The sequence below is a fragment of the Lissotriton helveticus genome, assembly GCF_964261635.1.
Source record: "Lissotriton helveticus chromosome 1_1 unlocalized genomic scaffold, aLisHel1.1 SUPER_1_unloc_24, whole genome shotgun sequence".
NCBI lineage: Eukaryota > Metazoa > Chordata > Amphibia > Caudata > Salamandridae > Lissotriton > Lissotriton helveticus.
The window spans coordinates 748723-892901 of NW_027611664.1; the positions used below are offsets into that span (position 1 = coordinate 748723).

The window sequence follows — 144179 nt, forward strand, 5'->3', positions numbered from 1 at the left end:
TAAACTTTGGAAAAAGGTTCTTAAAGGGGCTTCTGCAAAGCCGCTGAATTGCAAACGTACTAACCTACAGCCCCTTTCTAAGATGAATGTTACTGGAAGGGGGCCTGCTAGCAAAAGGCTTGTGTTTTAAAACTTCATGGGATATAAATTGCACACAGATGATCAATCATGGTAATGAAGAAATCATTTTTAGAAGCATTAAATGTGAACTGTAACTCGTCCAAGCATGTTTTTTTTTAAGGGACCACTTCTCCCTTTTCCGTCTTCATACTGCTTTTCAAAAAAGGTTTTTGTTTGGCGTTTATAAAAACAGAAGAGTTCAGGTCTTACAAGCAATACTCTGCTTCGGCCGCATGTGGAGTGCAGGGCACGTGCACACTCCAGTACGGATGACAGCACTAGGTCAGGTGTAACATGAAAACGAAGTACAGAACTCCCATGATCGCTTTTAGGTGACCTCGAGATGCCACAATGTACTAAAGAAACAGCCCATGGAAAATAAAATGCAATAGTTTCGACAAAAACGCAGTCATGTAGCTAAGAACCGGAGTATGTGCAAAACAAGAGAGGTTCGGTATTAAATACACTCGTATCACTGCTAAACAATTCCCAAGCAGGCCTCTGCAACAGGTTATGAAATAATTGCATAACATTATGATGTGAATGCAGAGCCCGCACACTGCCCAGGTGAACAGAAGGTACCTGCACACATTTGTTTTCAGAAGTTGCTGTCACGGAGAGCTACAACATAGATACTGAGCACGTGAGCTGTGCTGAATTAAGTTCGCTAGAAGAAACCAAGAGAAACCCATTTACTAAATAGATTAATTTTGTTCTAAAAACAAAGCTAGATTGACACAATTTAGCTGAATAGCTTTGACAATTGTGACAAATGAGGCCTCTCTCTTTACAACAATGGAATAAGACACCTACAATGAATTCTCATGTCTTGTAAAAAAAAAACACCTGCCACACACACTAGTTACATGATGACAGAGAGCGCACAACGGGAACGTCGTACCACACATAAACCAAGGACAATTTGCAATTAAAGAAAGTTTTACTTCTTAAGGAATGCTACAAATTGAAGATATTTTCCATTCTTATTGAACGATGCCACTCCAGTAAGCAAAAATAAAGCCGGGACTGCATAGAAGAGAATTTCGCTGTGAATAAGCATCACAACCTTTTACTATTTAATACAAACAACTCAGGTCACAAACTGGCACTGAAAGTATTAGGAACGGCAGCACTGGCAGCGCGCTAGCGCTATTAATAAAATGTAAAGTACACTTCGAAGAAAACTGATACCTCTCAAGGAGCAGCAATTGTACGGGCCGGACCTCGCCGCAATGACTACCTCCGACAATCAACTCTCTCTCGCTGCTTTGCACCACATCAGGGTTTGCATTTCTCTGCTGCTTTCTCGTCCACCTCCCCCTTCAGGGGATCACTCATAAAACAAGGAAAGAAGCAGGTTGTAGTCACAATAAAGTCATGAGACAGAACCATCAGGTGTGACCCACACAGGGGTCTCTCACTCAGTGGATGGGGTCTGAGGACAGAGGGGGTATTTCACCTACACAGGGGTCTCTCACTCAGTAGATGGGGTCTGAGGACAAAGGGGTATTTCACCCACACATGGGTCTCTCACTCAGTGGATGGGGTCTGAAGGAGGGGGCATTTCACCAACACAGGGGTCTCTCACTCAGTGGATGGGGTCTGTTTTTTTTCTTATGGACTTAATCTGGGGAGCGGGCCACAAGAGAGTCGTGCTTCGCAAACTTGACTCTACCTTGGAACGGGATGGGGGATGTACATTTAAAAAACTAACAAAGAACTACAAACTACTGTGTGACTTGGAAGACGATTATTTCTCAGTGCAGCCCTTGAGGGGGTGACAGCCTGTTCATGAAGCACAACCCAACTTATTTTTGTAAACGTTTGTACATTATACAGGGAGTGTGATTCAGGTAACAGTGTGAGTGTTGTATGACAGGAGCGGGCAGTCTTAGTTGTTGAGACATGAATCTCTGACGGGTGCATCTTTAGCTCTTTCAACTGTTTGAGAGAGGGTGGCAGTCTCAAATTCTGGGGGCACAGATACCAACAGCTTCCCTCGTAATCTTTGCTGTTTGCATCTCCAGTTGGTGCAAATGCCACCTAAGAGAGTAACCTTAGTTTGCTTTCTGGAGTCAGCCTGCTTTGCTTTTCCCAAACTTTGGTCAGCAAAGCTAAATGTGTCTTCTACTCAAGTGTTCTTAGCTCGCCTTTGGTAACGTGGCTTGAGCAGTATGGCCTAAGACATGCTCGAAGGAAAAGCAAAACAGTGGAAGTCACAAATTTCAATCAAAGGCTACTAGATGACCTTAGTTTTAGCTGAATCTTTTTAATATTCACAAAGCTGCTAATGTTTAATATGCCTTTTAAATTATTTATTGTAATACAAATGGTTTTATTGTAACCTACTTTTCAAAATGTAATGTCTATGAAATGTGGTTTTCATATTTTGTATGTGCTTTTATGATATCTTGCATATCGAAATAAAGCTTTGATGATGATGAAATTTCAATGCAGTTTATTAAAAATAGACAAGGAACTTTAAGATTCAAACCAAGTTTAGATCAAAAACAATATTTAATAATTATTCAGAAGCAAACTCTAAAGGAGGGCTGTGATTTAAGGATTATTAATTAGCAAAAAACAAAAAGGTAAATGAATAAAAAAAAAGCAGAACCACTGAATCAATCAGAAAGTCACCTACAAAATTGTAGCTGACTTCGGTAGCTATGCTCGAGGGGACAAAGGTAAGTTTAGTCTCTGGGGATGATCAACACTTGAATTTGATGTGAGGTTTTTGGCTGAATCAGTCTCAGAGGTGACGAGCTGCACAGAAGTGGCTTGAAGTGCCAAAATTCCCACAGAGTAGAGTTGGGTCATCACATTGAACCTGAATCCACAGCCTTCAAAATCTATGAAACTTCAGGCAGTTACAACAGCTGCGAAGTCTTCGGAGCTTCCAAGTTGTGGAGATGGTTCAAGGTTGATCATATGAGCCAAAGCATGGAACATGGTGTGAGGCAAGCAGCGTACTGGAGCTCACGCCGGAGGTTCAAACATGAAACTTGTAACCGTCAAGGTGTATCACAGCAGGTTCAAAGGTTGTTCAGCGTTTCAAACCCATATCTCACTTATCTAAGTGGAAAGGGAGAATACCAATAAAGGCAGATCAAGGTGCAAGAATCTCAGGGTTAGGGCTCTCGGTGCTTACACTGTAGTCGTACAGCGAGGAGCGGGGTGGACACCCGCGTTGCTATTAGCCAATGCATCAATGGGGGCCAATAAAGAGCAGGAGCGCTTCCCTCCGAGGGAAAACAACAGCGCTCTGCCCAGAGAGGACAAGTAAAGCTCCCTTCAAGGCGCTGGGGGGCACAGGCAGCACCAGGGCCCTACGGAATGACCTCTTTCAGCAACCAGGGCCCCAGCAGCAAGGTCCTCCTAGGGGCAGAGGGCAGGAGGGTACAAAAGAAGCCCTCAGCACACAGGCCAGGCAGAGGGGTCCCCATTGCTCCTCCAGTAATCCAGGGCATCAGCAGTCCATGGGCTGGGCATGGCCCAGGGAGGCAAGCCTTCCCCTGGGCCCCAGCAGCAGCACGCCACTGGCAGATTCAAGTAGGCACACAAGAACATTTTGTAAGGGGACACAGCCCCTTTTTATACAGAGTAAACCTTTGTCTTGGGTGCAGGGTGGGGGGAGAAACCAGTCGCAGCTGGTTTTGGAGTACTTTGTTTTCCCCAGCCACCCTTTCCATTCACCAGGCAGGCTAGGGTTATCAGTCGCACCTCAGGGGGTGGAGCCAGCATTGTGTGGGGAAAGCCCAGCCCTATTCAGGACCCAGGTGCACCACTCCCTCACATCACACATGCTAATCTCAACACTCACCACAGGGCAGACCCATCATGACTCATGGAGCCTGGCACCCCAGCCAGCTCCAGCCAATCACAAGCCAGCACATTCACTGCACAGACAGGTACACTTCTAGAAGTGGCACTTCCATATTAGACACAAACACACAGAATATACCAATGCGCAGCATTCAATCACACGAGTCCGCACATACCAGACTCGAGCCTGCACACCCCACGCATCAGGAACTACCAGGGACATATACATTCCCCATGCATTCCTATGGGAGGGCAGGCCAATCTCACACTCATACTCAGGGAGCGCACGCACTTTACACTGCGCCACAGTGTCAAAGTGCGCAAAGACCAGCAATCACTATAATTATTTAACAATACCAGGCAAAAAAATTAGGGGTGAACCTGCCAGAAGGGCCAAGTACAACAGTTCCTTTGCGGACCTACAGACCCGGTATTCCCTGCACCAGTTCCAATCCTACAAATATTTGCAGCTGCGTCTCGCCCTCCATGTACACCTCTCTGAGGGCACACGCATCCCTGAGCACAACCCGCCTGAGGCACAGATCATGCTTGGGGACCTGGGGAAGGTGGGAGTCTCCCGCATCTACCGCACACTAATTAATAATACCCCAACCACGCTCGACCGACTCCGACATCAATGGGTGGGAACTCTGGATGAGGTGGATTGGCGTGATGCCCTGATGGCCCCCAGGACTATCACTCCTTCTGCCAGGCTTCGCATGGTCCAGCTATACTACTTGCACGCTGCCTACCTGACCCCAGCCCGCCTTCCTCTGCCCCTCCCCTGCATGCACCAGGTGCGCACATGATCCCGCTGACTTCTTCCACATGGTGTGGGCTTGTCCCAAATTGTCACGGTTCTGGGGTGACATTGAAGAAGAGCTTACGGAGGTGCTGGGTTGGGTGGTCCCCCATGATCCTCGACATGAACTTGTGGGGATTACGGATGGGCCGGACGGGTCCAGGAATGAAAAACTGTTTCTCACAACTGCACTGGATGTGGCTAAAAGGGACATAGCTGCCTCTTGGATATGTTCGGAATCTCTGAGTGTTGGACGATGGCGGAGCGGGTTGACTGGTGAGCCGCGCAGGAGAAAACATTGTATAAAACACGTGGTTGTCCTAGGAAATATCGCAGGGTGTGGGGGAAGTGGCTGGGGGGACGGATTTAGATTTATGGAAATGTTTACTTATACTATTTTGTAAACTGCTAGATTTGTACATCAGGAAAGTCTTACCTTTTGTATATACCTATGCTTTTATGCATTGTAATATGTGCCTGCATTTGTGTGTGAAAACAATAAAAATAGTTTATCAAAACAAGAGAACAGAAAAATACAGGGACAGAGACAGTGGTCATGGATCCCCTATGTTGTCTTACACTACCAGTTACCACAACAGTACAGCATGGCAGGAATGAGTTACCTTTCCTTTGCATTCCCTTCTACCCCTTCATTATGTTCAATTTCTTATCTGTTTGTAGCCTTATTCGTCCATTAGGAGAAAAACATTTTTGGTTGACTAGACTGACTACCTTTCTTTTCAAATGTTGTCAACCAGCAATTTTCCCAAAGGCATTGTGGGAGGGAAGTATGGCTTTGATGATTTGGTTCTTCTGTGAATTTTGCTTTTTATTTGGGTGTTAGGATATTGTTACGTTTTATAAAAAAATAATATAGATGAACACAATTCCAAAAGGGTAAGGAGTGGGGGCTGCGAGATAAGCATATGCTACTGGCAGGATCAACCAGGTAATGGTTGTCTCAAAGATTAAGCCATGCACGTGTAAGTACACACGGCCGGTACAGTGAAACTGCGAATGGCTCATTAAATCAGTTATGGTTCCTTTGATCGCTCCATCTTTTACTTGGATAACTGTGGTAAATCTAGAGCTAATACATGCCGATGAGCGCTGACCTCCCGGGATGCGTGTATTTATCAGACCAAGACCAATTCGGGCTCGCCCGGCCGCTTTGGTGACTCTAGATAACCTCGTGCCGATCGCACGTCCCCGTAATTTGGAGCAAAAAAATTCTTCAAGAAGGTGCGCCTGAAGGTCCTGAAAAATGCGCTAGAAATTTGGTGCAAAGTAAGGACTAGGTGCGAGATAGGGTACTATTCAGACCATGCCCCCATTCGGGATTCCCCGGGGACTCCTCTTTGTCTTAAATATGGTTTTGGTGCCCCTATTAGGGAGGCTGGAGTCTCCATTTGGTCATATCTGGGGGGTACCAATGGGATGTATTTGTGGGAAATACAAAAAGCTAAGATAGGCCCTGGGTTCTCCAAATTTAAGTTTCTACAACTGAAATCATGGTTTGAGGCAGAGAGCGTGGGTATAATGGGAGATTGGGAAACTGAGAATCTCTTTATGTCAGAACATCAGATTAAGAGAGAGGTATCAATTTGGTACAGGAAAATGGTTGAAGCAGACGACAAAGACATTCCATCGCAGGCCTTGGTGTGGAGGCAAACTCCCTTTCAATCCATAATAGAGGAATTATTAGAGCCTTCCTTAAATCTTTTACACAAATATACTAAATCCGCAAGCCTAAAGAAAAACCATTTCTTTGTAACTAATCGTATCTATTATAACCCAGCTAAAATAGCAAAGTTTCCCCCAATACCCAAGCCGAAATGTTATGGATGCCTGGCCCCTAGAGCAAACGATATCCATGGTTTGTTTAATGTGAAAAATTGGTAACATTTTGGGAAGGGATCAGAGGCTACCTGCGCAGGATTTTTGCTACCAACATCATGGTTAATGGGACTCTAGTCTTTTTTGCTGATGACCGCCTATCAACAAAAAACTTGGATGTAATAGATAGAGGACTATTACTGTGTCTGATCCTATTAGCGCGCAGGGAGATCTGCCTGAAATGGAAAGACCCTAACCCCCCAAGAACGTAGGAATGGCTGAATTCTGCATTTGCAATGGCTCGCCTTGATTTAGCCAGTGTTGGTAACACCTTAAATAGCCTCTGGCAACCCCTTATCACCATGGGCAGAGAGCTTAGACTGTGTAGATACTGAAGTGCGAAGGCTCCCAGTCCTATGAATACACCTTAAACTCCAGTATAAGGAGTTGGTCTGGGGACCTGAGCACCCGCAATTGGCCGGAGGTAGCCCAGGTCCACGACAACGGCTGTAACACTCTGCAAATGCTTAAAGGTGAGATGAGGACAAAAAAAAAGAGTGGGGGCTGCAGCTTCTTGGTCTTGACAGGTGTAGTAATGGATTCCTTTTTCTCTCCACAGGTTTCTTGAGGGATGGTGCCACTGGCAGTCTCCTCCCAAAACAAGCATTTGCAATGCAATAGGTCTCGCATTATTAACGTTTGAGCTATTGGCATTGGTAAATAATGCAGCACCAATAGCTCAAACGTTAATAATGCGAGACCTATTGCATTGCAAATGCTTGCTTTAAATGTGAATAAAATATTAATGTGGGTTAAAGAGCGACTGTGCGAATTAAGTTGACGAAAGCCTGCAGTTTTGGAGTTCTTCACAAACACTGCCATGTAATGCAGTATTGCATTACTTCACACCTCACCACTTGCTTCTGTTGTGCTACGGCTGTATGTCATGTGTGCATCGGTTAAATATAAATATTCACTGCCATTATTTCGGAGTGAAATTAAAAAATACACAAACAGGAAAAAAAAGCCAAACACGGGTACCAAATGTAGAGAGGGCTTTTAGCCAGCGTCGCTCTGTCCAGCACATCAGACTTACCATCACAAAAACGCATACAGTACGAACACAAGCAGCACACATTCCAACCTTGATGTCATGTTTACTCACAGCAAACTGCAGTTATCAGGAGCATAGATAGTGTTTTCGTACCACACCTCAAGCCTCGAAAATGTACATCCAGGCTAAGCGCATCGACAATATCAACCAAGCTACTAGAAAACATTTTCTTTTCTTTTTTTTTAAACAGAAATGCTGGAGCATTAATCCCAGATATTCGAGATAAACAGCCACCGAATAACGCTATTCCATTCAGAATCGCTGCCTGTAAATTAAATTTTAAGTGGTTTTCATAGTGATCTGGCCCTCCTGGACATATCTTGCAGTGCTACAGAAGGGTTTATCGAGGTCTACACTTCCCTCCTTAATAAATGGTGCATCAGGTATGTGGACCAACCAGAGACGCCAGCTGACATTATGAAAGAGGCTCCGCCTCAAAGCGTTCTCCATATATTCAAACACCTACTTGAGGCAGGCTTCCCGGACACTAAATGACAATGTAGCTTCCAAGTAAGTTGTGATATGTTTATTTTTTTAAATCCTAAACAGAGATACAATAAGTAACCTGCAACTCCATTTAAAATGGAGCCTTTTGCGGTGCATGCTAATCACCTGATCCAGGCAAGCAACTAATAAGTGAGCCAGAGATAACTTTGAGGGACAGTGGCACGCGGTTTACCCGCTCTCTCCTATTTGTCATGCAAAAGCACTTACACAACAGTCATACCGAGAAGAATTAGACACAAGATGAGACCGACAGCTTTGTGGTTGTACACAAAGAAAAAAACGTGGATCGAGGACTTAAAAGCTCTTATGGAAGAGCATTCCAGAGTCTCACCCCTTTACTAAAACCAGCAGTAAGAGTGTGAGGTTCACAAGCAGCGTAAAAGGCAAGGCAAGAGTGGCACCCCAGCGGGCAGCCACGACACCCACCCGAATTCGATGGATATGAGGTAGAAAGACCCCAGTGGGGCACACCAGAGCTCAATGGCGAGGGCACCAGGCGTGGCGCTCACCTATGTCGTGAGGGTCGGAGCAGCAGCCAGGGCCAAGAAAGACCCAAACAAGAGACCAGGAGAGGAGCAAGGCCCGTTACGATCACCCCCTCACGGAGATCCGCACTAATCAGCTCGGCGGTCAGGCTTGTGTAGCCAGAGAGTGCCGGGCAGCACAGATGCAGGACTGGTCAGGAATAATACCCAACAGCCAAGCCACGACAGACAAGGGCAGTAGGAGGTACTTCCTACACTGATGCACCCCTGCCTCGTCCAGGATGCATCATTGTAGTAGCTCCAGCAAGCAGGGTGCTCCGGAAAGCTAGAGCGGGTGGGGCGGGTGATCCAACACGCTCCGTCTCGGCCCACCTTAGTCCAGTGTCAGCTGAGGCGTTATAGCAGGTAGCTTGGCACCCAGTGGGGATCAGCAACAAGGCTTGGTGGTCGGCATAGAAGTTCCAAGCTGGACTTTCTGGACTGGCTAGAGTGGGTGGGCGGGAGACACAACAAGCTCCAACAGTCCCCAGCCTTGTCTGGTAGTGGCTTAGGCGGTGCAGCAAGTGGCATGCCGACCAAGATGGGGGTCTGCACAGGACCCTGTGGCTGGGGTGGGTGCAGATCCTGCTCAGCCCAAACTGCCTTAGAAACGGGCGAGCATAGAAGAAGGGGGTACTTCGCCCTCGTCGGGAGCGCGGGAGGCAAGGAGGAGGGGGGTCGCCTCCAGTGATGGAGAGACAAAGCAGCGTTTAGCCGTCACAACCCCGGAAGAGAGCAATACCAGGGTCGGTCGGAGAGAAGAGGACGAGATCTCCACCAAAGAAAGATCGAGGTCCGAGCTCGACATGATGACGTTGGATACTCAGTCCTGGGGCCATGGGAGGGGACAAAAGTGAAACACAACAGGAAATTCAATGAAGAAGTAGCGCGAGTGCGCGCCACTGTAAGGCATGTGTTTCTATTATCGCGCCAGTGTGTGCATGCTAATAGAAACCACGTGACTGCCTATTGGTGTCTATTACGCGCACAAAGCGCGTTATAGACACCAATAGGCCGTGGGCGGAGCAACGTGCCCACCTTTGGCCAATTGCGTGCAGTCTTTTATAAAAAGACGCACGGAAAGGCCAATGGGGTAGCACTAAACAAAAAAGCACACACTCAAGCGTTTTACAGTCCAAAGTGACTACTGAAACCACCTTTTTCGATTACAAAATGCCTCGTGCTGCGCGAAGCACTGCTACGCAGTGCAACGCTAGGCGCAAGACCTAAAAATAGGGACAATGCAAGGTGTAAGCTACTCTATTTTTTTACTATTTTCTCCCGTCACCAGGTCACCCACTATGAAGGATTCCAAACACTCTGTGTCTCTTTTCTCTCTGGTAGGAGTGTCATGGTGGACCGGAGGGAGTGCCCAAGGTTATTAAGAAGTTCACAGATAAGTGCAAAAGGAGAAGGTAGGGAAGGAAATAAAGAGAAAAGAAAATGGAAGCTTTGGATCTCTCAGTTCCTGTGCCCAACTTAATGGAGAATTTCATATTATACTCCCCCTACTTGTATATTGGCACTTTCTAAGACACATGCATGGGTCTCCAGTTTCCTCCTTTCCCCTTCATGCAGGTACTCCCCCTACCCACAATGATGCGCCCCACCTTGCTCAGAGCTCTACTGAGCTGCTGCGGGCTGCAGCAGTATCTCTGGCAATGTCTACCATTCGGTGGCGAACCACACATAGTGGATCTCTTCTGTCTTGCTGCGGTCCTGCCGATTCTTCTCCTCCAGTGTATGTTGGGGGGTAAAGAGTTCCATAGTTTGGATGCTTGAACAGAGAAGGATGTGCCACCCATGTTTTTTTCTGGTATCTTAAGATTTTGAGGCACAATGCCCCTTTAGAGCAGAGGTTCCTTTGTTGAATGTGTTTGGTGATTTTATTCCTAATGAAGAGTGGTCCCATTCCATGTAGTGCTTTGTGGGTGATACAAAGTAGCTTGAATGTGGATCTTCTGGCAACCGGTAACCAATGCAAGGCTTTCAAGGCAGGCGAGATGTGATCTCCTGGTTTGATATGCAAGAGTAGTCTGGCAGCTGAGTTCTGAATCCGCTGTAGTCTTTTCATGGTCGTTAAATGTGATCCGTGGTAGAGGCTATTGGAGTAATCGAGTTTGGACAGAACAGGTCGTAGCTTGGACCTTGTGTGGAAATCCCAAATGAGGGAAAATGTGTTGCAGTGTTGTTATAGTGACAAAGCTTGATCTTGCTAGTTTGTCCACTTGGGCATTCTTTGATAGCTTGGAGTCCATGGTCATTCCGAGGTTTCTAACTTCCTTCCATACTTTAGGCGGTGATCCCAGTTCATCAGGCCAGGCGGCAAGCGGGTCATAATGTTTCCAATCGCCACATTTGCATATTTCTATTTAGGAAGCATTCAATTTGAGATGGCTCCAAGTCATCCACTGATCCACAGCTCTGAGACAACAGAAAATTGGGGATTTTCCAATGTCTTTGGGGTGTTCCAGTTGGAGTATTTGGATGTCGTCGGCATAGTTATAGCACCTGAGGTTAAATTTAATGATCAGCACCGGTAATGACTTCATGTAGATGTTGCAAAGCACAAATGCTGATTCTCCCCAGGTGGGCAAGCGTAGCCTGCCAGTCCTCCTTTACGCGGACGACGCAGTCCTTGGGCGAGGACAACTAGGGGCCTACAACTTCTTCTTAATTCTTTTGCCCTTTTTATGAAGGACTTGAACCTTTCGTTTAATCATTCCAATTCGTTCATTTTTGCAGGTGGGACCTCGTAAAGCTAAGCAGTTCACCTTTCGTCAATACCGAAGACCAATGTTTTCTCCTATTTAGGAGTTGTGTAACGATTCCTTGAGTTGGTGCCCTTTGCTGACTTGCAAGAAAGGGGATATAGTGAAAGCTTTTGCAGCTATTCTTAACTTTGCCAGCAGAGTGGAAGGGAAGCCAATAGGGGCTCTTTTGAAGATATATGAAGCCAAATATATCTCAAAGGTTAGTTATGGGAGTGAGATATGCGGTCACATTGGGGTAGGGGCAGTGCAAAGTGCTGAAAACTCTTTCCTGCGACGTGCCCTTTCTGTCCCACAAAGCAACCCATTTTATGTCGTGCACGAAGAGTTGGGGATTTCTTTCCTCTCAGATGTACTGGCTTTTCGTCCCCTGTCTTAGTGGCTTAATATTTGGGCTTATTAACACCTCCCATGCTCATGACAAGCTCAGCTCGTCATGAGCCACGGTTCCCGTGTGCTCATGACGAGCTGAGCACGTCACGGCCGTTAGAATGCTCACACGCGGGGATTATTATCCCTGCTGTGCTGAGCGTTCTATTGAAACGGGCGTGGCCGTGACAAGCTCAGCTCGTCATGAGCACACAAGAACCGTGGCTTATGACGAGCTGAGCTCGTCATGAGCACCGGGGCACTGTGCACGCCCCTCCCCTGCCCCAGCACAGCAGGGGAATATGCCCCGCAGCCAAGGGGTTAAGAAAATACACTTGCAAAGATGTCCCACGGGAATGACTTTCACTTGACCATGTCTCAAGCATCCGATGGCTCCAGTATATAAGAGTTGGTCTCGGGGAAGATGGCGGCCGGGTAAGACGCACGGCCGGAGAGCTCCGGGTTCAGACTCTCTAGCATGAAGGTACGAGAGTGTTAAAGAGCGTTAAACTCAATCTGCATCGAAAGAAACTGCACCGAGCAAGAAAAGAAAGAAGAATCTCATCTAAAAAAACTGAAACGGATATTGACACAGAATAGCATGGTAAACTACCTGACGGAAGAAAGCAGCAACGGCAGTCCGGATGAGAAAGGGCGAGCTGAGACAGTGAAGCCGACAGTGAAGCTGAGTACGAGGTGTAAACCAGGAGTTTGGGCGGCGGCCAGAGTTGCAAAAGCAAACTGCGCGAAAGCTTCCGGGAGGCTGAAGTTCCAATTCCGGGGCGCGAGTAGCAGAGCAGCTTCGAGCACAGACGCAGAGCGGCTCCCAGTGCAAGATCGCGTTTGTGACCGTGCGAGGCTGCCAGTGCAAGTGCAAGTCCATGCCCAAACAAACACAATAATTGAAGCGAGTGCCGCAGCTCATTTTTTCCAAGGGAATAACAGAGTGAAAGAACTAAAAGCCAAAACTTATGAGGTTCTAAACGGAACTTCCCACAATGAAGAATGGAAGTCAGAACTCGGGCTTTGTATTAAAGAAACCAGCAAAATTAACGCAATAGCTCTCGGTCTTTGGAGAATTATTAAGGGAGGGGAGATACAAGCCAAAACCTGTCTGGATCAACGGAGTGTCCTTCACAGCGCTGTATCACCACCAGGAGGCTGGGGACAGCACAAGGCTTACGAAGTGGAATACAAAATAAAAAACAAAGTTACCAAGGACCCCATAGCTGCATTGAAAGGTGAGCCCATTAAAATTAATATACAATTATTGGGGAAAAAACCGAAGCAGCAACATATGAGCAAATCACAGGAAGGGGTAGAGGTGGAAGGGGAGAGCTACTTTGAGGTGGAGAAAAACCTTAGACATTCAGACACAGGAGAGAGAGAAAACCTACGAAGCGACCAAGAAGGAAGACTAGTGGAACTACAGAGCAAGCAAAGTAAGCAGGTTGTATCCAGCTACAGTCTTAGAAACAGAAACTTCCTAAAACAAGAACAATATCCTAAGGGTATCTCTCCCAGGGAAAGCAAAAAAAGAACCAGAAAATTAAACAAACAAGAAACAAAGTCTAACACGGAGAGAGGTACAGCTACCGCCAGGGGGAAAGTGGACTTATCCTGGAAAGGAAAAATCAAGGTCACCCCTTCCTTGAAAACTTACTTTAAAGTTCAGACACAACAAAGTTCACAAAAGGAAGAGCAAGCTCAGAAAAAGTTACTTCCGACATGTCAAGGGCCCCCAAGTATGCAAGAAAAGGAAAGCGCGCTCACCTCTACAACTGCACAAACCCCTGATATCCAATATACTCACTCAGAAGAACAAACAAACAGGGGCTTAGTTGGCTTGACATTAAAACATAATATGGCGGAGGGTGGAACAAAAGGAACATCTGCACCAGCAGTAGAAATAAGGTAGGATACAACAGACGAGGAAGATACAGCAGAAAAAGAGAAAGAAGAGGCACAAGAAAACACCAAAAGTCACACAGATGAATTCCTTGAAAAGATATGGATGGAGATGAAGGAAAAATTCACTATATCAGAGGCTAAACAGGATAAAATTCAAGAAGTCTGTGAGAAATTAGATAATAAACTAAACGCTTTGGGTGACAGGGTGACAGCTGTAGAAAGTGAAGTGGGTACTCTAAATAAAAATGTGGAAAGAAACCGAAAAGAAATTAATTCACTGAAGCAAGAGAGTAAGACACTATATGACAAGATGGAGTCACTTGAAAACCAGGCGAGAAAAAACAACGTTAGGATACTAAATGTGCCAGAAAATCAAGAAGGGACAGAAATAAAGAAATATATAATCGATCTGTTGGCAGAATATTTCCCCTGGGCAGACAAAGCTCTACTTGAAGAAGACATACAAAGGGTTCATAGAGATCCATTCGGTAAAAACAAAGAGAGGAAAACGCCAAGAAAAATACTCGTGAACTTTAAAACTTATGTATTGAAAGAAAAAATATTGGGAGAGGCTCTGAAAAAAGGAACATACAATAAGGACAATTGGACTTTCAAAATTAGATCAGATATGTCGAACGCTTCTCAAACCAGACAATGGGAGCTGGGGATACTAATGCCAGAACTCCAACAACTTGGTGCCACAGTGCAGATGAAATTCCCTCCCTCGTTAAGAATCATGTGGCGAAATAAAATGAGAAATATAAGGGACCCAGAAGAAGCTAAAGCACTTATTGAATTAATAAAAGACCAAATCCGAGCTGATAAACCAATAAGCTAAAAAAGAATATCCCCAGAATATGTTTTAAAAAAATATATATATATATAGTTGAGTACATATATAAATTAACCCACAGAAAAGAAGATTGAGGCTTCCGCAGGGTGGGTAACGGTAAAACACAAAAAAGAAATCATAAAAACTACACGAAAATGGGTGGGGTGCAAAATAGGGGGAAAAAACGAGAAAAAAATATCCCCAAAAGTAGAAGAAGACGGGTAAACACCAAACTGCGGTTTTACAAAAACGGTAAACCAAATGGTTTTCAGAGGGAGAAGCACGAACAAGGAAAATCTGGATAAATGAGGAAAACAAAAAAAGATTTTAAAATACTCTCCTGGAATGTAATGGGATGAGAACAAAAAGGAGAAGAAACAAAATCTTGCAATATCTCAGAACAGCAGAAAGCAAAATCATAATACTACAAGAGACACATTTACTAAAAATGGAATGGGATCAAGTAATAAAAACCCTAAACTGGGTTGACTTTCTCGTATGCACCACACAAGAATGCAATATCAAAGGAATTGCAATAATCATCAAAAAATCACTCAAAGCTAATCTGGACTCAGCAGAAGTAGACAACAAAGGAAGATGGGCAATAGCAAAAGTCTTGATAGGGAATAACCCCCTCACAATAACGGGATATTATGGACCCAATCTAGACGATGAAGACCCGTTACGGAAACTCTACTCTCAATTAATACAAGCCACCTCTCCAATAATTTTGGGGGGGGACTTTAACCTCGTAATGGACCCAAGCATTGATAGATCCCCACCAGGGAGACACGCAAATTTACCGAAAATGAGAAAATGGATCGGTATTTTTAAAAAGGATTTAGAACTAACAGACATTTGGAGAGAAAGAGGAGATAAAACAAACCCATTCACGCTTCATAATAAAAAATTGGGGCATAGATCAAGAATTGATTATTTTCTAATTGATCAAAACATATCAAGTAGTGTAATAAACCTAATTCACCTACCAGCCCATCTATCAGATCATTCTGCGGTCCAATTAACATTTCAAATAAAATTATTAGTAATGCAAAGAAGGTTCACGGTAGAAAGAGCAATCCTACTTGACCAACAAATTATGAAAGAAATTGAACTGGAAACCACAAACTTTTTTGAAAATAACAAAAATGGAAACAACAAAACAGGTAACTTGGGACACATATAAAGCCGTATTAAGAGGAAAGCTACTAAGCCTAGGAGCATATAAAAACAAAAAAACGCGACAAGAAATAACAGACCTGGAGGAAAGCATTAACCTCATTGATACTCAAATAGTAGCAGAACAAGAAACACAAAAGAAAAAAGACCTACAACTAGAAAGGAAAAATCTGAAAGAAAAATTGGAAGACTTACTAGAAGACAGATTACACAAAAAATGGGAATCAAGTAAACTCGCAAAACACGAATATGGGGAAGGATGTGGTAAGTGGCTCTCTTGGAAATTGAAAACAGATAAAATCAGGAATAAAGTAAAAAAAATTCACCAAGAAGGACAAATGAACCAAACCACAGAAGAGAACATAATTAGACAAGAGTTTATGAAATTCTTTACAGAACTATATACCGAAGACACAAGTCCACAAGAAAACCAGATAGACTCATACTTAGAAGGCATCCCTTTACTGGCCCTCACGGAAGAAGAAAAGGAAGAACTAAATAAAGAGATCTCAATAAGTGAAGTAGATGAGACTATCAGAACCCTAAAAAAGGGAAAAGCTGCAGGGCCAGACGCCCTACCAAACGAGATATACATTAGTTTAAAGGATACCCTACAACCACATATTACGGAACTGATAAACCTGATTTTTAAACAACAAAATAAAATACCAGATTCTTGGAATGATGCAATAATTACAATCATACTAAAACCTGGCAAGGACCCCACTAGATGTGAATCATATCGTCCTATATCGCTGCTTAATGCAGATTATAAAATATTCACAAAAATTATGGCATTTCGACTGGGGAAAGTAATGAATCAACTTATTCACCCAGATCAAAAGGGATTCATTAAAGGAAGACAACTGCATGAAGTTACACATGAGCTCGTGAGCTCCATTGACATAGCCACGCAAAAAAAAGTCCCACTCACTATACTCACTATCGACGCCGCTAAGGCGTTCGATAGAGTCAACTGGACCTTCCTAGAAAAAGTCATGACCAAAAACAATATAGGTCAATCTTTCATGCATGTGGTGAAACATATTTATAAAACACCAAGGTCAAAAATCCTAGTAAACGGCAGTCTTACTGAAAATGTTAATATAGAAAGAGGAACAAGGCAGGGGTGTCCCCTCTCCCCCCTGCTTTTTAATCTATATATTGAATCATTGGCGAACAAACTAAGAAACACTAAAGAGATTACCCCCTTTAAATATCAGAGGTGTAACAAGAAAATCGCATTATACGCAGACGATTTAATGATTTTCACGGACGATTACATCAATTCAAAGACATCTATAGAAGAAATTATAAGCGAGTTTGGGAAAGCTTCAGGTTATCTGGTAAATCATTCAAAGACCGAGATTATGACATGGAATACACAATTCCAAAGTTCAAATATCAAAAAAGAAATAAAATACCTAGGGATCCTAGTGAACCAAGATCTGAACAAAATAACACAAAGAAACCTGAATAAAGTAACTGGAGAGGTAAAAAAATAGCTCGAAGTATGGTCTAGTTTACCACTAACCTTGATAGGAAGATCGAACATCATTAAAATGTCAATAGTACCAAAGTATACTTTCCTCTTTAACACCATCCCTCTAGAATTTGGGAAATCTCTTTTAAAAAAACCTCAGAGAGATATCATCAATTTCATATGGGCCTCAAAGGGAATTAGGATCTCTTGGAAGAAACTCAGGAGAGGAAAACAAGATGGAGGACTATCAAGCCCAGACCTGGTGGAGTATTATAAGGCATTCCAGTTTAAAAACATACGGACCCTACTAAAAAGTCATCAACACTATCCAAAATACCTGCAAGAAATGACAGACAGAGAAGACCACTTTTTATTCAAATTTGGTCATCCTAAATACTTAAAAAAAAAAAATTAAAGACCTTAAGAGAGGCAGCAAAACTGTGGGCACAAATTAGAGCAAATTTGAAAATTCAATACTACAGTGTAATGGCCCCATTATGGGACTCATCGGGAACACCAGAATGCCTAAAAGATGCAATGGCAATCCCCCTAAAACAAGCCAATATCAACTACTGGGGACAACTATTAAAAAATTCAACTTTGATCACATGGGAAAAATTTCAATCTCTTACCAAAGGGTCAGTGTCCAAATTTAAATATTATCAAATATCAAGCTGGGCGAAAACCATCCCTACTAATAATCAAGAGGATGTAAAGCTGGAAAGAGAAATGGTAGAACTCCTAACAATTACTAAGGAGGTGGCAAAGTGGTACTGGGCGTTTATAATTGCAGGAGAGGGAGACAAGAGGATGGAAGATCAAATCTGGGGGAGAGAGCTACAATTGGACGACTTAGATATAATCTGGGAAAGATCTGTGGAAAAATGTTGGTCAACTCTAAAATCTGCTGCATTACAAAGGAATCACCTATATACAATCCATCGCGCATACTGGACTCCGAAAAAATTGTCCAAATGTAAAAATGCAGGCGTAAAAAAGTGCCCGAAGTGTGGGGAAGAAAAGGCAGACGACTTCCACATGTTCAGAAACTGCCCCCTACTGGAAGAATTTTGGAAAGAAGTGGGTAAGACCATGAGCATAATCATACAGAGTCAGCTAACTGCAAGTACAACCTTCACTTTTTTTGGGATCGACGTCACAATGTGTAAGGGGGGTTTAACAAAATGTCAGGAAAACCTTCTCTTTGTACTAGTTGTTCTAGCCAGAAGGGAGATCTGTTTAAAATGGATTAGCCTACTGCCACCTATACATAGTGATTGGATGAATTCTGTCATAAAGACCAACAAATTAGACAGAAAAGGAAACATCAGAAAAAGATTTAAATACTGGGAAATTTTCGAAAACTATATAAATTCCAACACCGGGTCAGTACTTACAGTCCCATGATTAACGCGAAAACAACATCTGGTAGACAAGTATGATACTTGTCGAGTAGCCTGAAGGCTAGCTCATCCCCGCATCTCCAAACCAGAGTTGGTACTATGTAAGGAATAAGGATACTCCTCTGAAAAACCTCGGACAGATGACAAACTCCCCAACCTCGAAAGACCAAGGGGCAGTGTTGGTAACAAAACCAGAGGCAGAAACCTGAAACCAGAATACATAGAACTTTCGCAATATGAGGATAAAAAAAAAAAAAAAAAAAAAGAGTTGGTCTCTCCAGGGTAGGTAGAAACTATTTGCTAAACCTGAGTGCATATGTAAGAGGGACCTTTCTCTGGTCAAAGAGTGTTTTTTAAGAATGGGGAGAGGAGTTGGCCTAACGGCTAGGGCGCTCGACCTCGGACCTGGAGGAACTGGGTTTGAGTCTCTGTAACGACGCCAAAAACTCCTGTGATTCTGGGCAAATCACTTAATCTCCCCGTGCCTAAAATGAAAGTGTGTCCTCGTGTAACGTAACTGGAAAATGTGTAAAGCGCTCTGATACCTGATTCGGTTCGGGTCTAGTTCGCGCTATATAAAACTCTGCAAAAAAAAAAAAAAAAGAATGAGCTGCTGTGATAGAGAGGGAAATGAGCTGTGTAAGCCTAGTGTGAGTAAGTACATTGTGTTAAAAACTGTACCAACCACCGAACCTTATCTTCTAGGGTTTAAAAGCATCCATGATCGTTTTCTATTGACCCTGTTTCGGCTCAACCTCTACCATTACCTCTTGGCACACCTTCGTGGCTCCCACAGAGGCCTGTGCCTCATGCCCTGTGGCTGCAACGGTGAGTCTCCTCAGGACATGATGCACTTTTTAAGGTTTTGTAGTTTTTATGCTGTCCCTAGAAAGTTATTTATTATTCCCATTCTCAAAAAAGCGGGTTTTAAAAGGGTGAGACCAGTTCTTATCTTTTAATAACTGCTCTAATGACACTGTTTTGCATACGCTTAACTTTTTACGGGTCCTGTTAGACGCAGGTCAAGCTCCGATTAACTTCTGTACTGTAATTCATGAATTTTTATCTTGTGTTCTGACTAACTTGGACATATTATATTTTTTCAATCTGTAACTTGGAAGATGTTTTATCATTTTATGTATGACTTTTATGGTTTTCTTTTATAAAACCCAATAAAGTTTGTTGATAATAATCACAAGGGGATTCATTTACAGGGTAGCATGGTATCCCTCACAATAACTCCAGGAGTCACAATCTACACAATGTACATGCTTTGTTCCCCCTACTTCCAACCTTACATGTACCCCTAATCACCTGCCCAAACCTCTCCCTGCGGATGCCAATGTGGTCCTCCGTCATCCCACAGACCATATTTTTGGCCCCTTTGAAACTGTCCATACAATAAAAATGCTGCAGTTGTAAATACATATCAACTACCATTTGTTGTGTTTGAAACATTTTATTGAATAATAAAACCTAATAAACATAAGCTGATTATTAAAGCAAAACAAAACATCAGTTGCCATACACATAAGAGACAAAAGTAGTACATAAAAATTAACATACTGTAACACAGCAAAGTTATGTAGAGCACAATTCTTAATTTCGGGCAATCTTTACAGTTCAACAATAGAAACGTTCATAAAGAACAGGAAAGGAAACAAATAATTTGGGATACAGTGATTTCATTAATGGAATACTTCCTACATATAGAAAAATAAATACTAATTATTTTACTTAAGCAATAAATGTCCTCCTCACATTAAGATACTAAGAGACATATATTGAACAATTAACATTTCATATGTAATTAGAATTCAATTGGAATATTTTAACCTCCTCCGCATTATTTGACTCATAATTACAACCTGAATGCTTTCTGGAAAGGAACCACCTCATGGGGTTTAAAATCACATCTTTTCCAACAATAGGATTCAAATTATAAACATGAAGTTGAAATTCAATTGATTGATTCAGGCCATTTTGGAGATCAACAATTTTAAATATATACAGAATCCATACACTTTTGTAAAATTGTCACCAAACTTGAATTCAATCCACTTTTTGATTAAGCACTTCCTATTACAGCAAGCATCACAGGACAACTTGTTGTTATCTTCGCAATTAGTGATCATGTTTCGGTTGGCAACAACAATAAATATGTTTAGAATTTTACCTCCAAAAGCAAAGACATGCTATTTCTGAATCATGGTGCACAATAAAATGTAGGAACAGAAGGGCATCTTTTGGTGTAGCATTCATTAAGGTTTGACCAGGCTTGAAACTAGAATTCCTAAACTTTTGGACATTTAAATGTCATATTTTAAAAGAATTCACACAGACACAGCATGAGCTCCGTGAAAAATTGAAGATGAGTGAATTGCACTTAGACAACATGTGCTGATTAGTAATCTATTGATGTAAAATACAGTGGTCAGGCAATGCTTGTGGATCTAATCTATTCAGATTGTAACTCCATAGTTTGTTCAATAAATTGACTGAGCATAATACTTGAAGGTCCATCTCTCAGATCAGTTCTATTACAGTTTTATTTGCAATAACACTAAAAGAGATCAATGGAAAATAGGTTTTAAAAGCCATGGGTAGAATTGATCCTTGGTCTAAATCTAGATTATTGTCTGCAATAGAAACCAGTACAAACAGGTCAAATATAAAAGCATTGAAAATGTTTATTATAGTGGTTTAGAGTAAACACAGATAACACACATTGTTCCTGGAACTCAAAAAATGTATAGAAAGATTATGATTACAACCTATTTTATGTCTAGAGACCGGTTTAGATGCTTTCCTGTTTCAGTGACAACATTTGCAAATATATTTAAGAAAACATTAATGCTGGATGTCAGAAATTCTGTCTTTAAGTATTGTGTAAGAGTTATGTGTGATGGTTTTTATTTGATCTGAAGCAACACTAACACTAAATAGGTACGTGCACCGGTTATCATTCAACTAACATTATTAGCAAACTTAATTTGGAGGGAATTGAGAACAATTGACTCATGTACCAAGAGTTTTATTGTTCAAAAATCCACTGGTTCGGTAATTCAGAGTTTGCAAATGCTAAACCGCTTTTTGAAATGTACTAAGCCCATTTAACAATTAAGAATTTGGAAGGGGAATATTAATAGTGTCCCTTCTAAATACGTAATACATCCTTAAGGTATGTATTAAGCTTTGAAACCATACGTGGGCTGAAAAACAGTAACAGGAGGTAGTAAACTAAGGGGACATTTGTGACTCTGAAAGTAAAATGGGGTGCATTAAAAATGCCTTTATTTAAAAGCCATCACAGACACAGTAGTGTGCTGACTCCACAAGCAACCAGTTTTACCAAATGGATTAATAATACATGAACCTCAGTATTTCCTATATATTGTTGAAATGTAGTCTCTAATGTTTTTGTCATGTGGTGTAAATATTTGTTTCTATTATTGTATTTCCCATTTCCATGTTGTCATGAAATGTACCTATTCTTTTTGTCAAACATATTGAAATATCTTTGCCACAATTTTTGGGGCATTCTAAAAAGTGTTTTCACTCTCTAACTTAAAGCTTCCTAAGAAAAATACTGACGCGCAGTCCTGGTTTCTCCTAGATCATTTAGCTTTCTCACTAAACCAAGCACAATATTGCTTTGAGAGAGGTGGTTATTGTAGTTATACGCACTGGAGTTAGTTTAGAAAAGACAAATATAGAATTTCCTTATCTTTAGAAATAATACTTGCAAAAGTATATGTGCAATAATTTCAGATAATTTACTGATAAAGATATCAGATAAAGATCCCCTAATTTCTTATACCTTGTGGTATCAAAAATGTGCATGAATTAACAGACTTCTCTTCTAGATAAATCCAGGTATGAGAAAGTATTAAATGCAATTATCAACTTTCCGTTATTTTAACACATTTTCTCAGTGCACAGAGTATTTTTCCTACATTGATCACAACATTTCAAGCAATGGTCTGTGCTTAAACGTACAATGAAGGGGTAAAAATGTATTTCTACCACAATCAAGAAACCCTTGGGTCTATGAGGATTACTGTTGCAAATGAAGACCTAGCTAAGATGAAGTATCCCTTTAAAGGGAAGATTTCCCTTCACCCACCATAGTTGGCATGCTTCCTCATTCAGAACCTCCTCCCACCGTTATACCTAGTTACAGTACAGGGTACAGCCCCCTCACTGAGAGGGAGGAGTTCAGGCATGTTTTGTTATAGAGAATGGTATACACAATACCACAAAAATGAGCTCAGGGTAGTGGGGGCAGCAGAGTGAAAGTTAATAAGAGGTCAACATGTTTCAGCCTATTAACCCTCCAAAGAGGTGTTTGCGGCTTTCTTCAGGACCTAATCAAAAGTGCTGCTACTCATTGTACTCAATCAATAACAAGCATTGGCATAGCCAATAGGTCTCGCCTTTGGGACCTTATAAGTGTTTTGCCATGCAGATCCAGTAACAATGTAAAATAATTTCTCTTAAAAAAGAAGACTATAAACTAACTAAGCTAGACGTGACTTTATAACTGGTTAATCAAATGTTTCTGGAGGTTTAGTATATATAAAGAACTCCTTTTTTCTATGGCGTGTCATAAAATTGATGCTCTAAATTTTGGTAAGAGTACACAATGTCAAAAAAATCAATATTGCTTTTATTTCAATTTACTTTTGAAAGCTTGAAGTGAAAGACAATTCTAAATGTCATTTGCTTATTTATGAGTAAGCGCTAATTTCCAGATGACAATGTAGTTAGCATTTTTTTGTATAAGATGTGTTAGAAGTATGGGTAGGGAAAATGGCTATTTTGGCCAAAGGCTGCCCTTTCTATATGCAAGCTCGTTTTAATTTAAACACAGAATCACAATTTTTTTATGTGGTACACTGTAATGAATCTGTTTTACCCTTTTGATAAGTTAGGGATAACGATGAACCTTTTTTTATCCCTGGTTTTAAACAGATTCAGGTTGGAATAAATAAGGTGTTTGTTGACTTTGCCTCAGAAAATGGTTGTTTCCCGCATGCTGCTTTCATGCGACTTAAATCTATTCAGTGGAAGAGGCGGCTGCATGCCTACAGAAATGGCAATATCAGTACTTGGCTGTTTAGGTTCGCCAGTGGGGCTAGAATAGCAGCTAATAAGGGCAGGGGCATAGCTTCCCATTGGTGCAGCAGGTGCAGTGGCACCAGGTCCCAGATGCCTTAAAGGCGCACTGAACCCTGATAACTGCTGTTTGTCACAGTTCAAACAGAGGCCTGAGGGTCCCACAGAACAATGAATATTGCTGTTTTCCACAGTCCAAACAGAGGGCAGGGGTCACATTTCCTTTCTTGCCTTAGGGCCCAGGACACACTGGCTAGGCCACTGGTTAAGGATGCAGTGGGGAAGAAGTGGCGAGACAGGTGGATTATCTAAACAGCTCGACGATGACTTCATGCCTGGGTATTACAGTATTAATTGCAATTAAGGACTGAAGCAGGAATAGAGCTCATAATATAGGGAGGCCTACTTACAAATGCAGCTCGATAAGCGGCTGCCTTTTAACCTCTCACTTATCACCTCTCCGAATGTACAGTTTTATTTTAGATGCAGACTTAAATCGTGACCTATGAATATGTTTATCTATCTTTAGGTTCCAAATGACCCATTTTTTTCATATGCAAGTATCAGACAGATCGGGAACGCCCACATCGGTAGCCCTGAGGCGCTACGCCTGGCTGAGAACATCTGGCTTCTCTACGGATTTCCAATCTAACCTTTTGGACGTGCCCTTTGATGGCTGTCGCCTGTTTGGTGACAGGCACTCGAGTGTTTCAACAACTCTAGGGCTACGGCCAGATCCTTGGGCCTCGGGACAACTTCCAACCCCATGCAGTCTGCCTTTCGTGGCTACGAAGGGGTGCACCACATCCCAGCGAGTCACCGGTATCCAGCCTACATCGGATGGTAGACTTTGCTGCGTCTCGACCCTCAGCAACATCGCGGGTGAGCACGGCCCGGACCTCCTCCATGCACTGCGGCAGCACCTGAGCAACCGTATCCCACACATGTGTGTGTAACGTCCCAAGAGACATGGGGTGTTCACCGACCGCAGTGCTAAGCTGGAAGTAGAAAACGTCTTCCCAAGATGGTCCAGCTTCTTGAATTCCCTATCTGGCAGAGCAGTAGGGAATGCGCCTTTTGAGGATGAGGCTTTGATAAACAAGCTCTCAGGGGTAGGGTGTGTGAAAGGATTAATGGGTCGCCCAGGGCCGGGTAGTGGCGTCGGGTAATCATCCTGTCCACAGAAGCTGCTGGGCTTGGACTAATTACCCAGAAGGATGTCAGTGAGGGCCTCATTAAAAGGCAGAAGGGGCTCCGAAGAGGCTGCCCCCGGCTGAAGCACCTCAGTCAGAAGGGTAGTACTGACAGCCACTGTAGGAAGCTCAAGGCCTAAGGCCTCAGCGCCCTACGCAACACCAGAGAGTAGGAGGATCTCTCCTCCGTAGCTACGGTAAAGGAAGAAAGCATACCACGACTACTGGCATCACCCAACTCTTCTCGCCAGTCCGGCTCCTCAAGTTGGTCTGCTAGAGTGTCAATAGACCCCTCTCAGTCCTCCTCACCCTCCTTCGCCACTGGAATCGGCGCCGGGGAAGGTACTGTTAGGTTACCGGCACCAATTCGGATCCAGGCCAGGATTTTTCTGGACCCTGCAGCGCCAGGGCCATAGACGCCAGCATCGAAGGCCTACAGCCTACCCAGAGTCTGTGGGGACCGAAGGCACGCCTGCGGAGTCGGGCTGCCCAAAGATGCTGTGCAGTGTTTTGTTAAATTGACAAAGCTGGGCAGGGGCCACTCTGGCTCCGGGAAAGGTAGGGAAGTGAGGAGCCGCCCCAGCGTGCACCGAGGAAGGAGCTGGAGAGTGACGGCGCTCCGGGTCCCGCATTGCGTTGGCTGACGGACAGAGAGAAGGCGAAGAGCGACGATGCTGCTTTGCCTTCTTTTTGTGCATTAGCTTACTTGAGGAGTGCGAAGACTTCGAAGAGGAATGGTGATGACTCCGTGACTGGTCCACGACCTTCCTCTCGACGGGGACCTCGAGCTGCGCAGAGCGGACTACCGGGCCTCCAAAAGCTTTCGGGACCGCTCGCGCAAAGACTTCAGGTTCATGGCTGGGCAGTCGGAGCACGACTTTGCATCGTGGTCGCGCTCCAGGCACCAAAGGCACACGAGATGTGGAGCAGTGACCAACATCAACTTGTGATAGGAGTCACAGGGCTTGAAGCCAGTCCGACGATGGGACATCCCTCTTGTTACCAGAAGTTGAAGACTCAAAAAAAGAGGTCGACAAAAGTCAAAAAAGGGTTTAGTCAAAAACTGACTAAGAGACACACTCTCTCCGGATCTGTGATGGCTGACGCGAAAAAAGAAAGAACTGATGTCAGCGCGCAAGTGCGGCATCAGACAGCGCAACATTATCCCGGCGACTACAACTCCGGACACGGAGTCGACCGACCCCACCTACTGAAGCGCAGGGGTACTGCTAAGAAAAAATTTCTCTGTATCCAGTCTGAAGCCTGGGGGTAATTGTAAACTAATAGTCTCTTTCAGATGCAAGCATTTTGGGGCCGGTTTCGGGGTAACACCCCTCATCAGTCAGGCTAGCTTGAATCCAGTGGCAAAGTAAGCAAGGGACCCATGTCTGGGTGTACCCTGCCACCTTAGGGCAAACAAAGCAAACACAAGGAGATGATGGACGGACAGATGAAACTTTTCAGACACTCACCCAGTCACAAATCTGAATTGAATCCATCATCGTGCTTTAGCTCACTTCGCCACCGCAGTTCAGGCCCAGCCATATGCAAACCAGTCTTGACCCTGTGCCTCATGGGAACAGTCCAGACCGAACTGCCAAGTCAGGTCTCAACTGGACCGGAAACAAGCATCCTGGGATTCAAGTTTGCCTGGCTGATGAGGGGTGATACCCCGAAACCAGTCCCAGGATGCTTGTTTCTGGTCCAAGGAAGACCTGGCTTGGAAGCACTGTCTGGACTGTTCCCATAAGGCACAGGGTCAAGACTGATTTGCATATGGCTGGGTCTGAACTGGGGTGGCAAAGTGAGCTAAAGAATGAAAATGGATTCAACCAGATCTGTCACTGCGTTTGTGTGTCTGAAAAGTTTCAGCGCTCTGTCCATCATCTCATCGTGTTTGCTGGTAAAACTTATTTCAAAAAGCAACCAAGTCTGCTCTAAAGCAAGTGCAACTAAAAAAATTAAAAAGCAACAGAAATAAAATCACAATGGAAAACATTACATTTTTTCAAATGAGGTTGCATGAACACAGAGAAATGAAACAAGCATTGCCATTGCCAATAGGTCTCGCTTGTGGGACCTTCTAAGTATTTAGTTTTGCAGCACAATATCCGATTATGCAACAATGATATTGTGCTGCAAAACTAAATACTTATAAGGTCCCACAAGTGAGACCTATTGGCAATGCCAATGCTTGTTGTATCTGTCGGTGCTGAGCACCGGCAGGACCTGGCCCACTTAAAGCCCTGCATGTTTGTATTGTAAGTGAACGACTGAGACTGCAAAATGGCGTCTCCAATTACATGAAATCATCTGGTAATTTTAAATTGTTCGAGCTCAACAAAGCGCACAGTATGGCCTCTAATTGCTGTCCGATTTAAGGGCGGCTGTTCTTCTCTTTAGCTTACCTTCTTTGAAACTGACTTGCCTTTCTTAGCTTGCTACTCTAAACAACGTACATGCCGGCAAGTGTAGTGTGCCTTTCTTGTTCTGTGAGCTGGTTTAACTGCATACATTCTTCTGTGCTGTTTGTTCATGATCGGTATGCCCATCTACATAGGGTAACCATAACCAGGCAGTTAACTCCTATGCCGGGTTAAGTGGGCTCCAAATTAGAGCAAACAAATTGTAAATGAAATAAATGGATGCGACATAGTTGTGTGGTTCACTTCCGCCACTGGTTACAACAGCTGTTGTCGCCGCCCTCCTTGCCACAAGCTCGAAGGATGTCTATCAGCCACATTGCTAGGGACAGTGAGAGCGTGGCGTGTGTTGTCCTTCTGTAGCTATCGATATTTCTGAAAGGCTGTTGAAAACGGGATCTGAAGCCGTTGTTTATGCCACCATTGCAACGGGATTTTTTCTGCAAAGATGTCCTTTATTGTTTCATTCCCTGAACATCGCAGCCCTTCTGCTGACACACTTCCCTCGGAGACGGTTGTGGGTTTAATTTCTGTGACACGCACAGCCGTCCTCTGGCAGGCGTGGTGAGAAGAAACACCAGCTTATTCCATGCAGGCCTCCGGATCGAAGTGGGAGAATATTGGCGAAATGTCATTGGATGGAAAGTGCTGCCTGGAAATGTATCTCCTCAGTGTTTGAGCGTCGAAATATTGACCCATACATGATGTGTTTGTCTGTGAGTGTGTGCGGGAGCGAATGCGGGTGTACAGGGCACGTGGCAAGCGTAGACCGACCTCTTCAGTAGCTAGAGCTACCTCTGATTTATGAAAACCTCCTGGGGCGATGTATTGCTTAATATATGGTTTAGGCACAAAAAGCCAGCCCTGCAGCTGTCAGCACACACCATTAACGGCAGAACAGCTGTATCAAAAAAGGTTTATCTGAGTGAGCGTATAGTGCCTTTTCCCTTTTTTATGAGCCACCTATAAGGTTGAGTGTGTTGCCTCTTTGTTTCATGCATTACATGGTTGCCCCTACTCTCATTATGAGAGCTAGAACTGAAAGACTCGGTTTTCTGGTTGGTTGCCATGGGTTCTTTGGTTGAGGTCCAAAAACAGACTCTAACTTAACGATTCAACATTAAGTTTGTGCAGACTTCGTAGCACTCTAAGGGCACCTGTCTGCAGCCATCCCCATAATACTGAGTATAGCTCTGAGGCAAAGATGAAATGCAAATTATTAAATGAATAGATTGCTTTAGGGAATTCATTACTGATAAAGAATGCGCATGCGCAGATGCTCTGACTACCACAGCTGTCAGCGGCGGAAGCCGGGAGCGCCCAAAAAAGAGCAGGCACCGCTGAGTTCTGGTAGAAACCAAAACACGACGACGAGGGGGGGAGCAGGCCCCGCTCATAGCCGAGGAGAGATGGGGAAAACAAACACGAGAGAGCAACAACAACAAAAAAATGCAATGCGGGAAACTGAAAGTACGGCCGGCCTGTGGCCGGCCATGATTCAATTAGGGGAGGAGAAGCCAAATGCAGAGTGGGAAACTGAAAGTACGGCCGGCCTGTGGCCGGCCATGAATCAATTAGGGGAGGAGAAGCCGCAGAGCGCACGCTGGGCGAAGCCCTTTGATGTGCTGTGCGGCAAATGGAGGGAGGCTGATGCGCGTTCATGTTTGAACACATCGTTCACATGAACTTCATGAAAACGTCAGCAAAAAGCTGGTGGTTTCATGAAGATTTTCGCCACTTGAATTCTCGCTCCGCTCGATGAGCATGCGCGCATCGATAGGTCGCAAGACCTAAAAAAGGGCAAGAATAAGATCAGATGACAAGGGGAAGATGAATTTCAAATTCAAAGTCTGCTGTACGGTAACCAAACGTGATTAGGAAAAAGTGAGAGTAAAAGTGCGTAAGGAAAATCCGAATTCATACCAAAATCACCCTCAGCAAAAAAGGGAAGTAAATACTGAAACCTATGCACTATGCAACACTGGTGGTGCCAAAGAATGGAAAGAATTGAACAGTTTGCAATAAATCCACAAAGGAGGGTAAAAATAGATCAACTGGGAGGAAAAAAATAAAACCTCGTCAATTCACGTTCTTAGAAAAGGTTTTTAAAAACACAAAAAAAAGGAATACAGTTTAAACAGGAATACAGTGGACACATAAGAACTCATGATGTAAAAAGGATGAAACATGAATGTATGGGCTCAAAATCACAACAGAGCCCTCACCCCAAAACAACAAACACCTAAATATTTGGATTGGTTTTTGGCCGAATTTTATAAAAATGTAAAACAGGTGTCTCCAACCCGTTGATCGCGAGCTACCAGTAGCTCCCAGACACCAATGGATTATCTCACAGCTTTGGGTTCATTTTTAAATAAGAACAAGGTCATATTTTCCTTTTAAGTTAAGGGAAGACTGTGTTTATCTTATATTATCATCATCAGGCTGCAGCTAGCAGAGTCTGATATTGTTAATGTTCATTTTTTTATCAAGCGCACGATTACCAAAAAGGCATCTTGGCACTAGTGTCATTTGAAACCTGACAGTACCGGATATACAATACCTAAACATTTGCTAAGCAGTTAGATGAGAACATTAACCTATGGGCTGAAAAGAACAGTCTTAAGTTCCTTCCTGAACTTCAATAGTTTAGGCTGACCTCAAATGATTGGATAGAGTTCCACCATCTGGAGGTGGAGTAGGAGAAACATCTTCCTCCCCAATGGACACTTTTTATTCTGGGTACACATACCGGTCTAGTATTGCTGGACCATATTGTACGAGAAGGGGCATATCATTTAAACATCTTGTAGGAAGCGAGGGCCAACCTGATGCAGTGCCTAATGGGCACAGCATGAGGCTTTGAATTTAATTCTTGTCCTAATGAGCAGCCGATAGAGTTCTTAAATGGCATCAAAGGCTGAGCAGAATTTGGGGAGGTTCTTCAGCAGTCTTGCTGCCACATTTTGGACTGTTTGCCACTTATTGAGAAGACAACTGGGAGCCCATATCAAGTTCAATAAAATAATAAATTTTTGATTCGAGAAGAGTCAGGATGACACTTTTCCTAAGCTCCATGGGAAGGAAGGCCAAGATTTTCTTTGAATATTTTAACATAAGGAAACAGGAAGAGGTTACCTGATTGGAGTGGTCAATGAAAGTGAGTTTTGAGTCAACGACGAATACCCAAATTTCTAGCCTTCCGGGCTGGGAGTGGAAGGGGCTCGAGACTGTGTGGCCACCAAAAGGTGTTCCAGAAGGAGGAATCCTTACAAAATAGCACTAACTCTGTTTTTTCCGCATCTAATTTTAAGAAATTCTTCTGCATCGATTAGCGATGCTAGTCATACTCGTTCTAAAATCTTTTGCCACTTTTCAGGTTCTGCAGTAACCGATACCACTATTTGGGTATCACTGGCATAAAATAATGTAGAGGAGCAACAGGATCGAACTAGTCCAATTAATGGAGTGCTGTAGGCATTAGACAAAGTCAGACTTATTGAAGATCCCCGAAACCACACAAGGAAATGAAAATGGAGCAGAGGTAAAATCTTCCAAAGATACCAATTGTTCTCTGTTTGACGAAAATAACCTGATCAGTTTGAGAGCAGTACCGTTGATGCTTATACTTTCTAAACGGCTTACCAAAGAGAAATGGTTAACCGTATCAAATGTGGCCGAAAGATCCTATAGGATCAAGGCTGCATTAATCTCCTCTATCCACAATGGATCTGATCTCTTCAGTTACTGCCGATAAGGTTGACTCTGTACGGTAGTAGGGTCTAAACCCATGTTGAGCAGGATCCAGACAGTCCGTATTTTCAAAAAAGATGGTGATCTCCTGATTCATGGCCTTTTCTAAAATTTCATCAGGAAGAGGAAGGACCAATTTGGATCTGTAGTTCTTTACATCTGAGGGATCGAGGGAAAGAGTCTTTAGAAGTGGCAAAATCAAAGCCTTTTTCCAAGCGTCTGGAAAAAAGCCGGACTTGAGCACCATTGTAATAACAAACTGAGATGATCAGAAATGGTAGCTGAAACTGAATGGAGGGCAAGAATCTGCAGAGTCCAAATTTCATAGTGTTGATAAGATTAGAGACTTTCTCTTCAGAGAGTGGGGTGAATGTACACATTACCAGGAAATGGTAAGTTAGTTTATTCACCATACGTTACTCCACTGTATCTGTCCCTAAGGATTATCAGGTGTTATCTTAAAATTCAGGAATATTTTTTTTACTTTGGAAAAAAGAATTTGGTTAGTTCATCACAGCTTTTCGGCTGGGAGTTGCTACATTTTTATAATCAAACGATGAAAGTGATTTAATTGTGTTGAACAATAGACTGTAAGTCTTCGTCCCAAATTGTTATTGGTGCCTACATTTTCTTTTACATTTCTTGAGATCATAGGAGTACCATGGCGCGGAAGGCGCAGGCAGATCATTAGACTTCAATCTAATAGGCCGTACTTGACAAACTGTCTGGTAACAATGCGCGAGATGTTTAGCCTTAAGTAGCTCAAGATTTTCACTGATTAGAAGTGCCACTCACTACAGAAAAGAGGTTGAAGATCCCTGTTGTAAACACTTAATATCCCCAAAATCAAATACTTTGAAAAATGCACACAAAAAACTCAGAAATGTGCTAAAAAACAAAGAGTTTCCATTGGGCCAGTCCTGTGAAAGGGGGCTCAACAAACGCCTCTCGTTCTACGCCCCGACTCGCCAACTCCACTCAGCCAGCCTCACCCTCGCCACCGTACCACGCACCAGAAGAACAACAACAGTCCGCAAATCTTTCTCCTACCTCGCTGCCAAGACGTGGAACTCCCTCCCCACCCACCTCCGACGGACCCACAACCTTCTCACCTTCAGGAGACACCTCAAGACCTGGCTGTTCGAGCAGTAGCAGCACCACCCCCCCCCCCACCCTCGGCGCCTTGAAACCCTCACGGGTGAGTAGTGCGCTCTATAAATATACTGATTGATTGATTGATTTACACTTGCAATATTTGTCTAGGATAGATAGGACAGGCATGATGCAAATTGTGAAAGTGAGATGGGCACACATGTTACCTCCACCCTTTTCAAGTGGGAGTTCAAAAATATGGATCCAGCCCACAAGGTTCTGAGTTTCCAGAAGTGTACTGAACCCCAGACCGACCGGAGCCTTGAAGCAGCAAGAGTATATTGTAGTTATCAGACAGCTCAAGAGCTTTAGAACAATCAGAATCTACCTTCCAAGACTCTACACAAGAACAAAAAGGAGTTAGAATAGCCTAGCCCTTTTCCATGTCACCCTACCCCACAGCACTGCCACCAACCCCCCCCCCCCCCCCCCCAATAGCCTTGAAAACCATAGGCCCTTTCCCCAAAACACTGCCATCATACGTTCCCACAAAACACTGGCCATTTCTGCTTGCCCTAAAATACTCCTCCACACTGACCCCTACCCTCAAAACACTACATGGCTACACTGAGATCTCTTTTCTGAGTATAACGTTTCTGGCTTTCCCCTCCTGTATAAGGCTTTATTTAGTCCAGTGTGAATTCTCTCATGTGAAATTACATTGTATTCAAGACTAAGGAGTCTTGTCCCGTGTGAGTTCGCTCATGTCAAGTGAGAAGTAATTTGTACCCAAAACTTTGCTTGCATTTCGAGCACTCATAAAGTTTTTCCCCAGAGTGAGATCGCTCATAAAGCATAACACTGTCTTTCAGATTCAAGCTTTTATGGCATAAGGATTTTCTCCAGTGTGGAGTTTCTCATGGTGAGATAGCGTTTTTCTCTGCAGCTTTTCTGGCATTCAGAACACTCATGAGGTTTTTCATCGTATGGAGTGAGGCTGTGCCTATCAAATAGGAATTTCTGGCATTTACCGCATTGGTAATGTTTTTCCCCTGTGTGCGTCTGCTCATGTAGAGTGAGATTGAGTTTAAAATTGATGCTTTTCTGGCATTCGGAGCACTGAATTATTTTGATGGTGTGTTTTCTTATGGCGCTTGTAACCATCTCTACCTCTGAATCTTTTCCGACATTTAGAGCACTGATAGAAAAAATTCTCCAGTGTGGATTCTCATATGTTCAGTGAGATGAGATTTACGGCTGAAACATTTTTGACATTCGGAGCACTGATAAGGTTTTTCCCCAGTGTGGATTCTCATATGATGAGTGAGACTGTTTTTTCCAGTGAAAAATTTGTGGCATTCAGAGCACTGATAAGGTTTTTCCCCAGTGTGGGTTCTTATATGCAGAGCGAGATTCTTTCTTTCACTGAAACATTTCTGGCATTCAGAGCACTGATAAGGTTTTTCCCCAGTGTGGGTTCTTATGTGATGAGTGAGACGGCTTTTTTCAATGAAACATATCTGGCATTCAGAGCACTGATAAGGTTTTTCCCCCGTGTGGGTTCTTATATGATGAATGAGACTGTGTTTTGTACTGAAACATTTGTGGCATTCAGAGCACTGATAAGGTTTTTCCCCAGTGTGGGTTCTTATATGCTGAGTGAGATTGCTTTTTACACTGAAACATTTGTCACATTCAGAGCACTGATAACGTTTTACCCTAGTGTGGAATCTGACATGTGCAGTTAGAAGTGTTTTAAGTTTGAAATCTTTTAGGCATTCAGGGCAGTGATAAGGTTTTTCCCCAGTGTGGGTTATTATATGTTGAGAAAGACTTCTTTTGTCTCGGAAATATTTTTGGCATTCAGAGCACTGATAACGGTTTTCCCCAGTGTGGATCTTCATATGATGTGTGAGACTCCTTTTTTCACTGAAACATTTGTGGCATTCAGTGCACTGATAAGGTTTTTCCCCAGTGTGGGTTCTTATATGCTGAGTGAGATTGCTTTTTACACTGAAACATTTGTCACATTCAGAGCACTGATAACGTTTTACCCTAGTGTGGAATCTGACATGTGCAGTTAGAAGTGTTTTAAGTTTGAAATCTTTTAGGCATTCAGGGCAGTGATAAGGTTTTTCCCCAGTGTGGGTTATTATATGTTGAGAAAGACTTCTTTTGTCTCGGAAATATTTTTGGCATTCAGAGCACTGATAACGGTTTTCCCCAGTGTGGATCTTCATATGATGTGTGAGACTCCTTTTTTCACTGAAACATTTGTGGCATTCAGTGCACTGATAACGGTTTTCCCCAGTGTGGATCTTTATATGATGTGTGAGACTCTTTTTTTCACTGAAACATTTGTGGCATTCTGTGCACTGATAATGGTTTTCCCCAGTGTGGATCTTTATATGCTGTGTGAGACTCCTTTTTGTACTGAAACATTTGTGGCATTCAGAGCACTGATAAGGTTTTTCCCCAGTGTGGAATCTCAAATGTTCAGTTAGAAGTGATTTGCACTTGAAATGTTTTGGGCATTCAGAGCACTGATAAGGGTTTTCACCAGAGTGGATTCTTCTATGCAGAGTGAGATTGTGTTTGTAAATGAAAGATTTCTGGCATTCAGAGCACTGGTAAGGTTTATCCCCAGTGTGGGCTCTTCTATGCTGAGTGAGAATGATTTTTTGACTAAAACATTTCTGGCATTCAGAGCACTGGTAAGGGTTTTTGCCAGAGTGGGTTATTACATGTCGAGAAAGACTTGGTTTGTTCCAAAACCTTTTCTGGCATTCAGAGCACTGATAAGGTTTTTCCCCAGTGTGGGTTCTTATATGATGAATGAGACTGGGTTTTAGACTGAAACATTTGTCGCATTCAGAGCACTGATAAGGTTTTTCCCCAGTGTGGATTCTCATATGAACAGTGAGATGAGATTTACGGTTGAAACTTTTTTGGCATTCAGCGCACTGGTAAAGTTTTTCCACAGAGTGGGTTAATGCATGTTGATATAGACTCGGTTTGACTCTAAAGCTTTTCTGGCATTCAGAGCACTGATAAGGTTTTTCCCCAGTGTGGATTCTCATATGCTCAGTGAGATAAGATTTACGCCTGAAACTTTTATGGCATACTTTGCACGGAGAGTGGTTTCCCCCAGTGTGGATTCTCATATGCTCAGTGAGATAAGCTTTACGCCTGAAACTTTTTTGGCATACATTGCACTGAGAGTGGTTTCCCCCAGTGTGCATTCTGTCAAATTCTGTGATATAAGATTTATGGCTGTATCTTTTTGGGCACAGGTAACTTTTTTCCCCAACTTCGGTTATTTTGCCTCGATTTTAGAGTCAGGCTTGATTAGATAATGTTCAGCACTTATCACCAAAAGAAATTGTGTGTATTCTTCTCAACACTTGAATTGAGCAAAAAATGTCGGGAAGCAGTCCTGTAACACCTGTTGAAATGTTTCTAGCAGATAGTAGTATTTAGGTAATAGCCTCTCTGGCAGCAACTTAATTTGTGACTGAAGTTTTTCTCAAATCTATTTGTATAGGTTCTTAGCAATGCAGTAATAAGGTGTTAGTCTGATATTTAATGATTAAACTGATAAGTACCTTTTTGCACTGACGTAATGGCAGTAACTGAGGGCGTTAGAGCGTGCAGAGTACTATTGTGGATCATTAGTCGCAGAACAAAAGTTCCTTTTATCCTTTCTATGTTTGGTGTAAGGTTAAGGTTTGTAGTTCCGAAGGCGAGGATTTATTTACATTACCTATAGCCCAACGGTGCTCATCTAATCCATTTTTATAATTAACAGTTTTACATATCACTCATGCACAGCAGATAATGTTGAGGCGATTTACATTGAATTACAGAACAGTACACAATAAAAAGGAAACAATCTGAGATGGTCATGAACACAATAAAGTGGTGATTTTTTAAGATTTTTCGCCAGAGTGAGCAGAGTGGGCCGTGGTGTTCTATCCAGAGGCAGATAGTCTCAAACTTGTGTAACTGGTTAAAAATGGTTGTTGAACAAAGGTGATTTTTCAATCTTTTGCTTGCCAATGTGTCTTTTCTTTGATGGTATGCAGAAGAAACCTTTAGTTGTAACTTTCTTTTATACAGTGTGTGCTTCCTCTCTGGAATTACATGATGCTTTAGATGAATGTTTTTCTGTCATGATGAGGCAATTTGTCTTTCTGATACTATTTCAGATGAGGATGCTGAAGTGGTCTTTCTACATTATTTCTGATGCTGTGTGCACAGATATGGTTTTGCTCTGGGTTAATGAAATGCAAAATTAGAGACTTCACTTACAGGTATAGTACTTTCCTCGCCAAACCTAGATTTTTGGAAATTGTTTAAACGTAGAATGCTGGATGTTCTTCAGTTTTTCAAAATAATCCTTCCTTGCTAAATCTTGCTTTCTTCGTCCGTAATTTCAATCACCTATAGTATTAAAATGAAATAGTTAATACATGTACATTTCCAAAAATATAATTTACTAGCCAAATTAATGCAGAATTTGGAATATGTTGAGCTGTTTTTCCAGACAGAGCGTAGAATGGTAGCATGAGAGTACTTGGATGTAGGAGGGAGGATTTGTAGAATTTTCAACATTTTATTAAGCTCACAAAGGATACATGTACCCTATGGAGTTGTAACATAGAATCCCAAAGGCAGATATTAAAGTCATATGGACTGGTACCAAACAGATAATATAAAAATATATACTATTAATTAATTTGTAATGCAGATTTCTGGGACGGGAATGACTCCCCCACGGACAACAGGTGTATTCCCCTGCCCCGAGTTACCACCTACTTGTATCTGGCATCCTGACTTGAGTAAATCTATTGTGTGCTGCGAGGACTATGCCTAGACCAATCCCTCAAATATGGTCCAGAGTATGAATCAAGGGCAATGAAATGAAGGCGTACTTTCATGTGTTCATTTTATTCCACCTGATTATCAGTTGTTAGGTTTTTCTGCACCTGGATTTACTGGGTGCAGAAAACCAGGACACAATTTTTTTCCAGACAGAAAAATTAGACTGCAAAGACGCATAAGACTCTGGGTGCAGCAGAAGCAGCCAAGACTTATGCTGTGTTTTTTTACTAACTGGGGTAAACACACAATTCTTCCCTCTGTTGGTGTTCACAGTCATTATCGGCCTGTGATTCGCCATTGAGTGCAAAGCGTACAGAGTAGAGCTGAGGGGCCGAGCTGAGGAGGAGTTGACGAGCAAGCGGAGCGGAGCCTGGGACGACTGCCCGCGTTTGTTTTATGACCCGTTCCCGCTCCCGAAGGTTTCTTCCGCTTCATCTGCGTCCTGTTATACGGGCGCTTTAAGTTCTACGGATCTGCTGTGGGGGCAGGAACGGCCGCTGCCGGCACCGCGGCCGCTGCAGAGGTCAAAGGAGCCTTTGCCTGCGGTGCTGCTGGTGCGGCGGCTGTAGCAGGGCACAGAGGAGAACAGAGGAGCACAGAGGAGCCTTGGCCTGCCGCCTGATTTTACGTATTTACTAAGAATTGAGCAGAGCAGACAGAGCTGAGCCGAGGAGTGGAGGGAAGTGCCTACATCTGCCGTCTGTAGTGGGACTGGCTCTGGATCCCGCTCTTGCTCCTGAACGATTGCCAGCATTCTACCTTGTACTCTTGTCAGCGATGAATAGCAACGAACAAGCAATGAACAGTGAGTGGTGAGTGACAAGTGGCAAGAGGTGTGTGGCGTGTGGCGAGTAGCTAAGATTGATCGGTCCCTAAGTCGCTGAGCCATTGAAGTCTGTAATAAGTCTGTAATACAAAATCTGAGAAATTATGGAAAGAGGAAAGTAACAATAGACTTAGACCCTCTTGAAGCACCCCTCGGCCCCTGAATTACTCCGCATGCCTAGACTACAGCCCTACCCGGTGCCCGGATGTTAATCAATCGGTTAATTAATTAATTAATTAAGTAACCAGCAGTACCGGCAGATTCTGTACGGAGGTGTGCTTTTTGGGTGTTTTCCCCTGGAGGTGTTTGGTGGTGTTTTTGTCCTATGGTCTTGTCACTGGCCCGTTTGATTCTCTGAAAGGAGCAAGACTTCTTCACCTTAGAGGGTGTATTATGAGCTCAGGAAAGGAGCAGCCACCTTTCCCTCCTATCAAAAGGAAAAGAAAAATACAACAAACACCAATATTTGTTACGTTTAAAATAAAACAGGCAGGTGACATATAGTCCTTTAAATCATCTAAGGTCCATACATTTGAGAAACTGGGAAAGTCGCTGTCAAAGTTTGATTTTATGAAAGATCCAACTGATGCTATGCTAACATTGCTAACTAACTCATGTGATCTTCAAACTCCAATTAAACCACTGAGTAGAACAAATATTATATCCCCTAAGCAAGGAGTAAGTTAACCAGGCCACCCTGAGCCTAAAGCTGAAGTCGAACGAATGTCAAATTGAACTAAGGACCAAGTCAACCATTGGGGTCAAATAACGGACATAGAGATGTTAACTATTCCACTTACTGGTCGTTCACAACAAAAGGACCCAAAATGCATTTCGGGCCCTCAATGGGATAGGACCGGACTACTTACGCAAGAGATTAGTATTATCCCACTCAGTCCGATCTTTGCGGTCCAACAATCTGCGCCTCATTGTTGTCCCTCGGTTCCGTCGCTCCAGAATGGGCGGCAGAGCCTTTGCAGTTATGACGGCTAAATTATGGAATAGCCTCCCCTTAGATCTCAGATTTGCTTCCTCTGAAACACTCTTTCGTAGCCGTCTCAAAAGTTGGATATTTTCATTGTCATAGGTTCAACTCCCTTTCTAGCTTACAGTCTCAGCGCCGGGACACCCCCTTTGGGGGTAGCCGCGCGCTCTACAAGTTCCATAATAAATAAATGCACAAATCTAACATTGGGAGATACTCAGCAATTACTACCAACTTAGGCAGCCAATGCCAATAGAAGTGCAAGTAAAAATCAGAAAAGCTAACGGTATAGGGGAACCATCTAATTTGGGCCAAATAAATCAATCAGACCAAGAAGCTGCAAATGAACTAAATAGTGGGGTGACAATCATAAGGGAAGCCAATACCCCACTGAAATCGGATCTTACTCTGTCTAAAATAAATTCAGTTCAAAAACAGCACCAGCCGAAATGTAATCAAAATAAAGGATCTCAAATTAATAAGGATGAATACACCAGCAACCCAGAAACTCTGCAGCGTTGGAGTACTCCGTATCAAAAAGACGGTTTGAATAGTAGTCCACAATTCTTTCATGACGAGGAACATGATTTTCAAGGACCGCTAAAAGAGGAGTATAAGGACCTACCATTCATAAATGGGCAACACCATTGCCTAGGTACTTAGGTACCAGGAAGTGGGAACGCGGGAGCAATATGGGATTTATTCTTCAAAACCTCGCAATTAACTCTGGAAGCTTTAACATATCAGTCCAACAAAAAGGAGGTCCAAATAGATCTCTTGAGCACTACGGCATCCTCTGTTGCCGGAACTGAGCAGAAGATAACACCACAAAATAATCTAATAGTAAGGGCACAATCTCAGCCAATATCTACGTATGCAGAGTGTAGTTGTGCCCCACTAATTAAACTGGATACCATTCCGGATATTTTAAAAACAATAATTGACGATGTAAAAGGGAATTTTCCTGATGCAGGAATTCAACCCATCAAGACCGACTGCCCCTCTAAAGATACAATAAAATGTAAAAACAAGTTGTTGTTAAAGAAGAAATAGATGATAAAACAAAAGATCAAGAAGTGATAAACCTATGCTCGACACAATCAACAATGACAGACGCAGCTCCGGAAGTTCATTTATCAAAAAGACAGAGGAAAAAACAACAGAAAGCAAGAAATAAAGCTTCTAAAAGTATTTTTAAAAACTAATGCATCAGATATAGTGAGATTGAACACTAGAAACAACCATGACTAAACATCATATTGTGAAGGTAAGGGTAAACAAATGTCTCCAACAAAACCCTTCTACCCTCTATTTAATAAGGATCTATCGGAGGTACAAGCAGTTATGAAAAATAAATGCTTAAACAAGCAAGCTGATAGTATAAAAATGAGAGAGAATGGGAACATTCAGTCCATAGAAAAGCTGCAAGTGGAGGAATGTAATAAACAGGTGGAGAATAAGCCATCACAATTGGAAACAAATAGAGCAAAGAGTGAGAGTATCAGAGGGGATGAAACGAATAGAGATTTGTTAAAAACCTGGAAGGATATTAAATTACCACAAGATCTGGGAACCGAAACAAAGCAGTTACATAAACATCGACAATCATGGTCTCAAACTGTTAGTAATCATAATGGAAGGTTAATTGAGCATGCTCAAGGTGAAAATAGCCTGGAAACAATTAAATTAAATAACCCAGATCAAAAAGGAGTGGTGCAGGTAATTTTTGCGATGGAATATAAATCTAGGGGTAATAATGATATCTTGACTCGTGGGAACATATTAAAATTGTGTAATGCAGTACCCTCATTAAAGGAAATTAAATGTACCGACATAGAATCAATTGAATTCCTCACAATCAAGAATAATCACGAATCGATATTAGTAATTTGGACATCTTCTACTGCCACACAGCCTTATTATGCAAGAACATAATCGCTTTCAGGACTTGGGAATAAAAATAACAACTCCCCTGCAACGTCCTTTTGTTTCAACAAAATTAAAAAATCATAACCAAATGAGAACCGAGAATAATAAGAAATACTCAATATTAAAAAAAAACATAGGTATGACCAACGGGCATCTTTTAAAATCATTAGAGGAAAAAATAGGAGACCTATTATTTGACACTGTCAAATTAGGTTGGCTAACAGCAGCCCTCCATAATGTCAGGCAGGATTGACATCTACAATCTGAAGTTCCTTTAAGGGGGCCAACAATTATGAATGAAAGGCTCAGATTATGTTCGTGGAATATAAATGGGGTTCAAGCAAAGATTCAGAATAACCAACTAGCTACTTTGTGCTGTTTTCAAATCATTTGTTTACAAGAGACTTGGGCTTTAGTTCCTTTTAGATTGGAAGGGTATAGTGTTATTACTCATTAGCTAAGAGAACAAGTAACTATGGCAGACCTTGTGGGGGTTTGGCTATTTTTATATCAACTGAGCTAAAAATGGAAAGTGAAATGGACGTCCCAAATCAAAAGGATTATCTAATTGTCAAAATATGATACAAAGAACAAAATATAATTAAATCTCTTGTAGTAATCAACGTATATAATTACGAAGAACAATGGCGACCAATTTGATAATTATGATATTGCAGCAACTGGACAATGACATTCAACCTGAGATTATTATTACCGGTGATTATAACATGAATATGCTATGGTCTTACGATAGAGATGTTGAAATACAATGGCAAAATTACTTATGGTCAATTCCATAAGTAATTTTGCCATATCCAATGTTGATTTTCATCAACAATGGATATGAGGGATCATCTATCAAAAAGATAGAGGAAAAAACAACGGAAAGCAAGAAATAAAGCTTCTAAAAGTATAAAAAATACAAATGCATCAGGTATAGTGAGATTGAACACTGGAAACAATCATGACCAAATATCATATTGTGAAGGTGAGGGTAAACAAATGTCTCCAACAAAACCCTTTTACCCTCTATTTAATAAGGATCTATCGGAGGTACAAGCAGTTATGAAAAATAATTGCCTAAACAATCAAGCTGCTAGTACAAAAATGATAGAGAATGGGAAAATTCAGTCCTTAGAAATGCTGCAAGTGGAAATAAGCCATCACAATTGGAAACAAATAGAGCAAAGAGGGAGAGTATCAGAGGGGATGAAACGAATAGAGATTTTGTTAAAAACCTGGAAGCATATTAAATTGCCACAAGATCTGGGAACCGAAACGAAGCAGTTACATAAACATCGACAATCATTGTCTCAAACTGTTAGTAATCATAATGGAAGGTTAATTGAGCATGCTCAAGGTGAAAATAGCCTGCAACAAATTAAATTAAATAACCCAGATCAAAAAGAAGGAGTGATGCAGGTAATTTTTGTGATGAAATATAAATCTAGGGGTAATAATGAAACAACTTGCAAACATCCGGACCCAACGCAAGATGGCAGGATTATGCAAAGCATGTGCATCTACAGCATACATGCCTGAGGATTAATGGCCCCAAATCCCTGCCGTGGTATCTTGTCATGTTGTGGCTGAGTGTGCCATGTGATGTGCAGGCTATAGTGCTTGGTGTGATTTGGTCATTTTTGACAAGGTGGAGTGCTGAATGGTTTGGCAAATTTTGATTTTCTTTGTTTTTGGGATTGTGTGATATAGTGCAGTACCTACCGTATGATGTAAATAAATTACATTGCTAATATACCATAAGGATGTGGGGTGAGTGCTATTAGGGCCGAAGCCTTGCTGATTATATGCAGAATAACAGGTCTGGGAGGTCACTACTGACTAGAGCAGATTAGCAGCTGCACAGGTGTTGGGCATTGATCCTATTGAGGATAATATGTGACGGGCACTGGTGACTGGAGCTGGCTAGCAACAACGCTGGCCTCTGTTATTTATTACAAGCAGTGTAACAAACATGTCAATATTGACTGAAACTGGTTGGCAGTAGAGTTGACCTCTGGTTTTGAATATTTGCAGGATTTAAGGTACAGGGGTCACTACTGACTGGAGTTACTTAGCAGGATAATAGGTCTCAGGGAGCCAATACTGACTGAAGCTGGTTAGTATGATCACTAGTCCCAAGGTGCTACTAAAGACTCAAGTTGGCTAGAATGATAACAGGTCCCAGGGGCCAGTACTAACAGGAGCTGGCTAGTAGGCTTACATACAGGTCCAAGGGGCCACTACTGACTGGAGCTAGCTAAAAGAATAACAGTCCCAAGGATGGTGGGGTGCGAGTGGCACCAGTGACCGGGGTTGGCTAGAAGCATTGACAACATTTGCTATTGATTAAATACAGGATTCCAGGTCACAGGAGGCACTGCTGAACACAGCTGGATAGCAGCAGTGGTGGCCACTGGGAAGAAGGAATTGAGAAAACATAACTGGATATACTGGTTTCTTCAATACCGATAATTGTTTACACATCATACACATCAATGCCACAACCTGCATTGATATATTACATTACCAAATTACAATATTCTTATATTAATTTGATGTGTCTGTTTGCCTTAATATGCCTGCAAAGTTATATGATTCTATTAGGGCCCAGAACCATTTTATTTAGTGATGTCCAACTGCACACTTCCCTGTATCTTGTAGTAAATTGAATATTGACAAACAGAAGTGTTATTTTCAGAAACAGTGAATTCTGCAGCTTGCCTGTGTATCTTTTATCTGCACCTTACGGACTCCTCACATTCCTCTCGAGAGAAGATCCTGCCTCCTACTCATTAGTTTCATTTCAGTAACTGTTTCTATCACGTGTTCATGTTTCATTGACTTGTATTAGGAGAAAAGTGTATAAAAATACTTTGTGTAGCATTAGCATTATATACTCCAACTTGCTTTAGGGTGGATGCTCTCGTCCATTGCAAAGACAATTGTTTGCTTGGCCTTTTGCTATTTTTGCATTAAATGTACGATAGATTTGTTGGCCTCCAAGTGTGTTGTGTTTTATTTTACATATCATAAAAGATGACGAGGAAAATGACAGTCCAGTATACACATTCTTCTTATAATTCAACTCACAGTATGCTGTACTAGAGGTTCAGTCCCACAGAAATAATCTCTAACTGAACGCCCTAGGAAGCATGTGCTTTTCAAACCAGTTGCCTTCTGATACGGTGTCCTCGCTATTGGATAAGTCAGTTTGTCCTGAATTTTAGGAGGGTTACTTATCTAGTGCACTCTGTTAAACAGTGCTCACCTGTGGTAGTAAGATGTTAATAGGCACCTAATCACCTATGCACAGTGCAGGGCTTTGAGTTACAGAGCTCCTCACGCGGTGGAGAAGATTAGGTCACATTTACCCATTTTCCCATATTTGGTCCTGATGAAATGCCAACAGATTGCTCCACAAGGCATGAAAAATGTTGACCTGAAGTATAGACTCCAGCTTACCAGCAGGTCCATAGGTGATCGACACATTCACACAGTGATAGGTGCCATTAGTTCCTCAATTTCTCTGCCATTATTTTTAATCTTAACATGGACTAGTATGATCACATTAACTATATTGCGGCAACTGGTCGATAGCTGATCTTATATTCAGACTTTCACCAATCTCACATCTTATGACACAACATCCTCTGTCCTACTATGCTCATCCGGCATACTTTATAAAAGATGTCCGACAAAATGCCCTCTTGTGGTGCCCGCAAGGCATTGTAGCGCCTGCCTGGTGAGGAGTATAGCCCAATGATGAAGCATGTCACCTGCAGGTGAGTGAACGCAACTTGTCTTAAAAGCACATGCTTCCTAGGGTGTCTGCATTCAGTTACAGATAATGACTCTGGGACTGAACCTCCGGAACAGTTGTAAAGATGACGCTGAAGCAGGAGGTTAACATCCAGGATTTATTCAGGAGAAGAGAGCCGTCCAGCCAGAGGGAAAGACACAGCAGCTGCAACTGCCAAACAGGGAACACTGGGGAGGAATCATCAGCACATAGAACTATTAAGTATGACATCACGTGGAATGGCTGACAGTGCAGATCACCACACACCTCCCCCCTTTTATTAAAGCAAAAAAAAACAATCAGAAAACACAGAACAATTGTAATAAAACAATTCAAATGAAATCACGATATTTGCTAGGCCTAACAGTTGGTTTTAAACTTTTCCTAGGACCACTGTTACCATTCACATCAGAACTTTTCATTAAATCATCATTGGAATTGACATCAGACGGAAAAACAGTTACACGAGAAGGATCTCTGGCTACACGAGAAGTGCTCCACCAGTTGCCATTAGACAATTTGACCGCATTCTTGCGAACCTCTACAACTTGTTGCGAATCAAGAAATTTTGAGAAACCTTTCTTAACTGTAACAGGATTTTTAATCCTGACCCAATCACCAGCACGAATACTTTGAGAGGACTTTTTGCTTAAATCCACATTGTTGGGTAGTAAACTGGAAGATTTTTTGTTAGCACATTCCAAGGCTTTTTCCAAATCACAGCCCCGGTGAAGACTTTTAACCATCCAAAATGGGAAAGCTCGAGAACAAGCTTTTCTCCCTCTCATTAACTCAAAGGGAGAGAAACCTGTGGCAACATGGGGAGAAATCCGATAAGACCAAATAAGATCTTTCACAGCTTGAAAAATACAATTATTTGACCTGAAAGCAGCTTGCACACACTCAACAATAACTCTATTAAATCTCTCGGCTTTGCCATTACTCTGGGGATGATACAATGGGGTCCTGGTATGTTTAATACAGCAATTGTTTAGAAAAACCCCCATTTCTTTTGAAATAAATTGCACTCCGTTATCTGTGAGGATTTCTTCCGGACAACCCTCCCTCAAGAATATTATGCTTAGACAATCAATGACACTTTTAGAATTGGGCACATTAATGGGTTCAACTTCAACCCACCTAGAAAGATGATCAACAAGAACTAGAAAATATTTGGAAGTATTGGGAAGCACATGAAATGGACCCAGAAAGTCTAGACCAATTTTTTGCCAAGCTCTAATGGGTGGAGGAACGATAGAGTCACAAACTCCTTCTAAGACAAGAACTTTGTCACTGGTATTGCAGCGTGTACACAGTTTGATAGCTTCTACAATTTGATTGTCCATTTTTGGCCACCAAAAGTTCGATCTGACATTTCTCTTGGTGATGGTGGCTCCTAGATGCCCAGAATGTGCATCAGCAATAATTTTCTCACGATAGATAGCAGGAGGAATGAACTTGTCACCCCTAACAATTTTGCCATTTTCCAAAGAAAGTTCTGGGTTAATCTTCCAATAAATTTGAAGTTCGTGAGATAGAGATTTTTCTTTAGGCCACCCCTTTTTAATGAATAAAATTACATCCTTGAGAACGGTATCATTTTCAACAGCTTTGATCCAATCATCCTCAGCGAAGGAAATGAAATTCTGAGAAATGTTGGCTACAAAACATTCCTCTATTTCAGTTTCCCAATCACTTTCATCAGGTTCATGTATAGGCAACCTGGACAAACAGTCTGCTCGTTTGTTTTTCCCACCAGGTATGTAAATAGTTTTAAAGTTAAACTCTAACAATTTAGTGGAAAGTCTAGCCAATCGTGCTGTAGTGCGATTGACATTTCTGCCTGATAAAATATCGACAAGAGGTCGATGGTCAGTTTGAAGGATGAAGGGTCTACCCCACAAATAAGATTTAAACTTTTCAACACTCCAAACACAAGCGAGAAGTTCCTTCTCTATTACTGAGTATTTTCTTTCAACAGGACGGAGAGTCCTGGAAGCAAACCCTACAGTGAATTCTTTACCATAATGTAGTTGAGAGAGAACAGCTCCTAGGCCGTATTCACAAGCATCAACAGTAACGACAGTTTCCCTGTTACCATTAAAAGGTTGCAGAGCAGGAGCATTGGTAATATGTTTTTTAATAAGCTGAAAACCTTTTTCACACTCGTCAGACCAGTTGAAAGTGGCACCCTTTTTAAGTAGGAGTCTAAAGCATTCGGTAGTCTTGGCATAGTCTCGCATGAATTTAGAGTAGAACTCACAGAGACCAAGAAAGGACAAAAGTTGTTCCTTATTGGAGGGAGCAGGAGCTTCAATGATGCTTTTGATCAGACCTGATCTGGGCTTGATGCCACATTCAGAGATGCTATGACCAAGATACTCTACTTCTCTGGTTTTGAAAACACACTTGCTCTTTTGTAGAGTTACACCTCTTTGTTCTAGAATGTTAAAAACTTGGTCAATGACTTTATCATGTTCATTCTCAGTTTGGGTGAACATGAGAATATCGTCTTGAAAGACGACAACATTAGAGAGTTCCTTAAACATTTCAGACATGATACGCTGAAAAACAGCGGCGGCAGAAGCCAATCCAAAAGGAAGGCGTCGAAATTGGAATACACCATCTGGTGTTACAAAGGCAGTGAGATGGCGTGAGTGGGGATGTAACTCAATTTGGTGGTATGCTGCTTTCAAATCGAGTTTGGAAAACCAAGTGGATGAACCAACCTTTGCTATCAAATCCTCAATGCGAGGAAGGGGAAAACCATCAACCCAGATAGCTCCATTAAGACTGCGCAAATCCACACACATGCGAAGGTCACCAGACCTTTTTCTAGCAAGAACAATGGGAGAAAGCCATAATGTGGATTCTACTTTTTCAATAATTCCTTGTTCGCATAATGACATTAGGCGTTTGGATAAATCTTCTCTGATACTAAGTGGAACGTTTCTAAGTTTGTGCTTGACTGGGGATATGCCATCTTTAACTTTGATAAAATGTTGAAAATCGGTGATTTTACCAAGACGATCTTCGAAGACTTTTTTATATTTGTGCTCTAACAACTTGTTATCTTCAATATTGGAAATACAAAAACCTCCTCTAAAGAGGTCGGAGACCTAGTTGGTGTGTATGGTTACTGCCAATTATGTCAGTGTGTACCAAGAAATTAAGAAAGAAAAATTTATTTCTATAGTCCCCTCACTCACCGGGGTTTCCCCACGGTGACATGCTTCATCATTGGGGCTTCCCAATTTCTCTACGAAAAAGGGGCGTGCTGCGACAAAACGGACTACGCAGGAGCACTTTTTACGTGAAAGGCTATGTGTGGTGTAAGGTGTAGTGATGGTGGAGTGGGTGTGGGTTTAAAAATACCGTGCTAGTGGGCCTCAACAATTTATTTTGCTCCTAGTCTGGTATATTAAAAACGGGGGTTGACACTGCTATCTGGCCTTGAACTAGGGCTAGATCAGTGTTCTATGGTCAACATGTTTCAAGCTCCCCAAGCTTTTCATCAGGACCATACAGGGTTGTGTGCCAATCACGTTACCACCTTTTCACAGAACCTTTTTAATCTTCACAAGTTTGGAAAGCCTGCACGCACCATTATGGTGCCCAAGGCACACCATTGCCCTAGACGAAGTGAGCTGCATGTGTGAACCCCTACTCCTTTGAGGGGGTATGTTTGCCACTAATCAGTGTCATTCTCTTTTTCAGAAATACGAGTAGGATACAAATCGTATGTATGCAAAACGCATGTTTAAATAATTACAGCGTTTAGTATGATCACTATATTTTTTTTTAAAAACCCTAATATTGGGATATAGGAGTGGAAAATACAGGGCTGGACCCTGTATGGTCCTGATGAAAAGCTTGGGGAGCTTGAAACATGTTGACCATAGAACACTGATCTAGCCCTAGTTCAAGGCCAGATAGCAGTGTCAACCCCCGTCAACTCACTACACCTTACACCACACATAGCCTTTCACGTAAAAAGTGCTCCTGCGTAGTCCGTTTTGTCGCAGCACGCCCCTTTTTTGTAGAGAAATTAGGAAGCCCCAATGATGAAGCATGTCACCGTGGGGAAACCCCGGTGAGTGAGGGGACTATAGAAAGAAATTTTTCTTTCTTAATTTCTTGGTACACACTGACATAATTGGCAGTAACCATACACACCAACTAGGTCTCCGACCTCTTTAGAGGAGGTTTTTGTATTTCTAATACTGTTTGGAGGCCGACCTAGTTTGGTTTAACCTCCTTCCCTCCCTCCTATGTTCTTCTCTATCTTCAATATTGCACACCGGGACAGAAGATGAAGATCTAGAACAGGGAAAATTGCATCCTTCTATAAAAACAGGGTTGGGTAAACCAGGTTTAATGGTGACACCAAATTCTGCTTGATGTATAAGGCCTAGAACATTAATGCCACGTTTGGCAACATAAACTTTCCCTTTGATAGATTTGCCAAATATAGAAATTTCAGCCCAGAAATAGCCTAAAAGATTAATTCTGCTCCCTTCAAAAGCTATTGTGAGAACATCTGGAGGAAGTAGACATTTATCATGCCAAAAATGAGAATTTTTGTCGTGGGAAATAATAGTGATGCGAGCACCAGTGTCTACCAGTAGTTGAACATGATGCTTTTCAATGGTAGTGTCAACTTCTGGATCAGGAACATGAAAGGTGCGACTAACATCATCATTATCTTTCACAACAACCACATACTCTTGAGTGGTAACATCACCTTCAGGACATTCAGTTGACTGTTCAAGAGTGTTTGAATCAGAAGAAGAATCATATTCGTTCAAGACACAACGTACACCACCTCTTCTACCTCTCATGCAAACTCTTGAAAAATGACCATGTTTACCACATTGAGTGCATTGTTGGTTGGCAGCTGGACAATTCTTAAAGTTAGACACATGGTAAGAAGAACCACATCTAAAACAAAAAGTATTTTGGCTGAATTGTCTGCTGGGCATGAAAGGTCTTCTGGTACTAGTGTTTCCCATTCTTCTAAAATAACCACGTGAGTCACGAGGAATAAAATTGGGAGTCTTAATAGGTGCGGATGCTGTACTAGAAATAGAAGTATTAGAAAGAGAAATTTCTAATTGTTTGGAATCTTCTAAGGATGTCTCTATACTCTTGGCTATATCAATAGCCTTATCTAAAGAAGGATCTTTGCAGGATAATAGTTTCCCTTGAATTTGTTTACAAGAACAACGAGCAATAAGCTGATCTCTGATAAGTTGAGAAGTGAAGTTGTCAAATTTGCATTTGGAAGCAAGTATTTTTAAGGCAGTAACGAAAGTGTCAATACTCTCTTCAGGTTTTTGAACTCTGGTGAAGAATTTGTAACGATGTACGACCATGTTCTTGGTTTTGACAAAGTACTTGTCTAATTTGGCAATGGCTGTGTCGAATTCATCTGGAGTCTCACCAGTAGGTGGAACATAAGGAGGTAGATGATCGAAAACGTTCTGGCCCTCTACACCGAGATGGTAGTACATCAAATTTTTTTTTCTTTCTGCACGAAATCTGAGTCCATCAATTGCACCCAGATAGGCCATGAAAGATCGTAACCAAAGTTTCCACTCAAGGGGAGGATCTCCAGGAGTCTGAAGAAATGGAGCTCGAGGAGTAACACTTTGCATTGTGATATTTTCAATTTTTACTTTTTGTAAAGAAGTATATGCGAATAAAATAAAAGTAAAGAAAAGCTGTTGTAAATATGCAAAAGTAAAAAAATTGTTGTAAATATGCAGACTCAAATTTTGTAAATAAAGAAAATGTGTTAAAAACAACACCAAATATTTTGATGTGAATAAATGATGCACACGTTAACGAGTAAACACTGTACACTTTGGCTTGTAAATGTTGTGCACTTAAGTGTGCAAATGCTGTGCACGTCAGCGTGCAAATGTTGTGCACTTCAGCGTGCAAATGCTGTGCACGTCAGCGTCGGTAACAAAGTATTAGTATTGGTTGTGCGCATCAGCGCAAAAACACAGTTTTGTAATAATGCTTATGTTGTATGTGTAAGTATTGGCTGTGCGCATCAGCGCGAAAACATAGTTTGTATTTAAGCAGGTTTGTTATTTATTATTGGAAAGTATCAGTTCAACAGCTGTGTGCATCAGCGGTGATAAATTGGCTGTGCACTGTAGAAAAAACGAAGATTTGGAGCTTTTATGACGTGCTACAGCTGTGGTTTGCAGCAACAAGAATCCTACGCCGAAGGTAAAGCCTCTGTGACGTTGTAACCAGGAAGAGGACGCCAATTGGTCTAGCGTGTTGAGCTCGTTGTTAAGGTGACTGGCGTGGTTGGCGCGCGTGAGACAGATGACGTTTGACAGTGAGAATTCTGTCACGTCATCATTCTGTGGCGCAGTTCAGAGGAGAAGGAACAAGCTGACAAGCTGTGTTGTGTCGAGGAAGCACGCACAAGCTGGTAACGCTCAAGAAGCACACGCGGCGCTGGGGAGGCAGAGGCGAAGGTAGAATCTCATTAAAAAAAACGGAAGATTCTTGAAAGTCTGTAGGGACTGTGAAGCCGAGTATAGGCAGGAAATATATCTGAATGTACGAGGCAGGGCTCACAGTTTGTTAGCGCGTGGGAACGCTTTTATCAGATAAGGTCAATTAAAAGATTCTTGTGGCTGCGACGGCTCTCGAGTGCAGGGGTAAAAGTAATATGTAAATGTACTCACACGAGGCAGAGTAGAAAGTAAGATATCCAGAATTTCACAGCGCTGTGTGAAATGAAGTTGGTTGAAGTGGTGTCTTGGATTTTACAGCGCTTTGAAAAATAGAGTTGAAGTGACAGCTGAGAATCAGCTGCCCATCCTCCGTCGCCAGTGTAAAGATGACGCTGAAGCAGGAGGTTAACATCCAGGATTTATTCAGGAGAAGAGAGCCGTCCAGCCAGAGGGAAAGACACAGCAGCTGCAACTGCCAAACAGGGAACACTGGGGAGGAATCATCAGCACATAGAACTATTAAGTATGACATCACGTGGAATGGCTGACAGTGCAGATCACCACAACAGTATACTGTGATTTGATTGTGTTTTATTTCAACAAATGTACATAGCAGATATTGGCGCTTGCTTGTTTCACAAAAATTATCGGATACCTGCCTCAGAGACCACTTCTTACTGACGACAATGGGGTTATCATGTTGCTGCTACAAGCTCCTTACCTGTGCGAGTTATCGGGAATGATGCAGGGGCAGACCCAAACCAGCCACACATGGAGATCAATGACAAATACTGAAGATTTAACAGAGCTTCCAAGCTGGTGACCATTACTTAATTGATACTGAAAATAAAAGACACGTTTTTAGTATTCAGGTGACTCATGACCATAAAAAACAAAGGTTATAAATCAATATTGTCTCAAATACTTAAAAAATGGAACTGGATGTGCTGAATCAGATGTTGCCCCAGGTCATGCATGACACCTTCCGCCAATATTGCTTATAGGACTTGTAGTTTTGTTTTTCTCATTAAAAGGATAGGCTCTAAAGTCCCAGTGTTCTAAGCGATGTTGGTGAAAATCAGAGGCCTGAGTGAGGGTGAAGCATGACACTGCTCTGCTTAGCAGTGAGATGAATGACAGTTCTCCAGCCCTTCCATTATTTGATCTATAGAGGCTGTCGGCCATTCATATTTTTTTGCAGCGACAAAGAAACTTTTATTGCAGCTTGTGCCAACTGAAGAGATAAAACCCCTGGACGTGTTTAATTAACTACTGACAAACATGAACAACCAAGAACATGAGTTTCTGGAAAACTATCAAGCACCCAATCAGAATCAGTCGCCCTTCACACCCAGGAATTCTTGAGGCTTTGGAGAGGGTGAATTGTACTACATCGACTCAAAGCTCACTTCTCAGGGATGTACTGAAATGTCAGCCTCATGGCACACTTAGCCAGCTCTTCACCTCCTCCTCCTCAAACTGTTGACCAGCTATCAGGGCAAACGAGCCTGCAGCAAAGCATCGCTGGCTTGGTTCGACACCGGACCGGACCAACTCCATACTCCTCCAAGTCAGCAAGCACTCTGGTCGAGCCAGTCCTAACCCCACATGAATGTTCCCCATCACAACTGTTTTAATGGTACTAAGTTATGTTTCTGCCAAATGTACGAGTCAAAAAATGAAAGGCTTTACATGAAGTGCTGAAAGAGAAATCATTAGTTTTTCAATATTTCTGAGTCTGCCACAGTACACAGGAGCATTGTACCTCTACAGCAGCAAATCATGCATGTGCCCTGTAGAAAGCACGTTTGAATGAAACATGTAAGGCATTGCAGCCAAAGATCTGTGGTGCAACATCATAGCAGAGTACAAGATAACTTGTGTTATTATTCCAGCAGAAAGAAATGCCATTCCTAATGGTTACGTCATTTTAAAGACAGTGCCAGGAAAATGTGTGGTCAGTGTTGTTCTTCTGCCTGTTAAAAGACTATCTCCATAAATGTGTCAGGAAATAAAATACTATGAGAAATCCTATTCTATGGCAGGGTGCTGCCTGCCACTATATTGCAGGTTACTTCCAACATAATCTGATTTTTACAAACATACTTCAGGGTGCTGCCAGCTATCGGGTCTGCACACAGCAGTCTGGAGCCACTCAGGAAGGAGGTAAGCTCTTCATTTCATCTTAAGCCCTTAGGTTACAGTCACAGCCTGATGGGTCCGGAGAACTTTATCCTCGCTCTAACTATACCGAGCAGATGGACTTAGCCCAACATAGGCTGTGTTGTGCGCTGGGTGATGCCTGGCATCTTATTATCGTTGGCGGGAGAATGAAGCTCTGATAGGAGCTGCTACAAGAAGAGCAGAGAAACAGGACCACAGATCGCCACAGAGCGACAACTGCCCAGAAGCTGAAGAAAGAACTCTGGAACAACAAACCTCCTACACCCTGGAGATTCTCCAGGATAAGCAAATGATGGTAATGAAATGCAAACTGCAGCATTAAGGTCACACACTACAACATCATTCCCTTTAAACCAAAGGTAACAGCCTACAAGAAAAAACTAAACAAAAAGCAACAAAACTATAAAATGCATTTCCAAATGCTGCAAAAAAGAAACAGTTAATACAAATGAACAATATTAAACTTTGTTGGTACCTTAGTAATGTGCTTACTTCTAAGCTTCACTCCATCTGCAGCAATAACGCTCTGAAAGGAGAAATTACTGCTGTGAGCCTCAGAGTCTTTAGTGTTACTGGTCTCAGTCACGAAGACTATGGTGTTGGAAGATAACTTTCTCTTATTTGGCTTTATAGTTCCACCAGTCACGGCATTGCTTTTAGCAGACACGCTACTGTCGGCAGCATCATAACTTCAGGCAGACCAGCAATTCGGATATCACCACTCATATTGGGTGAATATTCAACAAGTATGGTCTCGGCTTACCAAGTAGAACAAAATAATTGGGTCTCATAACCATACTCAGAGCCGCGCCTACTATTAAAGTATGCAAATCTACAATGATTGGCGAAAATGCGCTGCAATTTTATCTGTGGAGCACTACTAACAAGCATTTGCAATGCAATAGGTCTTGCCTTTGTGAACTTATAAGTGTTTAGCCAGAGATATTCTGCTCTGGGAAGCACGCTCTTGCAAAGTTACACTGGCTGCCCATCAAAGAGCGCATCCTTTTCAAAGCTATGTGCTTCGCCCATCAAATTGCCCAAGGGAAAGGACCACCCTACCTAAAAAAGCTTCTAGCTATCCATCGCCCCAAACGTAATCTGAGGTCCTTGGGGAGCATGGTGTTCTCAGTGCCCCGTATCTTTAAAGCAAGAATGGGAGGCCGTTCATTTTGCTATCTGGCGGCCACTCACTGGAACAAACTCCCCTTAGAATTGCGTATGGAACCCTCCGAAAGGAGGTTTCGCCTGAGGCTAAAAACACATCTCTTCCCCAGAAGTTAGGAGATGGCGCTTAGCTGTCCAGTTTAATTGTTCTTTTGGTGGGCTTGTTTTTAGAATGGAATGTATCCACAGCGCGGGGACACACTGTCTTGAGTGTAACCATGCGCTTTATAAATGGTTTTATTATTATTATTGTTATTTTAGATATTGACTTTACCTATGTCTGTACAGCACAGCTTAAAGAAGTTTGCAGCATCCTGAAAAGTTATAAAAAAGAAGCATCAGAAGCATTTTTGTTACCTTAGATATGACCAAAAAACATTATGTACAACTAAACGACCATATTGCTCTGTCCAACGCCCTGAGGGATATCGCTGCCTCTGACTTGTGGGAGTGCTGTGATCGTTCGTCTTGCCCCCTGGTCTCCAGCCCACTTCTCGCGGCCCCCGCTCCGCGGGCGCCGCTCGAGAGAGGAGACATTGCTGCAAAGAGACTCACCCCGGACCCCTGCGGGACTGCGAGGACCAGCGGGCAGTGCGTGGCTCAATCTGCCGCAGCTGGTCCTCTTCCCGCCCACACCTCCCGGATCAACTAAAGCGCCGTGCAGACCTCACTTCGGCGGATTGCTCTGTCCAACGCGCTGGGGGATATCGCTGCCTCTGACTTGTGGGAGTGCTGTGCTCGTTCGTCTTGCCCCCTGGTCTCCAGCCCACTTCTCGCGGCCCCAGCTCCGCGGGCGCTGCTCGAGAGAGGAGACATTGCTGCAAAGAGACTCACCCCGGACCCCTGCGGGACTGCGAGGACCAGCGGGCGGTGCGTGGCTCAATCTGCCGCAGCTGGTCCACTTCCCGCCCACACCTCCCGGATCAACTAAAGCGCCGTGCAGACCTCACTTCGGCGGATTGCTCTGTCCAACGAGCTGAGGGATATCTCTGCCTCTGACTTGTGGGAGTGATGTGCTCGTTCGTCTTGCCCCCTGGTCTCCAGCCCACTTCTCGCGGGCGCCGCTCGAGAGAGGAGACATTGCTGCAAAGAAACTCACCCCGGACCCCTGCGGGACTGCGAGGACCAGTGGGCAGTGCGTGGCTCAATCTGCCGCAGCTGGTCCTCTTCCTGCCCACACCTCCCGGATCAACTAAAGTGCTGTGCAGACCTCACTTCGGCGGATTGCTCTGTCCAATGCGCTGAGGGATTTCGCTGCCTCTGACTTGTGGGAGTGCTGTGCTCGTTCGTCTTGCCCCCTGGTCTCCAGCCCACTTCTCGCGGCCCCCGCTCCGCGGGAGCCGCTCGAGAGAGGAGACATTGCTGCAAAGAGACTCACCCCGGACCCCTGCGGGACTGCGAGGACCAGCAAACAGTGCGTGGCTCAATCTGCTGCAGCTGGTCCTCTTCCTGCCCACACCTCCTAATCTGATTTCATTGTCCAGAGCCTCGCGCACGCGGGACGCGGGCGGGCAAGCCGGGCTAAGCCAGGGCAAAGGGCGGGCCCTCTTAGGCCCTCACAGGCCGGAGGAGGCCGGGCTGGGCCCCCCCCTTTGATGTGCTATCCACGGCGAAGATTGACTGACTGTTAGAATGCGTACTTGTTTCCAGTAACCAGATCCATCTACGCTTTTACATGGTATATTTGACTAACTGAGTATTGTGTAATGTGTGTTTACAGCTTGGTCTGCGATTATATTATAGCTTAAGTGTGTTTTGGCTAGGTATCCACAGCATTAAGTTGGCATAATGACCTCACCTGCCCCCATAGTAACATCCTCAGTGGGTGGAGGAGAAAAACAAGGGACATTAGAAAATTATTTCATCAGGGCTGCTACAGGAAATGATAGGGACATCGAGTTCAAGTTCAAGTTCAAGTTCAGAAATTTATATAGCGCACTACTCACCCAGAGGGTCTCAAGGCGCTTGGGGGCGGGTGTTTTTACTTATCGAATATCCAAGTTTTTAGTTGCTTTCTGAAGGAGAGGTGGTTCTGAGTAAGGCGGAGGTGGGTGGGGAGAGAATTCCAGGTCTTGGCCGCTAAGTAGGAGAAGGATCTTCCCCCCATGGTGGATCTGTGGATGCGCGGAATTGCGGCGAGGGCTTGGTTGGCTGATCGTAGTTGGCGGGTGGGGGTGTAGAAGGACAGTCGCGTGTTGAGGCATTCGGGTCCTAGGTCGTAGAGGGCTTTGTGTGCGTGGGTGAGGAGACGGAACGTTATTCTCTTGTTGACGGGGAGCCAGTGGAGATCTTTCAGGTGACCGGAAATGTGAGCTTGACGAGGGATGTCCAATATGAGTCTGGCTGAGGCGTTTTGGATGCGTTGAAGTTTTTTCTGTAGTTTGGTTATGGTTCCGGCGTAAAGGGTGTTTCCGTAATCCAGTTGGTTGGTGAGCAGTGCGTGGGTGTCTTTCTTGTTTCTGTGGGGATCCAACGGAAGACTTTTTTGAGCATGCGTAGGATGTTAAAGCAGGATGACGAAACTGCATTGGCTTGTCTGGTCATCGAGAGGGAGGAGTCCAGGATGAAGCCCAGGTTACGTGCGTGATTCGTAGGTTTGGGTGCGGTACCCAGGGCTGGTGGCCACCAAGAGTCATCCCAGGCAGAGGGCGATGAGCCTAAGATGAGGACTTCTGTTTTTTCCGAGTTTAGTTTTAGACGGCTGTACTTCATCCACTCGGCTACTTCTTTCATTCCTTCATGTAGGTTGGTTTTGGCGGTGTTTGGGTCTTTGGTGAGAGAGAGGATCAGCTGGGTGTCGTCTGCGTAGGAGATGATGTTGAGGTTGTGTTGGCGCGCGATGGATGCGAGGGGACTCCTGTATACGTTGAAGAGGGTGGGACTGAGTGATGATCCTTGTGGTACGCCGCAGATGACTTCGGTGGCCTCTGATCTAAAAGGGGGGAGGCGGACTCTCTGCGTTCTTCTGGCGAGGAACGAGATGATCCAGTCCAATGCGTTTCCTTGTATTCCGACGTTGCTGAGGCGTTGTATGAGGGTGCTATGACAGACTGTGTCGAAGGCTGCGGAGAGGTCAAGTAGGATGAGGGCAGCTGTTTCTCCATTGTCCAGAAGTGTTCGAATGTCGTCTGTTGCTGCGATGAGGGCGGTTTCGGTGCTGTGTCTGGCTCGGAAGCCGGACTGTGAGGGGTCGAGGGATTTGTTGGATTCGAGGAAGGCGGCGAGTTGGCTGTTGACGGCTTTCTCAATGACTTTGGCAGGGAATGGGAGGAGCGAGATGGGGCGGTAGTTCTTGAGTTCAGTGGGGTCTGCTGTGGGTTTCTTCAGAAGGGCGCTGAGTTTGGCATGTTTCCAGCTTTCCGGGAAGGTAGCGGAGTTGAAGGAACAGTTGATGACATCGCGGAGATGGGGTGCGATGATCGAGTCTGCTTTGTTGAAAATGTGGTGGGGATATCAGTCGGTTGGCGATCCTGAGTGGATGGAGTTCATCAGGCGGATGGTGTCTTCGGTGGTGATTGGGTTCCAGGCGTAAAGGTTGTTAGAGTGCGGTGTTGGTTCGGGGGTGGGTGAAGTGGGCTGGTCTTCGGACTGGTTTTTGAAGCTGGTATGTATGTCGGCGATTTTGTTGTGGAAGAATGAGGTTAGAGAGTCGCAGAGGTCTTGGGAGGGAGTGATGTAGTTGGTGCCGGCTGTGGGGTTGGTAAATTCTTTGACGATGTTGAATAGTTCCTTGCTGTTTTGGCGTTGTTGTCAAGTCGAGCCTTGAATGCTGATTTCTTGGTGGATCAGATGAGTTGGTGGTGTTTGCGGGTGGCGTTCTTGAAGGAGGCCAGGTTGTCAGTGGTTGGATTTTTTCTCCAGGCTTTCTCGAGGGTACGACAGAGCTTCTTGGATTTCTTAATGTCGTTGTTGAACCATGGGGCTTTTTTGCTACCTTGCTTGATTTGATGGTATTTCAAGGGTGCTAGTTCGTCGGCGCTGTGGGTGATCCATTGTGTGATGTTGGTGGCAGCTTCGTTTGGGTCCGATGATTTGGCAGGAGGGTTTTGGTGAAGCGATGTGAAGAGTTGGTCGGTGGTAATTTTGTTCCAGTTTCTTCGGGGGATAGGTTGTGGGGGGTTGTGGGTCGTGGTCTTTTTGTAGTTGAAGTGAACGCAGCTGTGGTCCGTCCAATGGAGAGCTGTGGTGTGATGGAAGGAGATGTGTTTGCTGGAGGTGAAGATAGGGTCGAGCGTGTGTCCGGCAAAGGTGGGTGGGGGTGTCAACAAGTTGTTTGAGTCCGAGATTGGCCCGGTTGTCCAGAAGGGTGGTGGTGCTGCTGTCGTTTTTCTTTTCCAGGTGGAAGTTGAGGTCTCCCAGTAGGATGTAGTTCTCGGAGGGGAGGGCATGTGGGCTGATGAAGTCAGTGATGTCTTCGCTGAATTGTGTGCGGGGTCCTGGTGGTCTGTAGATGAGGGTGCCTCTGAGGGTGGTCTTGGGGTCGGTGTGGATCTGGAAGTGAAAGTGTTCGGCGGTAGCAAGGAAGTCGTCGGAATTGGTCGTGATGCGGATGGTGTTTTTATGGACGATGGCGATGCCTCCTCCTGTTTGGTTGATGCGGTCCTTTCGGATGATCTTGTAGCCGTCCGGGATGGCTATGGCGATGTCGGACGCTGATGAGGCGTTCATTCAGGTTTCTGTGAGGAAGGCAACGTCTGGAGATGTGGTGTCGATTAGGTTCCAGAGTTCGATGGAGTATCTGTGGACCGAGCGGGTGTTGAGCAGGATGCAGTTTAGGTGGTTGGTGTTGGAGCTCAGTTTGCAGTTTGTGGATTTGGTGTGGGTTCTGGAGCAGTCGAATTTGCAGGAGAGGCAGGTGAAGGGTCCGTGGGTGTGTCCTGGGGCAGCTTGGTAGCATGGAGGTGTGCGGCCGGGGTTAAGGGCTGAGAGGGTTGCGGCGTCGTATGTGATGCGGCGGAATGGATTTTGTGGGGACCAGGGGGTCTGGCGCTGGGCATGGTCCGGGCGCGGACAGGCGCAGACGGGCTTACCTTTGGCGCACCTTCGGCACGCATGGGGCGCGACCGCTGCGCGTGAACGCTGCGCGCGAAAGTATCTGTCATATGTGCATTGTGGAGGGGGGAGGGGCGAGGGAGGAGCAGCTGGGAGGCGGGAGTGGGGTGGAGAGCCGGGCTGGGAGGACCAACAACAACAAACAAAATGGCAGCAAGCCCAAAAGCGATACAGGACGAGATTGGGGCACAACCTGGAATCGCTAATAAATAAATGGCCAGTGGCACCGGTACAATCAGGTACAAATAGTTCTAGCAGGCAAAGCGAGCAGTGCACAATTTAGCAGTTAATGCCGAGCAGTCTATCACTATAGCGCTACGATCACAATATCATGAGGCACAATCAATAATTATAGTGAGCAGAGCGGGCAGTGCGCAATTTGACTAAGGCAATGAATTAGTCAGTCAGAAGCGCTACGATACCACTTCTAGCAGCAGGGAGCAGCGTGGAGAGCGACCGCTTCTGATCTATGCAGGACGGTCACAGCGTTAATGCAATCGGGTCGAGCCTTAACTTTAGTGGGAGGGAGGAGCAGCTGGGAGGCGGGAGTGGGGTGGAGAGCCGGGCTGGGAGGACCAACAACAACAAACAAAATGGCAGCAAGCCCAAAAGCGATACAGGACGAGATTGGGGCACAACCTGGAATCGCTAATAAATAAATGGCCAGTGGCGCCGGTACAATCAGGTACAAATAGTTCTAGCAGGCAAAGCGAGCAGTGCACAATTTAGCAGTTAATGCCGAGCAGTCTATCACTATAGCGCTACGATCACAATATCATGAGGCACAATCAATAATTATAGTGAGCAGAGCTGGCAGTGCGCAATTCGACTAAGGCAATGAATTAGTCAGGCAGAAGCGCTACGATACCACTTCTAGCAGCAGGGAGCAGTGTGGGGAGCGACCGCTTCTGATCTAGGCAGGACGGTCACAGCGTTTATGAAATCGGGTCGAGCCTTAACTTTAGTGGGAGGGAGGAGCAGCTGGGAGGCGGGAGTGGGGTGGAGAGCCGGGCTGGGAGGACCAACAACAACAAACAAAATGGCAGCAAGCCCAAAAGCGATACAGGACAAGATTGGGGCACAACCTGGAATCGCTAATAAATAAATGGCCAGTGGCGCCGGTACAATCAGGTACAAATAGTTCTAGCAGGCAAAGCGAGCAGTGCACAATTTAGCAGTTAATGCCGAGCAGTCTATCACTATAGCGCTACGATCACAATATCATGAGGCACAATCAATAATTATAGTGAGCAGAGCTGGCAGTGCGCAATTCGACTAAGGCAATGAATTAGTCAGGCAGAAGCGCTACGATACCACTTCTAGCAGCAGGGAGCAGTGTGGGGAGCGACCGCTTCCGATCTAGGCAGGACGGTCACAGCGTTAATGCAATCGGGTCGAGCCTTAACTTTACATCGCACTCACTGAACGACGGGCCAAGAGACGTCGCTCCGTTGAGCTAATTAAGAACAAACGTTCATCTCTGGGCCCGCTACAGCTAGCCATGTCTCCGCTTCCCAGTATGTATTGCGAAAGTGAGGGTCCTGATACATCGCTTGGAGATAGCATTCCATTACATAACCCCTCCTCCTGATCTAAATAATGACATGCTCATAAATCTCTCTGTCTCTTCAGGTAGCATGACGCGAGAGGCAGAAGCCGTGGTAGATATAACGTTACCATTGGTAGAGACTGCTAAAAAACGTAATAAACCTTCAAAAACCCCACGACCACAAGGTCCTCCCCCGAAAAGAAGGAGAAAGGTGGGTAGTAGATCACAGAGAAACAAAATCAGTCTCATTGATTTTGCCAAATCTATGAGCTCCTCACCTAATGCAATTACATTACCCGCACCAGCTATTGAATCACCCTTCCCATTACTAGATCCATCCGGTATTGATTTAATGGGAAGCATTGAAAAACTGGTCAGATCTCTCACATTGCCTTTAGTAGAGAGACTACAAAAAATAGCCCAACAGCTGGGGAACTTAGAACAGGCAATCGATGAAATCAAAGAAGGAATTAAGGGTGTTCCAGTGCCCCCACTAGTGTCCACAATTACCGTACCACCCCCAAACGTTATTGATCAAATGGTGGCTAAAACTATAAACCAAATTAACCCCAAAACCCCAAAACCAACGCCCTCCAAAACATCACGGCTAAAGGCGAAAAATAGTGATGAAGTGGCTCAGGTGGGTGGAAAACCTAATCCCCCTGGAAATCTTCAAAAACCTACCGGCCATGAAGATTCTGTGAGGCCATCCTTTCCTAAGAGGCACAACGTGGACCTGCCTCCGGAAGCAGCTCCACTTTTGGTGGTCCTTACTGGAGTCCCGGTTTTGGAGGATGGTAAAGATGGTAAGAATGAAAACCAAAACCAGTTAAAAAATAAAGTCATATTTTGGCTCAGGAAGAACCGACCGCTTCCTCCTAACGTGAATGGTGAAATTCTATACGTCAGGCGCCTTCCCTGGCTGGGTCCTAGTATAAAGAATATTACGGGAGACATCATTATAATACATTTTAGAGATATAAGGGCAGTCAGAAATATCTTAGATTGGTTTCCTCCCAATGGCAGTAATGAAATCACAGCCCGTGATTTGACTTACTTTAATCCCAGAAATCTGATAACCCCTGCTATTAATCCCAGGCCGCTGGTCTATCATCAGGATGATTACATTAGACCCTTATTCCAATGTGAGGTTGATCGCTTTAGGCCTCAATTTAATCATCGAGATGATCACCTCAGACCTCTATCCCAACACCAGGATGCCTGCTTTAGGTCCTTACCCTTACATCAGATCGATCACTATAGACCTTCATTCCAATATCAGAATGATCACTTCAAGCCCCCAGGTAATCATTATCCCTCACTATGGAATAATTTTCCTACTCAGGAATGCAGTTTTAATCATCAACTGACTACAAGACCCTTTCTGATCCCCACCCAGAATCGATTTAACATTCTGTCAGGAATAGATGATATAGAATGACTAACAACCACCCCAACTTCTTTGGATAATTTTAATTTACGCCCCCTAGACAAGCTGACCGTACCCCAAAAGGTCTCCTTATCTGAGGACTACTGTGGCAGCTTTTCTCCCTCCAGCGATCTTCCAAACAAGGCCCTGGAAAATAGTATCTTGACTGAAGGGCCTTGGAACCTAATACAAGATCCCTCTCTGTTGTCTCAAGGTCAAACTGCGGGGACTCAAATCCATTCCAAACAACCGTATCTTCCTCCCAACGTACTATTATCTAGTAGTTTGACCCTTTCTATCATAATCTGGAACATAGCAGGCCTGCGTCCTAAAGTCGACCAACTCAGCTGGCTAGAAATAATTAGAAATCATAATATAGTATGCTGCCAGGAAACATGGTCAGTAACTGCTATCCATCTTCAGGGGTACAGATTGTATCACTCAAGTGCACGTCCTTCCCTTTTTGGTAGACCCAAGGGAGGATTATCAGTATATGTATCTAATACCCTCCCATTTAAGGAAATTGTAGAAATAAAAACTGAAGAGAACTATCAGATACTTAAACTCTCAGTGAATCAAGGGCATACATATTTTCTGGTAAATTTCTATAACAATCTGTCACCACCTGATTTTGTGAAAGTCCTAAATAGGATAACCTCTGTTTTAGATGAGCACCGGAATAAATGTTCCTCTTTGCCTTTTAAATTGATATGGGATGGCGATTTTAATATTACTTTATGTAAAGAACATAATAATCCAAATTGTGGTATTGTAGATGAGGGTGGGAGACCTCTAACACATTTCGCACACTCCAGTGCTGGGATCGTTCTAAATGAAAAGTTCTTTACCCTAGGACTGGGGTACGCGAATGAATTAGTTGAACCTCCAATTGACTTCTCCCCCACCTTTCACGCTAGGGGCTGTAACAGCATACGAAAAGCTCTAATTGTATCTTAAAATTGCTTAAAAGCACCAGAAATGTAAGGGCACTAACGAGACATAATCTCACCCCCACCATGCAGATTATGCAAAATTGGTATTGACCACACCAGGTTGACAGGTGATGGCAGTTGGTGGGAGCAGTTGCCACTTTAGGAAGTAACAGGATGTTATTTAATTGCGTGAGGGGGAGCCCTGTGATTACTCTGCTGTGTCTCTCCCTGCACATAGAAACTGGATCTCAGCAGCCAGTTAACTCATTTTCTGTAGTTTTAGTAAGTTGTTTAAGTTAGGGGTGGGTGCTCTGGTGTCTGGATGGTTTGGGCAGAGTGGGCAGGTTTTCAGTTTGCCCATGTGTGACATTTATAGGCTTTCAGGGTATTTATGAGTAAAATGTCAGTGGTTTATGTTTGACACTTTCTAAATCATTAAAGATAGCTCAATAGTTTTTTTCTTGCATTTTCCGTTTTCATAACTTCTTCTTGTAACCGGCCCTTGTCATAACCCATTGCCTCCAGTGCAAAGTAAGAACGCTTTTGGCAGAAGCTTTCACCAAGATTCATTTCCTTTACAGACCCAAAATGTGTTCACATTCTTGATGGCTGCAGAAGCAGTTACTCTTTTAAAGCACTAGCAGGGCCACTTATGAAGACAGAAGATAACTCAATTCTGATGATGATGTCATTAGACAAAGAACGTGTAATATACCTGTAACAGATGCCCACGGCTGCTCTCTGGACAGGATCATTCTTAACCTCCTGGCCCCAGGGTGGCAGCTGTCCCCGCCGGAGCTGCAGCAGGGCTCTGGTTTGGGCCTCTCAGCTCCTGGTCCCAGGGTGGCAGCTGTCCCCGCCGGAGCTGCAGCGGGGCTCTGGTTTGGGCCTCTCAGCTCCTGGTCCCAGGGTGGCAGCTGTCCCCGCCGGGGCTGCTGCAGGCTCTGGTTTTAACCCCCTGGCCCCAGGGTGGCAGCTGTCCCCGCCGGGGCTGCTGCAGGCTCTGGTTTGGGCCTCTCAGCTCTTTGGCCTCAGAGACGCCGCCATGATGTTGTTTGGGGGGCGGGGAGGTCAGGAGCACGAGAGCGGTAGGAAGTACAATCTTCGCTGCGCACATGCGCAGAGATGACGCGCGGTCCTGCGCACGCGCAGCTATGAGACGCGGTCACGATGTTGTTTGGGGGGGCGGGGGAGGTCTGGAGTACGAAAGCGATAGGAAATAGTGTCTTCGCTCCCCACTTGCGCAGTGATGACTCGCGGTCCTGCGCATGCGCTGTTATGAGACGCTCCATTATGTTGTTGGGGAGGTCAGGAGCACGAGAGCGATAGGGAGTAGTGTCTTCGCACCGCACTTGCGCAGTGATGACTGGTGGTCCTGCGCATGCGCAGTTATGAGGGGGCGGGGAGGTCAGGAGCACTAGAGATAAAAAGAGGCCTCGCCTGACTTCCCTCAAGGAAAACAATGTCACCGCATGAGCTTTGATACACAGGGGCTGCGTGAGCAGGCACGAGTAGACGCAGGGGCCGCCAGCTCGGACTGGAACCATTTCAACCACTTTGGGTCGAACGAGCCCTTCCTTGAACCCGAGCATCATTCCTCCCGGCTTCTTTCTGTGTTCAGCGGAAGGACCCTCCCCCCAGTGTCTGTGCAGATATCTTCATCTTCAGACCCTCACCGACCCCCCCCTCAGACTCCAAACCTGTGCTGCTTTTTACTGCTCTCTGGGAAACCCTGCATGTTACTGTGCATTTCACTGCACGCGGAGGTATTTACAGCTTAATCTTTACATTTGTGCACACTGCATTACTTGTAATACTGTATGAGACATCTTTGCACACTGGACTGCTTTTTACAATACTATGTGAAATCTGTGCACATTGTACGTGTTTATTACTTAACAATAAGAAATATGTGCACAGTGCATTGCTTTTCATGGCACTGTGAGGGATATTTACAGCTTAAAGAGGTAATCTGGGCACAGGGCACTGCTTTTACCACACTATAAGAAATCTTTGCACAATGTACTGCTTTTACTACACTATGAGGACTATGTTCACAATGGACTGCTTTGTACTGCACTACAGGGGGGCATGCACAGTGAAAATGTGTACACTGCACTGATGTTTACGACACGAGGAGAGATGCATTATCACTGCACTGCTTTATACTGCACTGTGAGGAATCTTTGCCACCACACTTCTTGACCTGCACATTTGATGGAAATTTACATTCTCATTGTTGCTGAGATTGGACTCACGCACCCATCGACACGCAGGCCGCGCCTGGTTGTGTCTGGCCAGAAAGAGGCACTTCCGCCTTGTACTCTGACAAGGAGAGTGTCCGCTTCTCCTGCTCTGCCGTGGTCAGCATCCCCCTCCTTTCTTCCTCTTCTTCCCTCTCTCTGTCTCGCTCTTCCTCGCTTGCTGAATGAAAGCGTGACTTCAAGAAACAACGCTTACCCTCTCTTTCCTCTCTTTTCCTTCATTTGTTCCCCTGTGAAATGGATCCAAAAGAGGAAGAAACACTTTTTTTAAAATTTTTTTTTTTTTTTTTTTTGTTATCCTCATATTGCGAAAATTTTATGTATTTTGGAAAGTTTGATTTCTACCTCTGAAGCTTTCCTTTTTGTACCGTCACTGCCCAATGGTCTCTCTTTACTTGGGAGTTTTCCCTTGTCTTGCTTGATCAGAGGAGAACCTTTTCCATTTACATATTAACATATCTGTAGTCGAGAGGGAGGGAGCTAGCCACCTAGGCTACTTCTATGAGTATCATACTCATAACACAGAATACGCTTTCGCATTAATCATAGGACAGTGTGTTACGCCCGATCCTCGGAGGTCAGATGTTTCTCCATGATTTCCCAATACTTGAACCTCTTACTAGTTTTTCCCCTTCTGTCTAATTTATTTATTTTGATAACTGAGTTTAACCACTCTACATGTGTCGGGGGATGAGGACCTATCCACTTACTGCAGATCTCCCTTCTAGCTATCACCATTAGTACAAAGAGTAATTTTGCTTCCATTACTGTTAGTTTAGCTACCCCCGTTGTGTTATCAATCCCGAAGAGAATAAGAGTTGTACTTACATTTAGATGTTTTTGAAATATTGAATTCAACGTCTTACCAACTCCTTCCCAAAATGTTCTCAAAGATGGGCAGCTCCAGAACATATGGACATCATCCGCCTTCTCTTCCCCACATTTAGGGCATTTTCTGATTCCCGCATTTTTAAATTTTGAAAGCTTTTTCGGTGTCCAATAGGCTCTATGCAGGGTATACAGATGATTTCTTTTTAGTGCCACTGTTTTTAATGTTGACCAACATTTCTCTATGGAATCTTCCCATATATTTACTAGATCTTCTGAAGCCAGGTCTTTTCCCCAGATTTGCTCTACCATCTGGGAGCTTTCCTCTTCATTTTCTATAAAAGTCCAATACCATTTTGCTACCTCCTTCTTTATGGGTAAGATTTTTATCATTTCTTTTTCAACGGTCTTGTTTTCTTTATCGTACTTTGGAGAAACACTTTTGCTGGAAATGTCGTCTAGTTCTCAAATTTTTCTATTCCAAAGTGCAGCCTCGGGATGGAAAGAAAAAAAGGTTCAAAATAAGAAAAATAACAAAGTAAAGCAAAACAGAGGTGTCGCAAAGTGGCCAGATTGCTTTTATTCACACCTAAACACATTAGCGCCACTTCACGGAGTTTGCCAGTGAAACAGTACTTTCGTTTTCTCGTCTTTCTGTTGGTGTGTGGAGTGGAAAACGTTTAATGCAATCCTTAACGACTGTTTAGTTTATAAAATGTGTACCACAGCTCTGTGTTCAGAGATGTGGTCTTTTTAAATCATACTATTTACATTTTGTAAGGATGTAAGCATATAAGCAATGGACATTGAAACGGGTCCCTTCCATGTGTTTACTTTTCAGGCAAAAACACGCTTTGATTTCTAAATAGTGAGTGTAAACGTATTTTGGTAACCATGTTGTTCCAGTTTATATTACACATGCTTTACTTAATCTTGCATTCCCTACAATGTGTTCAGTTGGGTGTTGCAATTGCTTTGCGTGAAAAGTTGGTTCTAGAATATGTCAAAATGTATGCAGATCAATATGTGGCCTGGAAAATTAAAGAACCATAATGCACAACGTAGATAGAGTGTGACCCTATCTGGGATGTGGAAATATTTTGCAAATCTAGTTGTCCAAGGGATAATAAGCTACATAAATCTACTAGCACTGCAAATAAATCAAAATGCCTGGTCTACTTCATAAATCAATTATACGGGCTTCCAAATAAATGTACCCCTTATGTGTAGTGCGGACTATGACGATATTGACTTTACACAGTGAAGCTTTTGCTTGAGGAAAAAAAGTTGTATAAAATTTCAGTGTCCTCTGTACTGGAAAATCAATATCATATATTTACATAGTATACATTTTAGCATAAGGTTTTGCAAAGAAATAAAATACAATAACAAGCATTTCAGACCCAAGCTGGTATTTACAAAACATCTGTGATCCAGCCGTAAGTCAGAAATGGACATACATGTTTGAGTGTATCTCAAGTACAGCTCTGTTTTCTCCGGCAATGTGAAGGTTAGCTTTTCTAATACATCAGGCAAGAGCAGGGGTGTGAGGAATCCTTTCTTAGGAGACAGTTCTGAAGATTTCATTTCAACTTACAGCAAAGTATCATCTCACAATGTGTGCAGGGTTCTCATTTGAATAACTGTGACATTAAAATACATAATGGCCATATAGAAAACTCATTGGTGTACCCCAGCCTGACCTCACTTGTGGGGCAAGCGGCGGGGTAGACAGGTTTATGACTGAGGTATCGCAGTCTTACCAACGGTCCCAAACAGAACTTACAGTGATACTTGGTGATGAGTTTATAGGATCATCAACGAACAAGACCTCATTTTTTTTACAGTGGGTCAAGAAGAGCATTAAAACTTCCCAAAGGAGAGTGCTACGTGAGAGTCTTGGAGGGCTTGATTAGATCCCAGAGCCATTTCCATTGGCTGTGCTAGCGAGGCACAACTGGTACGAGAACAAGTTGTGTAGCAATGCTCAAATATGAAATGGCTAAACTCGTGATTAGCCGGTATCAGGGCTAAGGAAGGGAAACTCTTATCAATCTTGTCTGTTCCAAGCAGGCTTTTGATGTTCCTTGGTACAAACTGTAAGGAATTCTGTCCATGAAAATGTTTTTATATGCTTATGATACACCGCCGGATGAATCCTGCGTTATCAGTATGAACATGGTATCAGAGAAGAAGTCAGTGCCATCAAAACGACAGTGGTTGGAGCCGCCAGGTTTCACCGCTAATACTACCACAGAGCTGTGACAGAATTAGACTTCAGCATTAAATTTAACACAATGGGCCATATGCATGAACACATTTTCCCATAGACACAAAGGGCAAAACCCTTTGAGGCATCTGGCCCAATGATTCCATCTAGAATGGCCAGCATTTGTCATAATAGTCATCCTCCAGTGAGAGCTATGTGCTTTGTAAGAAAATACAGATCACTGCCCAGAGTGCGTTCTGAAACATTCATGTCAGACAGAAACCAAAGATGCCTCGCCATCAGAACATTAAAAGTTTTACCTATTACTGTCTAGATTATGGTTTGGCCCAATTACTGCTCACTTACCAGTAAGGTGTTAAAAAATGGATCCTCAAGACTGGCTTTTCTTAACTCATGCACACTGTGGTTTAGGCAGGAGCAAGTGAATGCATGCAGAAGGCGACTGGCAGGAGAAATCTCCAAGCAAGAGAAGCACAAATAGTCTAATGAAAAAACCACGCTGAAGCTGCTTAACATGCTCAAAAGAATCTTTGCTTGAGAGCTTTTTACCGGATGCTGTGGCATGTTACTAGTCTGGGCGCAGGGTAGGCGTATGAGAAACAAACCATACACAGGGGCCTGTGTATCGGTTTTACATTGAGCTGTGCACACATGCTTTAGCCTTTTGTCCCAGAAGGTCATCCACGAGACAGGTGATGGGGGTTTCTTGGCGGAAGTGTGCCAATTTACGCAATAGGGAAAGACAGCATGGGCAGCTGTAAGAAAGAGTGGTAGGTTGAGTCATAGGGAGATAATATGGGGAGAGGTGGAGATAGGGAACAGTGGGAATGTTAGGGCAAATACAAGAAGAGCAATTGTACAGGAAAGTAGCTTGGAGGGAAGGGAAAGTAATCTTCACACCATTGCACACTGTGTAGCATGAGGTGACATCAGTTTCCAACATCTAAAAAACTGAAAACATCCTTCGTCTGAGTCAAGTGCATTTCAAACTGTGGTGGTGTCTGCCCATGGACAGCAGCTAAAAACATGTTTAACAACACTTCAGGAATCCATCAAAGCCTGTGGCTTAATCTAGGGAGGGTAAATGCAAGTGATTCTCTTATTCTTCCATTACAACACATTATCCCACCATGCCCTGACACACACACACACACCCACACACATACAGACACAGCACTCTTTTATCATCAAATGTATGGCAGAGCCAAAGCTACTTGTTATGTTATGTTATGTTATAAAGGTATTTATATTGCGCACTGCTACTCAAGAGTGTCCCGGCGCATGGAGAAACAGTAACATGGGAGGCAACATGGGCTAGATAGATTGTTTAAACAGATGAGTTTTAGCCTCTTTTTGAAAGTAGACAGTACCTTAGTATGCTGAAGGTCGTCTGGGAGTGCATTCCATAGTTCCATAGCGTGGCGGCCTATGGAATGGCTGCCTATACTTGGAGACATTCACAGCAAAGTTAGTGAAGGAGGGTTTTTTAGTGGGATTTGGAAATGGGGGGTCGATTGCACAAAGAGCCTGTGATAGCTGATGGTTTACACAATGAGCCCCTTGTTACTGATGGGTTCTGCAGGGAGCTAGTGATACCTTTGGGATGGGGGTGGGGGTTACTGAGTGAGCCTTTGGTAGTCTAGGATTTGTGAATGGAGCCAGAGATTCTCTGCTAGAGATGGCTGAAGTTTAACAGTGGAAGCCGCTGATGGCTTTGTGGTTACATGTGGCGCTACTGTTAGGCCGGTGGTTCGTGAAGAGGGAGGGATGATTGCGAGTTGAGTTATAGATTTAGACATGATGAGGGAGCTAGACTGTGAACCAAAAGAATAGCAGCGGGCTTCAGACAGGGGGGAGAAGAGATGTGAGTTTGGGTCCTGGAGGCTTGGTAGTGAGGTTACACAGTCAGCAAGGTAAGGATTTATTTGAGTGCAAGAACAAGGAAAGGGTTGTCTAGAGATGGTTCTGGAATTTGCTGTGGATAAGGAAAATATATGAATATTAGATGTGGCTAAAAGTGTTGGGTTGCTTAGGCAATGCAGGGGCTTGTATTGATGCCTTTTTGGTTTTAAACCAGAGTTTATGGTCACTGTAAAGCACTCTATATAAAAGCATTCCTGTTGTTCTCTGTCTCCTATCCTACATAGCGCCTCTACTCAGAGCACTCTAATATTTGTTGTTTCTATATTTAGTTGCCTCTAACAAGACCTTCTGCTTGTATTTCTGTGCTTTGCAGGCAGTATGTTTTGAGCAGATGAATAACTTCACTGCTGCCTGCATCGAGGTTAAATCTTGCGATTTGTGGTCCTCTTTAAATGTTACAACCTTCGTGAGGTGTAGTTGATTGAGCACATTAGAGGCAGCAGACCACGGGGTGGGCACCCGTAATGATAAATATGCTAAATACCGCGGCCATGCGGGGCGGGCACCCGCAATTAGAAGAACAAGTGCGGGCATAATGCAGGGTAGGCAATTGCTTCCAAACTTCGAAATAAGTGGGTGGGCAGCCGCGCTGCCATTAATAAGGGCAGCCATGAAGGGTAGGCTCCCTCAGTCTCAGGACAAAGGAGGGTAAAGAGCTTCCCAGGTGTTAGGGGGGCACAGAGACCACCAAGCCCCCAAGGAAGGACCCCTACAGCAAGAAGGGTCCCAGCAACACAGTCCAGCAGTGTAGGATATGGGGTCACCAGTTCCCCGGGGGTAGCTTGGCTTGAGCGGGTAGGCACCCGAAAGCTTAGGTGTAAAGTGACCAGAGAGCACACACATCCACTGAGACAATGAAACGCACACAATGACTGAGACCACACCAGTAAGTTTGATTCAAATCAATACATTTTATCTAGATCAAGGTCATGTCTGGTAATTCATTTAGAGCAATCAATAATCAGAATAACCATAACTGATTAAGGTATATCATCAGGGGAGCAAAGGGAGCAGTTCATTAATCCATGTAGCATGTTTCAATAGCTATCTTCTTAAAGGAGCATGTCAAGGGTCATCTGTGGGCCTAACTTCAACCTTGCATTAGGCAGAGACCAACATCTACTCAGGCAAAAGCAACCATTTCATTAATCAAGCATAAAACATTTCATTGAACATGTGTAGAGCATTTCATTAAGGCAAAAATAAACAGTGGCTAAGGTAAAATGAGCATTTAAATGAGCATGGGCACCTCCTCACTAAGCAGGGATGGACGTTCCTATAATCTCACAGGTCAATATGCACCATAACCGGGCTGAGAACAAGCTGTAAAGAACACCACCCCAGCCGAGGGTTACTCCTCCTTCACCCCAGTCTCTAGGGGCTTAATCAGGCTCTTGCCCAGTCCACAGTTGTGAGAAGTTGGCCTGGTAGGGGATGTTTCCAATTCTGGAACCACCTACTACCTGACCAAACAATCCCTTATGGTGTCTGGTTGTAAGTCAACCTTATTAGACAAGCTATCCTAGGGGTAGCATGGACTAAGCAGCCTAAAGGCTTAACTTAAGAGGTCGTGTTAAGCGAGCTGTTTTACCACATACAATCCTGTAATACCAAATGAAAGGACACCACACAAGTATATATTATAAAAATATATGTGTTTATTACTAAAAACAATCCCCAGTATTCTTTATGAATAAAGGGGCACAAGCGTTAAATCAAAAGCACTGTTTAAACATACAAAGTTGCACAATTATGGATGAGGGCAGGGGGCCACTCAAACCATATACTAAACAAGTGGTATAAGAGATGCCACTCGAGCAGTGGTTAGGCCTAGGGCCTAGGGAATCGCTGGGAGCAGTCAGGACAAGCAATGCTGAAGTCGGGAATGGCCCTCGGGATTCGGGAGATGTGCGGAAAGCGCACGCACGCACCAATGTTAACCAATGGTGCGTAAAAGTTGTAAAGTTAAAGTTAAAGGACACTTCCGCTGAACCTAGAGGAACAAAACTTAACACACAGACCCTAGAGATGTGTACCAGTGTGGGAACACCGGCGGAGCAAAGTTACCTCACCCACAGGAAGCGGGTGCACAGGGTCGAAGTGGCGTCGGGTTTTGACACGCAGGTTCTTGGCGCTTGAAGCTGAAGACGCTGCAGGCGATGTGAAGGAGAAGTGTCCGGTGGATCCAAGGGTGGATCTGAAGTGGTGAAGACCTGAAAGCAGAGGGGACAGTGTTCAAAGTCACTGGCCAGTGACCACCGTGGAACCAGATTGGAACCAGGCAAAGTCGGGTGCAAACAGGTGATGAGGGGTTGCTTCTCTCTGCAGCCACGTGGACACGAAGAGGTCAAGGACGTCCAGGAGTCGATCACAAGCTGTCCCTCAAAGGCTCTAGCTGATGGCGGTGTCGGCAACTCGATTGAAGCAAACAAGCCTTGGCTAATGCAAGCCACGGGGAAAGTGAAAAAGGCTTATTACTCGGACCAGCAAGGTCAGAGCGGGTACTCCTTTCTACAGGAGCGAGGGCAGGTCTGGAGCAACCAGACCCACAGTGTAAATCGTAGGTTTTGTCACCAAGATGGCCGCTGACCACGTGACAAGCGGCCGGGATGGCGAGTCGAGTGGCACAAAGCAAAAGGGCCCCACGCAGATCGTGGAGATGCTGGAGGGCTGATCTTTGGTGCAAATGCTGCTCGATTGTGGGGCTTCTTAAACCCCAAAGCACAGAGTCGAGGGTGACTCGGGTGCTGCACAGTCAGCGTCTCGGGGGTCTTTCAAGATGTCCGCTCCCACGTCTCTCGGTGCCTCCACGGGTCCCTTCTTTGCAGGGACTGTGGATCGGGCTAGGAGAAGTCTGATAAGCTGGGTCTTGTCAGGCTCTGCACTCGGGCTCCGGCGGGAGGCGGCGGCAAAGCAGACTTCGAGGTGCTGGGTGGTGCCTGTGTTCACAGGGTGGCCCCTCCTAGGCCACAAGGGAGATTCTCTTCAGTCTTCTATCATCAGAATGTCGAAGTCCAGTCGTCTTCTTAGTTTAAAGGTGATTTCAGGATGATCTGATGTGCATTGGCACTGCTCCCACTCTTATTCCAATCTGGGGGGCGTGATTACCTGCTAGGTCCCTCCCTATGGGTGGGACCCAGGAAGGGGGTGGATACACCCCTTTCCTTTGATCCAGGCCGCCCTGGCACGAGGGCTGGAGTGCCCCAGAACCGGTTTGGCCGGATTATGCAAGGGGCAGCCTTGTGCGCCCCAGGCAGTGTCTGGTTTCTTTCAAACCTCCCTGCTACAATCCACTATCTCCTGTCTGGAGGGCGGTGACACCCTCCTGTGACAGGAAACCCTTTGTCCAGGACCCCTTTGGCTGAGTTTCGGTCAGCTGCAGGGGTCCAGACATTTGTCTGTGGCAGAGGCATCCATTTTGTGGATCTAAGGTCTTTGGAGAAATCAACCGCATTAAAGCAAAGTAACATGTCTTACCCCTCTAGAGGGGTGGAATGCTATCCCCGTCGCCAGAACTGGCGAGGGGATAGTATTCCAAATCGTATGACACCTTACACGACATGTTTTGATAAAGCCAAACCAAAGTTGCTATATAACCGCGAGGATTATAAGGCACTTAAGAGTATATGGTATGGCATTATCCTGAAACAGCTTAGGGAGTTGTTCCCGACAGCTGCAGACAGGCTCAGCTCATGCTAGAGCTCCATCTCACATGAAACCACGCACTCTGCCTCCAGGATTGATGAGGCCTTCCATAGGAGTGGCTCACAGGTTAATATGTGTCCAGATATAGGTTTAGATATAGGTATACTATATCTAAGCAAGGGGTGATTACACCACCTTACCCCAGCTGAGTGATCAGCCAGTTGTGTCAATTTAAGAACCAGCCAGGGGTGGCAAAAGATATGCTGCAGCCCCTGGTAGGCCTTGGTGGCCCCTATGCCCTGGGCACCTATAGTGCATTATACAGGGGCTGACAAGGGGTCCATTTCCAATTGGGGTATGTACCTAGGGTACATGGAATCCATTTTACAGAGAGAGCAGATGGCCTGGGGCCCTGATTAGCAGGGAACCAGGTCAACTAAGTCAAAAAACCAGCTAAACACAGGCGAAAAAATCCGGGGTAACCATAGTCAGGTAGCCACCTTCCTACAACAGTACTCTTCTGGGCCTACAGGGGCCAACAACAGTCTCCCGCGGGGAGGGGCGATCTCGGGCCTCCCTGGGGGGTTTACCTTTTTCTTCGGCCCACTCGGGGCCCTTGCGAAGGTTCCAGCGCTCTGGCAGGGAGGAGGGAGCTCACGCTGACTCCAGAGCCCCCTCGCCGGTATTCTCAGCTTGGGCGGTGTGCAGGCCAATCAAGGGAGGCCTGTGCGCTCTAGCACTCCTCTCGGGGGTCTGCTGGCTGAGGGGAGGGCTCCTACGCTCCTCGGAGCCCTCCGGCGGTGTCTCTTCCTGTTCCCGGGTCTGCGATGGCGTCAGAGGCCCGGGGACCAATCAGGAGGCTGGCACGGGGTGGGTGCGACCAATCGCAGGGTGGGCCAGGCGGGCGCGTTGATTGCAGCAGGCCCAGCGGAGTCATTGACTTGGCTAACGATGTGGGACTGTGGGGTCTGGCACGGTCGCCCGTCCTGTCTATCACTGGGTTCATTACGTCGTTAAAGTCACCCCCTAGAATTTGGATCGTGTCTGCTGTGTTGAGAATGATCTCCGTGACTCCCCTAAGTGTACCTGCCTGTATCTTGGGAGGGGCATAGGCCGAGACAATCGTATACTCCTTCCGCCTCCACCGCCCCCTCACCCCCACATATGTCCCCTGCGGGTCCGTCCAGGTCTGCGTTATTTTCATAGGTGGATGTTTTTTTATCAGGATTTACATCCCTCTAGAACCTTTCGAAAACCCTGCATGTGCCAGGACTCTATATAGCCCCCTAGCAAGGAAGCCACATTTAGTACCCTGTAGGTGTGTTTCTTGGAGAAGTATCACATCCACCCCCATTCTCTTCACATGATTGTTGACCAATCCGCGCTTAATCTTGCAGCCCAGGCCGTTTACGTTCCAGGTCAGAACCTTAAGGCCCCCACGGGACCTGCTATCCCCTTCCGGGCCACTCATCATCCTATCATGGGATGGTATCGATCCGCATCCAGTGTCCTACACTGGGGGTCATCAGGACATGTGTGTGTACGCTCATCAGGACATGCTAGAACAAACCACTCCCTCCCCATATCACCTCCACCCCTCCCCCAAAAACGTAACCCAACATCCCCCATAAATCCCCAAACGTGCAACTGTGAAATCACCATTCGCCCCACCCCACCCCACCTCCCCTTCCCTCCAGCCCCTTCTTCGTTTCCAACATCTTTATGGGCTATTAGGCATAGAAGGTCTATCGCCCACCCCTGCAGAGACCCTAGTGTCCCAGCTCTCGGTCAGTAAACTGAGAGCTCACAAAACTCCCTTCCACCTGAGTTACGTGTAGGAAAACAATATGCATCAAATAACGTGAAATATGAAAGTTTGTATAAGACGTTTCAACTTGCGTGAACCCCCGCCGAGACTTATACATCTTGTCCTACACAGGTCCCTTATCACAAATGGGAGTCCTGGACAGCGTCCTGCGAGACCGTGTTCTCCCCAGTGGTATCTTGCTCCATTTCACGGATCACTGCCTCTAGTTGATGCAGAGATTGTGCTTCATTGTCCTCTTCCACGGATTCGGTACCGGTCCTGGCTTCCTCTTCCTCAGAGTGTGTGGCCTTTTCGAGGCAGTGAAACCTGGATCCCGCGTCGCCCCTTTCCTCCGGGGAGGCCGACCGCCTCTGCCGGCCTGCGATCTGGGTCGACTTTGGATATGGGGTAGTCGTCAACTTCTTGCGTGCCCTCTGTCCTCTTGACCTCTGAGTTTTCGGGAATTCCCAAGAGGCCTCCATAGACCGTGTTCCATCCCGTGGGTCACGTCTCTCTCCCCACGTTCCGGATCTCGGAGGTCTCTCCTCTAGCCATTGCCATGCATCATCAGGGTGTGTGAAAAAATGCGTCTTGTCTCGGTAGATGACCTTTAGCTTTGCCGGAAAGAGCAGCATGTATTGTATTTTTAAGTCCCTCAGTTTTGCCTTTACTGAGGCAAAGGAACGTCTCTGTTTCTGGACTTCTTGGATGTAATCCAGGAAGATCATGATGACCGCATTTTCAAAGCGGATTTCACCCATTTTTCGTGCTTCCCTCAGAATAAGTAAAAAAAGGGGTGGTGATGGACAGAGTATCTGAGTTAATCAGAACACTCCTACCCAGTCAACAGATCAGGGCTTGATCCATCACCGTTTTTTAGCTCACTGCACCATCCCAGTTCAGAACCTGGCTATATGCAAATTAGTCTGTCCCTGGCCCAGTGCATCATGGGAACAGGGCAGACCAAACTACCAAGCCAATTCTTCACTGGAAAGGAAACAAGCTTCCGGGGACCGGTTTCTGGCATTACAGCCGTCTTCGGCCCGGCTTGCTTGAATCCTGATGGTGCAGTGAGCAAGGGACTCACGTCTGAGCATATTTCTTCCACACTTATGGTGGCCAAAATATTTCAAAAAAGGGGTGGTGATGGACAGAGTATATGAGTTAATCAGAACACTCCTACCCAGTCAACAGATCAGGGCTTGATCCATCACCGTTTTTTAACTCACTGCACCATCCCAGTTCAGAACCTGGCTATATGCAAATTAGTCTGTCCCTGGCCCAGTGCATCATGGGAACAGGGCAGACCAAACTACCAAGCCAATTCTTCACTGGAAAGGAAACAAGCTTCCGGGGACCGGTTTCTGGCATTACAGCCGTCTTCGGCCCGGCTTGCTTGAATCCTGATGGTGCAGTGAGCAAGGGACTCACGTCTGAGCATACCCTTCCACACTTATGGTGGCCAAAATATTTCAAAAAAGGGGTGGTGATGGACAGAGTATCTGAGTTAATCAGCACACTCCTACCCAGTCAACAGATCAGGGTTTGATCCACCACCGTTTTTTAGCTCACTGCACCATCCCAGTTCAGAACCTGGCTATATGCAAATTAGTCTGTCCCTGGCCCAGTGCATCATGGGAACAGGGCAGACCAAACTACCAAGCCAATTCTTCACTGGAAAGGAAACAAGCTTCCGGGGACCGGTTTCTGGCATTACAGCCGTCTTCGGCCCGGCTTGCTTGAATCCTGATGGTGCAGTGAGCAAGGGACTCACGTCTGAGCATACCCTTCCACACTTATGGTGGCCAAAATATTTTAAAAAATGGGTGGTGATGGACAGAGTATCTGAGTTAATCAGAACACTCCTACCCAGTCAAGAGATCAGGGCTTGATCCATCACCGTTTTTTAGCTCACTGCACCATCCCAGTTCAGAACCTGGCTATATGCAAATTAGTCTGTCCCTGGCCCAGTGCATCATGGGAACAGGGCAGACCAAACTACCAAGCCAATTCTTCACTGGAAAGGAAACAAGCTTCCGAGGACCGGTTTCTGGCATTACAGCCGTCTTCGGCCCGGCTTGCTTGAATCCTGATGGTGCAGTGAGCAAGGGACTCACGTCTGAGCATACCCTTCCACACTTATGGTGGCCAAAATATTTCAAAAAAGGGGTGGTGATGGACAGAGTATCTGAGTTAATCAGAACACTCCTACCCAGTCAAGAGATCAGGGCTTGATCCATCACCGTTATTTAGCTCACTGCACCATCCCAGTTCAGAACCTGGCTATATGCAAATTAGTCTGTCCCTGGCCCAGTGCATCATGGGAACAGGGCAGACCAAACTACCAAGCCAATTCTTCACTGGAAAGGAAACAAGCTTCCGAGGACCGGTTTCTGGCATTACAGCCGTCTTCGGCCCGGCTTGCTTGAATCCTGATGGTGCAGTGAGCAAGGGACTCACGTCTGAGCATACCCTTCCACACTTATGGTGGCCAAAATATTTCAAAAAAGGGGTGGTGATGGACAGAGTATCTGAGTTAATCAGAACACTCCTACCCAGTCAACAGATCAGGGCTTGATCCATCACCGTTTTTTAGCTCACTGCACCATCCCAGTTCAGAACCTGGCTATATGCAAACTAGTCTGTCCCTGGCCCAGTGCATCATGGGAACAGGGCAGACCAAACTACCAAGCCAATTCTTCACTGGAAAGGAAACAAGCTTCCGGGGACCGGTTTCTGGCATTACAGCCGTCTTCGGCCCGGCTTGCTTGAATCCTGATGGTGCAGTGAGCAAGGGACTCACGTCTGAGCATACCCTTCTACACTTATGGTGGCCAAAATATTTCAAAAAAGGGGTGGTGATGGATAGAGTATCTGAGTTAATCAGAACACTCCTACCCAGTCAACAGATCAGGGCTTGATCCATCACCGTTTTTTAGCTCACTGCACCATCCCAGTTCAGAACCTGGCTATATGTAAAATAGTCTGTCCCTGGCCCAGTGCATCATGGGAACAGGGCAGACCAAACTACCAAGCCAATTCTTCACTGGAAAGGAAACAAGCTTCCGGGGACCGGTTTCTGGCATTACAGCCGTCTTCGGCCCGGCTTGCTTGAATCCTGATGGTGCAGTGAGCAAGGGACTCACGTCTGAGCATACCCTTCCACACTTATGGTGGCCAAAATATTTCAAAAAAGGGGTGGTGATCGATAGAGTATCTGAGTTAATCAGAACACTCCTACCCAGTCAACAGATCAGGGCTTGATCCATCACCATTTTTTAGCTCACTGCACCATCCCAGTTCAGAACCTGGCTATATGCAAATTAGTCTGTCCCTGGCCCAGTGCATCATGGGAACAGGGCAGACCAAACTACCAAGCCAATTCTTCACTGGAAAGGAAACAAGCTTCCGGGGACCGGTTTCTGGCATTACAGCCGTCTTCGGCCCGGCTTGCTTGAATCCTGATGGTGCAGTGAGCAAGGGACTCACGTCTGAGCATACCCTTCCACACTTATGGTGGCCAAAATATTTCAAACAAGGGGTGGTGATGGACAGAGTATCTGAGTTAATCAGAACACTCCTACCCAGTCAACAGATCAGGGCTTGATCCATCACCGTTTTTTAGCTCACTGCACCATCCCAGTTCAGAACCTGGCTATATGCAAATTAGTCTGTCCCTGGCCCAGTGCATCATGGGAAGAGGGCAGACCAAACTACCAAGCCAATTCTTCACTGGAAAGGAAACAAGCTTCCGGGGACCGGTTTCTGGCATTACAGCCGTCTTCGGCCCGGCTTGCTTGAATCCTGATGGTGCAGTGAGCAAGGGACTCACGTCTGAGCATACCCTTCCACACTTATGGTGGCCAAAATATTTCAAAAAAGGGGTGGTGATGGACAGAGTATCTGAGTTAATCAGCACACTCCTACCCAGTCAACAGATCAGGGCTTGATCCACCACCGTTTTTTAGCTCACTGCACCATCCCAGTTCAGAACCTGGCTATATGCAAATTAGTCTGTCCCTGGCCCAGTGCATCATGGGAACAGGGCAGACAAAACTACCAAGCCAATTCTTCACTGGAAAGGAAACAAGCTTCCGGGGACCGGTTTCTGGCATTACAGCCGTCTTCGGCCCGGCTTGCTTGAATCCTGATGGTGCAGTGAGCAAGGGACTCACGTCTGAGCATACCCTTCCACACTTATGGTGGACAAAATATTTCAAACAAGGGGTGGTGATGGACAGAGTATCTGAGTTAATCAGAACACTCCTACCCAGTCAAGAGATCAGGGCTTGATCCATCACCGTTTTTTAGCTCACTGCACCATCCCAGTTCAGAACCTGGCTATATGCAAATTAGTCTGTCCCTGGCCCAGTGCATCATGGGAACAGGGCAGACCAAACTACCAAGCCAATTCTTCACTGGAAAGGAAACAAGCTTCCGAGGACCGGTTTCTGGCATTACAGCCGTCTTCGGCCCGGCTTGCTTGAATCCTGATGGTGCAGTGAGCAAGGGACTCACGTCTGAGCATACCCTTCCACACTTATGGTGGCCAAAATATTTCAAAAAAGGGGTGGTGATGGACAGAGTATCTGAGTTAATCAGAACACTCCTACCCAGTCAAGAGATCAGGGCTTGATCCATCACCGTTATTTAGCTCACTGCACCATCCCAGTTCAGAACCTGGCTATATGCAAATTAGTCTGTCCCTGGCCCAGTGCATCATGGGAACAGGGCAGACCAAACTACCAAGCCAATTCTTCACTGGAAAGGAAACAAGCTTCCGAGGACCGGTTTCTGGCATTACAGCCGTCTTCGGCCCGGCTTGCTTGAATCCTGATGGTGCAGTGAGCAAGGGACTCACGTCTGAGCATACCCTTCCACACTTATGGTGGCCAAAATATTTCAAAAAAGGGGTGGTGATGGACAGAGTATCTGAGTTAATCAGAACACTCCTACCCAGTCAACAGATCAGGGCTTGATCCATCACCGTTTTTTAGCTCACTGCACCATCCCAGTTCAGAACCTGGCTATATGCAAACTAGTCTGTCCCTGGCCCAGTGCATCATGGGAACAGGGCAGACCAAACTACCAAGCCAATTCTTCACTGGAAAGGAAACAAGCTTCCGGGGACCGGTTTCTGGCATTACAGCCGTCTTCGGCCCGGCTTGCTTGAATCCTGATGGTGCAGTGAGCAAGGGACTCACGTCTGAGCATACCCTTCTACACTTATGGTGGCCAAAATATTTCAAAAAAGGGGTGGTGATGGATAGAGTATCTGAGTTAATCAGAACACTCCTACCCAGTCAACAGATCAGGGCTTGATCCATCACCGTTTTTTAGCTCACTGCACCATCCCAGTTCAGAACCTGGCTATATGTAAAATAGTCTGTTCCTGGCCCAGTGCATCATGGGAACAGGGCAGACCAAACTACCAAGCCAATTCTTCACTGGAAAGGAAACAAGCTTCCGGGGACCGGTTTCTGGCATTACAGCCGTCTTCGGTCCGGCTTGCTTGAATCCTGATGGTGCAGTGAGCAAGGGACTCACGTCTGAGCATACCCTTCCACACTTATGGTGGCCAAAATATTTCAAATAAGGGGTGGTGATAGACAGAGTATCTGAGTTAATCAGAACACTCCTACCCAGTCAACAGATCAGGGCTTGATCCATCACTGATCCACACCCGTGCCTTGATCCCCTGTGTGCCTACTGGCAAAACGGCCAGTGGTATATGCTGCTCAGTAAAATAAGTGAGCAGACGAAAGAGTGAAAAAGAGACCTGTAAGGAGAGAAAGAGGGGTAAACATAATCAGGTTTAATGTTGACTTACTCTCCTGTAACGTCGTGCAGTGTCTCAGTGGAATGAAATATAGTGCCAAAAGGGGTTGATCTCCAAATAATCATGATACCGTGGTGATGGAGTGAGATACTAATCAACATCTATGCCAATAATAGGTGCACGCGGGTTGCATGCGGTGTGAACTCGGCACTGGTGAGTTTAAATATTCAGTATTTGGAGTGCCGGTGTTGGAAAATGCAAGACGACTTCAGCTAAGGATGGCACTGTATGGATTGTAAATATCACGTGGTGCCAGTGCTCCTAGCAGGGTAGAAAATATCAGGGCGGATGCTCTTCCATGGTAGGTGAATATAGGGTGGAGTGATCTAAGGCATAGCGGTAACTCGATAGTACTATATTAATTTCGACAGCAGTTAGTGAACATACATAACGAACACATATGTAACACTGAGGAACAAACTTAAGCTCAAATGGCATTAATGCGGGCTTACTCGAATATGAGCTCTCTGGGCTTCAACGGGCAGGGCGTAGGTTCAATGCCTTAAGCGTAACATATTCTGTAAGATTAAAGAGAGCGCGGGCGTTGTAAATCTCTGTGCAGCTCAATGCGCCCTGAAAATGGTGGACGACGCTCTCGTAGACCCGGTACATTGTGGAAAAGTAAATTTTGCCATGTTGTATGTGCATACGTGTTCCCCATCCTATGTTATATGTGCATGATCGATATGCATCTGTATCCCCTATGGTCGATTAAAGACGCAATTATAGTTGTGTCCCACCCTAGTATGCCAGTTTCCAGTTCTCGTGAAAGCTACGAGTATTAGGCCTATGTAAATCTATGTTGCCACGCTTCACAGTGTGCACGTTAATTCAGTAAAAGTCCCCGTTTCTAGGCCTCAAAAGGGCCCGGACACCAGATTCAGCTCCAGTCTCCTGAACCCTCTCCGAGGAGCGATACAGCCCCCACCTGTATCCCTGACCCCTCGCTTACTTCCTGCCTCACAGTGCCCGGCTCGGCCTGGCTCTGCCTCCCAGTCTGCCAAGAGTATGTTATGCTTCTAGTTATCAGTCCAGCCCTCCTTCTCTGCATTCCTAAGCTACTGAATCGCATCAATAGTTTCAGCCATAGTCTAGCCTTTCCGTCTCCATGTAAGAGAAATACTGTATTATATTCATAGAATATTCCTCGCACACGCAATACATGTAGAATAATGCATGTACCAGTCTTAGTATCAAGTAGCCTTTACCCTGATAACTTTTGGATTCTATCAACATGTTCTCCAAACATCAGATACCAGATATGTTTTAGGTACATGTCGCTCTGACACTCCAGACTTTAGTCTCCTCTTCTAGCGCAGAAGTCATAGCCCCCAGTTCTCCCTGGTAACACGTCATTGCCCGTTTGCGTGCATCACTAGGTTAGAGGTCCCAGCTGCTCAGGTAGCCCCCTCCATGTTTCCGCCCCGTTTATGACACTTCTGTGACGTTCATATCACATGTCTATGTATACGCCCTGTACACGCCTCTTGTTACACCTACTTTCTGCCTTATCTTTCGCGACTGCTACTAGAAACGCCCACTGCTACGCCTACTGTATTGAATGTAATGCAATTGTTTTAGTATATATATATCGTGTACTGTTATTAAAAGTTGCTAGCCATCCCATTTCTGCCCCCGGCAGCTGCCGTGCCATCCTATTCCCATGCAGGCTGTCCTGTTCCTGTCCTTTATGCTTCATTAAAACCTGCAGACTCAAGATACCTCGAATCCTGACTCTTATTTATTGAGCTATCTGTTTATATGAGTATCCTGAAAAATAGAACCGGTATTTAATTATTTATTTACCACATAATGGCGCCCGAATAGGGACTTGCCCTTTCCCCACGCGCCGGCGAAGCCACGCAGGCCCCCTGATCCTCTGCAGCCGTGACGGAACCATACCGTGCACGTGCAGATATTTCTGCTTCAAGTATCCCTCAGGCCCACGGAGGAGACGGAGGTTGCGGTCCAGCACCCAGACCAGAGCCCAAGCCGAGAGTACAAGGTCCGAGGTATCCGGAGGCCCACCTGTAACTGAAGTCCGAAGTTCGTAGTCCGTCGTCGTAGCAGTCCAGTCCAGTCCGAGGCCTTCCGTTCTTGCTGCCTGGTGAGTACCGTTGCTGGGGTAGTATCTAGACAGGGTCAATTAATTTGTCTCTGGTCCGTGGGTTTGGGTACGCAAATCCAACACGAAGTGTCCACCTAGGTGGATGCGGGTCCTGACGTGTCTCTTTATGGGACCGGTATGTTTCGTGCTGTTTTAGCAGTGCATCTAGTAAATCTAGTAAGTTCCGGTTCTCGAGAAATCCATGTGTTCTGTTCTCAGTATTCCAGGTAGTATTCTGTCCGAACTGTTATTTTAAATGTTATTTCAATGTGTTTTCAATGTCGTGGTATGAGTGATTTGTTTTTCCAGTTATTATTGTGTTTATCGTGTATTGTACTGTGTTCAGATTCAAGTATAGAATGCCTCTACTCTCCAAGTTACGCCAGTTGAAGACCAGAAAAGGGCTGCTCGAGGAAGCAGTCCCTGTCCCGCCTAGGGACAGTCCAGGACATTTTATGTATCATAAGCATGGCTTAAGTGCCATAATATATCTAGACTTATGGTCTGATTATACCAGACATCTTGAAGAGAAATATAGATGGCCTGTATCAGGCACATGGGATGCCGAGTGCATCATGCGAGTAGAAGAAGCATTATGGAAAAAGAAAGCCAGACAGTCCCAGAAAGATGCCATCGAGTTATGGCGCAAAGAATCTCATAAAAGAACCGAAAAAGAATTCAGAAAAACAGAATTAAGTAGAGAATCCTCAGAAAAAGCCCAAGAAAGGGAATTAATCGAAATAGGTGAACGAGTTAAAATAGAACAGTCAGACAGACAGAGAAATGCCCTTATTAAGGGTATGTATCCTCTTCTTGCCGAGGGCTTGCCAAAAGCAACCCCGGAGACACCCAGTAATTTTCCGCCGCCACTAGTTCCGACTAAGCTACGTCATAAACCGACTGCAGCTGATATTTTTCTCTCGTCCTATTTGGACGATACGGTCCCAGAATATGCCAATCCTGTTCCGCCAGCTCCCGTAAATAATGTAATTCCTGTTCCTCCAGCCACCGGGGTGCCCGTTGCAGCGCCTGTTACGGTACCCCCGGTCCAGCCTACAGTACAAGTACCCGCTACATCAGTCACTCTTCCAGCCCGTACAGTACCCGTCGATGATTCTAGTCTAGGAGCCACGGGGGAAGTCCTCCTGGAACCCCGCCTCAACACAGACGTCTAACGTTACTCGAGCTACATGAACGAGCGTTACAGCGTTCACCCAAAATTCAGTCAGTTGCAGATATCAAGCGAGCCCTTACCGAATGCCGTTATGATCCAGTCCCAGGCGATGATGATATGGTCCTGTATTCATTGCGTGTATGACGGGTGACCGAGTATTTGGACACCCTGCCGAATATGAAAGGTTATCTAGACAGACTATATCGTTTTATCCGTACAGGAACAGATCCGGAAAGTATTGGCGACACCATGGTCCAAAGAAAAGTCGAGATTCAGCTCATGATTTTAAAGTTTCTAATTAATTGTTTAATAAGAGAACAAGATTATCCAGGAAAAGATCCAGAAGAAATGAACGTCCTGACCAGGTGGAGTGACCATATAGCCGAGGGAAGACACAAGACACAGAACAGTATAGAGAGTATGTACAAGAAAATCCGTAAAGAAATAATAAAGTTACACGAGAAACGAGAAGCAATACAAGCAACCGAGAAAGAAAATGACTCTTCTACTGAAGAGGTAGACAACGAGAATCCTTCCAGAATAGCGTATGTAGGTAGAACTAGACTTTCCGACCGACATTCACGCCCAGATCACAAGAAAGTTTTCTCTCCTCTAGTACCAGAACAAGGTTCTCTAGAACAAGTATTTCAAGCTACCGATCACATTCTGAAATCACGAATCGGTTATAACGAACTCAGCACCATGCATGAACATGAACTAGCCCGATCAGCAGTCCGATGGACTACTGATTCTACCACTTTTCCAGACGAAATAGTGGCACAAACGTTTCTGAAACTGCCTCCAGCCGAGCAGCGATTGGTGGGTATGTATATGATCCAGCACCTCATCACACTGTATGAGGGACAGCATTCTGATCCAGGTCCACTACATGATGTATTAAACGAGTTACTACAGTACAGATGGAAAGGTCTAGGTACCGATTTAATTAGTATCATTCTAGAACAGCGCCACAAATATAGAACGTTTCTGAATCCGCATTTTGTTCATGTCTCACCCCCTGAAAATAAACCATTCTATATAGACAGACAGCATCCGTTACGAGAAGTACACCCAGTTAGGACAACGGGTGGTGATCTAGAACGAGTATTTGTTTACACCCCTATTACAAAGATGGAACTCTTAGAGATGAAAAAGTTAATTCCCTGTCACGATAAAGATCCAGCAGGGTTCCACCGTGAATTAAAAGACATGCTCCGTATGGGAGAATACACGTATCCAGATATCATTAAAATGTTAAAAGTCTTGTTGCCCGCGGGCATATATGAAAAACTCAAAGAAAAAGAATGGGAGGTGGGAGAGAAAAAGATAGATAGGACAGCTCTAGAAGCTGAAGATAATACACGTGTACCAGGTACCGGTCTTGGAGATAAATGTAAAGAATTACCCGAGTTATTGATACAAGTTTTGCCAAGATTACTAGTCACGAAAAAGGAAGACTGGGAAGCCATCTCAGCCTGTAAACAGAAACAAGACGAAGATACTAGTGATTTTTATTCTAGATTTGAAAAATGTTTTATTATTAACAGTGGTTTGAAAACGAGTAGCGAGTCATACCCTCATCTTTTTGTTACTAAACTAGTCGAGAATTCAAGTCCACAAGTTAAAAACCGAGTTTTGAAAGTCGAAAGTACCTGGCAAGCTAATACTCCGTCACAAATGTTACAGATGCTCCAGTACCACCAGAACAGAATCAGGGAAGAGCAAGAACATGAAAGAAGACGTATGAAAGACACGAAAATGAAAGTATTAGTTGCACAATCTGTTCCCCAAGACAGTCAGAAGAGGGGTCCGAATCAAGCCAGTCATCCTGCAGCTCCCGTTAAAGGGACCTGCAATTACTGTAAACAGCCAGGTCATTTTATAAACGAGTGTGCAGTTCTGAAACACAATATAGCTACTGGTAAGACTAAAGAAAGATCACGTCCGCCTAGACAAGAACAAGTTTCACAGACTTTCTCAGTCACCACAGAATGCACAACAGACAGTTCCAGTGCCGCAGCCTATCGCTGCAACACAGCATGTTACACAGCAGATGTACCAGTATGCCCAGGCAGAGTACCCAGAGTATCAACAGTATTCATGAAACAGCCTAGAGAGGGAGGTAGGCTTGCCTCTCATCGAGATACCTGTAGATCAAGAGGGTCCCTATGTACACAGTCAAGTATTAGGGAAAGACAGAAAGTTTCTGATTGATACAGGGGCAAGTAGGACTACTATCAGTCATGACGAGGTTCCAGGGGCTCCGCTCTCAGGCTCTAGAAATGTTTCCCTTGGATTTTCAGGAAAGCCAATTGTTAATGAAATTTCGAAACCAGTTTCTCTAGAAGTAGGTCCATTGTCCCGAACTACTGATTTGTTACTTACGAAGTCATGTCCAGAAAATTTGTTAGGCATCAAGACATTAAAAGAATTAGGTGCAATTATATGTTGTTCCCCAGAAGGAGTTCGTTTGTTCCTTAGAGACTTTAAAGGTCATTATGTATTACGTGATTATGATCCAAGATTATTGAATGTACCACAGCATTTATGGGCGCAAGGTCCAACTGATGTAGGATGTATGCAGATCACACCCCATCGTGTGACTCTCAAACAAGGTGTAGTTTTACCACGAATCCGACAGTACAAATTGCCACCTGAGGCTGTAGCAGCCTTATCCAAAATTATTGACGAGCTTATTTCCCAAGGAGTGGTTGTAGAAACTGACTCCAATGTATGTAATTCTCCTATCATTCCAATTCTGAAACGTACTGATCCAAATGCACCTCCAGTATATCGATTAGTGATTGACCTTCGAGAACTTAATAAATGTATCATTCCCCAGTACCCAGTAGTCCCAGATATTTCTTCTCTATTGACAGCCATTGATTCTGAAGCCACGTTCTTTACAGTTATCGATCTCAAGAACGCATTCTTCAGTGTTCCCATTCATCCAGACAGCCAGTTCCTTTTCGGATTCTGTTTAAATGGAAGGAGCTATAAATTTACACGAGCTCCTCAAGGTTTCACAGAAAGTCCTAGTATTTACAGTCAAGCGCTCAAGAGACAACTAGACAATATTCACATGCCAACTGACACTGCCCTGCTCCAGTATGTCGATGATCTACTGATCACAGCCCGTTCTGAACGTGACTGCGAGCGAGCGTTACTTAAAGTTCTGTATTTCCTAGCCGAGATGGGGCACAAGGTGTCCCCTTCCAAATTACAATTCTGTGTCCAGCAAGTGGTATACTTAGGACACTTACTGTCCAAGTGGGGTAGGCAGTTGACACCAGACCGTATCCAGCTAATGGCGAGTCTTCCACAGCCCAAGACACAGAAGGAGATACGAGCTTTTATCGGCCTCACTTCTTACTGCAGACAATGGATTCCTCAGTATGCATTTCTAGCCAAGCCACTGATACAGTTAACGACACAGGAGGCAGCCGTATCGACTGTCCTCCCTTGGACCCAGGAACATACACTCGCTTTTAATGAGTTAAAGAAAGCCTTATGCCAAGCACCTGTTCTAGCAACACCGAACTACAGTAAGCCTTTTACACTTTTTGTCACAGAACGAGATGGTACTGCATTATCTGTTCTTACACAAGATCAAGCAGGACAGTACAAGCCTTGTGCTTATTTTTCGAGCACATTAGATCCAGTAGCCCAGGCTCTGCCTGCGTGCCTCAAGTCAGTTGCAGCCACAGCTCTAGCTATCAGACAAAGTGATTCCATAGTATTAGGACACTCCCTGACAGTACATGTTCCACACTCCGTGGAAGTTCTTTTAAACCGAACACAGACTCAGCACTTGACAATTGCACGTTTAACAGGTTATGAATTGACACTGTTTCAGCCACACATAGAAATCAGACGCTGCAACGTTTTAAATCCCGCTACACTGTTACCGTCAGTTACTTCAAATCCTGCCACACATGACTGTGTGGAAGTCGTTAACATCATGACAAAGCCCAGACAAGACCTGACAGATATTGCATTATCTGATCCTGACCTGACACTTTATGTGGATGGTTCATGTATGAGAACAAGTACAGGAGAACTAGTAGCCGCGTATGCAGTGACTACTGAAACTGAAGTTATAGAAACACATCGTATTGACACCCTGTCTGCTCAAGCAGCAGAGCTAGTCGCTCTGACCCAAGCCTGCATACGTGCCAAGAACCTGAAGGTAAACATATATACAGATTCACGTTACGCATTCGGAGTCGTACACGACTTTGGAGTGCTCTGGCAGGAGAGAGGTTTCATGACTTCTCATGGAACCAAGATTCAGCATGGTCTCCTCATTCAAGCTCTGTTAGATGCAATACATTTACCGACAGCTATTGCTATCATGAAGTGCAAAGCACATACGAAAGTCACTGACATCATTTCCCAAGGTAACGATCTAGCAGATCGAACAGCCAAGCTCACAGCTCAGACTCCAGACAGTCCAGTTAACACGACACAGACACTCACTACAGATCAGACTACTTGTATGACAGTTAAGGACCCTACACAAGATGTCATAGATATCCAGTCACATGCTACTTCCGAAGAAATCAAGAAATGGTCCGAACAAGGAGGGGTCCAGACAGACCAAGGATGGGTGACGAAGGGAAAAGCCACATGGTTTCTCCCCGACTCAATGGTTCAAGTCATTATCAATACCGCACATAGTCCAGCACATCTAGGAGAAAAAGCTATGTTAGACAGTATTCAGAACCTTTGGTTCAACAAGCATTTACGAGCTGCAGCCAAGCAGAAAGTCCGTACCTGTATGATATGTTGTCAGTTTAATCCAGGTAAAAGTGTCCCGGTGGAACAAGGGGGATTCCAACCTCCTGACCACCCTTTTGAAGTCCTCCAGATGGATTACATTCAGATGGAGCGATGTCGAGGTTTCAAGTATGTCCTCGTAGTTGTATGCTCTTTGTCCAGGTGGACAGAAGCATATCCAGTTCCAGATTACACAGCTGCGACCACTGCCAAGCAGTTGGTTCGTGAATTCTTTCCCCGTTATGGACTCCATAGGGTTGTGTATTCAGATAACGGCCAGCCATTCTCATCCGAGTTAATGAAACATGTTTCCCTTCTGTTAGGGTACCAGTGGAAGTTCCATTGTGTACGCCATCCTGAAGCAGCCGTTCTCGTAGAAAGACATAATCAGACATTGAAAATCCGAATTGCCAAAGTGTGTAAAGAAAAAGGTGTAGACTGGCTAGTTGCCCTGCCAGTTGCTTTATTTTATATGCGCATGGTTGCACATTCCAGATCAGGTCTGTCCCCGTATGAGGTCGTATTCGGCCGCCCCCCAAACATGTGGGGTACACCTAGACCCCGCAGTATTACAGACGTTTCCAGTAATATGCTGACAGATTACCTAGCTTCCTTGATGTCTGCCCTACACTCTTGTCGTTCACAGGTTGCCGCCGCATTTCCAGACAACACCGAGGTGAAACCGCATGAAGTCATTCCAGGCAGCCTGGTGTTAGTGCGCAACTTCGATCGTTCAAGTCCGCTGGAGCCCCGTTGGAAGGAGCCTCGCCTAGTTTTACTTACAACAAGGACCGCGGCCAAACTAGAGGGAAGAAAAGGATGGGTCCACCTGTCCCACATAAAGAAGTTCCATGGACTACGAGAAAAAACATTTGCTAAGGACTGCCCATTTCCTAAAGACTGCTTAAAAACAGACTCTGAACTCAAAGTTCCCCTGTCAGAGAAAACTCTGCAGCAGGAGTATAAACTGAAACTCAGGTCTAGTAAAATAAGTCAGCCAGTTTAATTGTCTAAGTCCCTCTCGGGTGAAACGGTTAGACAGGTTCCTGACATGTATGAGATAGACCCCCACAGTGAGAGAGTTAGTAAAAACTCTAAAAGATGTATTGTCCTTTTATGTTTTCTGTTATTTTTGAGTCTAATGGTTACCTGCACAAGTTATGCTTTATATTTATGTTTTCCAATTCCACATGTACATAAGTTTTCTAATGCTACAGTAGAGCACACATTTAGTGATCTGCCTCCTCACGAGCTAACCTATCGTCTTGCTATGCGAAATAACACATTTATCAGAATGTTACACTATTCACACCAGACCAGCAATGCTACTAATTGTTGGGTGTGTGGTCGACTCCCCCCTTTCCAGACACCGAAGGGAGTTCTGCCACTTTTTCCTTATCCATTTTCACATAATGGTTCGTGTGGAGCATGGTCCACTTTGACGTCATCCTCAACTGATATGTCCCTTCTGAATCGAACATGTTTCCCAGACAAGGAAGGTCTTTCCCATAGAACAGGGTTAGATCTAGAAAATGAAGTGTATGATTTAGGTAATTATTCTTCGAATTTCATGGTCCTGAATGTTCAGTCCGATACTACTCCAGATTTGCCTGCTATTTCAGTACTACCAGTCAAAGGCGAATTATGTGTCAGAAAGAATGGTTCCGCATATGTAGGACATAGTGATTGTGCTACTATTGTCGAGTATAGTGACAGTGGGAAATCTATTTTCAAAGCCTCACGTCATTCTTATTTTGTTTGTGGTCAGACCGCATATGTTCGTCTGCCCCTCGATTGGGATGGAACATGTTACATTGCCTTCCTACTGCCACCAGTTTTTCTAGCCCCATCTGATTATCATAGAAACACACATCTAGTACACGTCAGACATAAAAGAGAGATCGAGTCCCCGATTGTCGATCAAACTGAAACTACTCTAGAACAATATCAAGATTTCAATAAAGGTTTCTTCTTCTTTATAGGACCTATCCAGAATAGTAAGCTAATCCGTAGGTTAACTAGAACTCTTGAAGCAGTAGTGAATGAGACTACTTCTGCTCTAGGTAACTTAACCGAAGAGCAATCTGCTATGCGTTTTGTCGTGCTCCAAAATCGTCTCGTTCTTGACGTCATACTGGCCGATAGAGGAGGAGCATGTAGAGTCATCGGATCTAGTTGCTGCATTTTCATTCCTAATAACGCACCGTCTGTTTATTCAGCTATAACCAGACTTCATAAAATTGCCCATCAGTTACACCAGAATCCAGGCACCTGGACATGGTCCGGTTGGCTCTGGAGTATAATTTCCGCCTGGGGATGGAAAGTATTGTCATTCCTAGGTATAGCAGTAATGATTATATTTAGTTGCTGCCTCTGTTTACAATGTGGCCCTGCGATTTGCGGCATTTGTGCTACATCCTGTATTCCTAGTCCTAAGTCCCTTTCCAAGACAATTCGAGACGAGCAAATGATGCTATATGAAATGATAGATGGTATCATGAATATTGATGTTTCCTGATGGAAACGTAGGGCACAAGGAGGGAATGTGGAAAAGTAAATTTTGCCATGTTGTATGTGCCTACGTGTTCCCCATCCTATGTTATATGTGCATGATCGATATGCATCTGTATCCCCTATGGTCGATTAAAGACGCAATTATAGTTGTGTCCCACCCTAGTATGCCAGTTTCCAGTTCTCGTGAAAGCTACGAGTATTAGGCCTATGTAAATCTATGTTGCCACGCTTCACAGTGTGCACGTTAATTCAGTAAAAGTCCCCGTTTCTAGGCCTCAAAAGGGCCCGGACACCAGATTCAGCTCCAGTCTCCTGAACCCTCTCCGAGGAGCGATACAGCCCCCACCTGTATCCCTGACCCCTCGCTTACTTCCTGCCTCACAGTGCCCGGCTCGGCCTGGCTCTGCCTCCCAGTCTGCCAAGAGTATGTTATGCTTCTAGTTATCAGTCCAGCCCTCCTTCTCTGCATTCCTAAGCTACTGAATCGCATCAATAGTTTCAGCCATAGTCTAGCCTTTCCGTCTCCATGTAAGAGAAATACTGTATTATATTCATAGAATATTCCTCGCACACGCAATACATGTAGAATAATGCATGTACCAGTCTTAGTATCAAGTAGCCTTTACCCTGATAACTTTTGGATTCTATCAACATGTTCTCCAAACATCAGATACCAGATATGTTTTAGGTACATGTCGCTCTGACACTCCAGACTTTAGTCTCCTCTTCTAGCGCAGAAGTCATAGCCCCCAGTTCTCCCTGGTAACACGTCATTGCCCGTTTGCGTGCATCACTAGGTTAGAGGTCCCAGCTGCTCAGGTAGCCCCCTCCATGTTTCCGCCCCGTTTATGACACTTCTGTGACGTTCATATCACATGTCTATGTATACGCCCTGTACACGCCTCTTGTTACACCTACTTTCTGCCTTATCTTTCGCGACTGCTACTAGAAACGCCCACTGCTACGCCTACTGTATTGAATGTAATGCAATTGTTTTAGTATATATATATCGTGTACTGTTATTAAAAGTTGCTAGCCATCCCATTTCTGCCCCCGGCAGCTGCCGTGCCATCCTATTCCCATGCAGGCTGTCCTGTTCCTGTCCTTTATGCTTCATTAAAACCTGCAGACTCAAGATACCTCGAATCCTGACTCTTATTTATTGAGCTATCTGTTCATATGAGTATCCTGAAAAATAGAACCGGTATTTAATTATTTATTTACCACAACATGTTTGTGTACCTGAGCGCTAACATAGAGAATCTACTTACAGTTACTGGCAGGAAAGATCAAATCCGACCTACTCCTAACGTCCTCTGCTCGGCTAGTAGTTGCGAGGGCAGCAGGACGCGGTAAAGAGGAGTTGGCCGTTTCCGGGATGGGGCGCGGCCTGGGCTGGTATGGGGGCGGGGCTAGCAGTGCGCAATGGCGTGCTGCTGGTAGCTAGGCTACCGTATGTAAACAGACAGGAGGTTAGGTTGTATCCAGGCTGAATGAAGGCTGATAGCCAGAAACCGGTCCTTGGATGCTTGATTCCGGTCTGGGAAAGACATGGCTTGGTAGTTCGGGCTGGACTGTTCCCATGAGGCACAGGGTCAGAGCTGATTTGCATATAGCCAGTGTCTAACCCAGGGTGGTGTGGAGTGCAAAAAAACGATGGATTTAGGCCCAGATCCTTGTACTGGGGTGAATGTATGACATTGTTCTACATTCTGTCCATCAACTGTGTTTTTTGCAATTTTCTCCCTCAGAATAAGGTCACGGTCCGCGAAGTTCAGAAAACGGGCAATGATTAGTCGGGGTCTAGCCCCTTCCGGGGGTTTTGCCAGCAGCGCCCTGTGATCCCTCTCCACAATGAAGCAGTTGGAGAAGTGTGCCCTCTGGAAGGTCTTCTGCAGCCATGTGTGGAGAAAGGCCGCCACGTTAGTCTCCTCAAGTCCTTCCCTAAAACCTACGAATCGCAGGTTGTTGCGACGCACCCTATTTTCTGCGTCATCTACCTTCCATTGGAGATGTTTATGCGATGCCTGAAGTTCCGCCATGTCTTTCCTCAGCGTGGTGAGCGCATCTTCTGCTTCTCCCAACCTGGTCTCCGCCGTGGTCACCCTCTCCGTCAGATTGCGGAAATCTTGCCTTAGCAGCGTAACCTCTGATCCCACTTCGCCAATCTTCACCTCAAGCGCGGCTCTGGAGGCTTTTATGTCGTCTGTTGACGCCTGAATGACGTCCATCAGGAGCGCCGTGTCCGAGCGCAGCCCCTGGTCCTCTGACTCCGTGGCTGGAGGGGCCGTCGCAAAACGATTTATGGTACCCTGTTTTTGGGCCCTCATGGCCATCTCTTTCTTCCCCATGCCGCGTTCCGCCGCCTGACGTGCAATCCAGGTATATCTCCATGCACCCCGGGTGATGTCCTCCACCTATCTGCACGACCGGAGGGCCAGTCCCGGCATCAGAGCAGTGCGTGCCCGCGTGGTCAGACCCTGCCCGTGAAAAAGGACCTGTTCCTGTGCCTCTCCCGTCTATGTGGCAGGGGAGTGGGAGACGCAGCCGTCCCCCCTCTGCGGGCCGGCGGCCTCCGGATGCACCACCGGTCAGTTCCAACTGCGCCCGCTGTCAGCAGCCATCCCCTCCCGTTGCCAGGGTTCCATGTAATGGTAGGGGGGGGGAGAAGAGGGGAGTGTAGGCGCCCTCACGCGGTCCCGGGGTGTGCCCCCCGACTCTTTGTCTCTACAGCGCCAGACTCCTTAGGGGCTTATTGGTGGTCAGCCCCTCTGTGACAGGCTGCCCAGCATGCATCCTGTCTCATTGCGCTGGGGCGAGAGCGGCGACTCACCGGAACTCCCACGGGCCTCCCAGCTGAAGTGCTCTGTCCAGGGCCTCGTCCCAGCAGTCCTCTCCCTCTCTGGCTCCCGGCTCCCACAGGACGGGCACGGCCGGTCCGGCGGGCCCCCACGCCGCTCAGCCCCGCAGGCAGCAGCCCTCTCGCTCCGGTCCTCCGTTTCGTCTCGCCGCACCTGGGGCCGGCTCTCCGCAGCGGTCCTCGCTGCAATCTCGGCGGCCCCGCCCGCCCAAGCGGCCCCTCCTCGGCGATCTCGCCTGCCTCTCAATGCCGCCGGTCTGGTCTATCCCCTCCGGGCCTCAGGGCGCCGCCATCTTGCCGGGTGGGCCTCGTTCTCCCCCGTTTATGGTGGCTCGTCGTTTTCTGCCCCTCTCCACCTCCGTCAGTCAGCCGGTGGTTCCTGCGGCCCCACGGGACATATTGCATGTCCCCGATCGCCTTTACGGGGTCTGTGGACCGGATTTATTCGTCGGATTAAGGCAAGCTCGGCGGAGCTCACTCGAGGCACAACCTATCTGGCCATGTTGCTGGCCACGCCCCCCGGAAGAGAGGAAATTTTGGTATGGGGTGGGGATTTTAACATAAATATTTGTAACTCAAATGCGTGTGATGGGGGAAAAAATAATCGGGATGATAATGGCCATCCCAAGCATTTTGTTCATACGGATAGAGGGGAAGGATTTAACGACTTAATGGCAATGTTTGATCTTGGGTTTGCCAATATGATGTGTTCCCCTACTGTTAAATTTGACCCAACTTATATTGGACGGGGCTTCAGTTCTGTGATTGATTTATTATCATGCCCATCAGATATGCCAACCTGGTGGAAAAGTTCATGATCCATCCAATTGGACTTGATCATCTGCCACTCGGTCTTCTTTTTTCGATCATGCGTCGAATGGGAATGCCGGATATGTTTGTGGCAACGGTCGAGTTGCTGTACTCCGCTCCCACCGCCCGAATACGACTAAACGGTACCATTACAGACAAGCATTGAAAATGCAATAGGTCTCGCAATAGAAGAGTTTAACATTTTCCGTTTTGCAAATGGATGAGTGGCGTTGCATGGATGAGTGGCGTTGCGTGGGCGAGTGGCGTTGCGTGGGCGAGTGGCGTTGCGTGGGCGAGTGGCGTTGCGTGGGCGAGTGGCGTTGCGTGGGCGAGTGGCGTTGCGTGGGCGAGTGGCGTTGCGTGGGCGAGTGGCGTTGCGTGGGCGAGTGGCGTTGCGTGGGCGAGTAAATGAAGGGAAGCGAAAGAGAGAGAGAGAGTTAAGGGAGGGAGAGAGAGAGAGAGAGAAAGAGAGAGAAGGGAGAGAGAGAGAGTTATGGGAGGGAGAGAGAGAGAGAGTTATGGGAGGGAGAGAGAGAGAGAGAGAGAGAGAGAGAGAGTTATGGGAGGGAGAGAGAGAGAGAAAGAAAGAGAAGGGGGAGAGAGAGAGAGAGAAAGAGAGAGAAGGGAGAGAGAGAGAGTTATGGGAGAGAGAGAGAGAGAGAGTTATGGGAGGGAGAGAGAGAGAGAGAACAAGTGATACCAAAAAAAGTAAGCCATGCACGAGTGATTAACGAATGCTGATATTTTTAAGCCCACAGCAAATGTTACTTTGCCCAGTGGGAGAATATAAAAAATTGTTTGTAAAAAATTGACAGAGTGCGCAAACCACAGAGTTAATGGCCAATAAAAATAAATCCAAGAGCGACCATGTGAGTTTTAGGCAAAGGAGACGCTGAAGAGCCCCCGCTGCCTTGGTTTAAAACAAGCATTGAGAGCCTGGTGGGGGGGGGGGGGGGAGGGGGAGCCAGCGAGTGGGAGGGAAGGAGCATATGGGGATGGGGTGTGAGACGGTGGTCGTCCGGGGAGGAGGGGAGGAAGGGCTGGTGGCGCCAAGCAGAAAGCGGGAGAGTGTCAGCGTCTCAGCAGCAGCTGGCCTGCAGAAGTTACAGGGACTGCTCATGCAGTACACGGAAGCGGCCCAAAGTAATGGTTTTTAAACATTAACTTGACCCCACCTGCAATGACATTTCCTGTGTGAAGTCGACTCATTCCAAAGGTGATTCAATTCATATTGAGTAGTTAAGCTATGTTCATCTGGAAGCAGTTTTAAAAGGCCCTCTTCACTTCCCAAGTAGGAAAATGTCTAATGCACATGAAACGAGCGCACTTTCCCCACTACGAGAGCATGAAGCACGTGTGTTGAAGGGCACCTGTTAAGGCCAACGTGTTCAGGCTGACAAGGCACTCCCCACTCATCTTCCCAGTAACATTAGCTTCTCTTTACAGGAAAGTCAAAGCACAGCCGTGACATTTACCAAGAATACACACAACACTTACAAGTTTTAGACATAAAAAATCAATTACGATACAGCATGCTACAAAAGCTTTTTAAAGTTTTAACTTTTAAAAGGAAGCAATCTTTATTGTGAAAGTGAACTATGAAATTCTGTATACCTTTGTGAGCTGGGCCAGGGATATGGACGAAGAGGAGTCATTGATGTGTTTACAAAAAAACATTAAACAAAAATTTTCAAGTTTCACAAAGTAAAGCATTGGAAAAATTGTCACCTGCTCCGAAATAAAATACAATTAAAAACGGGAGGGTTTTCTTCTGAAGAATGTCCTCGAGGAAAGAACAGATTTGTTAAGTGGAGATTTTCATGAAATGTAATCAGATAGACTTTAAGGTGGTTCCCAATGTCTTTCATGCTTGCAGGAGGGATACGAAAACAAAATTAGCTACACCAGATCAGCTCATATGAAAAATGATGGCAACAAAAACAAAAAAAGACAAATGCGCTTGCAGCTGTATTTGAAGAATGGGCAGTACTTAAGAGATTGACATACAGTGTTGAATTCCTACTGCAAATGGATGCGTGAAAAGTGCAAAACGAATAAGATCGAGAACAAGCTGCGAACAAAGCATCCGAAAGCAGCCTAAAGGGGAGAAAGGAGGGGTGAGTGTAAGCCGAGGTCACACGGCGGGCAGGGGAGGGGGCGGAGCGGGGAGAGCGAGAGCGGCATGTGGGTGTGAAGAAGCCGGGCCTTTGAAGTGAAGCTAAGCTTCACTTCAAAGGTGTCAGAGGAATGCGGGCGGCTGTGCACGCGCTTTTAAGCTCAATGCACATGCGCATTGAGCTTAAAAGTCACGGGCACTGCAAGGAATCGCCACGATTCCTTGCTTGTTAGTTAAAGCGTGGTTAGGCCGCAATAGGCTCGCAAGCTCGATGCGCATGCGCATCGACAGGCGAGACCTAAAAACTTCACGCTTTCGCGGGGCACCCGCCAAGGGTGTCCACTGTCCCCTCTCCTGTTCATCATTGCTACGGACCCCCTGGTGCGGCATTTCCAGGAGAAACATCTCCATCGTGGGCTCCAGTTTCGCACCAGCCCGCTGCTGCTATCGTTATACGCCGATGACACGGTTTTGTATGTACGGGCTCCACAGTCCAACCTTGAACCTTTGCTGGAGGAGATTGCCCACTTCGGTACCTACTCGGGCCTGCATATAAATTGGCATAAGTCAGTGATTTTCCCACTCACCCCTTCCACGGTACAGTGGACCTGCTCGTTCCCATTGGAATGGAGCGAGGACTCGGTGAAATATTTGGGAGTCCACGTTCATCTCGACACGGTGTCCATTGTCCGATTGAATTACGGCCATGCCCTCGATTTTTTTTGGAAGACCATACGGAGCGTTGGATCCGCCTCCCGCTTTCTATGGCTGGGCGGATTGCCATCGTAAAAATGATTGTCCTCCCCCGGTTCTTATATTTATTCAACAATATCCCGATCCCCCTAACCAAGATTTTCTTTTCCCAACTTCGCTCCGCTCTTTTGCGCCTGATATGGGGAGGTAGACACCCTCGAGTCTCTTGGCATACTTTGACACTCCCGTATGAACGTGGCGGCTTTGGCGTGCCTGAGTTTTTTCTATATTACTTGGCCGCACAGTGCTCATACGCCTACCCTTGGTTTCACCCTGATACCAGGATTCCGCATTTGAGACCGGAGGCAGTCCTGGCGCACCCAGTGGCCCTCTCTTCCGTCCTTCCTAGGGGACTCCCCGAGACCCGCAGAATATACAGCCTTTGTCCACTACTTGTTGGGCCTGGGATAAACTTAGACGCCTCTTACTCCTCGAGAAACTCTATTCCCCTGCTCTGCCATTGCCCAACCCCCACTGGCTCCCTATCACCGGGGATTCAGTGGTGCAACGCACGTTGTCCAAATATCAACTACACACTGTAGGGGACCTTCTCCCGGATGGCCACGCCTTTTCCCTCACAGAAGACCACCGTTTCACTGACAGATCTTTCATGGACTCATTCACGCTGACCAGACTCAGCTCCATGCTTAGGGCCGAATTCCCTTCGTTCCCGCTCCCCCTGAAGAATCTACTGCACTTACCTTCATAATACAGAACCAAACAGGGGCTCACGCGTTATCCAAGTTATATAGGCTGTGCATGGCATCGGTTCCCTCACTTGACACCAAGGTGCGCGCTGCTTGGGAGGCCGACCTGGGAACCACTATCACGGACGATCAGTGGGCAGCCTGTTGTGTCACCACTAGGGATGTTTCCATCAACACCAGTCACAAACTAATACATTTTAAGTTCCTTAGGAGAATGTACCACACTCCTGCACTTGCTCTCAGAATAGACCCCAACAAACTGCACAACTGCCCTAAATGCAATGGCCCCCAGGCTGACTTTGCTCATCTTTCTTGGACTTGCCCAAAACTACACACGTTTTGGCTACATACACACCAGGTTTTGGGGTTAATCTTGGACATGGACCTACCTCCTACCCCCGAAATTGCGTTGCTTGGCTATGTCGCTAACTTCCAGTGTAAGCTTAGAAAACTAGCATCCCTCGGCTTCCTGTTAGCTAAGCGCGAAGTGGCGCTGCTTTGGTGTGCTAGGCGAGCCCCTACAGCCCACTCCTGGCTCCGTAGCATAGCGTACTGTAACGCCAACAGCGCTGAATACTCTGAGATGGTTCCTAGCGCCTCCAGACCTCTGGACATCTGGGAGCCGTTCCGAGCATACCTTGCAAAACTAACACAGGGAGCGCAATCCCAATCAAATAACTCCTTTGTCCCGACAGGGGTGGGTTGACTTGGTGGGTATTCAGCATATATCGCCAAGACGTGCACTATGCCGCCCTGGCGGCTTCATAGAAGTTTTTTATTGCCACGCTGTGTGTTGCCTTTCTCACCTCGGGACTCCTGAATCTTAAATGTTGCGTTTGCTTATCGCCTCGTCCACACATGTACGATTTGGTATGCTGTCCTCAAATTGCTCTCCGATGAGAATCTCTCACCTTTGTGCCGACTGGCATGTTTGACTCTGCCCGCAATGTTACCGTTTAGAACCTCCTTTTCATGCGAATGTGACCACTTTTCTTTTAGTTACATTATGATTTCACTTTTACTTTCTTGTTATGTGAAAATATCAAAATGCAAAACTGTACTATCGTATTGTAGTATGCTGATAATTTGCAATCTCACGACGATATGCTTCACCATTATTTGCTTAAAAGAACATTCCATCTGTTTCTACACATGGTTACTATTGTATGTACTGATTGGATTGCGAATGCATGCAATAAAGAGATATTACAAAAAAAAAAAAATCTGCCACTCGGTCTGACTCTACTAGTACCCGGCAACTATGCTACTTCTACCGTAGAGGGTTTGGCCTGGGTACAAGATCTAGTGTTGTCCCGCCAAAATGGTTATTCGGTAAGGTGGGGGAAAAAATACCCCATGTTGACTAATATGAACATAGTCACAAAGGCCTTGACACCAATTTTAACATGTCTAAATGAGGACACCTCTAAGATTGATACTCTAAATGGCTTTATGCGGATCACGGAAATTATTCAGAAAGTCATGATTACCTCGAAGCATAAGAAACTTATAAAAGGGGATAGGTGGTTCGACAGTCAATGTACCAAAACTCACTCTGCTAAAAGCCGCACTTAGCAAGTTAATTAGGGACAGTGAGGAAATTAGAGCCTGCAGGAAGGCTTATAATTCAGCCAGAAATACTCGTAAAAGAGAAATAAAAGAACAGGCATGGGACAATCTGTATGAGGCTTCTCTGCCTAGAGATTCCGGTTCATTCTGGCAGGCAGTGAATGCCCCATTTTTTGCAAATAAAGGAAGTGCTAGTTTGGAAATTGTGATCGACGAAAATACTTGGATCCAATTTTTTTCCAAGGTCTATAGCAGAGATGTAACTGATGTAGAAAGTGAGATTAAGCATAGGGAGGTGGAGGTTTGTGAGTTGGCCCAGTCACCTATTGCGATTGAGTTCACCTTTGAAGAAGTACTACTGCCGATTAATCAAAGTAAGGGAAATAAGGCCCCAGGTCCCGATGGAATCTCAATAGATTTATTTAAGATGACTATTGATCTTTGGGCCCCACTTCTGACACGAGTCCTTGAGGCTTGTTGTTCAGAAGGGTTTATAAAATCTGGGTCTGAATCGGTCATCATTCCCATTTATAAAAAAGGGGACCAGGACAGTCCTTCTAGCTATAGGCCAATATCGCTCCTGGACTCGTTAATGAAAGTCGCAGGAAGAGTGGTGCTAAATAAACTTCAAACCTGGGTGGAAGATAACAGCATTCTAAGCCCGGTTCAATACGGGTTTAGGGAAGGGATGTGCACGGTGGAGCAGATTTTAAATTTTACATTATTACAAGGGAAGTATACCCAAGCAAAGTCTGGGCGTCTGTATGCAAAATTTGCAGACCTCACGGCTGCCTTTGATTGTGGGGAACATAACAAGCTCTGGAGCATTTTAGAGGATTTAAAGGTTGAGCCAGCTATTGTGCAATTTTTAAGGCAATTAATATTCAGGAGCCACAGCAATGGTCAGATATGGCCTTAAGGCAGAGTGTACCAAGTCATTCCGCATGGAGAGGGGAGTTAGACAAGGCTGTATCTTGGCCCCATTCCTCCTTTCCATATATACTAACGCTTTGGAGGAGGAATTGAGGGCCAACGTCATAGACTCCCCAAGACACAATAATAAGCAGGTCGTCTCCCTTCTCCGCGCGGATGACGCGGTATTAATGGCCAGAACAAAGATAGGAATTCAGAAAGCACTTTCCACCTATACAGAGTTTATGGCTAGTAGGGGCCTAAAACTAAATGCAAAAAAGACTTTTGTAATGTTGTGTGGGAAAGGACAAAAAAAGGATAAAAATCCAGTAGTGGCTGATGTTAAAATTGAGTATACTAGAACCTTTTCCTATCTAGGCGTAGTTCTTGAGGGTGCAGGCTCTTGGAGTCCAGCGGTTAGGAGTAGGACCCTCCTATTCAAAAGATCGACCACGGCATTAATGAACTTTACACAAAAACTAGGTAAAAGACCCCCAGAGATCCTATTAAAAATATATATAGCAAAATTCAGGAGCATAGCAATGTATGGGGCGGGCATTTGGGGTCTTTGCAATGTTGCGTCAATTCAAATTGTGGAAAATAATTTTAGAAGATACATCTTAGCGGTTCCGCAGAGTACACCTGTTTTAACTGCCATGCTGAATTGGGCATCGAGTTTATTATGGATCTCATTAAACTGCAACCAATTTTATTATGGCAGAGTTTGGTCCACACCCACTTTGGGATTGAACAGAGAAATCATTAAGGACGTTACGGCCTTGGACCAGGCACGAAATATTCCATGGTTATACTACGTTAGGAAGCTGCTAAACAATCTGGACAGACCTGTATATTATTATAATCCGGAGTCGGTCTGTGATATATCCAGAAAAGCATTAAAACAATTATGCATGAGCCACTTCGAAACGCTTAGAATAACAGGGGAAATCAACAAAAAAACTGTCATGCAACATCAGATGATCCTGGTTTGTTACACGATTCAACCCTATCCGTGTAATTGCCTGAAGGGTTTTGACAGATATATACTGACCAGGTTTAGATTTGATTTACTTCATCGCCTGGTAACTTTCCTGAAGAAAAATGACTGGTCAAGCGATTTGACGCTTTGCCCTTGCGATAATATCTCCCAGCAATCTACCATCCACGTGGTTTTATTTTGTCACTACTATGTTAACAATCGCGTAAGGTGGATTAAGTGGTACTTGAAGCAGGGAGCATGGTGTCAATACCGCCCAGCCTACATTTTTTTGCAACAACTGGATAGCGAATACTGCATTATGATCATGACCGGTTTGTTAAAGAGCATCTTGAAGAGACGAAATGTAATAATTTGTTAGTCATAATCTGGTTAGAGATAAGTGCTGTCTATGTATGGAATGTTTATCAATATTGCAGATGTACAGTTTTTAATGCTTGTATATAATGTTGATTTTAATGGTGATTATGTATGAATTGGATTATTTTTAATTGCTGCTTTTATGATTTTATACCTTTGCTAAAATCGAATAAAGCATTCTTTGAATTGAATTGAATAGTACGTGTTTTATTGAGTAGGAGCACAATACCACTTTGTTTAAAACAGTATTAAAATCACGATTACAGAGACCTAAATGTACTCAGATTAGGTTCCAGTGAGGGCCAGTGGGGCCACTATCTTGTAAGGAGGCACAATTACCATGTAGTAGACATCGGCAACAGCGGATTTTGTGCGCTCTCAAGCGGTGAGCGTTTCATGTCCCACTATGTCTCAGACGCATTTCCTTGGGCATTATAAACCAAGTTTTCATGGCAATACATTTTATCCCACAGGGATCTCTGCTTTTTAGAATAATTTCCCTAGTTGGAAGATATTAGTCTCAATACTGGTTGATGCCTTGCTGTGGGCTCCAGCCTATCCTGGAGGAATCCTGTTCCCACATAATGTGGTTACAGCTAGGTGAGTCAATTTGGAGTCCTCCTTATGTTTTTGAATTCATTTTATTTGATAACACACACCATTCTTGCGTGAAGCTTTGTTTCCCCGTACAGGCTGTCGTTAATTTACTAGTTCTGAGGAAGACCTGCCGTGATTTGTATACACTAACACACCAGGGTCGAAACGTCATCTTATTGGTCCATGATCGTGGTCAACCACCTCTAATGAAATAATTAAGAGATAGGGTGTATGTTGAACCAGTTGCACAATAAGAATAGGTATTTCTTTATTTGTTTCATGTGCATTTTTCTGTGTTGTGTTGTATTAAGCACAGTTGCACGTTGTGTCGTCAGTCACATTGTTCGATATTTGTGTGTCCGTGACAGCCATATACGAAGAAAATTTTGTATATTATTTGAGTAAATGATTTGGAATATACAAAATATTTAATAGTTATTCTGTGTGTTGTCTAGATTTTTATTGATTGTACCATGGGGGTGTTAAATATTGGTTTAATATAGGGCCACATTCCATCTATGTTTTGTATATTGTTTAAATAATTTTTGAGACCATATATTGATCTGCATACATTGGTGATATATTCTAGACACCATCTTTTCATACTAAGGAATTGCAACACCCAACAGAACAGCTATATCACTTTATAGAAAGCTTGCATTTTCCTGCCCTAGCCATTTGGTGCCTGCAACCTGTCTTTGGTCACATGACTAGTTGAAGTAGGCAGTGGGGCTTTCTGTATACCTCCTAGACAGTCACAAACAGTGGGAGTGAACGCGTGACTGGATGGGCCATCACTAGCAGGATGGGAGGAAGCAGCTGGGCCCAGCCTCACTTACACCTGATTAGGCTGTATCCTGTGTCCACACAAAGGTCAGCGTACTCCCTATAGTTTAGTCTGGAGCCACGGTAGGAAAAACAGGGCACGTCTCTTGAAGCTTCTTCCCACTTCAAAGGCATAACTGTGTATAAAAGAACAATCTCTGATACCACCCCTTCATTACACTTCTAGACCTGTGGATACTGTGCCTAGAAGAAAGATTGCTGTGCTGCTGAAGGTCTGCCTCTCTGCTGCACTCCTGCATTGCTGTGCAGACCTGTAGCCCTCTTGACTGGGTAAGAAGGACTGAACCCTCCTCCCTAGAACCCATTGCCCAGGGTGACTCCAACGGCTGGTTGGCTGTCCTCCTGAACTGAAGCCTTGGGGATATAACAGGCTTCCAACAACCTTGCATCTGCACTTGGACTCTGCCATGTGCAAGTCTTTCCTGCCAAGTGGTGTCACCCAAGTCCTGGACACTTCGAAGTGGACCTAAGGTACTCTGCTAGCCTCTGTGGATCCAGAAGAACCGACACATGTCTACTGTGCGGCGCAAACCCAAGCAGAGCCAACCCATCACCGCACTAGATGGATCGGAACCTCTGCAAAAGAACTGCATCGAAGCCTGAGACTGCATCGGACCTGCCGCTGTGTGACACATCCCCTGCACAGGCCCTCACATCCCCCGTCAACAGCAGCCTCGGCGATGGACTCCACATTGCAGCCCAACAGCTCCTCTGAACTGAAACATCTCCCCTACTGCGCAGCGCATCTCCGCCTTGGACTTCACATTGCAAGCCGTCATTGATGAAGATGCAACAAGACCTCACACTGCAGGCACACCACATCTCAAAACCAATGAACCTCCTTAGCTGCACGACTCATCTTCGACACGGATCCACACAATGCTCTGTTCAGCAAGGATAACTGGGTCCCTGTAGCCGACACACACTCTATAGCGGTCAGCCTGAACATGGTACTGTGTCCCGATCTGCCGTGACCAGATAACTTCAGCAAGTACTTTACTCTTTTGGCGCCATTTACTCTAAACACTTTAATGTTCAATATCTACTAATTCGATTTTTGTCATGGTTTATTACATTTAGCTTTATTTGTATAAGCTGGTGTAGTATCTCTTTTGTGTGGTGTTTTCACTGTTTTTCTAACAACCCCCCACGGTCTGATTATAGCCTGAAGCTGTTGTTTTCCTTTGCATCCCAGCAGTTATTTTCCAATTACCTGGCCGCGTCCCGAGTCCCTGGTCTGTTCTGTATGTGGCCTTTGTATCCGCACAGTAGGCCATCAAAGAGTATCTAAGTATATCTCTGTTCCAACTTTTAATTGAGGATTTGCTGGATCAGTGGCCCACCATGATCCTTCCCCCACTATGCTGCCTCTGTAGAAATGGACACTGCCAATTCACATTTAAGCAAAATATGCTTTTTAGTCAGTAGATGGCTACTAATGTTTAGACGGCCCTGGCAGTTGTACTCCAGTTCTGTGAAAGACATTAAATGGGGCAGGCTCAGTCAGGAGTACTCTCTTCAACCCACCATCTTAGTTACTGTCCATGCATACCATCACAACTGCATTATCAATACATCCTGTGGAATTAAGCCCCTTCTTATGGAGAACATGGGCCTTTCTTATCAAAATCAATCAACTATTTCTGACTCAGACAGATAGAGAACTGGAAGGGATTATTGGAGTTTAGAGTATAAAGATCAGTAATTTTAAAGAAAACAATAAGTCTGACCTTTCATCAGGCTGGTGTTGCTCTTGGAGTTCAGTGTCTGAGAGCTGCTGCCTTTGGCCACTCATCGTGTGGCTTATCATCTGCTATATCTCTTGTAGTTTGATCAGTTTTCACAGGCAACAGCGAAGCTAGTGCTACGTTCCACAAATTAACTTACCCAGAAACATTGTAAGAATGCCATAAAGTTAGATGCAAAGCTAAAATGCAAACCTCTTCGGCCCTGTATGCTGCTTGGTGAAATTCATCCACCGTTAGTGCCCCATGTCCCTCATGTAACAAATCCATCAACTTCACCCTCCACTGTGGCACTATCAGTTTATCTGCTCTTCTGACAACACCAGTTACCTTGGACAACTCTGACCATGCCAGCTTCTATTTATTCATGCTGCTCAACGTATCTGCCTTTCTTGGCTAAGCAAAAAGGATACATTTGTTTTATTTTTGTCAACTAATCAGCACATTGGACTTCCACAACCATTGGGCCTCAGCAATTGCTCAACTTCAAATAGATTATCCCCTCGCCAAAATAATTTAATCAATACCATTTTCACCTTCAGTGGTCCGCATTATCAGTTTCCAGACCAGGTACGTTACACCATAAAATAAAAAGTATCAACAAACCAATGCCCAACAGCATATTGTAGGGGCAGGCAATGAAGCCAGGCAACTCCATGTACAAAAATATTGGATGAATGCCACAACACTGTGAGGTGCATCCTGCTGCCTTGGGTCTTCCGGTCCATCTCTTACTCCAATCGCTATTTTTGTTTTAACAAAATCTTGACTATATGCAGCTACAAAGAGCTGTAATTATTATGCAAGTGCTACGCAAGTGTTCTTTCTTTACTAATTTACTCTATGAACACTGGTAAATCAACACATTTTCTGAAATAAATAAGTTGTGACATGTTCAACTGAACTTTTATTGAAATATCTGTATATAGTTTATAGTGTTTATAGTGAAATAACCTTGATAAGTTTCAAAGATGGTATAGCAAAGATGTTTTTATGGCCAGTTAAATATTGTGCATGCAAATTCCATTATCTTTCCATGTAGTAATTTTAATTTTTTTTACATTCAACAGAAAAAAAGCCTTGAATGCACAAAATGTTTATGAATAAAGAAGAGAATGCTGTAAATCTGCAAAAACAGTCAGAGTAAATAAGCTCCAATATTAAATAAAGCCTTCACATCCGAGACAGAGGATCCAGAGCATAAACTGACAGATCCTGGAAGAAGCAGTCAAAGGCAATTCAGTGGATGTAAGAGTCTGAGCTGTGCATCTCCACGCGACAAGACGAAGAAAAGAACTTTAGAGAATTAAGGCAAACTATCTCCTGTATAAATAAGTCCAATAACAGCATTTTATCGTGGGATCTGTAGGATGTGGTTACAGCAATGCTTTGCTGTCCACAATTATAACAACCCACCATTCAGTGCTGTAGGTGTACTGCATACACTTTCTAGCTAAACAACATCAACCAGAGAAAAGCACAATGGAGTGGAGCCAGACAACTGAAGGGTGAAGGAAAGACATGTTCTGCTATCTACAATACAAACGTTTTCCCAATTTGCTGTGACCAGTAGGAGGATTCATCTTTATCCATAAGCATGGAGCACCATTATTGAATCTAAAGACACAATCGCCCACTAAGAAGGGTATTTAGTGATCATTGTACTTTATTGTTAAATCAGAGAGAAAATGTCTGAAATATCACACACTTCCAGGGAATGTGAGACTAACGCAAGTGCATTATCAACCATGTTGTCCCATCCAGAAACGCAGTCAAGGGATGAAGAAAAATATATACCTGAACCAAAGAAAGAAAAACCACACGCATTCAGCGAAAGCTTAAGTTTGTCATCACTACTAAAGTGCTGTCAGCAAACGCACACAGATGAAAAATCATTCAACTGCACTGAATGTGTGAAGAGCTTCATTCAATTATCAGGCCTACATAGACATTTACAAAAACACGCAAGGGAAAAATCTTACCATTGCAATGAATGTGGAAGTAGATTTAGTGACTCCTCAAACCTAAGGACTCATCAGAGAATGCACACGGGGGGAAAACCATACAAGTGTAATGAATGTGAGAAGAGTTTTAGTACGTTATCAACCCTAAAACAGCATCAGAGAACACACACCGGGGAAAAGCCATATCATTGCAATGAATGTGGAAGTAGTTTTAGTCAATCGTCAACATTAAGGAAACATCAGCGAACACACACAGGAGAAAAACCTTTCATATGCATTGAATGTTTGAAGAGCTTTAGTCAGTTATCACACCTGCAAAGCCATCAACGAATACACACGGGTGAAAAACCATACCATTGCAATGAATGTGGTAGTAGTTTTACTGAATCGGCAAAACTCAGGATTCATCAGCGAACACACACAGAAGAAAAACCATTTAAATGCACTGATTGTGGTTGTAGTTTTAGAGAATCCACAACATTAATAAATCATATGCGAACACACACAGAGGAAAAACCATACCATTGCAATGAATGTGGAAGTCGGTTTAGGGACTCGTCAAAGCTAAAGATTCATCAGAGAACGCACACAGGGGAGAAGCCATTCAAGTGTAGTGAATGTGCAAAGTGCTTTAGTCAGTTATCACACCTACAAAGCCATCAGCGAACACACACAGGGGAAAAACCATACCATTGCAATGAATGTGGAGGTAGTTTTAGGGACTCCTCAAATCTCAGGATTCATCAGAGAAAGCACACAGGGGAAAAGCCATACAAGTGCAATGAATGTGAGAAAAGTTTTAGTCAATCGGCACACCTAAAACAGCATCAGAGAACTCACACTGGGGAAAGACCATATCAGCGCAGTGAATTTGAAAGTAGTTATAGTAAATCCTCTACATTAATGAATCATCAACAAACACATACAGAGGAAAAGCCAAGTGCAGTCAATATGAGAGGGCCTTTCGTCGATTATCAAACCTACAAAGACATCAGTGTATACACACAGAGGAAAACCCACTCAAGTGCAGCCAATGCTTGAAGAGCTTTTGATGATTTTCATACCTACAAAGCACCAATGTTTGCACACAGGAAAAACTATTCAGGTGAAGTGAATGTGTGAAGAGCTTCAGTTAGTCATCACTACTACATAAGACTTCAGCAAACACACCCAAGGGAAAAACATTCAAGTACATTGAACAAGTGAAGACCTTTTTCTGATTATCACCCCTATAATCCTTTGAATACCATAAGCAAAGACTGACCTTAATGAAACGTGCATAGAAATATTCCTAGAGGTGCAGCAATTCCGCAAACATTTAAGTAGATGGACATTTAAGTCTGTGGACATATTCAGTAATAAAAAAGTGCAGTTCTTTTGAGATGAAGGAATTACTCAAAATAATAAAATTACAATTATATTGAAACTTCGAATACCAGATTTTAAAAAGTAGGTGATAAAAGACTGGATTAGTAGGAAAGAAGAAAGAAACAGATATTTGTAAAATTATAAACGTGTCTGTTCTCAGTAATTGTTAATTTCTTTAAACCTTGGAAAAAAATACAAAATACCAGCAAAACATACTGGGAGATGAGCACAATGTGAACTAAAATAAAATAACCATTGTTTGTTTTTATTTATTTAGGTATAGTTAAGAAAGCAAAACACCCAAGTACACCTGATCATGCTGCCTTAAAAGCAACAATGTGAACAATGCTTGGACTAAAAAGGGTCATTTGAAAGCTAGTTTAAGGGATTAGTTAATAAATCCATAAGCCCAGCACACTAAAACTAATTTAACAAGCACATACTGGTGGAAATTCATAGCTGGTTCGGGTGTTAGGTCAGTTTGCGGAACATTGCTGGTTCTGTGGCAGCATCTAGAGAACAGTGTCCAAAAGCAGGAGAAGTGAAAGTGTGAAAATATGAGCTGCAACTCTCAGGCTTGATGCGTTCAGTTATGGTTGTTATGCCAACTGGATTTGCAAGACACGCTGATCACCCAGGAGGGAATCCTGGTCCCCAATTGAACAAAAACGGGATCGGAGGGGGAGTTCCTTCTGGTCTTGGGGGTGATGTGGGAAAAGACATCTGGTAGTGAGGTGATGTGGGATTTGGTTGCGGAGTTGTCCAGTCCATCTGAGTTGCCAATTATGGGTATGGAAGTGAATGTGGTCGTTGAGCTACGCAGGGACTAAGATGTGGAGTGCCTTTGTAGGTGAATGTGGGGAGATTGAAGGTGGTGCGCTTCTAGATGGGGAGTCAGTGAGGGTTATGCGTGTCCATGGATGAGATTGAGTATGAGTCTGCCGCTGTGCTTTGACCTGCTTGACATTTGTTGGTGAGCTTGGTGGTTGTGCCTGCATAGGGGATGGTTCCGTGGCCTAGTCTACTTGTGAAGAATGCTTGTCTGACACTCCTGCTGCTGTCTAGTGAGATCCATTTGAAAATTCTTCCGAGCATCTTGACAGTGTGGAAGCTGCTTCTATGTTGTCATGACTGGCCGTGGAGATTTGGCTATCCATTACAATACCGATTACCTGGCATCGTGGTTGGGATAGATGTGGGGCCTCTGGTGCTGGTTTACCTGGCCAGAGTCCAGAGAGAGGTGTACTTGCCAGACAGTACAACTTCAGATTTGTCAGCATTTAGCTTGAGGTAGCTTCTTTTCATCCTTTATGCTATGTTGGAAATGCACATGAGGAAGGGCAATTGTGTGATCGACGTTTCTTCTGAGAGGGAGAGCATGAGTTGCATGTCATCTGAAAATAAAGACGATGATGAGGCTGTAGAGCCATATGATGGAGGCCAGTGGAGCAGTGTAGACATTGAAGAGGATGGGATGCAATGACGAACCCTGTGGCAGTGCCACACGTGTCTTCCCACCCATAATGCAGAAGAAGTGATGCTCATTTCCATCATCACATGCATCTTTTAATGCACGAGCCATAGGTGTACAACATCGAGCTGGATCCTTGGGAGATTTGCTGGCTTACCACTATGTAAATGATTCACAGTTAGTATTTTTAAAGTTTCTTTTCTTACAGAGAATCATTCATCCAAATCCGAACTGGTGAATGAACTGAACTGGTGCATGATAGGAAAATTATTGATAGTAGAAAGGGCTGTTGAAAAGTTTAGTTCTCATTAAGTTTCTGTAAGCTTGACAACTAGGGAGAGATTGAATCTTGAGCAGTAAAGAATTCCAGCTCTGAAGAGCTAGAATCCTGAACTGTCGGGTCCCTGCTATACATTTCTGGATCCTTGGCACTGGAAAAGAAATCTGGATTCAGAAAAGACGGAGCACAAACGATTGAGTCTTGACACAAATGATATTCAGGTTTGTGTATACATGCAAAAAGGAACCCTCATTGTATAATCTCTGCCAGTGTTTGAATGAACTTACAAAGCATGTGCTGCCTCGTGGGCAAACAATAAACTTTGTTATGCATTTGAGGCTGCCTCAGACCACAAATAAGATAAACCACAGCAGTCTGAAAAATCTGAAATGTGCTTTTGTGTTGCTGAAGCCATGAAATACGCAGTGTTCTCATAGCCTAGACTTGCCTAGAGGAAGGAGTTCACCAATATAATATGCAAATCAGAAGAAAGGAAAGGGCACATCTTCAGTAGCCGAAGATGGTAGAAACGAATGCCTTCCACTAGTTCATTTTAATGAAGTGCTGAGTCGGGGAAGTTCTTCCTGCCATCGACACCATCATCAACACCACCAAGCAAGTGAGGAATTAGACACATGACTGGTCAAAAATAACACACTGCGGGGTCTGTACCAGGACTAAACTCACTTTACTTTACTTTACCAGGAACCATTTTTAAACTCAACTCTATATATTTAGGAATAAGTGGCTGGTACGGCCATTAGAGGCATAAAGAAATTGAACACTGACACTTTTAAATCTCTACTAATGAAGAACAACCAAACATCCGACCACGGCCCATGTATGGACATCCAAGAGCCTTTAAAAAACACACTACAGAGGCGTGTACCAGGATCAAACCCAACTTACGTTCACATTACCATGAGCTAAAATATGATCCAGTAAAAAGCAATCATGATGCTATACAATTCACACAATGATAACTAGATTGTTCATATTTATAAGAAATCTATGTTTTTTTAATGAAATAAAGCAAAAAAAATTATTTTAATTCATGGTATTTCACTGCTGATTGTGTAGAAAGAGATGTCAAATGAGATTTATTCCCTAAACTATAAAGATAATTTGTGATGTCAGCAAGGAGTCTAGTTTATTTGGCAATAGAGGGGTCAAATCTCAATAGCATGACAGCTTTCAGCAGGAGTCTATCCACCTTCTATCTGCAATCCTATCTGTTTGCCACCATTGTTATGAGACACAGCTGCTGCAGAAAGAAGGATATGAGGACTGTAGTGATGCCTTCTTGCAACTAAAGATCTTTCGGAAACCTCTCAGGTGTTAACACGCACTGCTCAGAATATCAGCCCTCACTCTACCTCAAAGATAATATTATTTTATGCTGGCAAACATTTTCCAATTCTTTTTCTGCGGTTTGCTTGCTGCCCCTGCTGCTCCTATCTTGTAACATATAGGGGTGGGTGACGAATTCCACCCCGCCGGCAGAGTTCACTGAGCTTTACCCACTCAGTGTGGATCGCAGAGTTTTGAAAAACTACACAAAGTGGCACAGAGCTGAGTTTTCCCTCTTACGCGGCCCTCCAATGTTAAGTTTGGCGAGCGAGAGTGAGAAGTATCATATGGCTGGCCACCTCCAGGCAAGATTTCTCAATGCGGGCTGTCGTGGCAGTTCGCTACCACTCATGTTGAGGAAGCTGCAGTGCGAGTAGAACATTTACTCAAGTGGCAGAAAAAAGCAGCGCCCTTCTGCGCTGCGCATGGTGCAGTTTTCAGATTTTATAGAGCAGGACAATGTCCTGGTGCTAAAAATTGGGCACGAGCAGAGCAACTTACTGCACATCACACTTGCAGAACACTGCTGAGTTTTTTCGGCACATAGCAGAGTTCCACATAGCAGAACTCCTCCCAGGCCTAGTAACATACAATACTGTACTATCAGTCGGTTCCACAGCGATGCTTGAAAATATCATAAATCACCTGCTTATAGTAACTCACCTTATTAGCTGCTTATAGTAGTTTACCTTATTACCTGCCTATAGTAACTCACCTTATTAGCTGCTGTCTTTGACAAATAAAAGGTAACTTGCAGAAAACAATTTACATGCAAAATTACACTCTGTGACTTCTGTAGAGAAGAGCTTTAATTTTGAAATGATGCTCTAAATTTATAATGCCTATCTCTTTAAAATGTGTGCTCTAAAGTGACGTTATGATGTTTCAAATAGTCCAAACACCGTCCTGCCCACACTCTTCATATTTTAGAAAAATAACTAACGGTGTAGTAGAGCTCATTGTAAACAGTTAATGTCCTTCCTTTCTTTAAGCCTACACATTTCAACACAGCAGAGCACATTTCACCTTCTGACAAAGGCAGTGTGTAGTCTCATATAGTGACCGCATACATGTAATGGCCGCTAAGAGGAAGCTTATACCCATTGCTTGCACTAATTACTCAGTTAAATCCCCTAGGTCTGTGGTTCCCAAACTGTGCGCCGCGGCTCCCCGGTGCGCCGTAATGAGGTGCTAGGGGCACCGCGGGCACACTGTGGGAAATTACGACCAACATCCCTCAGTCGTCCGTCATTCGGCGGGCTCGGCTTGGACAGGAGTGAGGCACACACTTAACGTGTAAGAGTGAGCGCACATAAGAAGGAGAGAGAGATGGAAAATAAAAAGACAAAGGCACCAAGAGATAGGTAAGTGTGACAGAGAGAGAGGCAACGACACAGAAAAACAGTGAGATCAGGACAAAAATAGGGAGTGTGAGAGAAAAAGTCTTCGAAGAGGATATAGAGCACTAATTTGTGGAGTTTTATATAGCGCAAACTTGACCCGAAGGCACAGAGTGCTTCACAAATTTTACAGATTAAGGTAGACATAGAGATCAAAACAATGGCGGTACGTGAGCAAGACATAAGACGGCATGATTATCAGTATCAATATGTTTGTTATGCTGTGAGACAAGACTTAAAGATATGTTTAAACATTGTGCTGACTCGTTTCCTGGGACAGAGAAACTCAATTAAAATCTAAATAACTTTTAAACAATAAATGATAAACAATACATTAAATTGTACAGATACGTAGTTTTGCATACAATGCAGGTCATGAGAATGTGAACCTCAGTTTGGATCCTGATTTAAAATATAAAAGGTAAAAAAAATAGAATTGTGGACACCCAGACGCTGTGGAGGACATGAGCCTGTTTGTTAGAAGAGCGCCTAGCTCTGTCCTGAAAGGGGGGCGCTGATGGGGGGGGGTCGTAAATCTGTAGGAAGGGAAGTCCATCGTGCTGGCAATGTCTAGGTGTGGGGGACTCTGTAATTACTGCTAATGGGCCCAGATGAGTGGTCACTCCTAAGGCGCGAACTCCATCCGAAGGCATCAGAGCACTTTACATTAGCACCAGTTGCGTTACAGACGGACACATTAATTTTTAGGCACGGGGAGATTAATGATTTGCCCAGAATCACACGGTGTTGCGCATCTCTGCCGAGACTCGAACCCAGTTCCCCCGCTTTAAAATCAGCCGCTCTAGTCGTTTAGCCACATCCTCTCCTGGTGACCCGTGAAATGAATGACTGATGGTGAAACGTGTCCCTCACCACTGTCCGGGGCCCTCAATGCTATGTCATACCACCTTGAGCATATGACTGGATGTTTAGACTCTGGTGGGAGAAATCACCCCCAGGGGCAGTGTAAAGTATTAGGATGGGAGTTGAGCAGGGCAGGGTCCTGGGGGACTCGGGTGTGTTAGTTTATTTTATTGTAGCCCTTCCTTAAGGATAGCTCATCCCCCCCGCCCCGCCCCTCCCCTTCGCAAGTGGAGGATTGTTTTTTGAGAGCCATGAGACACTTGCAGGTATCTGACAGAAATACATTTACTGAGAGACACGTCCTTCATTAGTGGTGAAACGGGAATCAGCAAGTGACATTTTTCCTTGAAGACAAACAACTCTTTCAGAGATAGGCGTATCGTTTATTCTTCCACGGCGATTTACTTAAACACTATTATTATTATTTTTCATTAGAAACCTTATGATGAGACTGAAAGTACTAGAACGAATCTCTTTGGAGTTACCTCAAAGGCAGTGAAGTGACTGGAACAGAGTTAAGATTTTTTTTGTTCATCTTGAGGCTGAAGGCAAAAATGGAGAGCTTGATAGGGACTCAGCCCACTTAAAACACTGGGTAGATGGGATCTGGTGAGCCATCTTGGGTTCATCAGAGCCATGGGCATCTGCAGAGGGGGGCAAGGGGGATTACTTGCCCCCCCTGGATCGCCAGTGAGTCCTGTGTGGGGGAAAAGGGTGCAAGGCAGAGGGGAGAAGTATGCAAGGTAGAGAAGGGTACAAGGCGGAAGGGGAGAAGGGTGCAAGGCATAGGCGAGAAGGGTGCAAGGCAGAGGGGAGAAGGGTGCAAGGCATAGGCGAGAAGGGTGCAAGGCAGAGGGGAGAATGGTGCAAGGCAGAGGGGGTAGAAGGGCGTAAGGCAGAGGGAGTAGAAGGGTGCAAGGCAGAGGGGAGAAGGGTGCAAGGCAGAGGGGAGAAGGGTGCAAGGCAGAGGGGAGAATGGTGCAAGGCAGAGGGGAAAAGGGTGCAATGTAGACGGGAGAAGGGTGCAAGGCAGAGGGGGTAGAAGGGTGCAAGGCAGAGGGAGTAGATGGGTGCGAGGCAGAGGGGAGAAGGGTGCAAGGCAGAGGGTAGAAGGGTTCAAGGCAAAGGGGAGAAGGGTGCAAAGCAGAGGAGAGAATGGTGCAAGGCAGAGGGGAGAATGGTGCAAGGCGGAGGGGGAGAAGGGTGCAAGGCGGAGGGGAGAAGGGTGCAAGGCAGAGGGGAGAAGGGTGCAAGGCAGAGGGGAGAAGAGTGCAAGGCAGAGGGGAGAATGGTGCAAGGCAGAGGGGAAAAGGGTGCAAGGTGGAGGGGAGAAGGGTGCAAGGCAAAGGGGGTAGAAGGGTGCAAGGCAGAGGGAGTAGATGGGTGCAAGGCAGAGGGGAGAAGGGTGCAAGGCAGAGGGTGAAAGGGTGCAAGGCAAAGGGGAGAAGGGTGCAAAGCAGAGGGGAGAAGGGTGCAAGGCAGAGGGGAGAAGGGTGCAAGGCAGAGGGGAGAAGGGTGCAAGGCAGAGGGAGTAGAAGGGTGCAAGGCAGAGGGAGTAGATGGGTGTAAGGCAGAGGGGGTAGAAGGGTGTAAGGCAGAGGGAGTAGAAGGGTGCAAGGCAGAGGGGAGAAGGGTGCAAGGCAGAGGGGAGAAGGGTGCAAGGCAGAGGGGAGAAGGGTGCAAGGCAGAGGGGGTAGAAGGGTGCAAGGCAGAGAGAGTAGATGGGTGCAAGGCGGAGGGGGAGAAGGGTGAATGGGGGAGGGGAGAAGGGTTGAAGGCAGAGGGGAGAAGGGTGCAAGGCAGAGGGGGGAAGGGTGCAAGGGGGAGGGGAGAAGGGTGCAAGGTAGAGCGGAGAAGGGTGCAAGGCAGAGCGAAGAAAGGTGCAAGGCAGAGGGGGTAGAAGGGTGCAAGGGGGAGGGGAGAAGGGTTGAAGGCAGAGGGGAGAAGGGTGCAAGGCAGAGGGGGAAGGGTGCAAGGGGGAGGGGAGAAGGGTTCAAGGCAGAGGGGAGAAGGTTGTAAGGCAGAGGGGAGAAGGGTGCAAGGGGGATGGTGATGAAGTTAAAAATTGGCGCCCCCACGAAAACATTTCTGCGGACGCCCATGATCAGAGCCCACCCCACGTAAACTTCTTGTAATGCCACAGAGCTCCTTGAGCCTTTCTCTAGCCTGGTTACTTTTAGTGGGAGTGCTTTATACTTCTCTATGATGGTGTTGTAGGCATTGACATGTACTTTATAAGATCTTTGTGAATGCAAATAAAGTTTTATGATAGTGATGGCTACTCTCTGAATCCTTCATCACGTCTAGGCTTGATTCTTCGTGTAGACCAGTGGTTCCCAAAGGGTGCGCTGCGGCACCCCGGTGCGCGGGTAAAAAAATGGTGGGGAGCCATGGCCAACTGCCAATTTGGACAAGGGAGCCACAGGACAAAAAAGTTTGCGAACCACTGCCCTAGGTTAAAATGAACAATGGTTGGATCTTGTAACATGTGGATGAATCGCCTTGTACTAAGATGTATTACATCATGAGCATTAGAATATAAAACGTAGTTATGGGATACAGTAAATGTAAATGTGGGATACTTGTAAAGCGCACTGTTACTCTACCCGAGTGTCCTGGCGCTGTAGCCCGCTGGGGAACCCGTCCTGGTTTTCCCTGTGAGATGGTCCCTTTCTGGGTATCTCCAGGGTGAAACCAGGCATCCCCGGCGTCTGTGGGGGGCCGTTGTAGAGATGAGGCAAGCTTAATGCCCAGAGTTACCGAGTGTGTTCCCTGGTTAGAGTAGGCACTGAGGCAAGAATTATCGAGTCCGTTGACCCTGGTCCAAGACCCTGCCGCGTCGGGAATTGAACCCTGGTCCCGGGCCGTTCTCTGCTTACAGGTCTGCTGCCAGTGTAGCATAATATCCAGCCCATATCTCATCGAAGGATCTAGGAGCGAATTAGCTTAACACCATCACATGTTGTTATTAAAATGTTACAGATCACAGTGACGAGTTACAATTCAGTCAAAATGACCATCTCATGTAAATGCTGTGGCACTGTCACTATTGTAAATATTTTAAGCTACCTACTGTCTTCATCTAAGTCTTACAGAACGGTGAACACACATAGATCAACCATTGTCTACAACACGCTTTATCGATGGGAAGCCCGTGGGGAAGCGCCCATTAATTTGACTATTATAAAAGGAATAAAGATAAGTAGACCTCCTTTAACGAAATATCAAATATTATGACATGGTAATGTAGTCTTAATAATATTAAATGCCTGGCCTGAGAATCTAGATCTCTGTCTGATTGGTCTATCAGCAAAATTGACCACACCATTTCAGATAGCAATGCTTTGGATCTTTCGCACTAGATAAAGTTCTCCTGGAGTTCTTTTCTCAGTCAGTCAAATCCACTTTATTCGGTTAATAAAAACCATAGAATTATGGAACAAACATCATATACAACAACATAAAAACATATAAAAAAGACATATTCAAATAATCTTAGGGACCAAAAAAACATATAATCTCCAACTTCGTAAAAAAGGACTTCAACCTTCAAGTTTGAATGATTAAAAAGGACTATGCAAAATGTCTTTGAGATTTCTCTGGGGAACAAAGAACTGTCAAACACGAAGGCCACTCCTTCACATGTACCACGGAAAGGGACTCTTCATTTAAAACGGCATTCATTTAAAACACAATACATCATGATTATATAAGAGCTGCAGCATTACTTGGCATAATAAGCTGTAGTTTCCTTTACCTAACAGCAGCAACTAAAATACAAGCAATATAAAAAGTCTCTCATGTGTTATTCAACATCTGTAAATACACTAATGCAGGCAGTACCTGAACAAAACACTTTCCCCTTAAAATAGGCTCTAAAACCTTTCTACGATTTTTCATGAAAGTGGTCACAAAACATGATAAAGTGCAAGGTGTCTTGAGCGGAGAAGTTATCACATGTACAAGGGCCTAAATCTTTCATCTTTCTCCAACCCTGCGGTTAAGCCAATATCTAATGCAAAATATTAAATCTGAATCTAGTTGAAAGAAAGAAGTGATATGACTTTGTTACAGATTTCAAATATGGTTCTATCGATGAGGATGTTTTCAGCAGAAGATAGGCTCATACCATGGGTTTCACTATCTCATTTGCATCTCTGTCAATGTACATCATGTTTAAAAAAAATTTTTTAACCCACGATAGATCCTCTTGCCTAATATTATCTGGAAACTCAAAGAAATCGGGGTGCCCTCATTTCTTTGTTACAGTAATTATATACTGTAACCACGGGTTACAACTAGCTCTTTCCAAGGATAGGCAATCACGGGCGATCTCTCGAATCTTCGTCAGTTCTGGATTAACCCAAATGGTTATGCCGCTTACGAGTTGTGCCAATCTTATCAAGTCCAACATGAAGCCAGTGCCTAGTTCTAGGTGAATTGTACATGAGGGACTGGATTATGGAACCGAGAGTAGGATCCTGAAAAACTTGTTTTCCACAATTTGAGACAATGTTCTCCTGAAGTTCTTTTCTCACTCTCCAGCTGTAAAATATTTCTAACACCAGTGGATTATCCTGCCTTTCACAAACATCCAAATATCTGTTTAGCTTGATGTCTTAAAGAATAGAAAGCTTAAGCATTGGGTCTTTGAACACTTGAATCACAAATCTTTATTTACTTTCGGAAACGTCATTGTCCTGTATCCTCTGCTACTCTTTCCAGCTGTGTTATGTGGTCCATGCAACAATCTGGAATTGATATAACCTCTTTCAGGGGTTATTATTTTAGGACGTGCCATGGCTTTCTAAGACTTTGCAATAAGAATATATTCTCAGAGCAGATCTCTATTCCTCTCAATTGCAAACCAATTGTGGAAGATTCTGTAATGAAAACGCTTTAAATAGCATGATTGGAGTCTCCAGTCTTCTAATAAGATCCAGATTGCCCCAGTTTTAATGATAGAAAGTTCTTATTTTATTAAAGATACTTAGTCGACTATCTTTAATTTTGTGGATAGTAGTTTGAGTCTCCTTTATGTGTATTGTCCATCCCTATTTAGTTCTCTAATGCAGTGATGCTTAACTTGTGGTCTGGGGACACCTGGGAGTCTGCAGCTCCTTCTCGGCGGGTCAGTGACTATTTTTACAAAATTAAATAATATAAAAATGAATACATTCAAATTAAAAAAAGTATGTTCAAATAAAGAAGGAGAACTTACAATTTGAAAACTTCTTTGATGGCGAATTAAAGAAAAGATTTGAATAGTTGAGAATATGGTGTATTCTTGTTTGTGTATATATATATATTTTTTTTTTTTGAAAGACCTTTATTACATGTTCACTCACGTTACACAGCTTCTGGCCTACAACCTCTGGGGCCGGCCGCCATCAATACTCTGGTGCGTTTTACGTTAATCAGTACACAGCCCATGGGCCGCCAACCCGGAGGTGCGGTGGCATCACACTGTCACGCTTGCAGGTGGTTCATTATCACAATGCAGTATCATATAGGTCTAATTTTATATTTTATAACAATAAACAAGAAGAACATGAAGTTACCACATTCAGTCTGCATTCCATCCAAAACGGGTATGACCCCCCTATTCCGGTCTTAAATACCATGTGTCCGTTTCATTTGCGCAATCCAAGTCTCTGTAGTTCGCCGTTTATTTCCTCCACTATGGTAGGGTATTGTTTGTATATTTTTGATTATTCTTTTGAGGTTCAAATCATAGAAATTGCTTTGGAGAGGGAAATCCCGGGCTGTCAATAATAACTCAGTGGGGATCCTGGTTTCCAGTAATGATTCAGTGACGGGCACCAAAAGTTCAAGATCCGCTGCTTTAATGTGTTGCATCTTTTAACATTTTCCTCATAGAAAAGGGCTATTTAGGAAAATGAAAGCGAGTGGGAGAGCGTGTGTCAGTGGCCCTGCATGTACTTCAACCAACACAGCTAACCCTACCATCTTGTTTCAAACAGTGTTGCATCTACTGTTAGAGCCTTAAAACGGATTCTAAGGTATTTTGGGGGGATACAGTTTGTTTGCTTTATGTATTTCGCAATGTAAGGTTCAGTTTAGAGAGAAAACTCAGTATATAGCATTCTACAAGCACATATATTCCATCAGGAAATATTCAATCACAAAAATACAAATATGTTTTTTACCTGAACATTGTTTACATGGTTATGTGAGTATCATAGACAATATTATTTTCCCAAATAGATAACTAGACGCACAACTGTTGTAAGATCCCAACACATTCGCCTCTCTACCTCTGGCCCATATACAGCATGTCGTTATCTTTTAGAGAACTTGTGGAAGTGCCAATTCATCAAAACAGCAACTTTGCTAACATATGTGCTACTGTCTCTATGATAGTTGCCTTTCAAGGTCTTACAGTGAATGTTCAAAGTAAACACAGTTGACATATCTTCATCATGCTGGTTCATACCAGTTATGGCTTAAAGTAATGGAAAGTCAACCAATATAGGGTAAAATTCAGTGGGAAACACGATATACACACCTCATGAATTGTCCACTCCATTAGAGAGGTCTTCGCCACAGGTCATTGCAAGAGCTTCTGCCAGACTGCCGCACCATCCATTCCAATGCTGAGAGCAGATACAGAGAGGAGCGGACCTGAGCCCGGCAGATGTGTGTTTTCCTTCCACGAAGACGCTCTTTCTCGACTGAAGTCTGACAGTCACAGCTTCTCCAACGTCAACAGGTATGCAGTGCGTGGACTCCCAGAATCTCCAGAGGCAAGTTAGTTCCTCCATACATTCTTAGTGTAGCTCACAGAAGTAGTCTTCTGAGTGCTAAGCTCTTGGGAACATTCGAATCTTGTTATAAATGTTCATATTATTCTTGCTGCTCGTAACATACATCAGTGCTGTTCTCATTTTATATGTGTGGTTATTACTCATCAGAATGAGAGTTAAAATAAACACTTTTTAAACATTAATATAGTATTTTCTTAGTACGGTAGTTGTGCGTGCGTTCTATTCTAAAGAGCAAAAGTACCACTGCGTCCCTGACCCATTACAGAGCTGGTAGTGACCCAAAAGGCATGGACAACACACTAGCAGGTATGCCTGGTGGGGATACAATAACCTGGAATTCTGTTTAAGTGATGGAGCACTGCACTCAGTCCAGGCAGCAGTGGGTGGGAAAGACGAACCCTTTGGAGCTAGACCAGAGCCCTGGTTTATGCAACACAACAATATTGTTCACATGATTCATGGGGTATCACAAACAATATCTTTAATCCAAAAAGAGGCAGCTAGACAAACAGCCATCCTAGGTTTCACTGTGCTTTACATAAGACCGTGTCTTCAAGACCATAATAAATACACAAAGAAAACATATTATAAACAAAATAGTGTAAATTATCACCCAATAAGAACACAAAAAACATTTATAATATAAAAACAATTATAAATAAATATCTTATAATGGCATCTAATTTATAGAGTATAAATTTGCAATATATTGTCACCTGATTATATTGCTTACTAATGAGAGATTTTTTAAAACCTGTCCACATTTCTTTCCATTATTCTCTTAGTAAAATATGACACTAAAAGTTATGTCACCCTATTTGTGTCTGTGAAATATATTTCCATTCATATTTAATATTACACGGTAAACAATTGACCTAAACAATAATATATTTTGCATAATCTCTAAATATCCCTGGAGGAATGCTTTCAAAAAGAAGTGCAATGTTTACACTCTATGAACACACTATGCAGCTTGTCTCCTAGATCTGTATCAAAGAACCTCTCCCCTTCAAATTGCTCTTTGAGCTGCATCCATGTTCCAGTCTTTAAAATACAGATTGTGTCTAGAAGCAACACTTGCCAAAGCTGCAGACATAACCAAGTCAAAGGAAATATATGTCCCCTCTGCATTCTTTTATGAGAAGAAGAAGCTGATGATGGAGAAACATTCGTCCTTTTAAAAGACAGCTTCCCCATGATGGCTCCAACAATAATCAGCAGTTTGCCAAGTCAGGAATGCTGCAGCACAAATCCTCAAAACAAGAAGATCATCCTGGAAAGAGACTGATATACCTGCACTCTGGCCTTTAAACGGAAAGGCGGTCATACAGGGATGCTCATCCTCACCCTCTGAAGGTGAAAGCCTGCACATGTGTGGACTCCTCTCCTCCTGCGCATGCGCAGGAATCGGGCACCCTTCCATTACTGCCACAATCTGGAAGCACCCAATCTGTGTACCCGTGTCAATTCAATTCAAATAAACTTTATTCGACAATTAAGTCATAAAAGTAAAACATAAAATCACATTTTCCAATGATTAAGAAATATCATTAAGAAGATTATACAATAAATATATTTTAAAAAGAATTAAACACCAAAGGTCAATTGCCGAATATCACATAGCTAAAAACACATCCTTAAAATGTATAAAAACTCATCAGTTATGTGGGTCAGATGCTGTCTTGCAAGGTTCATGTCCCAGCTGCATCCCAGCGTTTACAGTGCAAATAAACAGGTTAGATAATATTCTCAATCTGTTTTCATAGTGCTCTTGACCGAATTATCCATGCCCATTTTAAAAATGTTGCCACTGCTATGGCAATTGGGGGGTTGGGGTCTGTACACAAGATTCTTAGCGCCTCCTCATGTCTGCGGATACTGATTAATTTACATATTGGTTTAATCCACAGCTCTCTAGGTGCCACATAGAGGGGACAGAAAAAAAGGAGGTGACTTATCGTCTCTTGTTCTTCTCTACACCTAGGACATTTGTCATGATGGTTTTCGCCTACCCAATTAGCTGTGAATGACCTTGTTGGAAGGGAGCCTACTCTAGTTTGAAAATAGAGTTTACGGTCCAACTGCTTTTCAATGGCATCCCAATACGGTTCCAGCTAAGGGTATCCCTTGAATTCCAGGAAGCGACCTGTAAGGTGCAGGGAGAGGCCCTTCATTCCTGCATTTAGTATAACCACCTCCCAATATTTTTCCTTCAGAACTTTTTTAGAGGGAAAAACAGCATTTGCCGGGTCATCCCAAAGTTCCCTCATCCCCAGGCTAATTAGCAGAGACTTTATAGCCTTTAGCCAATGGATTTTTTGTGAGGAATCTTTAGCTATTATTTCTTTAAGGCCCTCTGCATAGTGCTGAAGCTCTTCTGTGGTCCATATCCTACGCCAGTACAGGAGCGGGCGTAGGAAAGCAAGATCTTGTACAGATTTTTTCCCAAGGTCCCACTTTAAAGGTAACAGCGGGGTACTTGTCCGGACACTAGTCGCTTTTCTTAGAAATTCATTTTCTGCTAGTGTCAGACTCCCCAATTGTTCAATACCCCATAGTTCAGCTCCATAAAGAGCCGAACTAAGTACCTTCATCCCATATATTTCTAGCAGTGGGCTAATGGGTTTTGATTCAGAAGATTTAAACTTTTTAAGAAGGACACCTGCCTGCTGGCGATGCTTAAGGACTGCTAGTTCTAGTTGGCTAGTCTATCCCAGATCTTTCTGAAGGGTAACCCCCAGGTAGGTAAAGGCTTCAACCTGTTCAAGCGGGGAATTATTCATGTATATCCTCCCTCTATAGGGTTTGGTACACCCAGTAAGCTTACGGTCAGTAAGGACCATATACTTGGTTTTGGCTATATTTATTTCCAAACCCCGTTCTAGGCAAAAGTCCTCCAAGCGCTTAAGAGCACGCTGTAGGCCACTGGGAGTTTTTGAAATGAATAAGGTGTCGTCCACGAACATGAGGATCGGGACTCGCTCACCACACATCACAGGGGCATCAGTCGGGACCAAGGAGAGAAAACTTGCTACCCCGTTCACAAAGAGAGAGAACAGGGTAGGCGCCAAGACGCAACCCTGCCTCACCCCTCGTTCAACAGGGAAGGGTTCTGTAACATCTCCCTGGCCCCACCACCGTACCTGAGCAAACGTACCCTCATGTAACCGAACAACCAAACACAACAGCTCGGGTGGTATCCCTAAATCCTCCAGCACTTGCCACAATTTTTTGTGGGGCACCAAATCAAAAGCCGCCCTTATGTCTACAAAGACGGCATAAAGAGTACCTTTATCCAAAACCACAGTGCGCCAAAATAAAATAATAAATCGGAAGGCCTGGTCTATGGTGCTGGTCTTGGGTAGAAACCCAGCCTGGAGGTGACTCAAGATGTTATCATCATGCATCCATGTCTGGATTTTTCCCAAAACCAGCCATCCCATGATTTTTTGGACAGAGTCGATCAGGCTGATGGGCCTGTAAGTGCTTACTAACGACTTGTCCCCTTTTTTAAATACCGGAACTATTTCCGCGCATTTCCATGAAAGTGGGACTTCCATCCCCCGGGCGATGACATTTGCCAAATGCATGATATACAACCGCCATCTTCCCTTATTGTATAAAAACAAATCGGCGGGGACACAGTTCATTCCAGGTGCGCGGCCCGCGGTCACCAGATCTAAAGCTCTGTCCACATCTCCTACTGTGAATACTACTTCATTATAGAAAACGTGGACCCGTGTTACCTCTGTACAACCTGCTTCATTAGTGGCGTATTGTGGTTTAAAGTAATCAACCCATGCACTTTGGGCTACATTATTTTGGGGTGTCTCATGTTGGCCATCCCTACCCCATTTAAAAAAGTCCCAAAAAGCTTTTGTATTTTTAGCTTTACAAGCTTCTTTAAGGTCCTGCCAACTAGACTCATCCCATGCTTTTTTAGCAGTAAACTGTTTGAGCCTATAGTTGGCTCTGGCCACCTTTACTTCACTTGGGTCCTTTGATTTTAATGCTTTAGATAGCTCCCCCCTAGCTTTACGACAGGAGCCATCATACCAACCCTCTACTCTACAGGTTTGCACACGTTTTCCTTGTCGAGACTTACAGAAGTAGCTTTTTAGTCTAGTAATGTAAGTATCATGGGCATCCATAAAAGCTTTATACGGGAGCCCATCATTAGATTTGACCTCCATAGTCGCCAGGACACCTTCCAAGACATCCTCAATTTCTGTAATGATGTCCTGATGTTCAACCACCTGGCACCACTTTAAGCGTCGCTCATCATTAGCTAGAACTAGGTTCGACTTACTGGGACCCCTAGACATTTCATCTACCAACTTTAAACCCAAATTAAACACCGCGGAGAAAGGGTTATGGTCACTCTCAATGCGGTCCACTATCTCCATATCAAGAAGGGTGTAGCACAACTTGAGAGGAACAAGTAGATAGTCTATATGACTTGCTCTAATACCATTATCAAACGTTGCTTTGGCCATTCTATCCGATGGTGTACGGCCATTAGCTGCCCTCAACTGATGCCCCATACAGAGGCCCTTCAATTGAATTGCAGCCTCAGTCCACTTTCTAATAGGGTTAGTGTCTAGCTGGGGAACTCCCCATCTACTATCCTCTTCATCCGTTAGGTGCATATCATCGGGGCCCAGTGGCTCGAAAGTGGTATTATAATCACCTGCTATTATTGGCAATACGTTTCCAGGGGTTGCCTGAAGCATTGTGTCCAGGGCTGCTACCACCTCGGATACCCCTGGCATAGACATTAAAAATGTCTATTTTCAAATTCGAAGGGAAGCAAAGCCTTACGGTAAGAATATCACAGTTTGACCCGGGGAGTAAGTGGCTATGGCAGTTGAGACTCTGGCTGACCCAAATAACTAAGCCCCCCATAGGGCGACCTGGGTGGCTTTTAACTGCGGGGACATAAAAATTTAGATAACCCTCTTTAAACACAGGATCAATCGCCCAAGTCTCCTGGAGCAGACAAATGTCAAATTTATCGATAAATTCCATCCAGGCGGGTGAGTTAAGTTTAGTCCCCACACCCGCCACATTCCATGAAATGAACGATGTTTGGCATACCACACCAGCATGACCATAAGCTAAATTTCCTGATTCTGGAGAACTCACGGGTGCTTGGGATTCCTCGTTCTGCATAGGCATTGCTCCCGTTCCTAGTACCTCATTTATGTTTCCAGTACCTCTCATGACTGGGCTGCAGGCACCTTTCTCTATGCGTCTGCAATCATTGACAGTCACTTCAGCTACCCACTTATCACACCCATCCTCACCTATACCTAGAGACACAGCACTTAGTGCAGGATTTTGGGGCACACAGCGTCAGTCACACTCACCCAACCCCGACAATGCCTCAAACCTATTAAACAGCCTTAAGTTACCCAAAGTGCATGCATTAGTTTGCTCTTCCAATCTGAAAACATTCCTTCCAATGGGTACCCTGGGGCCATAGAAATATGATAGGGGGAAAGTTTGTATCTGAGGGGACCGATCGGATTGTGGCCATCTACAAATGTAGTTTACACTTCTCCAGTCTTTGACATTAATAATAACACAGTCCCCTTCAGACGACTTAGGGCTCCTTCCCAACCAGTTCACTCTCCTTGCAAACAGAATTTCTGTAAGAATGTTCGGTGGTAATGGGCGATACTTGTTGAGCCAAAAGACACACTTATTTTTCAACTCCCCATAGGTTTCTCGGTTGCCATGGGCTACTGGAGGTACTCCCACTAGTATTACCACATACGGTGCTGATTCAGGTGGGAGATCAATAGTCGGTAGGGTAGCCACAGATCTTGTTACAGGCCCCACGGTACTTGTTACAGGCCCCAAAGATGGATTTGACAAAGGTACTGCTGGACTATTCTCTGTAACATGAGGCCCTTGCTCCGTCCCCACAATGTTCCCAGTGGCTGGCAGTGTAGATGGCAGTGGTGCCAAAGAAGGCACCATGTTAACTGCCTCAGAGACTCTAGCCCCCACACTAGTTGCACCCGAAATGGAATAATCCGTTGGGTGTGGAGCTGTTAGTGAATGACGTTGCGGGTTAGGAACACTACGCCGTGTTCCAACCTGCTTCTGGACTGTTGATAATGAGAGTTCCAGACACACCAGTCTATTTTCAATAGACTCCAATCGATCATATATTGGGTTGCATAGCTTTTTAATGGTTCCCTCCAGTTTTTTTCCAAAAAGGTTGGCCCAGATCAAAGTGTGACTCGTTCCTTACAGGAACCTGTAGCCCTCCATGTCCTTCAATAGTTGGTGGTACAGTCTGAGATTGGCTACCAGATGATGTTACTACTACATCCTCCTTTGGAGCAGTCTTCTTTGGACACTTTGCTTTCCTTCCCTCAGCTTGGATCGATGGACCGGGACGTTTTCTTTTCGCTAACATCCCCCCTCTAACTGTGCCGGGCCTGATTTTAAATTACAGGCTGAACGGGTTTTAATGTTAGGTGAGGGAACTCTTCGGGCACCAGGATGGGGGAGTAAAGAAATAGATGAAGACATGCTTAGATCGTCAGTGAGGTCTAGGTGGGGAGAAGAGATAATCTCCACCACACCCGAGGGATGGAGTGTACCCTGGATATCTTCCTGCCTGGGTAACGGTGATCTAGCTGTTGCTAGATTCCCCAAAGATGAACGTTTATCAAACAGGGTGTCCAAGGATAGTCTATTTTCCGTAAGTTCAATATCCTTGGCAAGGGCTGACGATACCCTAATCAAGAAATTATCCAGTGTTCCCAATAGAGAGCCTCCTGTAGACTTTCTACCATTAAGGGCTGCTTCTGATGGAGTCGCCATGCTCACTGTTATATGATTACTAATCCTCCCAACCACATGAACAACACAAACGATGATCTAGCTTGACACTAACCTTGTGCCTTTATTGGAGATATTAGTAGTCTGGCCCGTCCCGTCCTTGCTCGATCTTGAAGGCGTTTCCGTTTTAACAGCGCCTCCGGGCGCGGAAGTGGGTGTGTGCCGGTCCCCCAAGGTGTTCTGGGAACTGTAGTTCCCCTCCTGTCAACGGCCGCTTGGAGTTGTAAGTTGCAGCAGCAGGAGAGAACAAGAGCGCCCGTGGAAACGCGCTGGATAGCGCGATGCTAGCAGCAGCAAAGGTAGGGTCAGCCAAGGGTCAGCCAAGCTCCAAAAGCCCGTGAAATGATGTCACAAATAATGTCTCTTCACACAAGTAAGCATTGGGTAGTCCTGAGAAACGCTTATTATAATGAGTTCCTGTGAGCGTTTTAAAATAAGACAGATTTGCCTTTGTCTTTTATAACCCCCACGGTTTAATCGTGTTTCTCAGAAAAGCTCTAATTAAATGTTTCTTCTGAGCACAATGCTTTGGAGCTTTTCCAGCTCTGTAATTCGGAATGAAATTATACTGAAAAGTCTTAACGGCAAGAAAGAGTTCAAAATCTCCACCTGCTGTCGCTTTTTCCTTGAAATAGTCTTAAAACATACAGCGCATCTCCCACCTTGCAGCTAACAGTCTCTGTCTCCCTGCTCTGGATTTTACCCCAAGCACTCACCAGATTCGTTGTACTCAGAAATATTGCGGTGCTGGTGTGGTCGAGCAAAAAGCCGAGGGAAAAGCAGATCAAAAGCAGTCTGACCGCAGAGAATGTTTTCGCTAAGCGTGTGTCTCCAGTGCCTGCGAGCACTACAGCACAAACGCCGTCCTCTGCAGCCCAGCTCAGGTGTGCCGTGATTCCAAACTGCCGCTTGTTACCGTTCCAGGCCGCTTGCCTGCATACAGCCTGCTCGATATTTTCAGCTGAGGTTTTTTTACCACTGTCTATAATCCTCCACGGTTTTTCCACAATGGCTTTGTATAGTTTTTAGGAAAGAACTCGTTCTTGCTGCTGTCCCGCTGCCGCCACAATTTCACCGGGAGAGGTGAGAAACCCAGGAGCTGCTCCTCTGCAGTCACTTAGACAAGCCAAACAGAGCTGAGTATTGCTCCCGTGTCTCTTCCCTCCGTGTCCACAACAACCGGAAGAGAAGGATACCAAAACATGCAGGACCTGACACTGCCCCCTCTACACAGGAAGTTCAGGCATCCTGTAGTGCAGAAGGAATCCCTTGCGAGCCCTGCAGGTGAGGGATCACCTCTCCTGAAAAGCACAAGGATTATTCCTCCAACATCTCCTGCTCTCATCTCATCAGGAGCCAGGGAAAAGAAAACAGGAGGATTCTGGGAATGCCTTCCTATTTATGGCACCCGGGAGGATGGGTGGGGCTTCATCTCAAAATTTTCCTGTGTTTTGCTGCCTGTCTTGGAGTGGGTTCACCTAAAAATGTAATGATGAGGACGAGGGACGTAGGGGTGATGAACGGCAAGAGATGAAGTGGAAAGATAGCCAGGCCTAGCACAATGCTTTGTTTCAGAAGAGTGGGGGGATCATTAATGTAAATCATCAACTGATAAGTCAGGATTTGTTACTCACGGCTGCTTCACCCGTGATGGTCTCAAGGTGCTGTGGGGTCCTGCTGCAGGAAGACGTTGCCTGTTCCTATTGGTTGAGCCTCCAGGTCTTGAGGTCCTTCCTGAACTGTTGGAGAGACGGTGCTGCTCTGAGGTGCAGGGGGAGGATGTTCCAGGTCTTAGCCGCAAGGTGGAGAAGGAGCGGCCTCTGCTGTTATCTTGGCCGATGTGCCGGGAAGCTGCTAGGAGGAGGGATCCAGAACAGAGTTCCCTAGTAGACTGGTGGAAATTTCAATTGTTTTTTTTAGGTCAGCTGGTCCCTCGTCCCTTAGTGCCTTGTAAGCGTGGTGAGGAAAAGTGTTCTTCTGATCGGCATCATTTGTACCGGGACTCCATTGTTTTTTCATTGCCATCTCGTGTCAAACACTTCCACACGACCCACCTGGTCGTTTCTGCTGATGCCTGAGGAAATTCTAACTGACACGACAAAAAGCAGCCTGCATTTCTGCCCAGGAACTGTCGCACACCCAACCCCCCCTGTTCTTTGCAGTTCACCAGAAAGCCACGAGACACTCACACCCTGTGTAAATGATTTGTTTTCCATCTCCTGCTCCCAGCCTGGTAAACATCCTTGACACCATGATCAGGTTATCTGGACAATGGTCTGACTGCTGGGCCTTGATCAGGGTGATTAAACAATGACCTGAAAGACCGGGCTTTGATCAGGGTGATTGAACAATGACCTGAAAGACTGAGCCTTGATCAAGCCGAGTGAACAATGAATTGTGTACCAAGTCTTGATCAGGTCCCCATCTACAAACGTCGTCTGGATCTGGTTATCTACTGCAAACACTTTCCTGATTGAACAATGAACTAACAGCCGAAAGACTGGAATGAAAAAGTATAAAAGGCTTGTAAGCTGCGGAGTAAAGCAGCAGCCTCCTCTGTCTTGTTTCTGACGAGCTTGGGGCTCTGTTCTATAGCCCGAGCTATTTGAATGAATCTGGGTTCCTCCTGCAGACGAAGGCTCCTGTGTCTCTTTTTACTACGTATGAAGGGTATGGAAGGCTTGGGTGGTTCCCCCGCCGCCGAGACCCAGTAAGTGGGTTATTCCAGTTCTTCAAATGGCGCCTGTTGGACTTGGCCCTTTTCCCGGAAATATTTAGCTATTTGCTTCCCCTAATTCAAAGTTGTGTAGACCCTGTGAGGTTGAAAGGCCCTGTGTATTACTAAAATCAATGCTAGGTGCAGGTGCCCTCTTCCCCCAACATGGCTGCCACTGACCCCTGCTACTGCAGTGTGGTATTGTTAAGGCGCATTCTAATTGCCAGGAGCTGGCAGGGACCCCAAACATTGTTGGCATTCCAGCCTGCCTTGCCTGCCCACAGTTAGAGTAGGGAAGCTCATTGCTCCTTCTAGAAGAGGGGCGGAGCCTAGTTTTGCCGCCTTAGAGGGTGGTCACCTGACCTGGGCCTATATAAGGAAAGGGAGGGAAACTTTCCAGTCAGTTGGGGCATCACTGACCTGGGGGACCCACGCAGGAGATTTAGGCGGTAGGGCCTAGTCAGGGGCCTATGCCACTGGAAGTGACAGGGCTTAGGTGCTGCCTTCCAAGTTGAGTGAGGTACCCTGAACTAGCCCACTGATCTGGCCCGGCGGGAGGGGAACCCAGGGACCATCTACAGTGACCTGCTGAGGAATCCTGTCAGCAGCCCTCAACTCAAACCCCCTTCAAGAAACCAAGAAACTGCTATTTACAAAGGGCGCCTGATCCATCAAGCGCCAAGAAGAAGCCTAACTGCGCTAACCAGGACTACTGGGGATCAACCAGGTACTGGGCTGTGTTACTTCTGCGCCCCTTAATCTTGTCCTGGACCCCCTTTGCTGATTTGCCACTGTCATGTGGCCTGTCCTGTTTGAGCTGCTGACTAAACTGCAAAGCGCTCCCCTTTCTCTGTGCCAGTATCCTGGACTGCCGATCTGCTGTGTGCTACTGCCAAAAGAGTGCTGTTTTATTTGCCTCCGAGAAGCGCTGGTGACTACCAGAGTTGTTGTGCCCTTAAAGCGCCACGAAGCTCCTGGGCGCTATTCCTGCCTGAAGCGCTGTAATCCACAACCTGCTGATTGTCCCCAGGCCCTACATCCCCCAAGCGCTGTGCTGCCCTGAAGCGCGCTGTGCCCCTGAGCACTGTGGTCTCTCCGCGCTGGGACCGCGTGGCATCGCACCCCACTCACCGCGGCAGCCCGGGTGCTCGGAGGGCCCCGATAGTGTGGCCGATTTGATCCCTAGCCTGGGAGACAACTGGCGCTGCCTCGCGCCGTCGCGAAGACCTGCTGCAGCCCTCCTCACTGCCCCGGCCAGGCGTCTGGATTGAGGAGGCTCCCCCACTGGGTACGTCGTTGCGGCAGCCCCCGGTACCAGGAGAGGGCCGCCGGAGTCCACAAATACCTGTCAGGCCGCCCTCGCCTGACAAGGCCTGAAGCCTTCACCCGGCGTCTCTTGACAGGGGACGCGGCGTCCCTCGCCACGCAGCCCCCCCGGTGCCGCGCAGCGATTGGTCGACGCTGCCGCGCCTCCCTGAGTCGCCTGCCCATTGGTTCCTGGGCCACGAACATCATCCAGGGCCCGGGCACAGGATACCTTTTCACCGGAGGGCTCGGAGAGTCCTGAGAGCCCTCCGCAAGCTGCCGCTTTGCCTCCGACTGGTCCCGAGGCTGGAGGAGCCTGAGTAAGGCCCGGGACCGGTCCCCCGATCAGCGCGACCTACTGGAGGGCTGGAAAAACCGGAGCCCTCCTCCGGCTCCCTGAGACCACGCAAGGGCTCCCCGAGGAGCCGAAGAGACAGGTAATCCCCAGGGAGGTGGGGGGGAGGCCGGAGAAGGCCCCGAGTTCGCCCCTCCCCGGGGGAAAGTTGAAGTTGGGCCCCGTTGGCCCTCCCCCGCCACTGCGCACCTCCGCAAGGGGCTAAGGAAGCCCGAATACCACAAGGTAAACCCCGGGGAGGAGGGCAGGAGGCCGCAGAAGGCCCGAGACCGCCCCACCCCTGGGGAACTCTGTTGTTGGGCCCCTTTGGCCCTAATTACCCACAGAAGGCCCAGAGCTGGGCCAGAACATGAACTAAGCCCATTGGAGACCCCCTCAATTGGGCAGAAGGCCTGTGTTGACTGCATGTGTAGTTCTGAAAATTCTGGACTCGTGAATAAACTTTGTCGTAGCATGACGAATTTGATATCAAAAGACCGAGTATGGCTAGTACACTATGTACAAGCATTTTCGTCTTGCTCAAGTAACGATTTCACCTCGAAATCGTCATTTCCGTTCTGAACCCTTAGGTTCCATTTTGTGCACGGCAGCCATTTTGTGAGTTGCCCTCACATAGGCAGATGATTAAGCCAAATTCGATTCCAAAGGACACGTACACCTTAATTCCTGTGACCTGGGCAAGCTGGAACCATTGCCCCAGGCCGAACCTGTTTGGTCAGTTCCTCTCCCAGTGGCCGAACAAGATAGCATCAAGGCACAACATGCCATAAACCCTTTTCATCGCACACACACACCCTGCCGAATCTTGCTCACAGCTGTCCCTGCTCTTTTCTCTCTCACTTGCTTTATGATGGGGAGGTGCCCGTTTTTATTGGGGGTCCACCGGTATCTGATGGAAATGTTGGGCCTTGCCGGGTAATTTGTTGTGGGCTGGACAAACTGAAATGTGGGCTCGTCATCATGACTCTGCATTTTCTTTGTAATGGGAACATGTGAATGGTATACTAAAATTCGAAGAATGTTTGCCTAAAGCACAATATTTCGTATAAAAAGAGAAGCCTGACTTTGTAAATTTGAGCAGTCTCCTGAGAATATACATCCCGTGTTGTTGTACTTCTAGGATGCCTGTTACTTGGTTGCAGCCAATAAAATCGATCCTTGACTTCACCTAGAAGACTCTGAGTTTCTGTGGTCTGAATCAGGAAAGTACTCGAGGTCTTTGGGTGTACCCTGACACCACTGGGTTACCGGTTCGGTACCGGTTCTGAAAAACCCAGTACCTCAGTTGGCGCCCACGTGGGGCGATTCCAGCGGTACCAGTCCAGCCAGAGGTTCGTGAGGAGCTTCGTGTGAAAATTCTGGAGGAAGGCCAACCACTTCATCGACTCCTGCATGTCGACGTGGTCCGAAAGTCGTTGCTGCGAGGTTCCCCGCTTCCTGACGGCTACAAAGGACTGCTGCCCTGGCTATCGCCCTGATTTGGACCCTTGAAGTTTGGTAGAGCGAAACGATAGACGAGTCTTCTGGTGACGTCATCGATATCTCAGTTAAGTATAAGTGGAGCGTCTCCCAGTCCTTAGTTGGTTCTTAGTTTTGGGTATCCCTCGGGATCACTTTGTTTGGAACTTGCAAGTGCCAAAGCCAAAGGACTCGTGTATTCACGAGAAAGATCGTAATCGATAATCCTTTGAAGTTTGAAGCTAGACTAGAGAGCGAAGATGACTGGTCTTAGAAGACTTGGAAAATTGTTTTGTCTTGGTTGTAATAATAGGGATTCCCGATTGGAGGACTCGTGTCCGGTTCCTCCGATTGGAACTCCAACATATGAACTGTATGTGAAACATGGAGTAGGCCCCATCACATACAATGAAGTATGGATCAAATACACCTGAAAAGATGGTGTTTTAAAATGGCCCCAATATGGTAGCTTTGAGACGGAAATCTTAGATAATCTTGAAGTTAAACTTTTTAAGAAGAAAGCCCGGCCGGCGATGTTTGACTCTTTCCGCCTGTGGCATAAGGAGGCCAAACAGAAGGAAATTAAATTAGCGAAGAAAAATAAGAGAGAAAGGGGTATTTCGATAATGCAAGCTGCTATGCAGTTTAAAGACAATGAAGAAGAACAGATGAGTGAGCAGTTGCACAGGCAACGTAAAATGGTAATTGATAAATGTTATCCAGTTTTGCCGCCTCTTCAGCAAGATGCAGCAAAAGAGCTTGAAAAAGATCCGTTAATGGCGCATTTGTTAAGTTCGCCACCCCCCTATGCCCAGAATGCTACGGCACCTCCGCAACCTTTAGTTGCGCAACCTGTGGTTGTTATGCCTCCTGTTCCTCCACAGCATCCACCAGCTACTCTTCAGCTGGCTCCTGCTCCTCCGGTGCAGCCTCCTCAAGGGCCACCGACTTTGACATCTGCTCTGCCTATACTCCCTACAACTTTGACTACTATAACGACTACCACTCCTGGTACTTCTCCTGACACTGCCTCTGCATCTGCCTCGTCTCACTCTGCATTCCCTCTTGTCTTTTCCTCGATTTCTCCTTCTGTTCGTCAGAGAGTGGCTAGTACTGTTACTAGTATTTTATATCCTTTCTTTGGAGCGGCAAGTCCGGCTCCTGTCTCTGAGCATAAACAATTGCGTAGCCAACAGCCTGATTCTAGGGAGAAAGAAACGTTAAATCATTTGGCACATAGATGGGTGACTGACCTGACAATATATGATCTAAACTCTGTTATGGATGTCTTCCATCAGTGGGAAGCATCAAAGCAGAGATACGTTTTCGAGAAAATGTGTGCTTTTCTGTGTGAAGATTTAGAGGAAAATGATTTGGACTCTAATCCGCCCGAGTTGAGCCATGTACGGTACGAGTTTTCAAAAGGCGCAATTGTGGGTTCAGATGTTAGGAAAGCAGTTGCGACGTTGTTTTTAGTCATCAATGGAGCGCACACCGCTAGCCCCTCCTCCGGATCGCCCCTCGGGACTCTGGTACTTGTAGTTCTTTAGTGGATCACCCAGGTGGGTGCAAGTCGGTACTTGTTGGACTGATGAATCTCTAGACCCGATACATGTCCCGGGTTTTAGGATATCGCCCGAGACATGTCTTGGGTTTCGGGATAACTTCCCTCATCAGTAGAGAAAGATCGTTAGGGGTGGAAGAGAAGGCCGCCACACAACAGTCAAAGGCCTCGATGCCAGAACCGGCACGCAGGTGCGTCGTCCAAGAGCCCGTCGGCCCAAAGCTCAAGGGAGCCATATTGTGTTTAGTCATCAATGGAGCGCACACCGCTAGCCCCTCCTCCGGATCGCCCCTCGGGACTCTGGTACTTGTAGTTCTTTAGTGGATCACCCAGGTGGGTGCAAGTCGGTACTTGTTGGACTGATGAATCTCTAGACCCGATACATGTCCCGGGTTTTAGGATATCGCCCGAGACATGTCTCGGGTTTTGGGATAACTTCCCTCATCAGTAGAGAAAGATCGTTAGGGGTGGAAGAGAAGGCCGCCATACAACAGTCAAAGGCCTCGATGCCAGAACCGGCACGCATGTGCGTCGTCCAAGAGCCCGTCGGCCCAAAGCTCAAGGGAGCCATATTGTGTTTAGTCATCAATGGAGCGCACACCGCTAGCCCCTCCTCCGGATCGCCCCTCGGGACTCTGGTACTTGTAGTTCTTTAGTGGATCACCCAGGTGGGTGCAAGTCGGTACTTGTTGGACTGATGAATCTCTAGACCCGATACATGTCCCGGGTTTTAGGATATCGCCCGAGACATGTCTCGGGTTTCGGGATAACTTCCCTCATCAGTAGAGAAAGATCGTTAGGGGTGGAAGAGAAGGCCGCCACACAACAGTCAAAGGCCTCGATGCCAGAACCGGCACGCAGGTGTCTCGTCCAAGAGCCCGTCGGCCCAAAGCTCAAGGGAGCCATATTGTGTTTAGTCGTCAATGGAGCGCACACCGCTAGCCGCTCCTCCGGATCGCCCCTCGGGACTCTGGTACTTGTAGTTCTTTAGTGGATCACCCAGGTGGGTGCAAGTCGGTACTTGTTGGACTGATGAGTCTCTAGACCCGATACATGCCCCGGGTTTTAGGATATCGCCCGAGACATGTCTCGGGTTTCGGGATAACTTCCCTCATCAGTAGAGAAAGATCGTTAGGGGTGGAAGAGAAGGCCGCCACACAACAGTCAAAGGCCTCGATGCCAGAACCGGCACGCAGGTGCGTCGTCCAAGAGCCCGTCGGCCCAAAGCTCAAGGGAGCCATATTGTGTTTAGTCATCAATGGAGCGCACACCGCTAGCCCCTCCTCCGGATCGTCCCTCGGGACTCTGGTACTTGTAGTTCTTTAGTGGATCACCCAGGTGGGTGCAAGTCGGTACTTGTTGGACTGATGAATCTCTAGACCCGATACATGTCCCGGGTTTTAGGATATCGCCCGAGACATGTCTCGGGTTTCGGGATAACTTCCCTCATCAGTAGAGAAAGATCGTTAGGGGTGGAAGAGAAGGCCGTCACACAACAGTCAAAGGCCTCGATGCCAGAACCGGCACGCAGGTGCGTCGTCCAAGAGCCCGTCGGCCCAAAGCTCAAGGGAGCCATATTGTGTTTAGTCATCAATGGAGCGCACACTGCTAGCCGCTCCTCCGGATCGCCCATCGGGACTCTGGTACTTGTAGTTCTTTAGTGGATCACCCAGGTGGGTGCAAGTCGGTACTTGTTGGACTGATGAGTCTCTAGACCCGATACATGTCCCGGGTTTTAGGATATCGCCCGAGACATGTCTCGGGTTTCGGGATAACTTCCCTCATCAGTAGAGAAAGATCGTTTGGGGTGGAAGAGAAGGCCGCCACACAACAGTCAAAGGCCTCGATGCCAGAACCGGCACGCATGTGCGTCGTCCAAGAGCCCGTCGGCCCAAAGCTCAAGGGAGCCATATTGTGTTTAGTCATCAATGGAGCGCACACCGCTAGCCCCTCCTCCGGATCGCCCCTCGGGACTCTGGTACTTGTAGTTCTTTAGTGGATCACCCAGGTGGGTGCAAGTCGGTACTTGTTGGACTGATGAATCTCTAGACCCGATACATGTCCCGGGTTTTAGGATATCGCCCGAGACATGTCTCGGGTTTCGGGATAACTTCCCTCATCAGTAGAGAAAGATCGTTAGGGGTGGAAGAGAAGGCCGCCACACAACAGTCAAAGGCCTCGATGCCAGAACCGGCACGCAGGTGCGTCGTCCAAGAGCCCGTCGGCCCAAAGCTCAAGGGAGCCATATTGTGTTTAGTCATCAATGGAGCGCACACCGCTAGCCCCTCCTCCGGATCGCCCCTCGGGACTCTGGTACTTGTAGTTCTTTAGTGGATCACCCAGGTGTGTGCAAGTCGGTACTTGTTGGACTGATGAATCTCTAGACCCGATACATGTCCCGGGTTTTAGGATATCGCCCGAGACATGTCTCGGGTTTCGGGATAACTTCCCTCATCAGTAGAGAAAGATCGTTAGGGGTGGAAGAGAAGGCCGCCACACAACAGTCAAAGGCCTCGATGCCAGAACCGGCACGCGGGTGCGTCGTCCAAGAGCCCGTCGGCCCAAAGCTCAAGGGAGCCATATTGTGTTTAGTCATCAATGGAGCGCACACCGCTAGCCCCTCCTCCGGATCGCCCCTCGGGACTCTGGTACTTGTAGTTCTTTAGTGGATCACCCAGGTGGGTGCAAATCGGTACTTGTTGGACTGATGAATCTCTAGACCCGATACATGTCCCGGGTTTTAGGATATCGCCCGAGACATGTCTCGGGTTTCGGGATAACTTCCCTCATCAGTAGAGAAAGATCGTTAGGGGTGGAAGAGAAGGCCGCCACACAACAGTCAAAGGCCTCGATGCCAGAACCGGCACGCAGGTGCGTCGTCCAAGAGCCCGTCGGCCCAAAGCTCAAGGAAGCCATATTGTGTTTAGTCATCAATGGAGCGCACACAGCTAGCCCCTCCTCCGGATCGCCCCTCGGGACTCTGGTACTTGTAGTTCTTTAGTGGATCACCCAGGTGGGTGCAAGTCGGTACTTGTTGGACTGATGAATCTCTAGACCCGATACATGTCCCGGGTTTTAGGATATCGCCCGAGACATGTCTCGGGTTTCGGGATAACTTCCCTCATCAGTAGAGAAAGATCGTTAGGGATGGAAGAGAAGGCCGCCACACAACAGTCAAAGGCCTCGATGCCAGAACCGGCACGCAGGTGCGTCGTCCAAGAGCCCGTCGGCCCAAAGCTCAAGGGAGCCATATTGTGTTTAGTCATCAATGGAGCGCACACCGCTAGCCCTTCCTCCGGATCGCCCCTCGGGACTCTGGTACTTGTAGTTCTTTAGTGGATCACCCAGGTGGGTGCAAGTCGGTACTTGTTGGACTGATGAATCTCTAGACCCGATACATGTCCCGGGTTTTAGGATATCGCCCGAGACATGTCTCGGGTTTCGGGATAACTTCCCTCATCAGTAGAGAAAGATCGTTAGGGGTGGAAGAGAAGGCCGCCACACAACAGTCAAAGGCCTCGATGCCAGAACCGGCACGCAGGTGCGTCGTCCAAGAGCCCGTCGGCCCCAAGCTCAAGGGAGCCATATTGTGTTTAGTCATCAATGGAGCGCACACCGCTAGCCCCTCCTCCGGATCGCCCCTCAGGACTCTGGTACTTGTAGTTCTTTAGTGGATCACCCAGGTGGGTGCAAGTCGGTACTTGTTGGACTGATGAATCTCTAGACCCGATACATGTCCCGGGTTTTAGGATATCGCCCGAGACATGTCTCGGGTTTCGGGATAACTTCCCTCATCAGTAGAGAAAGATCGTTAGGGGTGGAAGAGACGGCCGCCACACAACAGTCAAAGGCCTCGATGCCAGAACCGGCACGCAGGTGCGTCGTCCAAGAGCCCGTCGGCCCAAAGCTCAAGGGAGCCATATTGTGTTTAGTCATCAATGGAGCGCACACCGCTAGCCCCTCCTCCGGATCGCCCCTCGGGACTCTGGCACTTATAGTTCTTTAGTGGATCACCCAGGTGGGTGCAAGTCGGTGCTTGTTGGACTGATGAATCTCTAGACCCGATACATGTCCCGAGTTTTAGGATATCGCCCGAGACATGTCTCGGGTTTCGGGATAACTTCCCTCATCAGTAGAGAAAGATCGTTAGGGGTGGAAGAGAAGGCCGCCACACAACAGTCAAAGGCCTCGATGCCAGAACCGGCACGCAGGTGCGTCGTCCAAGAGCCCGTCGGGCCAAAGCTCAAGGGAGCCATATTGTGTTTAGTCATCAATGGAGCGCACACCGCTAGCCCCTCCTCCGGATCACCCCTCGGGACTCTGGTACTTGTAGTTCTTTAGTGGATCACCCAGGTGGGTGCAAGTCGGTACTTGTTGGACTGATGACAAGATGCAGCAAAAGAGCTTGAAAAAGATCCGTTAATGGCGCATTTGTTAAGTTCGCCACCCCCCTATGCCCAGAATGCTACGGCACCTCCGCAACCTTTAGTTGCGCAACCTGTGGTTGTTATGCCTCCTGTTCCTCCACAGCACCCACCAGCTACTCTTCAGCTGGCTCCTGCTCCTCCGGTGCAGCCTCCTCAAGGGCCACCGACTTTGACATCTGCTCTGCCTATACTCCCTACAACTTTGACTACTATAACGACTACCACTCCTGGTACTTATCCTGACACTGCCTCTGCATTTGCCTCGTCTCACTCTGCATTCCCTCTTGTCTTTTCCTCGATTTCTCCTTCTGTTCGTCAGAGAGTGGCTAGTACTGTTATTAGTATTTTATATCCTTTCTTTGGAGCGGCAAGTCCGGCTCCTGTCTCTGAGCATAAACAATTGCGTAGCCAACAGCCTGATTCTAGGGAGAAGCATTTGGCACATAGATGGGTGACTGACCTGACAATATATGATCTAAACTCTGTTATGGATGTCTTCCATCAGTGGGAAGCATCAAAGCAGAGATACGTTTTCGAGAAAATGTGTGCTTTTCTGTGTGAAGATTTAGAGGAAAATGATTTGGACTCTAATCCGCCCGAGTTGAGCCATGTACGGTACGAGTTTTCAAAAGGCGCAATTGTGGGTTCAGATGTTAGGAAAGCAGTTGCGACGTTGTTGTCGCTTAGGACTGAAGGTGTTTCTAAGTCGTTGTTTGAGTCTGATTCTTCTGTTAAAAAGAAGGGAAGACAATATCCCATGAGAGAAGTTCCTCCTCAATGGAAGAAAGAGGTAGCGGCTGGTCCTGGTAATAACCCCCCAGCCATACCAGCACACTTTCAGCATGTGTGGGTGCATGTTCCATGGAAGCGAGCTGAAGTTTTGGCCCTTAAACAGACATTGCCTGATCCCCGTAAAAATCCTGCAGGGTATTACAAAGAGTTGTCACAGACTGCTGGGTCATGTATCATGAATTTAGCGGATATAGACATGATGTTTGGGAACGTTGTTCCACAGCCTTTATGGGGAAAGATTCGTCATACAGATCATGATCAGGAGTTAGGTGACTCATGGGCTAATATTGCTGCTGCAGATGCCCGACAAGTTGGTGGTGCTAAGCCTGAGCCTTTAGTAGCAGAACTTCCTGGTAAGATCATTGATTATATGAAAACTATAATGCCTGCGATGCGTGTAAATTGGTATAAGTTGTCTGCGTGTAAGCAGAAGAAAGATGAAACGGTGTCTGATTTCTTCACCAGGTTTGAAGAAACGTTTGTCGACCACAGTGGTCAAGATATGAGCACAGAGGGTGGTCAGCGACTGTTCGTCGATAAATTCGTGCACAATTTGTTACCAAAGTTGTGTAAGAAGTTAAAAGATTCAGAGAGTTCTTGGGCAGTTTCCTCTTCAGCACAGATATTGGCTACTGCACAGTATTACGAAAATCGAGACAAAGATGAGAAAGATAGAGCAGAGAAGAAAACGAAAGAGATGAAAACGAAGGTTCTGTTACAGCAAGCATATCCGCCACGTGGTGGTGGTGGCCAGAATAATGGTGGTCAGAATAACTATCAAAATAATTATCAGCAACCTCAACAGTTTCAAAGGCAAAGAGTAGAGTATACTCAGCCACGTGTTCCCGTAGGTCCCAACCAGTGTTCGTATTGCAAGGAAGAGGGTCATTTTAAGTATAGTTGCCCTATTCTGTTACAGCGCGCGAATGGTGTTTCAAACACATGAGGTAGAGGTGTTCAGCAAGCGTCTAGAGGTAGAGGACGTGGAAATTTCCCCCAGAACACACAGTCTCTTCCACCTCAAAATTCGATGAATAGGTTCGATCAGCAGAATAACGCATCTGGTAGGACAGCTCAGTACTATGCTGATGATTACTATGCAGAAGATGAGAATATGGAAGGTTATGATTGCTAGGACAGCCATAGGCAAAGAGAGGGAGTTATTTCAGTTCCAGTAGATCAGAGTGGACCATACGTTGAGGTGATTACATCAGGTGTGTCAGAGCCTTTTCTGTTGGATACTGGTGCTACAAAGAGTTCTATTATGCACTCCATACTCCCTGGCGCACCTTTGTCTGGCGAAATGAATGTTTCTGTAGGTTTTTCTGGCGCCCCGGTTAGGAACCCGATTTCTAGTCCTATGTCCCTTTCTGTTGGTCCTTGTGAATTAGAAGCACCCCTTATTCTGACAACAGGTTGTGGTGAAAACTTGTTAGGATTAGATCTGTTAAAAAGATTGTATGCAACTTTGTACTGTTCTCCTTCAGGAGTACAACTTACCTTAGGTAAGAAAGTGGTTTCCTCAATATGTTTGTCAAGGGATAAACTTCCAACAGAATTGTCGTTTCTTCCTGATATTCTTTGGGCTACTGGTCCTAATGATGTGGGTCTTTTAGAAATACCACCATATGTTGTAACATTGAAAGCCAATGTTAAAATGCCACGAATTCCCCAATACAAAATCTCTAGTGAAGGTGAAAAAGCTTTGCTAGTGATCGTTTACGATCTGATTAAAAAAGATGTGATTGAAGAGACAAAAGGCAACGTTTGCAATAGCCCTGTCCGTTTTGAAACGAACTGATCCCTTTCAGCCACCTGTGTACAGATTTGTGATTGATCTTAGAGAGGTGAATAAAATAGTTGTGCCACAATTTCCAGTTGTTCCTGATATCACTGCCCTATTGACTATGATTCCAGTTTCTGCAACCTGGTTTTCGGTGATTGACTTGAAAAATGCTTTCTTCAGCATCCCGATTGCTGAGGAGAGCAGGGATATTTTTGGCTTCAGTTTAGGAGGACGAAGCTTCCGCTTTAAACGCGCTCCCCAGGGCTACTGTGAAAGTCCATCAATATATAGTCAAGATTTAAAAACACAGCTTGATACGATTGTTTTACCTGAAGGTGCAACCCTTGTACAGTACGTTGATGATTTGCTTGTTGCTGCAGATACTGAGGAAATCTGTAAAGAAGCCACGTTGTCATTGTTGCGTCATCTGTGTGATTTACATCACAAGGTGTCACTTTCCAAATTGCAATATTGTCGACAAGAAGTGACCTACTTAGGTCATCTCTTATCGAAGGAGGGAAGGAAACTGACCCCAGAAAGAATTCAGGCAATAGCGAAATTGAGTGTGCCAAGAA

The 144179-nt window shown here is 45.2% G+C and overlaps 1 long non-coding RNA gene and 1 pseudogene across 1 annotated transcript; one reads left to right on the top strand and one right to left on the bottom strand.

The window, feature by feature from the left end:
- Positions 1-36405: 36405 nt before the first annotated feature.
- On the bottom strand, positions 36406-64290 carry LOC144805781 (uncharacterized). The gene is made up of 3 exons (XR_013605596.1): positions 64192-64290; positions 51885-52003; positions 36406-36698 (listed from the first exon to the last, which is right to left on the bottom strand). It is a non-coding gene; the product is annotated as an uncharacterized LOC144805781 (long non-coding RNA).
- A 646-nt stretch (positions 64291-64936) lies between these two features.
- LOC144805780 (uncharacterized) lies at positions 64937-112877 on the top strand (annotated as a pseudogene).
- The last annotated feature ends 31302 nt before the right edge of the window (positions 112878-144179 follow it).